The sequence below is a fragment of the Parasteatoda tepidariorum genome, chromosome 7, assembly GCF_982258835.1.
Source record: "Parasteatoda tepidariorum strain Cologne lab strain chromosome 7, Ptep-v5.0, whole genome shotgun sequence".
Taxonomy (NCBI): Eukaryota; Metazoa; Arthropoda; class Arachnida; order Araneae; family Theridiidae; genus Parasteatoda; species Parasteatoda tepidariorum.
Window position 1 is genome coordinate 113,061,315 of NC_141761.1, and position 116,628 is coordinate 113,177,942.

The window sequence follows — 116,628 nt, forward strand, 5'->3', positions numbered from 1 at the left end:
CTGCAATATTGAAAAACGTGTTTTTTTTTTATTGTCTCAACGCTGCGTTGTCATTTGTTGGGTTCAAAATTACAAGGCTGCGAAGTTGAGCATTGGTATAGTTTGTTCAACAGGAGTTGGCACTTGTCTCCGCCTTCATCACGTGGTTTTACGTCGATACTATTTCGCTATTTTTGGAAAAAGGATGTGAACAATTCTGAACAAGGTTGCGATTGGGAGATCGTATGACAAAAATATTTATTTCGCAATCTTTATGTGCATTTCGCTAATATTAAATATTTTATGAATTTGATGATATTTCTCTCTTTCGAGTGAATGTTTATTCTTTTTGAGACATTTTGCTGGGAAAATAGCAGTTTTTAAATTTAAAATATATTTAATTAGTTAGAGTAATGAAGAGTATAATAGCGGATGATAAAGCGAAATAACTGAAAAAGAATTCACTGCTTGCGGTTGGGGTGCATTAAGAGTTTCTCTCATTTTCAGATATTTCTCCTCTTACTCCTGCGCTGAAATGAGCTCTTCGTCCGAACTGGTGGAGCTAAGTACCAACTCCTGGTGAACGAACTATATAGTTGTAAATCCAAAAATTGGGTCGGCTGTTCAACGACGGTTACAAAATAAAATATTTAAAAAAAAAAAAGATATATTTGGTGATTATTAAAACTGCACGAATATATCAATCAGTGTTTATACCGATACTTTAGAAATATGCACTAAAGGGATATGTACCAGAGAAAATTACTTGATAGGGGTAAAGTTTGACAATTATGAATTGGCCACGAGCAATGGAATCATGCCAAGTTATGCTAAATACATATTATCTTTATTTTATTGAGATGAACTGCAAAAAATGAGTTTTTCTTATTTCAATAACGTAAAGCCACCGAAAAGGGCAACAAATAACATTAAATAAGAAAATTTAAATTATTTTTGCTGCGTTAATTGAAAAACTTAGGGGAAGAACCAGGTAAGCTACATTTTCGAACCGAAAAAAAAGTTGTATCGAAACTATTTTATTCACAATTTATAAGTAGGCGGGACTTGTAATTCTTTGCTTAATTTTATTTGCTACTGACCAATTTGAAACAAAAATTATGCAAGCATGCTAAAAACAAATGTGGATTAGTTCTGTTAAGATTAAAGTGAAGGCAATTCTGTTACATTACATACCCATATTGACGCAACCACTTTATGTTATTTTCTCTGATTCACTAATTCCCCTAAAAATGTCACTTGCTTGGTTTTTCCATCAAGCTCTTTAGTTGTGTCGGTATCTGCCCTTCAGTTTCAACCATGAATTTGCAGAGTATCTCAGTACTGATTTATTGATTCTTTAGTTTTTTTTATTCACCCCGTGAGAAGAACGGGTATTCAGCTGGTGCTAAATAAAAATAATTGGCAATCAAAATTTCATTTTAATTACCATTTAAACGTGTCACATAAAAGTAAACACTGATTTTACCTTTTAAACGGGCATACTCATTTATTTGGTTATGCTGACTTTCAGTTCTTAAACAGCACCATTAAGTAAAATAATTTTTTTCGAAATTTTTAGCTTTAAAATGTATTGCTTACTGTTTTAGATCTGCGTATTCTTTTGACCTAACGAAATTTATAACAATTGGATACCGACACACGTGACCTATGGCTTCAGCGCCAACTAATCTTTATCAGAAAAATGGTGTATTAAAGTTAAGCTAAGTTTCTCTACATAAGTTGAATTAAATACAGAGCCGTATAGCAAATCGAATTAGTTGAAATCTAATTCTTTCTCGCCTACTTCTTTTACTTAAATTTATTATTTGTGTATGTATTTTATTGTAACCGTGATATATTTTTGTTTTGTGTACCTGGTAACTTCGATGCACAATTAGTTTGTTGTTTATGTTCCACATGCCTTCATGCCTGTCTTCCCTATGTAAATATATAGTGAAAGAATTAAAATCTTAGAAAAAAAAATCTTTGTGAAAGAATTTAGAATGTGTCTCTTAAGAGAATTGGTATCTAACGGGCTTTCTTGAAATAGAATGGAAAGAATAGTGGCTAACGTAAACAAATGCCACGTTTCAACAACCCATCAGGATCGAGATACCCTCACTACGTCCCTTGCAAGTATCCTATTAAAGTTCATTTTGCTTTGAATAAAAAACACTTACAAATAGAGCTCATTGTCTCGCATAATTAATAATAGCAAATAAGGGAACAATTTGATTTTAACAAAGTTTCTTTTTTTTTATTCTTAAAGTGTCAATTTTACCGATCAGACAATTCAATAAAATGCAATTTGGAAGTAAATTTCGATCAATCACAGGATGGATTCAGTTCAAGTGACTTAGAGTTTCGTAAATCATGAGCTTGACGGAAGCGATTTTTGAGTAATCACATTTTTCTTCCTATGAGAAATTAGAAAGACTTTATGCAATGTTTTAAATTAAATTCTAGTTGAATTATTGTATTAAATTATTTTTAAATTTTAATATACAGTAACGCCACGGGCTGGTATACCCTACCTTATACATTGATTTTTTAAAAAAAAATTAAGTGCCGCTGTGCCTACACTGATATTTTTTTACGGTTTAGTGTCATTGCTCGGTATACAAATAATATTGCATGGGGTTAAAGTGTCACAGTTCGGTGTACATTTGCCCAGTATAATGATGTTTTTTTTTTTTCTTTTCTTTTTTTAAGGTTTACTACTGGTGTAGCTAACCCCAGAAATTCATTCAGTAATATTACTACTACTGAACTACTACTATTGAACCTATAGTAGTTCAGTAGTACTATCATTACTACTTGAACTACTGCTATTGGTCCAATATTATTACAGCTACTGAACCAAGCTATTGCTTATACTAGTTTCAGTAAAGTGGTGCTGTTATCAAAAGCCTGCAGAAAAGCGATGGATATATTTTAAGGAAGATCGAATACCGAAGATATATTATGATACCGTTATATATTATGATACCGAAGATCGAAGAAGATATGTACATATTTCTTTTAGTTGGTTGCATTTGGTATTGTATAGAAGGCATCATTGACAACATTGGTTGCATTTAAAGGAACTGTACAGCAGAATACGTTTGTTTGTTAAAGTCCGATGAAGAGAGTTCAAGCCTTAATTAGACTTTCTTGAAATATGTGTGTTTTTATTGCATATACCTGAGACATACAAAATTTATGAGCTCCAGATTCTTATCTAAAAAAATAAAATATTTTTTATGATTACAAAGTTTATATATATTGCTATTTTTCATGGTTTTTTTGCATTTAAAATTGGTTTCAAACTAAAATATGAGATTTCAATTTTCGAAACTTCTCAGTTTTCTTGTGCAAATACATTTTCTAAGATTGATTAAAGAGAAATCTATTAAGCTTAAATGATATTTTTGATTTGCAATAAATTTTCCATTCATTCTGGAATGAATAAAATAAGGGAATGGTGCTAAAATGAGGAGTTAGGAAGCTATTCCAGGTCATTAACCGCTTAAAAGACAAGTTTATATTTTCTAAAATGCATATTTGTGCATTTCTTGTCTTAATATAATCCAAAATTAGTCTATAACTTGAAATTCTATTGCTCAAGATGTCAAGATCTTAAAAAGGAAAGTTTTAATAAGAATGAACTATATTTATACATGTTTTTTTATGCTTGAATTATATCAACTTTTCTTCTATTTCCTTTATGTAGCAAAATAGGCTTTTATTTTTATTATTTTTCATTTAACTTGCTCTATTTTACCAAAAAATAAACTTTTAGGAAACAAATAGAATGAACAAAATAACGCTTTTATTTAAGATTTTAATTTATTTGATGTGGTTCCTTATATATTATTTATTACTTTTTTAACAAGCTTTTCTAAAAAAATGAATGCTGAATGGCACAGAAGGATTATATAATAAGTATTGCAAGACTCTTATCTCGCTTTTAAATGCTATTTTTTATGATACTTTAAATGACATTAATTACAAATTTATACACTTCACTTCTTAACAATTAGTTCTGATTTCTTAGCTCAAAGAAAAAATAATCAAGGCATCACATTGTTGAAAAAAAATTTGATAGTTACTAACAATTAAATATCTATTGTAAGTGTATGAACAGTAAGGCATTTTCATTGTTAAAAAGCAATCTAGGCTTGTGTAAAATCATTTTTGATCATTCTAACTTGTGCCTTCAAGATTGAATGTGTTTTTTAGAGTTCTTGCTTTACAGCAAATTGATTTTGGGAATTGAATCCTGCGTATTGATAAAAAGTTGAAAAGTCGAGAAACCTCGAGAAAGTTCGGAAATTTCGCTGATAACATGCAGTGTGGCCGGTATTTGTATGAACCTCCTGATTTTTCAGGTCAACATCGCCACCGCACACGAGATGCCATGAAGATTTTGGAAGCCAATAATTTTGTATGCGTGCACAAGCTTGGGTCTGGCTCCTTTGGCGATGTGTACAAAATGGTTGACTTATTTGGCCGAGAAGTTGCCGTGTAAATTGTTCCCCTAGAAGTCGCTAAAAAAAGCGAAATTGAAATTTGGCCAAAATTGTCTCATCCAAACATTATCCCCCTCCTCCTTAACTTCCATAGCCCGAATGTAGCAATTTTTGTGACGCTCATACAGCAGAACACTTTGCTACATACAGTCCTAGACAGGCACTTTATGAGTCAATCAGGTGCCCTAGGCTGCCTAAAATCATACTTCTTGGCACTCTTTATGGACTGGCATATTTGCACTCTAACGAGACCGGTCACTTGGATCTGAAAGCAGATAATGCGTTGACTTCGTATGATGGCAGAGCTGTTATCAGTGATTTCACTTTCCTTGCCTCAACATTAAATATTGTTTAGAGTTTGTTGCAATACATTGCTTAGAGTATTTTTATTTTAAAATTAAATTCACTATCCTATTTAGTTACTTTTTTATATTCGAATAGTTTTAAAGTATAATTAAGATTATTACTAGCTTATAATCTTTTTGGCATAATTACACAGAGAACAAACTAGTGCACAGTCTGTTCTACTTCGCTCGCAGATCACCGGGTCATCGAAGCGGGAGTGCCATCCCCTCTACAGAGGACCAAAATTGTGATGGCATGTCTCCGGATCATCCACAGAGATGTTTCCAAAACCGTAGCCAATAGTCCACTGTGTACCTCCAGAGAGACGTAAATGAATTACAACTGCAACCTTAATGCATTATCTTATTGAATGAAAACGATATTTTATGAATCGCTAATTCGATAACAATCCAGTTTTTTTTTCACTATGTAAACATTTATAAAATACAAAAATATTATAAAATACATTTATAATATTATTTTTATTAAAATTTTCTTTGACAATATACTTCAGCATACATGTTTTTTATCATTAAAAAAGCAAAATTTTTATCTGCAGAAGGAATGGCTTCCCCACCTTTAACCCGGACAACATGAGAGCGAAGTTACTTTACCGCAAAATAGTTTAACAGGGAACCGATACCATACACACTAGGTCACTTCGCAGGCTGATCAATGAGGTTACCCACCCGCTCACCGAAAGCAGCCAGAGAGGCTTGACTTCTAAACTCTACTGAAAACCGTGCCTTACCATCATAGTGCATGTTACCTTACAGTGGGACTCGTATATTTTTAAATCACTGCGATGCAAAGTATTGAAATGGACTTTAAAACGGAATGTTTTCTTTTATATAATTTTTAAAACAGAAAAATATGACTAAAATGAATATTAAAATACAAAATGCACACCTCAAACTTTACTTTTTAATTACTCTTGTTCATTAATATATTCATTTTACTCGTCAAAGTAATATTTTGAATTCCTATTCATTTCATTATTTACCTTACATTCATTCATTATTTACAATAATTTCATTATTGACTTTTGACTCGGTTTGAGGGTGCTTAAAGAATAATTTTGTTTTGCAGGTCAGAACTTGGATTGCCATATACATATATAGGCCTCCAGAAGACTTCGAGAGTGAATGAGTAGTTGAGGGCAAATCTTTTGATTTGTGGGAATGATGGTTCTGGAGCTTCTTACCAACCAAGCCTTTGGCAGAACATCATCCTACGTCGGAAGTTGGCAAAAGGATCCTAATCTTTTCAGCCTTCTTCAGGTAGATAGATACATATAAATTTTTATTTAAATTTAATTCAACCTAAATTAGCAACCTAAACTGATTCAGAGCATATTATATTTCGATCAAAATATAATTTTAAAAATTTCATATTTAAGGATTAAAAATTATGTTATGCAAAAAAATAAACATTTTAAGTCTTTTTTAAAAACTAACTGTTAAACTAAGTTTTATGATTAATGTATTTGTTAATAGATCAATATTTTCAAGGTATTTTTATCGAATTTTATGATTACCTTATTTCATGCACTTATTTAGTATTCCTGTAAATACATTTTATCCAATATACACTCCATTTAACAACTTAAATAGAGTGAAGTGTGTTTTTGAGAAATAGATGAATTAGAGAGATAGCTTATGATATTGTTTCAAACGAATGCTCTGTGCGTAAAAAAAACGGAAGAAATGATTTCTGATTTAATAATTTAGTTTCCACGCAATCCTAATATTGTTCGAAATACTAACCTTAAATATTTGCGGAAACAAGATTTTTTTAATGGGGTGCCATTGCATACGACACAATATCCATCCTAATATTGATCTACGGCTCAATGGTAAGTTCATGACATCCTTCAGCCATATGTGTTGCCACTTATAGCAAGGCTCCTAAGAGCTATTTTTTAATAAGACACTGCTGAGTCGTGGTAGCTCAGGGGATAGAGCATTCGCCTCCCAATTGAGTGAAGGATCCCCAGATTTGTTGTTGAACGAGCATATCTGGGACCAGTTGGACATCCTCCGAGTTTAGTCTATTGAGCGGTGTTTTGACAGTAACTGTGGAACGAGATGCAGCGGGATATTATAAGGAACTTGCATGTCTCAATGCCCGACTACATCACATCCTACATTCCATTCTTTTGTATATTTCTCTATTTAAAAATTGCACTTTTTTGATTTTTTTAATCACTCATATCAATGTTGTAGTAACATATGTAAAATTTTGTTTTATTCTGACGAATCTTTCTAGGTGCACCACTTTTTATGGCAATTTCTTAATTATTTGTAGCTTTTAAACTCAACTCATTGCCATCAAAAATTATATGTTGACGAGTACACATAAAGTTAAAAAGCTACAAATAATTTTACAAAAATTCAGACAATTTTTAAATTTTCTTTTAACACTTAACATTGTCTAATGAAAGAGCCTGAAATACTAGTTGAGATGTTCAAAGGAAATTTAAACAGTTCAGAGGTAATTTTACAGCTACTTATTGAGGTTTAATTTTGTGAATTGTAATTTTTGTTCTTATGATCAAGGATGTTGTAACTGTAGAACACAATAATTGTAACTTATAGTCACAGCAAAGAGAAAGCTTAGAAAAGGAACCTAGAACTCAGGTATCTGTTGGCGCTCTGTTTCGTCCTTGCTTGTTAAATGCACTGAAAACCTAAATATTATACGTAATTTTGTTTACAACCTAAACTTTTAATTTTGTTCTGTTTCCTTTAATTTGAAATTTTACTTTGCCCACTTACATCTGTAAGCCTCGTGTTATACTCTGAGGAACGTCAGGAGTTGTGTAATAAAGTTTAATTAAAGAATTTTAATTTTAAGGTTTTAAAACATCATTCATAATTGAAAATAATAATGTTTTTTTTTCTTTGTAGGAAAATAATTTTAAGCGTTGCGTGCGCTCTGTGTGGGGCATCTCAGACAGGCAAATTGAACTTGCTTTGAATTTTATTCATAGCTTTTTGATGTCCGATCGAAGACTGAGATGGAATTCTGGAAAAGCAGCTGACCATTGCTTCCTTGAGGATGGTAGTCAGATCGGAGAGGGGCCTTATCAAAAATGGGGCATTTTTTGTAGACATGACGGTGAAGAAAGTCATGAGAGTAATGTGAATAGGAATCGAGGTATAAAACGCCTTGCTGGTGTAAGTTTGAAGGTACTGCTTCCGAAAAAAGCCAACATCTTAGTTTTGGAAGAAGCAACTGGAAAACACGAACTAATAAAATGTAAGAATTGCAAGCGTACTAAGGTATGGGTAGAAAAATTCGAGCGAGAACTTAAATGAGAAAATTGAGATGTTAAAACGAAAAAAATGCGGCATTGGAACACGAGGTTCGGGAATTAGAAGTGTATGTAGAAATTGACTCGAAAGTTGAGAAAAAGAAAACGCCTGTCTTGAAAAAAACGACGAGAGCTAAAAGTACACAAACTTCAAATAGTTTGAAAGCAATAGAAATTCAGGATAATTTATCTGACAACACTACAACTAATAGTAACATGAGTCAAGGAGATTCATTTATGAACTGGATACGAACAAAGTTAATTGCTTGCAAAAATAAAATAATTCGATTTAATTTTAAATAGTTTTGATTTTAAAACGAAAACAGACCACATAACTGAATGTGAGCAGTTGACTGACTTAAACTAATCTTATCTAAGAAATCAGATAGAGAATTCACCAAAATAATTCCCGAAAGAAGGTTCTTGCAGCTAAATAAAAAAAAACATGTAAAAAGAACCAAACAATTACAATACGTAATCAAAGAACTAAAGAATCCTCAATGAATAACTGAACATTTTCTAACAGATGAAGCAAAACGCCTCGTTTACCTTAAGTCGAATAAGATATCAGAAAGAGATTTCACCAAAATAATCTCCAATGGAAAGTTCTTTTTGCTAAATAGAAAAATAAAGTGTCAAATTGAACAACAACAAAAAAGGAACAATATACCGTGAATCAAATCAAAGAGTACTCAAAGAATAACTGACCTTTTTCTAACAGATGATTCAAAACGCCTCGTGAACATCGTTCAATCACAAGTACAGCCGCAGATGGATTCATTTACCAACATTGCAGACCTTACAACTGCTAGATTGACTGCGTATACGCAAGGATTGCTCATGACGCCTAGTAAAGCCAAAGATGTACACAGAGAGCTCATCATTTGAATTTCATAATGGTTTAGCGTAATAAAACGCTTCTCCTCCATTTTTACAAAAATATATATATAAAGGTTCAAACAGTACAACATCTTAAAAAGTACAGTGAAATTGAAACTTCTATAAAGACGATTGACCATTTCAATGCTCTATAATCCTCCACATAAAGCGAAGTCAAGCTTCCTGGGGATGAAAGAATTTGTGAAAAATGGGCATTGGTCTTCCTACAATCATGCTCTATATATCCTTAAATATAAGTTGTGGTCACTAAATATGAGAAAAGTATGCAAGAACCTGAACTGAAGTCTTAACAGTCATTGCGGAAAACAATGTTGGAAATTCACATGAAAGACTTCCTCATATAAATAATACTACAAATTGCATGAAAATGACAGTTTACTTATTTTATAAAAATTTATTTATTATTCTTTTCTACAGTTAATTTTTTTTCTTCATATTTTTCAGATATTTTTGAATAAAGTCATGAGAATATAGGAGCGAATGCCCACTTCCTGATGTAGGAAAATCCTATTTGAAATTTTTGTGAAGAAGAAAATCCAGAGTTTAGTGTGAAGAGCTATGACATTGTTAATCATGTTTCTGAAACACGTTTATGGGACAAGGTTGAATATTCTGACTGGAAAAACGTTCTTATTTATTAGAGAAAAAAAATGAAGTGTCTAGAAATAAGGGCATAAAATAGGTTGCTACCTAAAGTTTGTGGAACAGAGTCGCATCCCTTATGGAATTTTTTTTCTGGTTCTGAAGAATAAGAATATGGAGAGTCTAGTGAGAATAGAAATCAGGGTATAAATGAGTTGGTTGCTGACACCAGTTTATGGAACAGAGCCTCACATCTAAAATAAAAAAACTTTTATTGGTTCTGATGAAGAAGAAAATCAAAGGATGCTTATGGCAATTTTTTTACAAATTATTTAAAGCGCCTTAAGATTTTAAATCACAAGCATGAATTCTGCTTCCCGATGAGCAAAGTTTTGGCGTCGAAAAATCTTTCAACTAACTTTTGAGAAAACCATGGCAAAATGTTTTTAAACAATAACTTAAAACGTAATGTGAAATCTTTAGATAGATTTTGCTGTTTGATGGTGGTTTGAATGTAGAATATTTGACTACTTTACTGTAATCACCTTAAAACAAAATTGAATAAATGTATTTTTATCGTTAAAGTTTGATGACTATGTACTAATATTTTAATTGATGCATATTTCCCTCAATTGAGTAATAAATACTATTTTCAAACTTGTTTTAAATGAGTCGTTGAAGATTCGTCGTGCTCCAATGTTGTGCTCAACCTTGGGGCTTGACATTTGACTTTTAAGGCAAACAATGTTTTAAAAAAAAGATTTTTTCGAAAAATACAAAATCTAGGTTTTTTTTTTTTTTTAAACCAGGCTCTTTTTGTTGGTATATTTAAAACAAAAGGTTAAATAGTATTTTAAGCGCAAAACTAAAAATAACTGAACCATTGAAAAAAATATCCCAGATATTTTTTTTTATTGTTGATTAATATTTTGCATAAAGAATTCAAAAATATTCTCTTTAGTCATATAAAGATTAGAATATGATAAAATAAATGCAATTAAAGACTTTAAATACACTTATTTATAACTTTACAACTTATTTATAACTTTACAACTTATTTATTACTTTAGCATGCAAATAAATATTTAATATCTAAATCTTATTTTAGTAGTGCTTGTAAAAAATAAGTTTCCATGTTGAAAGACAATATATATAAAAATTTTATATTTCAACACTATTTATATAAATGTCATTATTTATCAGCAAGCATTTTGTCGCATTTATATCAATTATTTGTTTGGATGAAAATTTCTTGTTTTTTTTTTATTGAATCAAAATAAATTTTAATATAAAGGAGCATGAGATATTAAAGACATTACATTTTAATTAAAATATATTTAAAATAAATAGAACGATGAAAAGCAAACATGGCTGCATACACATAAAATAACTAAGGTATGTTTTAATTCTAATTGTTAAAAAAAACAAGGAACAAATTACTTTGTCATGGAATGTTGCTAATGGATGATACTAATGGAACTTAACATTCAATAATATCCTTATTGACGTACTGCAATATAAAATAAACAAGAGAAAAATATTTTAAACAAAAAATTTAAATTTTTTTCTTAAACGTTTTTTTTTTTTTTTTTTTTTTTTTAATCATAAAAATTACAATTTCAAAACATTATAATAATGAATATAAACACTCTGCCTGTATGCAGAACAAATTCGTTTACAACAAAAATAATTCTGAAATTAAAATTAATTCCACAAGAATAAGTCTAAAATGAAACTAAAAAAATAAAATTTAGAAAGCACCTCATTCCCATTTATATTTTTGACTGTAGCTAGCATTATGCATCTTTAACAAGTAAAAAATAAAAATTGAAAAACTTTTACTCGTTCAATAATTACATGAAAGCTAATTTTATAAAACGGACACATTAAATTAGTTATAGTCTATTTTATTTTAAGTATTTTTAAGAAGCATCATGATTTTATCTTAAATTTTTATGTTACAATTAAATTTTTATGAAAAGCTCACAACAATTTGTCTTACATAGGTTTTTTTGTCGAAACTCAATAGTAGCAAGCAATGTTAAAAGGGGGTATTATTACAAATCTGCACTTTCGAGAAGAAGAAAAAAACTTTGTCAATTGCAAAAAGATTGCTTTAATCGATTCCAAACTGTTGGATTCTCTTCTTTAGGAATTATAAAAGATTACTCGGTATTTGATAATCGGTGATTGATATTCCAAAACCAACAAAAAACTTATTTTCATAAAAATTTTACATACCCCTTTTTAACATTGACCGCTTCAACTGTATGTCAACATATAAAAATTGCAGATTTATGTTTCTTTAAAGTAGTACAAATCCCAATTCGCAATACACTTAAAATTGTGAGAAATGTGAGAAAATTCTTTTTTTTTCCATTAATATTCAAATTGGAAAAGTTTATATAAATAAAAATTTTACTTATTAACAAGATTTTCATTGGTTTTTTTTTCCTTATATATATAAAAAACCGTTTGGTTTTAAGCGTGGTTTGAACCACATCGGTTTTAACCAGCCAACCCTAGAAGCACACACACAAATAAAGTCTCTCACAACAAATAATTTCACAAGTTCTCTTCACAATAACTACCATAACATTACAGTTTCAACAAGCCAATTACGCCGAGGATTAACGCCAATTTATTGGCTAGATTCCGAACTTTTCTGCTTTGCGGAAGGGATGAACCAATATGAAGACTCAACAGACTTTCAAACTCAGTCAGATATTATATTGCAAGATACTATACTATCATAACAAAGGAAATAATTATAGTAATGGGGTATTAAATGTTTATATACCCACAATGTGGCCCAATATGGTTACATTGAAAAACCACAAAAGTTACTTAAAATGCTAGTTATAAGGCTATGAGCCAGGTGGACCGATAGGATTTGGTAATGTGGAGCAACAGATTGCTAGTCTTGTGGCCGCAGGCGCGAAAACCAGCCATGGTCAATTATTAAAAACTATATAAAATATATTTTTTTATTTAGTTTAGAATATTGAAACATTAATAAAATATTCCTTTACGTAATATTTTTTTCTAAGTGCGTATATAATAAAAAAGTTAATATTAAAACTTTGCCGCTCTTATACAGTACATATATAATGCCCCACATTTCCCCTTAATATTAACCTATAATTTTTCAAGCCTGGTCAAATACTATATTGCAAGATACTGTACTACCATACATAAGGAAATAATTATAGACAAATTAGAGGGCCCGCAATGGGACTCAATATGGTTACATTAACAAACCCCAGATATTACTTAAAAAGCTTGCTATAAGATGGTTTGCAAGGTGGACCAGTAGAGTTCAGGGTGCCACTGTTTAAAAATTAAAATACAATGGAAAGGATTGAAATTCAACTGCACTGATTACTGTGGGGGACAAATTTTTCATTGCATTTATTCAAGTCTTGTCGGGGTGAGTGGATTTCAATTTTGAAATTAGTTACCTCCTAAAGGTAGCGATTTTTTATTAAATGACATTTTTGACAAAAGTTTAAAAAAGTGAGGTTGAGACAAACTTTTATGGAAGTTAGGGCACATAATCAGGATTAAAATTGTATTAAGATTCATGACCAGAAATGTAGTGGTGATACTATTATCCGTATTATCATCTCTTCAGAAGCACATAAAGAAACATTTCATAATAGGAAAACGCCCTAAGTGACATGACATTTAAAAAATGGGTTCCTATCATTGAAAATGTGTCCTAACTTTTTTTAAGAACTTTTTTAAAGTTTGTCACAACATTAATGCAAGCCTCTGTTATATATAATGCATTTAAACTGTTATAGTTTGACAAAAATTAGTTTTAAAAAAGGCACTTAAAAAAATAAATAAATAAATAAAAATAAACTATTGCTGGAGAGAACTGAGAGCACATTTGAAAATGTCTATATGAGAGTATCTAAGATCTGTTTAAAAAAATCTCATGACAAAAAATAGTTTTAAAAAAAGTCATTAAAAAAAACTATAGCTGGAGAGAAAAACTGATAGCACATTTGAAAACGGTGATATGAGAGTATCTAAGTTCTGTTGAAAAACCTCATACAGTAGAAAACAACAAAAAAAATGTTCCCCAGTGTTAATTTTAAACTAGTATTTTCTTTCAAAAATAATTTAATTACAAATTTTAATTCAAATTATTATTATCTATTTTGTAAAAGAATATTATAATTGAAACGCAAAATTATTTTTACTTGAAATTAATAGTGACAAAATGAATAATGATCAAATAAAATAAAATATTTATACAGATCATTTATTTTACCAACTTCTTTAATTTTATATTATTATGTAAAAATGTTATATCCCTATTGAAGTGTAAGAGACAGAATCAAATAATAAAAAATATTTATTTCGTAACAGTAAATTTTGAGACATTTGCTCAAATAGAGAGCCTGATTTTGGAATAAATGCTTTTAAAAAGCGTGGAATTAAAACTTAAAAGCATTTAATTTCACAAAAGACTAAACAGCAAATTTATTTAAATTAAAACAAAACAGTCACTTCACAAAAATAATAAAAGTTAACACAAAAAACACAATTATATGTACAAGGAAAGAAAATTTTAAGACAAATTAAATAAGTTGTTTCAAAATCCTTTAATGAGATTTTCTTTCACTTATTTCTCACATATAACTGGAATTCATTCATAAAAAAGTTACTGGTAACTACGTTTATTACCTTGCAAATTGCCAAGATACTGAAATTCATTTTTTTTATTTAATCAAAATAATGTGAAAGTGGTTGTACCTTACACATTAAACTGAGCAGTCACTAAATAAACTTAAAATTCATTTTAGTAATTACAAATTCTTTTAAAAGCATGTGATCAGATTATTATCACAGAGAAATAAAAAAAGGGAAATGTTTTCCATTTTAAAAAAATAGAATTAATTAAATAACTATGTTTTTCTTCCTCTGACAATATTTTCAGGTGTATAAGTTGAACATTTTTCTTATTTTACTTCATGAAACATGGATAAAATTTTAATCATCAGTCAAAGCTAGCCCCCCTGAAAAATTCTTCCTTCCTGACGCTTTTTCTTATATAATTTTCAGTAGTACTTTAAGTATTAATATTAAAATGCCAATTGAAGCTTTCATTAATTGCATTTTTTCAGCAAGAAAAATTTAGCCTCCAAAGAGCAAAAAAAGTTACTAAAAAATGGGGGTAAACCACAAATTGATTTTTTTTGAAGTAAATATGTTATTACATTTCAATAGTACACTAAATTAGAAAACTGAATTTTTCTGTAGTTTATAAAAGCTTCCCACAAATACATCGAAACTCATTAAACTAGTAATATTTGTGAAAGCTAACTAATTTGCTTCATCCAGATTTCTTTTTTCAGTTAAAAAAACATGGTTTAAAGAATTTAAAATTGCAGGACTTCAAAAATATTATTATATCAAGGTACTATAAGATGAGAAACAGGATCAATATAATCATTGGGTGATTTCCAGGCTATGTTACAAGCTGTAATTCGTTCTTGCAGCTTTTTATTTGCTTATCTGCTTACTGAGCTCTTAAAATTCATTTCCCTGCAATTGTGCACTTTGCAAGATTTTATTGCTTGATTGTTACTCAATGCTTGATTGTCAGCACAAGTGATGGGTGTGCTTAGAGGTCATTAACATTGACAGAAAAGCAGCCTTACCAATATTATAATACTCTTCTTTCTTTTTAGGTATAAATTATATGAAGTATACTGAAAATAACTATGTACACACAGAAAATAAATATTGTTAAAATTAGTCACACACTTTAATTATTGTTAGAATTAGGTCTATGATTTAAAAGTTTATGACAGATACGTGTCATTTGCAGGACACCTCACGTTCATTACATTTTGTTAACTTGAAAAGTTAACTTATACATCAGGAAATATAATATTTTAATAAAAGAATTCCGCGTGCATAAGACACAAATAAAAATACATTTTAAAGATTTCCTGTAAAAATTATAGGGACTTTAAAAAAATTTATAGAAATAAAATAGAAATGGTAAAAACAATTCCGCATGTTGATCCGCATATTTTTGAACTTTTTTTTCGACTGAAATTTAAAAGAATCCAACTTTTGCATTTCAGGAATATTTCAAAAATATTACGTAATTGCTTCCAGTTTTTTCTTTTCGTTTTTTTTTTTTTTTTGTATTTTTTGCCTGATTTTAGACATAAGAATTCCTTTATGACATAAATTATATTAACATCCAGTAAGATGATTTTGAAAAAAATAAGCTTACATTTGATTATTGTGCAAAAAAAGCAAACCATTAAAGCACTTTGAAAACTAAAGAAGCAAAAAATACATAAAAAAGTAAAAAGAATATTTCGCTTAGAAATTGCTAATTAAATAATTTTTATATATATCTTTAAAATATAGCTTTTTAATTAAGAGAAAAAATTAATTATCAAGTTTTGAATGTGAGTGGAAAAAAAATGAAAATTTTACTTTTTAAATGCCCATTTAATAGTTTGTATAAATATTTTTAAAAAATAGCATTTAATTCAGAGTGAAAATTAATCATCAAGTTTTAAATGTGAGTGAGGAAAAAAAATTAATATTTTACTTTTTAATTGCACATTTAATATTTTTTATAAACATTTTTAAAAGATAGCTTTTTAATTAAGAGTGAAAATTAATCATCAAGTTTTAAATGTGAGTGAGGAAAAAAAAATAACAAAAATTCAGTACTTATCTATTTATGGGGCATTAATTTCGAAGCATAGAATAACCTAGAATAAAGTTACAGTACATACATTTTTTTAATAACATCACAATCAACCACCATAGCACTTTTGATTGTATCTAGCATTGGTGCCAATTTAGCTACTGTCCCATTAACAGAAAAGTACTTGAAGTTGAAAAAAGCCAACGCTACTTCAAAGAATTTACAAATTTCTACACCACAAATTACACTAAATGTTAGCTAGTTTCAATAGATCTTCAAGCAGATCAACAACTAGAGACTTGCAAGGAAAGCCAACCAGCAACGTTTGTTTTCCATTGTTGCACAGAACTATTCTCTATTGTTTCATACAAAATATTATATAGTTATAAGCAACTATAAAAAAATAATAATTACCAAACAAATAAACAAATTTGCATTTAGCCAAATAAAAAATTAGGGTTTATCTCCACATTGTAAAAAATTTTGCTAAATATTAAAAATTTTAGATGGGTTGATCATAAATTTTTAAAAAAAATTGCAAGAAAATTTATGAAAGCATTAAAAAATGAGCAAATTGTTTTGTTCCACTTCTTACATAGGTATAGCATGGAGGGACATGTGGCCTACTCGGAATCCAAAAGAGTATTCAGTGTCATTTCTTATTTTTAACCCACTGGCGGTTCGGCATGTAAAAAGTCATATTTAAAACAGCAGTCTTCTCTGCATAGCAAAACCGGTTTTTCCATGTTAATAGATAGAGGAATAGTGTATAAGGGAGAAATATTCTCCCAATTTCGCCAATTTTCTAAACTGCCGGTGGGTTAAATTCCAAAAAAGCACTTTTTTTATTTATTATTATTAAAAAAAAATAATAAATAAAAACAGTTTATATGGTTTAGAAGTAAAACAAAATATTATATCGTGATTTTTATTTTTAAAATTCAGTTTAAAAAAAGTTTGAGAGAGATTATTGTGAACATAAACTGCTCTTTCTTAAATACATAAAATAACTGAATAAAGTAAAAAGAGCATAAATAAAGCACAAATAAAGGTGCAGTAATGGACATTACTATAATTTTGTTTCCATAGACAAGAACCTTCTTCTGCTCCTTCAACCCTTATTTATGCTTTATTCATGTCATTTTTGCTTACATTCAACATAGCACAAGGCTTATATTATCTTATAGCCTATCTTTTTATCTAATAGCTTATCTACTTCTTGGCATAAAACATAAAATACTTATTAAATTTAAAGAAACATTTAATAAATTTTTTATTCTTAAATAATGTTTTGACGGAGAGAAAAATATATAGTTAGGATAAAATGCATGGTACATTGCCTATGTATAGTATTAACACAGTTTTTTTAGGAAAAAAAGAAAACCTAACGCTCCAAAAAAATTTCTTTCACTCTGCCTATGATTTTTCAAAAAACTTTCTGTGCAAACTAAAATCTGTAGAAATTATAGAAAACTCGCACTGGAAGGCATCCTTAAACAATGCATGAATCTTAATTATCACTCAATTTATGGCTATTTATTATTTTAAGAGTTCAATATTAAGACTAAGAGATATATTTTTAAGGACTAATTCAATATTTCGAGGTAAGCAACTGGAACTTTTCCCTTCTCTGTGCCTCGTTCACCCATCATCCAATCTGTGTCCGGAACGGCAAGATTACTGACAACAATTACCTAAAAAAGAATAGAAGTTTCAAATAATACAGTAAAACCTCGCTACAACAATTTTCTTGGGACGAAATAAATATATTGTTGTAGAGGGATATATTGTTATATCAAGCGTCTACATACTTTGGGGACAGGAAAAGATTTTTCTTTAACTTTTATGTTATATATGTATTAACTATAAATGTATATATTTTATAAAAAATTAATTTGGAAGAGTGTTAATAATGGTTAAATATCAAAAACATTTGAAATAAAATAAGATCGCAAACACACTTGAAAATATTGAATTGTTTATTGAAAATAATCTGATATTTTTGTTTGTTTACTCATTTTACTGACTGAAGTCAACCAACAAAGTATATACATTGAGTTCAAAGTCTGAAAATGATTTTTGTTTGTCTCCACCCACCCTCGACAGAAAAAGTTCTCTTTCAGGTGTTAATGTGATTTGTGACTCATGATCAGCTTTTAACATAAAGGAAATGAAATCAGATAGAAATGTTACATCTGTGTCTTCTTAAGAGACAATTCGAAGAATGGAAGCTTTTGGGGTTGTCAGCAGTAAGTCTTCTCTTGTTAGAAAGAAAATGGAAAAATGGCAAAAGATGATAAGATAACATTTTTGCCATTTTTTAGAAAACCTATAATAAATGGAGAAACTAAGGTTGAAATTTGGGGAAAAAATTGTTTTAAAGGGGTTTATTATTTCAGAGAATATCGTAATATGGAGAGGAGGATAACATTCATTCATATGAAAGTTCGTCGGGACCACGAAACATTATCATAATAGAGGGGGTTATTGTTGTATTGGATATCGTAGTAGCGAGAGTTCACTGTATTCATCACAAACAGAATTTTTTATTTTATTAACATACTAAATTAAAACAATGTTAATAAAAAGGGAAAAAAATAAAAAATAAAATTTGCAAGAGAGTACTTTGCACTTCACTTGCATTATATTTTTATTAGCCTTTTTATAACTTCATATCTCATCAGAGAAATGCTGCAATCTTAGTTTACTTTGCCCTGTTGTCTTTTAACATAAATATTTTCAACTTGACAACTTTCAAATCAAATTTGCAAAAAACATTTACATGGAAACAGGTAAATCTTTTAACAAAATAAAGAATATTTTCAAATTTGTTGTTATTTAAACAGAATTAAGGGTTTTATTTTCAATTATTAAATAAATTTATGACTCGTTTTCTATGAACCTTGATCAACAACTTATAGAAGCCATTTAAAGTTTCAACAGACATAATATTTTTTTTTATTAAAATTGCAAAGCAAAGAATAGTTTATGGCAGCATTCCCAATATTTTCTTCTAAGTATGTCAAATAATAAATATAACCAAAGCAAAATAAAATTTAAATTAATGGCAAGTATCAATTAAAAAGACAAGTATTAGTATTCATTAAATTTATTCACAAATAATTATTGAATTAATGAGAAGTATTAAGAAATAAATCATACACTACTGATAAATTACGCTGGGTGTAAAATTGAACTCTCTATAAATCTGGACCTGAGATTGGTCTGCTTCTCCTCCCCGCAATTCCCAACCTCATTCCATCATCTAAGCGTTGGTGGCCACTCATTTTTACTGTTACAATTTGAATTTAACCTATTGCTGCAAAATAACACCAAGAAATTTGCCGAGGGTGCAAGCGAATGAAATGTGCCTTAAACTTACACGCACTTATATAGCCTGTTTCTCTAAAGGCTTCGTCTACACATGATTACATATTTTATGCATAAGATTTACATTTTTGTCTAAAAGCAGTAGTTCAGCTCTTTTCATGAAATTCAATAAAATATGCAAATTCTCTTAATTAATTTCAGCAGTATATATATATATATAAGTTAAAAATATAGAGAAAATGAGGAAAATAATAACGATTAAAGAAAAGAGAAAAAGAAAAATTATTAAAAAATAATTTTCAGAAAATGAAAAAGATATAATCTCTTCATCAGCTCACACGATTATATCCGCAAAAAGGAGTGCTTTCTAATATTGCATCAATATAGCCAAAGCAAAAAATATCAATACAATAATGTGAGGAGCACTAAAAAAAATTGAACCAAAATAGAACGCATTCAGTAATACATATGTAAAAAACAGAAAATAAAAATAAAAAGTAAAGAAAAAACAGAACAAAACACAAAACGAAATCAATAAAGCAAGTAGCAAATTCAAATGAACTTTCATGCACTGAAATCTTTCAAGAATGATTTCAAATATTTTCCTTATAAGATTGCCAGATAACGAAATATGAAAACAGAAGCGCAAATTGAGTTAAAAGCGTAAATAGAGGTATTTTGCTTTATGGCTCATTCTAACTATATATATATAGTAAATTACTATACATATGCATATAGATATATAGATAAAGTAATTTACTTCATATATATAGATATATATAAACCTCATAAAAATAAAAATAAAAAGAAGAAAGATACCTCATCTGCAGTTAAGGACAATTCAGTAGTGTCGTAAGCTTCATAATTGTAAAGCACCCTGGCTCTCTTCTTGTCATCAGGAAGGGAATTGAGGGGCATGTCTGAAGGACTGGGTGAAGACGGATAAAGACCTTGATAACCACCGCTCTTAGGTTTTGAAGCAGTGGATGTGCTGTAGATGATAAGAATTGGTTAATTCTAAAGCACAAACAATTTAAAATAACATATACACTTTGAAATGATGTTTTTTTTTTTTAACATTAATATCCTTAATGTAAAGAGCATGCAACTATTATTATTTACTGAGTGATTTTTTATAACATCAACATACAACAATAACAGGGGTGATTGTGAGCCCAACTCAAAAATCTTGAAAATTTCTGAGTAAAATCATTGAGGACGCATTTCAAAAAATTTATGTATTAATAAATTTAAATCATTTATATTTTCACAACATGAATTCCTAAATAAATTATATCCAGCATAATTTAAATGAATAATTATGTATAAGTATCTCAAATCACATTTATTATTCTACCAGAAAAAATATTTACAAATGAAGGAGATGACAAGAATAAATTCCAGTTCTAATATTTTTAAATAAAATATACACGAATTTTTATACATAAATGAGATATGTGATTTCTTGAAACTTCTGAATTCCTTGGATTCCCGAAATTTTCTGGAAAAAATCAGGAAATTTTGTTTTCCAGAGCTCAATCATCTCTGCAATAAAAACTATTTTTCAGCTCCTTTTTAAGGCAATTTTTTATTTATTTATTTCGCAATAAAAATGCAAAATGCATCGCAATAAAAAAAATTTTAACTTCAACTGCAGATTCATACACATGCATGGGAGATGCACTATTCGTAAGCATTCGTCTCTCAGACAGAACATAATATATTTGATTTGTGTTTTATTGAGTACAAAAAGCAATAAAACACACTTTAAATCTGAAAAGTTGCTTAGTAATTATTCATTTTCTAAAATGGAAATGAACATAGTTAACTTACTTTGTGTTGCCCGTAGAACGAATGTTTATAAATCTACAGTTAAAAATGGAAAGTTTGTTGACAAAATTGATTCCTGGATCATTACAAACTTTTCAAATATAGCAACAGAATTGTACAATTTATATTTTTAAAACATTATACAAGTAAGAAAATATCCATGTGTATTTCATAATTTTTTTGCTAAAAAGCACATTTTTTCAAAATTATAAGACTTTGAACTTTTATGCTAATATTCAACAAAAAAAAAACTTTAAGAGAGATTACAAAAAACATTTGCTTTCACAAGGCATAGGCTGAAAATTCAAGGAACAAAACTGAGTTTCTTTTTAAACTGTGAATTTCAGAAATCTATTTGTAATAAAAATTATAATAAAATGTGGTTTAAAAGGTTACGTTTTAAGATCAAGAATTATTAAAAATTTCTGTTGGAATTTATTTTGTGTATGTGTGTGAAGGAAAATCAATATTTAACTATAATTATCTTAAAATTCACTTTGTTTTTATTTGGTCTGAAAAACTTAAAAGCATTTTAATATTTTTAAAATTTCTTGACTAAAGTACTGGAATTTACAGCATAAAAAATACCTTTGAGATTTATTTATAAGTTTCAAAACTATGAAAATTAATAAAATAATTTAAACAAGCTTAAAATAAAAAAATTTTAAGTTTGTAAATCAATATTTTTTTCAAATTCGTTTTATTTTTACTTAAATAGATGATTTTTTAAAAAGTCAGTGAATTTTAATCACAAAATCCTGCAAAAAATTGGTTTTCTCCATGTTATTCAACGAGATGCAAGGTAGAAAAATTTACAAGTTTCTAGAGACTGCATTCTAACTATGGAAACCAGTTATGCACATGCACATTGCTTAAAAGTTATTTTGAAAATTCCCTGCCTATTTCCTACTCATCTATCATTACGGAACAACAGTAGGATGATCATTTCTGCCCACTTGCATCATTTGAAAGGAATATGTGAGCTGATTTTAAAATTCTCCATGTTATAGAAAAATGAAAGAAAAAAAATAATGAAAAACAAATAATTACTAGGGAAAAAATTTTAAGCAATTGATTAATGAAAATTAACTTTTTTTATTTTATAATAAAAAGTTGATTTGCCAGAAAAAGAAAACAGTACAATTTTTTCTTTTATTGCTTGTAATATCAATTATTTCTTTAATCATTTTCTTTTCTGATTAATTTCTTACTTCTTAATAACATGGATAACAATTGAAGTTTTAAGAAAGCAAATATGAGTTAAAGGATAAGTGAAACTTGAACATCGCTGTTTGCCACTTCAATACAAACAAATAGTACATTATAATTGCCTATACAAATAAAATAAAGTTTATACTGGTTTCCCTTCATATGTTGATAGAAAAAAAACTACTTATACTATTAACTGCTATGTAAAGACTTCACATAATTCATTTCGGCATAATTAGAGATAAAGCAATATCTTGGGACTCTTGGACGGTAGGATTTGAAATAGCATTATTAAGTTTAACTCTTTTATTTTTAGCTGAAAATAGCCGCCGTTGTGGAGCAATTTTTCCTTTTTTTTGTTGGAGGCAAAGGATTTAGAGGAGTGGTAGAATTATGATGAGCCAGCAACTTTACTTGAGCTGATTTATATGTGTCATTTAAAATTTTAACTTCTGAATACTTCTTCTTTGATACCATAAATCATATCACTAAATTTTTTTATCGAAGCCTCTTTTGCTTCAATTAATGATATGTTCACTGTCCCACTTTCCTTTAAAAGTTCTGTAACTATAACATTTTCTTCAAAATCTTTATCAGCTTTATCTGCATCAATACATAAATTAGTTGTTTTCCCACCTACTTTATCAATGCACTGTTTCGCCTGTAAGTACCTGGATGTCAAATGAATATGCTTGCACATATTATTTTTAATACTTGCATCTATACATGTGCAAGTATATGCATGTAAGCAGGAATCATATTCATCACAATGTAGTTGACATAAACAGTTTTTATTGTTCTTTTTTACCATATAGGTTGTTGCATGGTCATTTGAAGAAAGTACAACGAATGAATCTTTTATTTCATTAACAAAATCAAGAGATAATGCAAGGCTAGTTTGATGTCTCAGACCCAAGTCACTCAGCTTTGGTACTAGCTTGCCTTTATGTAAAATAACAAGTTTATCATACAGTTTATCTCCGATGAATTTCATAATCTGAATAACAGATTTGTCTAACCTTTTTACCTTTTTGCCCTTGAATTAAATATATTTCAGTGTCCGGTGCATACTTTCAAGATGCATGTTGGTATTGATTCCCAGGTTTGTTCTATAACAATAAGCCCAGCACGCGGAATTATTTCCATAATACTGAAAAAAGTAGTCTCCAAACTGCTTTAAATCATCACTTAAAGAAAACATATCTTTATTGTTTTTTAGCAGAACTTCAAATGTATTTATATCAATTTTGTAAATCGAAGTTTTTAAAATTTTGTACACAAAAACACGTAAATCTTGGTTTTTAATTTTGTGAAGATTGTTCCTCCAGGCATTATCAACATGCCAGGCACAATAGTCTGTTAGTAGGGATAGTGTCAAATGTTGATAACCAAGCATTATAATATGTTTCAGCCATATCAGGCATAAAAATTGCAGTTGAGATATCCCCTACAACTTCCTTAATCTCATTAAAAAATACAGAACATGAATCTTGATTTTAAATCGTGAAGGTGCATGGAAGTCCTTGCCTCATGTCAATGAGGACTAGCAATGTTGACAGTTGAAAATCGATGCATATGCATTCAGGAGCATATTTAGTTAGCATTTCTTTCTGTGCCTCAGTCATAATAATAAGCACAAAATCATCACTTTGAAAATTTTGATGCTTCGGACAATCGTTCTCTTGAAATTTATAAAATAAGACATCTTTATTATCTTTGTGATTCACCCAAAGATCAATGCTTGCGGCATCACTTTTAAGACCACAAGCTTCAACTTTAAATTCCATTTGAATTTTATGCAGGCCTTTATTTGTTAGCAAATGAACTCGCTTAATTCTAGATGGAGGGATATTGTCTCTAACATCATCTAAAATTTTATTAAATGAAGTCCCTGTTGCAATTTTAGCAGCAAAGAAACTTCTTTCTTCTTCGGTTAATGACAAATGTCCAATTCCATTTGTATGGCCAATATGTATTTTGATATATTTTACAAGGCACCCACCTGCGGAACTATTCACAGTGAAGCCAGCAGGGCAATAGCCATTTATTTTTCTACTGCCTTGCATTTTTAAGTGTCTCAGCCTTTTACCTTTACATTTATAGTAACCAGATCTGTTACAAATGAAGAACTGTTTTTCCACACCAGCAGTAGCATGGGCAACACCATGTTCTTTAACAAAGCTTCTCCAGTTTAGCTTTCCATGCTACAAAGTCACTTTCACTTTCGAATTGAAGAGTTTCTTCTTCAATATTAATGTCGTGATCTGCTTCAAAATGTATTTTCAAATCCTTCTTTGATCCCGTAAAATTACACATGGGGCAATCATCAGATTTTGTATCAATAATTCCATGAGCAGTTTTTTCTTGAAGACGTAGATTGCAAATATCATTATATTGTTTTGAACACATATATCAAGGGAATTGAAAAACTTTACCTTGTTTTAATGAAGGACACAGAGATTGAATTTCAGCCAAATGAAATTTAAGCACATTTTCGTAAAATTTTTCTATTTTTAAACATCTTTCTGCAAGAACTATATTCAAGACTGCTTGTGGCTCCTGATCAACACTTTGTTCAATAAGCACAAAATCATCAGCAACATTTTGCGAAACAATAGGACTGTCCATATCCAAAAAATCATCGTCCGTATTCCGTTCCATATTGCCAGCATCAGTATAAGAAACCATAGGTTTGTCCACATCCAAAAAATCATTAGCTGAATTTCGTTCCAAGTCGTCAACAGTATTAATGTAAGTTGGCCCTAAAAGGGGCCGTTTTTTTTTTTTTTTTAAATCATCGGACATAATAAGACAGCAATTTTAACGAGACAGCAGAGGCAATAAAAAATGGCAATCAAAACAACATTCAAAAAATCCCACTCACAGTGAAGAAAGTGCATTTTTCCCTTTTCTCAAATCCTCCCTCATATTACCCTATTTTTTCCTTAAGTACCAAAGTTAGAAAGCAGGCCCTAGACAATTCAGAAAAATTTCAGTACACTACTTACAAGGACAAAACTTCTAAAGTGTTAAAAAATCTGTGTAAAAAATAAAAATTGTGCTTGAATTAAATTATTAATTCATTTGATCATTTTATTATTTGAAACTGAGAAACTTACTTTCATTTTTTATAAAAATAATACATTTTCGTAAGAAATAAATAATAATTGATGTTTAACAATCTAGAGTTCAAAAAAAAAAATAATAATTTCCATTGCTTTAAAAAAATATTTGTTAAAAAGATAAATTATAATTTGAATACAATATTCAAAGAAAGGAAATTTATTTCTCGAAGATACATTATACAACACAGTCACTCTTAACTTGGACAAATATTTTCAGACCGATTTCAAATTTAAGCTGCATATCTAAAATAACATTATTTACAGAAAGAATGTAGCATTATTTCCTTTTATTGCATAGTTTTGTTCTGAACAAAATTCTGAGGATTTTGATTTTTTTCTTTAATTGTGCAATTTATGTAAAAATTTATGCACAATTAGTAAATAATTGATGTTTAACCATCTAGAATTCAAACAAAATTATTTCCATTTTTTTTTTTTAAATTTTAGTTAAAAAGATTAATTATAATTTCAATACAATATTTGAAGAAAGGGCTTAAAGCTACATTATTCAAGACATTAATTCTTAACTTGGAAAAATAATTTCGGACTGACTTCAAATTTAAACTGCATATTTAAAATAACATTATACAAATGGAATATAGAATTATTTTCTTTTACTGCATAGTTTTGTTATGAACAACATACTTATGAAGATTTTGATTTTTAAAAAACAATTGTGCAATTTATGCAAAAATTTATGTACAAAACATTCTATGAGCTTTTACACTAAAAACATACACAATGAAAAAAAATGCTATTTTGGTGTAAAAACTTTAGGAGCTACAAATTTGGCTGGCACTTTTTAAAAAGAAAAAAAAGTGTAAAAAGTGATGAAAAGCTATAAAACTGCGATTTTGTTTTATGCAGCTTTTAAAAAATTGATTTTTATACTTCACAATAACATTATATAAAAAAAAAATTCTAGAATTTTGAGTCCTTTCATTATCTTGCAAAAAAAAGTGTCATTAGAGTATATTAAGCTTAAGAAGTAAAATTATTTGTAAAAACAGATAATGTGGCATACCTTGTAAGTTCTTTTTGTAAGTCAACCATGAACTGTTGGCACTGATTGTAGAATGCTGCCTGTGCCTCGACAAAATCGCTCAAACAGCGTAAATGATTGGCCTGAAATCATGTTTAAGATTCAATTTATTAAAATATAAAAAGTTCAATATAATGTTGAATTGATTCATTTGAAACTGGCCAAAGCAGATCAGAGCTTTCTATTATATTTCATATATTTGAAAGATTAAGCAGATTAGGCTTGTAGAGAAAATTTTCTTGATGTTAATCGCAAGGGTCATTTGTGAATAGTGATTTTTGCTTCAGAGTTTCGTGCAAAATTTCTTCCATATATTTTCTCATTTTTGATATCACATTTTTTTTCTTTTACTTTTAGCTGCTTCAGCATTTAAGATTATAAATTGAACAGTTTTAAACATGAAGCACTGCATATTCTTTATGAGAATATTTAGTTCACTTCGAATGTTAATACAGCAAAATCTGTTTAAGTTACACCTTGCAGTGCATTGTTTTTATGGAAAACTCATAGAGGGATTAATCTTTTTTTTTTTTAATTACTTCTTACATTAAGATATCCTAAACATATAGTATCACATCATTTATGTTGTCTACATTATGTTATGTTTATTTTGTACACTTCAAAATAATAAAAAAAAAGATAAATGTTATTAAGATTTTAAACATAACTTCAAAATTCAATTCTTCAATGTTGACATTGAAGACCATAGTGAATGTTAAAACAAATGTAAACAAGCAAATAATGTCCACAGGCAAACAAAAATGAAAAAGCTTACAATCTCCATATCTATATTTATATTGCAATATCTATATTTTAGGTCTTTTACTTTTTGTAAACATTAAATTATTGTTTGTTAATGAAACTTTGAGTTCTATAAAAATATGGTTACGTGACGACTGAATCATGAAAAACAATAAGATTTAAATTTACCTCTATCAAGGGAAAGTGAGATTGCTTTTATAATTCTTACTTTACATCTGCTTTAAATCTTTAATTGAATTCAACAATATCAGAACAGGTGATTTTTTAAAATGAGGCCAAAATTCGTTCCTACTTAATATTTCTTTTATTACAGTAATATCTCGAAAATCCAGGTTGTTCGGGACTTTATACAGTCCGGATTTTCAAAATTTCTAGATTATAGGTATATTACTTTAAACCAATAAAATTATCAAAGTTTTGATGTCACCAGGTGGATGTAATTTTACATCCACCTGGATAACATTTTCTTTCCAACTGCTTTAAGAAGTGATAACTCAAATTCAAAATTTGCCTAGCGTAATAATATTGTATTAGCAAAATTTAAAAAATCATGTGAAAATGGTTAAAAAGAATGATAAATAATGAAAGGAAAACAATGTGGCTTATGATGGAATCGTTAAAAATCAAGTGGTTAAAAGTTTTACCTCAATATTTCAAAATCACATGTTGTCCCTGTGACAGAATTTTTTCTAGCTTTCTGTGGCAATTCTCTCTAGTACTAATACCTTTCTGGGAGACATTTTTAATAGTAGCAAATATATATATGTAAATAATTTAAAGCAACAGAAGCGCTTTCTGTTTACAAAGAAGAGCCTTGATGTATAGAATGGAACAGTATATAATTTTTTAAATTATAAATGTAAGAATTTTTTTTAATCTACATATAAAATAATACATATTCTAATATTATTGACGAATTCTCCTGTACTACAAAAATATTTGTAGTGTTAACTTTTTTAAATTTTTGCTATTTGGAATTACTTTTTATAATATCAATCTGAAATTCTAGCTGAAGCCAGTCATTGTGGATTTTTTTTTTTTATTCTCCGAAGAAAGTAGAAAAAAAATCACGAGTGTTTGTTCCACCTCTGGCATGCGAAAAAGGCATTTTTTCAATATAATTCTGCAGAAAGGGAACAAAAAGCTCTGCAAAATCATTTCGAAAACTTCTGCAGATAAAAAAAAAACAAACTTCTTTGCTTCCCAAATAAAAACGCTTTTTGCAAGAACTTTGTAATGTTTTGCAGCAATTTTGCCATGTCACCACAATTCTATCACAGGGCATGCCATAATAACATTGAATCAAAAACATTAACATTTGAAAAACTGTGGAAATGGCCGATAAAACGATAATAACTGCAAAAAAAATTATTGAAAAATGGCGTAAGGGTGAGATAGAATTTTTGCTAACTGAGCATGTCAAAACGTCCCAACTGAAACTAAATTCGTGTATTGTATTAACATCGTATTAAAAGTGTCAAAATTAGAAAAAAAACACATGGAAATAAATGAAAAGCGATGGATAACCAGCGAAGAAATGAGCAGTAAAAACGTGGATTTATGATAAAATCATCGCGAATCGAGCATGTCAAAAAAATAATGATTCAAGTTTGAAATTTGCATGTTGTAATAAAATTGGAATCAGAAAGAATCTGTGCAAATGACCAAAAAACAATCCAAAAGTGATGTGATCGTTTAAAACCATCGTTGAACAGCCGACCAACTTTATTGGGTTAACGACTACTAATGTTCAACTCTGTAGCCTTGTAATTTTGAAACCAATCCAGAAGACAAGAGAACTCCTGGATCAAGAATTGAGAGAAATTTGTCTTTGTGGAGGAATTTTTGACCCGCATTTGCGTTACATAGAGAGGAAAACCACAAAAACCTCTCACAGTTAGCCTGACGGCAAAGGAATTCTAACCCATGATCCGTCTACAACTGAGGATATTTTACATCAGCACATAAGTTGTTGATTGACATGTTTGTTGATTGACTTACATGAGCACTGCTAATCCCTTCAAGTAAGAGTCTAGTGATTTCAGCTTGTCTGTCAAATTCAGCCTGAGAAATTCTGAGTTCCGTTTCAGCCTACAAAATAATATTAAAAATAGGCATTTAAAAGAATAAAAGGGCGGATTACAATGAAATACATTTCAAAATCTGAGTTTTGAAATGTAATCAGAAAACAAATCTATAAAAAATAAAACAATATGAGAAATAGTATTTAAAAATGTATAACTAAATAGATTGATTATGATGAACTACTACTAAAAAGCGGAGCTTTAAAATATGATTTTTAAAAAAATGTAAAAGAAAAACACTTTGAACTAAGATAAAAAAAATTGCCCTAAAATAAATTAATACTTTAAAAAATGAAATAAAACAATATGAAAAACAGAACTTAAAAAAAGTAGAAGGGTTGATAAGTAATCACATCTCAAAAGCAGAGTTTTGATGATAAGTTATTAAAAAAACGTACAGGCTAAGGTGAAAAATTATAATAACTTTTTAAAATAGCTGCCAACTTGATAGGAAGACATTTCAGTAGATTTTGCAAAACATTAATTCAATAAACTATCGCACAATAACTAAAATATTCTGGATTAGAACATTTTATAAATTTTAAAAATCAAAAAAGGAAAATAAAAAATAAAGAGTATATTAAACAAATAACTACAAAGCTATATTTACTGGAATATTTTCCTTCGTATTTGACATTAATAGGATTAAGATGCATATTTTTAAAAAATAAATTTTTGAATAATAATAACAAATAGTTTAGTAGATTATGTAACATTTTTTATGTGACATTTTTTATGAAAACATATTTTTATGAATGTAAGAAACAACTATTTTCAATAAGTACAACTTTAGCTTTATAGCAAATATTATTCAGTGTGCATTTATTTATTGTTTACAACAAATTCAAAATATTATAATTTATTCAAAAAAGTATGGTTTGAATGGTCAACTAATTTTAAATTAATGGTTTTCTTACAAAATCTATAACCCAATATTTTGTCTAGTATAATAATTATTTATGAATACATGAATTAATAAATGTTATTATAACTAAGTTTGCAATTCATTAATAAATACAGAATCATGCTATATAAATTTATTGATTAATTTATTACCAATTAATTTATTACAATTAATCAGCAACCATTGAGATTTTTGGTTGGTTCAACTGAATAAGAATTTATATAAGTGCAATTAAATGATATTAATAAGTTATAAAGAATAGGAATTTATTCACATAGAAAGTGATTGAAAATGAAATATTTAAATTTATGAGATTAAACTGTGTAACAGAGATTAAAATTCAAAGCAAATGGATTCTACGGAAGCTGTTCTTTGCAGGGTCACAGAGCAGCTAAAAGCTCTTTCTTTTCATCCCGAATTAACTTTATGTAGGAGGCCTTTTAGTAAATATGATGTCATATGATAGTGGAATATGATGTCATTTCAACTGGAATTAACCTTTTTAGTTGGCTTTGGCAGTATTAGAGTAGGGAGAAAAGATTGCATCATTGCAATTTTATTTTTATTTTTTTTGGCTATACAATTTGGTTTATACTTATGTTATTCTATCATACCTGCCAACATTGGGGAGATAAAATATTGGAGACATTTTTTAGCTTATGAGTAAAGTTATGCATGATAATGTAAGTCAAAAAGTGAAATTGAAAACATCAAGCATGATAATGCAAGTCAAAAAGTGAAATTCAAAACATCAAGCATGACTATGTAAGTCAAAAAGAGAAATTCAAAACATCAAACATGATAATGTAAGTCAAAAAAAGAAATTCAAAACATCAAGCATAATAATGTAAGTGAAAAAGAGAAATTTAAAATTGGAAATAATATAAGCACTTACATTCAGCAAAAAATATGTATATAAATCTTAATCTGAAGAAGATTTTTGAAACCATTATTTATAATTACTTAAATTATTTTAAAACTGTTGTTTAACAGCTGACCCAATTTCGGGTTTACAGCTACTAATTTTTAACTCTGTAGTCTTGTAATTTTGAACTCAATCCACAAGACAAGGAAACTCCTGAATCAATCAAGTACTGGGAAAAATTTACCTTTGTGGAGGACTTTTTGATGGTACTAACCTGCATTTGCGTTACATGGAGACGAAAACCACGAAAATGTCCCACGGTTAGCCTGACTGCAAGGGGTTCTTAAACTTTTAACACTCAACAGACTGCAGTGCAGGCAATAGCACTATCTGTTGAGGAATAAGAGAAGTATTTTTGCCATCAATGGATATTTTATTTCCAAAAAAAAATTTCTTATTTAAATTTCTTCAACTAATACGAAAAAATTTAAGAACATACAGGTAAACAGGAGATAGTCATAAAATACAGGAGTCTCCGTTAGAACACAGGTATGTTCATGGCAGACTTGACAGATATGTTCTATGTGAAAAATGCATTATATGTCTTCTTGCTCATGGATTTAATAATTGAAAACAGCCGCAACAGCCCATTGTGGGCCGGGGGATCATTTAGGTTAAGACGCCACAATACAGACCACACAGTTGTGACAATGTGGTCTGTATTGCCCACTGGCTCTTATAAATTGCCAGACAAGCTGACTATAAATTGCCAGACAAGCTGACTTTTCTAATGAAATTCCTTTAACAAAAACTGTTATTGTATAACGTTTCGACAACTTGATTAACCTCAAATAAAAAGGTAGTACTGATGAGCTAAAAAAAACAATATACAGTTAAAACACATACAAAAAAAAAACATTACAAGATTATTGCTTAAAACAATAAGCTTTTATTAAATTGATTACCTGCTGAATCTCACGCTGAACCTGGTCAGGTTTAAGCTTCATAATAAAACAGATAATTAAAACAGAGAGAAAAATAATTAAATAAATAATTGTCAAGATGATTTAATCAAGTATGAGGTGCATGTCCAAAGAATACAATATGTGCAACATAAAAAATCTATATTATACAAAATACCAATGCATATCTATGGATACAAGTAGATTGTTACAAAATATCGTTAGAATTTCTGTTTTGCACTGGCAATATAGAAATGAAGTATCAAGCGAGTGAGCAGTTATAAGAGTGAAAGCTTAAACAAATATGCTTAATTAATTTCTCACATGGGCTATGAAAAATAGAAACAAATTGAGCTATAAGTTAAGCAAAAAATGAAAAGTCAAATACTTATGTTTTAATTATGTTATTAAATTATACAAGATCAATAATGATTTAAATCTATATGTAAGTTTTATTCATGCTGCATTATTGATGCAGAAAAAAGATGTATTTTATCAATAGATGTAATTATCAGATTGGTCTCATTTACTCTCTTTTAATAAATTTTTCCTTGGCTTTCACAGATTTTTTACAAGTTTATGTTGGAATGACTTCACTGAAATATTAAAATTGTGCACACATGAAAATTCTTTAAATTATTTGCTTCAGAAATAGTTTCAATTTAGCATCGCAAATCAAATCTAATGCATGTAAATTGAATAAAATGTTTTTAAATTAAAGGTTTCACTGTCTGTGAGTGTTGCCTATTTTCAGTACTTTTTTTGAAAGAGTACCAGGGTACATATAAAGCACATAACAATACAGTGAGGGAGCTCAGCTTGGTCAGATTGCGAAGGAATCTGAAAGGAACTGTAAAAACAGTTTCAGAGAATTGATGAGGAGTAACTCCTCAAAATGTAACTATTCTAAATAATTATCAATTTGATAAGGAAAAGAAAATGTCTAATAATGATATACTAAATTATTTTTTATTCCAAAATAAGAACATGCATTTCTTAGCTATTAAGCATCAAATGATTAAGCAATTTCTTAGTTTAAATAATCATATTCACCACAGATAAATTCTAGTGGTTAGTATTTTATGAACTAAAAGCTTGACTGAACACAAGAAGTAAATCAATTTGATCTTGAATCTTCACTATAAAATAAAAGCCTAATGTTATGACTTCGGTTTTTAAAATTGATATCCATTCAAAACTACAATATAAGATGATTTTTTTTAAAAATATGCATTATATTAAGTGATTTTTTTTTTTAAACTGAATTCAAATTGATTTTTTATTAAAATTTCTATAAATGTCAAAACATTATTTACATTTGTAGAGCAGTAATTTAGACTTGCAGATTTCATGTAACCAGTCATTACAAGCAAGTATTATGAAAGTATGAATCCGAGTTGGCAAGTTTTTGGTTTACTGTTATGTCATAACGGTTTTAACATAACGGTTTTTACTGTTGTGTCATCTTTGGGTGAATTGAAAATAATAAAATGATGAACCTTTAAATAGTACTTAGTTCATTTTATTTCAATTAATTAAAATTTAAATAAAAAGTATTTAAATCTTAAAACATTAATAAACTTAAAACATTAAGCTTGATAGAAAACAAGAAGTAAATCAATTTGATCTTGAATTCTAACTATAAAATATAAACCCAATGTTATGACTTCTGTTTTTAAAATTGATATGCATTTAAAACTTGTGGCGACTCAACTTTATTGTAACCACCATCAAGAACTTTAAATTTTCATTCGGTAGAACAATCTATGCTGTGTCTTTGGCATGATGCGCTGTGCTGATTTATATTCCTCTTCCTTATACTTTAATATTATCGTTGTAAATAAATAATAAAATAATGCAAACTCTAATGATTAGTCTCCTGAAGATTATCCAACCATTACAAATTACTATATAAGATGATTTTTATTAAAAATATGCATTATATTATGTGATTTTTTTTAAATTGAATTTTTATTGATTTTTCATTAAAATTTCTACAAAGGCTAAAATATTATTTTGTAGACCAGTAATTTAGACTTGCAGATTTCATGTAACCAGTCCATACAGGGAAGTATTATGAAAGTATGAATCAGAGTTGGCAAGTTTTTGACACTTAAACAGTTTTTACTGTTGTGTCATCCGTGGGTGAATTGAAAATAATAAATTGATGAACCTTTAAGTAGTATTTTTATTTTATTTCAATGAATTAAAATTTAAATTAAAAGTATTTGAATCTTAAAGCATTGAATTTTTAAAAAAAAAAGTTATAAAAGATATTTGACAAAAAATGGTTTAAGATTATTGATTAAAAAAAATATATGATATTATATTTCACAACTAATTAACAAAAAGTGTGCATACCTAGTCACTATCACATACTTAGACACAATGATCCTGATTACTAATAATGCCATTTTGTAAAAATTTCTGCTGAGTTTTCAATTAAATGAAAGTTTTAAAATTAGATAAAATTGCTATTGAATTCAATTAGTTCATCTTTAGTCAAAAAAGTTTGATAAATATTTGATAGATATAAGATGAGGAAAATAATTGACATTGCTTTAACATTGCCAATAACTGCATCTGTTTTCTAAAAAAAAGATTAAGCAACTTAAAATAGAATAAAATTTAAAAAGCCAGAATTAGTCATTTTTCAACTTTTTTTCATGCCATCAATGAAAGTATCATAGAATTTAAATTTTGAACAGCAGTACTATTAAAAAACAAGAAAAAGCACATAATTAAATTCCATATATTATATTAATATTTTTCAAGAACCTCAGCCTAATTAACCCTAGAATAATGAAAAATAATATACTAATAAAAAATACAGTAAAATAGTGAAAAAATATTCGAGGTAATGTAGAATTATGTTTTTTTTTTCTCTTTTGGTTAAATATTCAATCAATAATTCTTGTGTGTTTACATTATATAATTTATTTGTTATAATAATATAATCAGTGTTACAAAACAGCAGCAGTTTATAAACGTATTCTCTATTTTAAAATTAATAGAGGAGTGAAATTACCCTTTAAAATTATTTCTTTGGATAACACTGCTTATTACTTTCAATGAATGTTTTCAATTCATCACTTTTTTTTTTGCATCTTTTTAAATCTTCAACTTTTCCTCCGATGTTTACGATAAGTTGAAATGCAAATCGTTATTTAACGACGTTATTTTACCTCTCTTAAACTATTGTTGCAACAGTTTTCATACAAACTAGATAACCTAAAAGCCAATAATTCGATTTTGCAATCACTCAAAAAAAAACATTAAAATTGCAAAGAGGCAACATTGTCTTTAATAGTGAACATTTTTTTAAATGTTTTTTGAAGTTTGATAAGTCTTTTTTTTTTCCCTTTTTTTTAATATTTAGAAGAAAAAACTTTCTTCCAAATATCAAACCTATTCTACAATTACAATTTCTTATAATGATACTTTAAATGGAATATTAAATGATTTAATAGAATATTTAAATAGATGATAATTACTTGAAAAAATCAGGTGACACTAAATTATACCTTTCAAAACTTCTAGAATTAAAAAAATTAACAATAGAAATTTGTCTTAATTTTCTACATTTTGTTGTAACAACCCTTTTCATACCTAAAGTCAAAACTTTTTATCAGGATAAAAAAAAATACTTTATTTCATCAGAGAAAATGTGATTTGTAAAAATTCTTAAATATTTGAAAATGAAAAAGAAATTATCACTAAATTCTCCACAATCTCAGTGAGAAAAACCAGAAAAGTGACTTTTTAACAACTGTTGAGTTTAAAACTTATATTAAATATTTTTGAACAGTTTGTGGATTTATAAATTTATTTTTAAAAGAAAACTCTCCAACATGTGAATAGAAATTTACAATGAATAACTCATAAAATTGTTGGATAAATTACAGTTTGCTAAAAGTTGGTTTATTAATAGAAATGTAAAAAAATAATCTGCATTAAAAATATTCTAAATCTATGTTATCTTTATTTCAGAATTGTTTTTTAGACTAATCATACTTAACACTATTTTATTATGAAAATTAGTATAATATTTCTTTATATAATTTAAATTAGAACGCATGACTTGTAGCTGTGATTTTATACAAAGAGAAAATTTTAAATTGCCAAAAAGCAATGTTGTATTTAACATTGGACATTTTCTTCTTCTTTATTTTGAAAATTAATGTCTTTTTTTTTTCTTTTTTTTTTTTTTTTTTCTTTTTTTTTTTTTGATATTTAGAAGAAATACTTGTCCTCTGAATATCAAACCTATTCCACAATTAGAATTCTTTTAATGATACTTTAAACAGAATATTAGATTATTTAATAGAATATTTAAATAGATAAAATAAATGATTTATATTAAATTTAATATTAAAAACTCACATAATCATTGGATAAATTACAATTTGAAAAAAGTTAGTTTATTATTAGAAATGTAAAAAATAATCCACATTAAAAATATTCTAAATTTAAGCAATCTTTATTTAAGAATTGCTTTTACTATTCATACTCAACACTACTCTATTATGAAAACTAGTATAATATTTAGTTTCATAATTTAAATGAGAACACATAACTTGTAGCTGTGATTTTGATTTAAGCATAATTTGTTAATTTAATTCCATGTTAATTATACTCCACAAACTTATCAAATTAGATTTTACGAACCCTTTATATAAAGTAGTGAAAGGGAAGTAGTGATTTCTTACGAAATTCATTAAATTATTTTTTTTACAATTCTAGCTTTTCAGTTTAGTTTTCATTTATTAAGAAAAGATATATTCAATAGCTTTGAAATTACTACTATTATTATGCAAATTAGTATCGATTTCAAAGCTATTATATAGCTATTATACATTATAAAGCTATAGCTTTGAAATTAATACTATTATTTAAATTATATTGAAATATTAATGTTTGATATTTCTTTTTGAAAAACAGTTTCTTCCACTAAGGTTAGAAAAATCTAATCCTTCCTGGGTAGTTTTTTCCATGATTTTTTTTTTTTTTTTTTTTTTTTTGTAGTAGAAGAAACTTACTGTCCCTGATTAGAATATTACACTTTAATTCAAATTAGATCATATAAATGAAACTCTGAGATTTTGTATTAAAAAAGGGTGCTTGATTCATATATTAAAAATAAAAAGGTACACCATGTACAGTTTTTTGAGAAAAGCCTTCAAGTTTCTAGTAAATGTTCCTATCTGGCTTCTTAATGTATCTAGAACCTTAAACTCAGGGAATGTAGGCAAGGTTTTTTTTTTTTTGCTATCAAGGTCGCTAAGCAGATAATAATTATACTCTCAGTGAGAGCATTCTACTTTTACCTGTAAGTTGATGTTAATAATGTAAAATTTGTAAAGTCGCACAGCCACAATGTAAATATTTGGAAACATTTTGTGTGGCAAATAAAAAAATGGAGAAAAAAAAATTTTCAACAAAAAGTATGCACAAAAATAAATAAACATATATTTCTACCAAAAGATATTTTTCTCATTGTACAGGGTTGCCACTTATGTGTGTCTAAGAAAAAATTCCCTGTGTTTTCCGTGCACATATATTAAGAAGAAACACACATTTCCTGTGCTCTTGTGAATCATATTAGTCTGGAAAAACTTGGAGAAATGAGAAATAGCTCAGCATAAAACAAATAATGCTATAATAAATTAAATAATATAATATAGCTGATCTTTAAATATTCCATAGATTGCGCTGAGAGCTCAGCATTTTTTAAAAGACAAAAATTATAAATAAAATTCCCTCTTTTTTTCCCAGTTTGTAACAGAAAAATTCCTTGTATTCCTTTCCAGGTATTTCTCCCAGTGGATTGGCAACCCTGTTGTGGAGGGTTTTAAAGAGATAATTAAAAAATAATTATAAATGTCTTACATTAGCTTGGCTTTCCATGGATCTTGCTTTCCTCAGCCTGCTTTTACAAGCATCCAGATCAAGTCTCTTATTTTCAAGGATTTTTCTCTCCTTCTACACAAAATACAACATCCATTAGAATAAACACAGATAATGGGTGTAGTGCACTACAAAAATATGATTCCAATTCACTACTAGTATATAAGACATGTTAACTCGATTCTATGGTGGGGTACCTTTTCATAGATAACCACTCACTCCCCACATTGGTGACAGAGGTGATGTGAACATGCCTACATTGGCAGAAACGCCCACTACGATTTGAACAAACCTACTTCGATGGATAATCCACACATTGAACAATTGACTCGCTACTTGTGAAGGTGACATTGACCTCCTCACACTGTTGCTTCTCAGTCACCATCACACACGACGTTCGACGTATACACTCAACTACTAAAAGCAACACAAGAGTGACCACGACCGTGAACTTAATGCAGCTCTCACGATCAGCACTCAAAAGTACGGAGATCTTAATACAGCTCTCCCGGCTTCTATTTCCATTTCGACTTATTTATATTAAAGTATTTTTCTTTAAGTGTTTTGTTAAAATTTGCTTTAATTAATTAAATCAGGGTGTGTAGCCAAATCTATCAACAAAAAATGAGCACCTTTTAAGCACTCAAAAAATATTTGAAAGCACTATACATTAACAAAATGTAAAATAATTTTCAAAAACTTTACATGATCATAATAAAATAACTAATTTCTGATAAAAAAAACTCTTTTCTATATTATATTAGCCATTATAAAATATTAGCCATTACATTTTTCCATTATATTTTTCGCCATTATATTTTGCCATTCCAATTAGTCATTATATTTTTCGGTTCAATATCAGAGTGTGAAAAATGAAGCCTGAAACTGAGAACATCTTGCAAACAAAATGCAACAGAGTTACACATGAGAGTGCAATAATCTCACCGAACCCAGCTCAGTAGATGCTCATGCGAACTGGTAAATATTTCATCAAACATGTAAAATGATTAGCGTTTTTATACGCTATGAACTGACGGTATGCCGAAATAAATTGTTGAATGAATTGTGAAAACGTAAAATAGAACAATGTGAAAAGCACGCTTTTGCATAATACATGGCGAAAATCGACATGGTAAAGAAAAAATATCTCCTTTTTGAAAAAGAAAAATTAAGCACTTTTTAAAAACACCCAAGGAAAAAGCACCTTTAAGGGCTTTTAAAAAACGAATATCGAAAATAAGCACCTTTAAGCACTTTTTAAAAACACTATGCACCATGTTAATACTTTGATTCCATTTTTAAAATACTAACAGATGTAGCATAAAAGACATTTTGGTGTCAAAAACTATAAAAGAAAGTAGAAATTGAAAAATGGAAACATATTTATTGCAAAGTAATAACAATATTAACTTAAAATAAGGTTACCATAATTTTGAACCATAATTTTTTTACCATAAATGTGTGATTTTTGACCATAATTTACCATAATTTGTGATTTCAATATCATCAACATATCATTAAAAGACATTGAAATAAGAAACGTATTAGAAAATTAAAATATAAAAAATACCATCTGTCAATTGCAGTCTTAGAGTCAAATTCTATAATTCACCAACTATGGTACACTAGAGTCAAACTCTGTTATCTTAAAGCTAGCCCTAAATGTTTGTTCACCAATAGCAAGATGGTGAATGGAAATTTTGTACCTTGGCCTACATAAATATTGAACAATTGCTTATACATGTAATAATTGCATAATAATTTAAATTATTTATCTAAAAGCTTTTCAATTAATTTTTAAGTGCTATGAATTAACTTACATCTTTATAAATATTGAAAAATAAGAAGGATTATTTAGAAAATATCCCTTTTCAAGTAGGCAATAGTAGATAATTAGAAAATATTATGAGAGGGAGAGGAGGTAAACACACTCTTTACATTCCCTAGTAATTCACCAACGTGGATTTTCATTTTATTGCTTATAGAATGTATAAAATTGATTAAAAATAAATACAATTAATATCTATTTCTTCGTTTTTTTTTTTTCAAATCCCTGGTTACAATTAAATATTGATAATTTTTAAAAATTAATAAATTGTGCAAGCGTAGATGGGTGAAAAAAGAACTTAGAAGTATTATTTTAGAAGTATTGAGTCAGGATAACACAATGTTAATAATGAATGTAATAAGAAATATGACACAATGTTGATAATGTGTTTGATATAAAGATTTAAATGTTTGAAAGTTTTATATTTTTTTAAACTGTACATGAATATAAAAATGATTAAAAATAAATACAATTAATATCTATTTCTTTTTCTTATTTCAAATCCCTGGTTACAATTAAATATTGATAATTTTCAAAAATTAATAAAACTGTGCAACCGTATATGGGTGAAAAAAAGAACTTAGAAAGAAGTATTATTTTAGAAGCATTGAATCAGAATAACACAATGTTAATTATGAATAATGAATGTAATAAGAAATATTTTTTCAAATCCCTGATACAATTAAATATTGATGATCTTTAAAAATTAATAAATTCTGTAACTGTAGATGGGTGAAAAAAGAACTAGATAAATAATGTGCTTGGTATAAAGATTTAAATGTTTGAGAGTTTTGTAATTTTTGAAACTGTATATGAATAGGATCTGTAAAATCTAACTACCGTATTTTTCGGCGAAAGCGCCGCTTCGTCGCAAGTGCCGCACATCGATAAAAATGAAATTTTTTAACAAAAATTATAGTAAGCACCGCAAAGGTGCTACGCCTCGCATATCAGCATCCTTATAGAAGAGACCTTTAAATTACCTTATAAAATATCAATATAATGAAAAATAAACTTTTTAGCAACAAAAAAAAGCAACAAAACAAGATAAAAGTTTTCTTACCCGTTGGCACCGCGCCAAAAAAATAAGTACAACAAATAAGTCTGAAAATAATGCTAAGTACAACAAAATATTTTTAGATTCATCAAATAACATCTAATATATATAATTCTCTTATGTGGCTCCCAAATTATGGCTGTATTTCTTTTCCGCCGGTGGCAACGTCTGCTTTGTTTCGTTTACGTTACTATTTCTCTTACACAGCGACAAAAAAAAGCCTCATTACAACTCCCCGAATGGCAACGGTAAAAAATCGACCAATGATTCCCGCTAAAAATGTCACATGCCAAATCTAGCTGAGGTGGCTCAACATATAGCACTTTTAAAAACAGAAACTGAAATAACCAGAGAACATCAGCTGCGGCAATCTCACATACTATTAAGCTAGGCAGAAGTGAGTAGTCTTTGTCGATAGATCTCTATTTTAGTATTTTGTCTAAAGCGCTTTTTTTCACGAATTTATTTGACGATTTTTCATTTATATCACGAATTATACTATAGCACATTTCTAATAGGCTTAACGAATTACATGTCATTTATTTAAATTCAAATTTATTTTTATGACTTAGTATTAACTAAAAAGATGTAATTTTTTTTAAAAAAAAGTTTTTATATGGATTTGAATGATTGTTTTGAATTGAGCAGCCCACTATTAATTCTTAATTATTTGGGGGGGGAGAATAGCCTTAAATGCGTTAACAAAGAGTTCACATGAAAAAAGTTTTCTCTTTCAGCAAAAAAGAATGTAAAATAAAGTTGTTCTTACCATTTGGCACCGTGCCAAAAAATAAAGTTATGTACAATAAATAATTCTGAAAATAATGTTAAGTTACAACAAAATATTTTTAAATACATCAAATAATGTAATTTCTAAATTATTTGGGGGGGAGAGAATATCCTAAAATGCGTTAACAAAGAGTTCACATAATAAAAATTTTCTCCTTCAGCAAAAAAAAAAAAAAGCAACAAAACGGTATAAAATATAGTTGTTCTTATTAGTTGGCATCGTGCCAAAAAAACAGAAGAGCAAATAATTAACTGCAAAAAATATTTATATGCTCATCGGTGCTGATAAAAAAACAGAAGAAAAAGGTTGGAGAAGCTCAAATTTTAGAAAAGTAAATAATTCTTCTATTAACAAAAATAATTCAACCATATTTAGCGGAAGAATAAACGCTGAGACTGATCACATAAATCTGCAAAACAATGTAATAAGAAAAATAAAATGAAAAATTTTAAGCAAAGAATTTATTAAAAAAGAGATTTAGAAAAGATTAACAATTCATTTCAGTTAACAATTTCATGAAAAAAATATATAGCAATGTAGAAATTGAGTATTTAAAATCCTTCAAAGTCACTTTCATCACTATCGGAGTTAAAAAGGTTAAATATTTCATCATTTGCCGTGCATTCATCAACATTAGAGGAGTCCTCATCGGAGTCATTGCTATCGGAGTCATCCCCGAGCTTAATGATCCCGGCCTTCGCAAATGCCCGAGTGATTGTTTTTGCGAGTACCGCAGCCTAAGAATCTACTACCCACTTTGTTATCATTTCATAGCTAGCTCGCTTCATCTTTCCGCTAGCGCAGTGGTCGGCAAATTTATTAGCCAAAGAGCCAAATATGAACATTACAACAATTTTTTAAAAAATTGGGAGCCAAATCTGCTTGTTTAGTAAACTTTTATTGCGCTAAATAAGTAGTACACTAAATAAAACTAAATTTCATACTTAATAAATATTTATTAATGCAAACAATGTGCTTGCATCTCCTTGGAAAGTTTGAATATGTCAGGTTTGTATGTTGTTGTTTTTAATTTTAAGCGTGATTCCAAGTTCTCATCAATAAGACGACTTCTCAGTTTCCTCTTGATAATGTTCATGCTTGAAAAAGATTGTTCGCATACATATGTAGAACCGAAAAGGGAAAGAACAGCAAACGCGAGATTTTTCAGCTGATCATAAGAGTCAGGAATACTATTCCAGGGTTCCCACTCTATGATGAGATTGAAACTCAAGGACTTTCCAGGACTTTTCAAGGACCTCAACAAAATTTTCAAGGACCTTAATCTAAGACCAATTTTAAAAATTATTCTCTTCTATTTTACTAGAAGCAACAATGCTTGTTGTGGCAATAATTAATTTCAAATATAATATCTAAATGCTTTGCCTATATAGAGAGAAGAGAGTATATGTATTATGGACTAAAATTTATATTTTTTTAAAAACAACCCTACTGGTTTTACATATTAATTCACAAAATCATTTTCAGCACAATCTATAACTATTGGTAATGAGGTGTTAATGGTGAAATCCTTTAATCCTGTGTATTTCCATGTGAAGGCTGCATGAAAGACAGAGCTAAATCTTAGGTATTCCATATTCCATGACTATTCCATAACCCCCTCCTCTCCTCTATTAAACATCGTTTCTGAAATTATTCATCCATAATTTACACAATCTTCTCTAAATGTTATGCAGCAACAATTCTTTCTGAAAATAAAAATTAGAAGGAACATATCCCATTTTCACCATGTTTAAAAGTATTATTCGTTATGTGTAATCCACAATTGCCAATGAATATGACCTGGTGGGAATATTTCTCTTTTAATTCACACTGAAGCTTCTAATAGGATTTCCAATTGACATAGGGTCCATCCATGGATAATTGAAGTATTTTAGAGAGCTTTTAACCATCATCCATGCATTTGTAAAAAGAGGACAAAATCTTTTCTGCAGTTCCATGACCCATAAATTGGGAGGTAAGATACTTAGTGCAAACTTTATTATCAATTCCTTACCATAATGTCCATCTGCTTAGATTGTAGAGACTGATTTAACGTCTCATCAAAGAGTACAGTGTGGCAATCAACATTCTTCAGCTCATTTATAAGAATCCCTTTGAAGTATAGTGCCAATCCAAAGGAGCCCAAATAGGCTCACTTTGTGGCACTACAAAAAAAATTGTCTCGCTATACAGCTATCAGCAAACATTTTGGAGAACAATTTACTAATCCCTTCACAGGAGTTACATGAATAATTACTAGTGATGCACTTCAGGCTTCAGAGAATTTCAGCATCAAGCAGATTCCTTTTGACCAGATAAGAAGACAATGTTACCTCGGCCACTAAAGTTTCTGTTCCACATGGGGCACACGATGTTGAAGGAGTATTTATACCAGATGAATTAGATGTTGATGTCTTTGGAAAAAGAGAACTCAGGGCATGAGACTGCTTTTTTGTTTTACCTTTCTTTCATGTGTGATTTCAGAGCAGATTCTTCCATTTTCGCGATATCGATCTCCTTCATGTATAATCGGCACTTGGCTCTGAACTTCTTTTCGGGCATTGATAAAATCCATTCTTTATAAGCTTGATTATCCATCCATTGGGGATTAAAATAGCACTTCCCAGGCATAACTAGTCTAAACTGCATAACACAAATACGAAGTCGTGCCTTTGCGAATACGCTTTACAATAACATTTTGAAATGACGCAAACGTAAGGACAAGTGCGGATGGTAAAACGGCAAATTTATTGAAAACTACAAGGTACATATTGTTACGAAATTCGAGAGTATTCCAGTTTCGATAAGAAAAAAGAAGATCTAAGCATATGCGACAGAAGATGAAGTGGAGTCTCGCCCCAAACGCATTGATTGTCTGCTGTGCTCCGCGCGCTTGGCAGACACCAAGACGCTAGGCCCGGTTAGAAACGGTGGCGTTAAAAACCACGTGAGAGAGCTCGGGAATAAAACAGAAAGAACGAGAAAGATCCGCGGGTGTTTTATAAAAAGGGCCGTCGGCAGTATTGGACAAATTCAAGGACCTATCAAGTTTTTCAGGGATCTAAGACGTTTTTCAAGCACTTTCAAGGACCTAAATTTAGCAAAAAAGAATTCAAGGACTTTCAAGGACTCTCAAGGACCGTGGGAACCCTGTATTCCAAGCATTGAAAATGATCTTCCTTCTCCAGGTGATTTAAAGCAGACCACTTGTGCTGTGAACTAAGATCAAATTTTTTCTTCTCCAATATTTCCAATTCAACACAAAGACGTTCGAATTTAGAGTGCCATCTCCTTGTTTTTTAAATCCAGCAATTGTATTTCAAAGCTACAAATGTCAATTTCAAAAAGAGAAAATTTCAACTCTGTTTCCGTAGCATTAAAAGGATTTTTGACAAATGCTAAAGTTGCTCTGCTGTTTTCAAATTCCTGAAACCTGCTGAGAAATGCTTCCCTCATATTTAAAATTATTGTTTTAAAATGGTGTTTATTGATAGAGGAATTATTCTCTTTGCGATGCTTCAGCAGGCTCGGAAAGTGAAACAATGTCTCCCTTTCAAAATCCTGAGCAAAAATGGATAAATTGTTTTCAAATGTTATTACTTCTTCTAACATCGAAAAAATTAAGTTTCCTTTCCCTTGTAGTTTACGATTAAGCTGATTTAGATGAGACATAACGTCTACCATGAAATAAAAGTTTTGGATCCACTGATCGTCTGTTAGTTCTGGATAGGAGAAATGCTTTAATTTCCGGAAAAAGGGACGCAAAACGTTTTAAAACGTTCCCTCTTGATAACCAACGTACCTTGCTATGAAGGAAAAGATCAGCGTACTCACTCTCCATTTCAAATAAAAAACTCTTTGAATTGGCGATGATTAGGAGCTTTAGCTAAAATAGAATTGATAATGGTAATCACTAATTCCATAACTTTACAAATTTCATCCGAAAATGTTTGCGTAATAAGCCCTTCTTGGTGAATGATACAATGGTAAACAAGTATCTCCTGATTAATTTTTTCTTTCAAAATAGCAACAAACCCTTTTCTTACACCGGTCATACTTTGGCCCCATCTGTTGAAATCGACACAATTTTATCGAGGGGAATATGATGTTTATCCATACACTCAATTACAGCATTTGCTATATCTTCTCCAAGCGTCTGACCTTTGAGTTGCAATAATCGTAAAATTTCTTCTTTAGGGCCTGAACGAAACATAAACCTTACAAAAAGTGAAACTTGCACTGTATCATTTATGTCACAAGACTCGTCAACTGCTATTGATAAAGCCGAAACCAATTTCAGATCTTCGATATGTTGGGTGGTTATATTCGAACACATTTTAATTGCTCAATCTTTAGTGGTTTTGGCAGACAATGGTACCTCTTTAATTCTTTCCAGAATATCTGCTTTGTTCTTAAAATCCCGAAATAGCCCTTCGGATTAATTTATCAAATTAAGATGTAATTTTTTTCTTACCAAGTTTTTTTAATGAAAATATTATTGTGTTTTCCGTGGATATTTGTGCCAGAGCCGCCCTTAAGGAGCAAAAGAGCCACATGCGGCTCTGGAGCCGCACTTTGCAGACCACTGCGCTAGCGGTATATGTATGAAGCCCTTCTTCCTCACACATCCATTTCTCCCATATTTTACGAACTTCATTTTTAAACACCCAGTTTACTGTGATATCAAGGGGTTGCAATTTTTTTGCCAACCCCCCTCGGATGATGGCTATATCAGTCAACAGTTTATCAAATTTTTTTTCATTGTTTCCACCCTATAAGCAGTCAGTGAGTCCATGATGAGTAATGACTTTGGTGAAAAAAAGGAGCCCTTTCGGAGTCTATAAACAACATCTAACCACTGCAACATCATATTTTCATTCCTCCACCCCTTTTCGTTAGCATAAACAGCTATTTCCTTAGGGAAATTGCCCTTTGGAATAGTTTTTCGTTTAAAGATAACGAGGGGTTTCAGTTTCTCCCCGCTGGCTGAGCAGGCCAACACACAAGTGAAGCTCGATTTCTCGTGGTCTGTTGTTTCAATTGAAACAGTTTGCTTGCCTGTTTTGCTGACAGTGCGTGAAGGGGGACAATCAAATGTAAGAGGCACTTCATCCATGTATATTATTTGATTAGGAGTGAGGTTAGACCCCCTCACAATATTTTGTACAAAATCTACGAAGTTGTCTCTTTGTATTTCCTAGTCAACGGGCAAAGATTGCCCCACTGTTGTCCTTGCTCTTATGGACAAATTCCGGCGCTTCATGAAGCGAAAACACCATGAAGGGTAGGCAGTAAATGCGGAGATACCCATATTTTGAGCAATTAATTTTGCCCGCAGTCTCATCCTAACGGTTGAAACCACATGCCCTTTTTCTCTTTCACTTAGCACCCATTCCTTCAGTTTGTGTTCCAGTTCTGGATACTTGGTAATTCCGCTTCTCCTGGCTCTTTTATTTCTAGGCATTTTTTCTATAATTGGCTTTTCTTTTCTCCATCGACGGATGCAGCGTTCCTCTATCTCAAACTCTCGGCCCGCTGCTCGATTGCCAATTTCTTCAGCTCGTTTAATAACAGACAGCTTTAAGCTGGCAGTGCAACTCCTATTCTTTCTTGAAGCCATTACGTTGATGAAGAAAGTAAATGTTAACAGGGATAGTATGAGGAAAAATAATAACGAAACAACTAATAATAACTAATAACAGGAATAAGAAATAACTAAGCGTGTATCAAAAAAAAATTCTCAAGAAGGAATGAGCTGAGCGGAAACGATTTTTACTTTCACAATCTTCGGGGGTGGAATTTTAGTGAGTAGAATGCCCTCTCGTTCAATGGAAATTACACAATATGACTCAGCTTGAAAAGAGAGGAGTAAAAACTTTAAAAGAGGATGTACCCAACCTCTTCCGCTTATCATTTCTACTGAAGCTGCTTAGGAGGAATCAATCAGTTATTTTTAAAGGGGTTGGGGAAAGGAAAAGGGGATACTTCCTTATCTTTTCGCTCCAATTACAATTGCCAAGGCGCGAAGCGGATTTCTAGCTTATGATCTTTCTTAAAGTTGGGGGTGGATACAAGTTAGCAGGAATGAGAGTAGTAAAAAAGAGGAAATCCAAGAATGAATATACAGTGGGACTTCTATTTAACGCACTTCCATTTTACGATTTTTTTCGAGGAACTAAGAACATTTTGAACATTTCTTCATAAATAACTTTCAAATAGCAAAGTGAATTTTCGATTTAACGAACTTTTCTTTAAAATCCATCCCTATTTCCCAAAATATTTCAGAACATTTCAAAATTGTTAGCGCATTTTATGGGGAAAATGATCTTGAATTGATTTTCAAAGCCACTTAACTTTTGAAGAAAGCAGTAAATTCCCTTTCCCTTTTTGTTTTCATTTCGAACGAAAAACTTGGACAAAATTAACGAATTTTATCAGTAGCAGTTAAACTTAAGAACGAATGTGGTAATGTACCATGTTTAAAATTACTTTTATAATAAATGCAGCTATAATTTTATACATAAATTTAGATTCTTTTTCTTTTTTACTTGAAAATGTATGTAGCGTGATAGTGTAACACTGGATAATGTTTTGCTCTATTCTTGCTTTCCATGCAGATTTCTTTTATGGTAAATATTTATAAAATAAATAGTAGATACTAGTTTACAAGATAAAGGTGTATCAATTGCTATTTTAATTATGTCTAGGGCTTAAGAATTTAAAACTTGTTTTGTGTTGTTTAAGTATTTCAAAAGGTGATTTAGTGAATTTTCCATACAACGAACTTATTATCGGGATTTAAAAACTTCGGTAAATAGAGGTCCAACTGTGTTTTTATATATATATACAGAATATCCAAAAATTTGACCAAAAAAGTGCGACTTTTAAACTATGTGAATATAAATTCTGATGATTAATTTTAAACTTAACAAATATAAATCCTGATGCGTGGATTTTAAATCTTGTGAATATGAAACTCTATATTAGAGTTCAAAAGTACGAAAATACAATAAATCATGATGTCATTTTTAGATAGCGTAAATAAGAATCATGATGCATAATTTTTATCAGCTAAATATGAAAATCGATCTTTGGTAATAAAATCGCGATTTTTGAAAATGCACAAATACATATCGCGATATTGGATTTTTAAATCTCGTAAATAAGATTAGCAATGTACGATATTTAAATTGCGTGAATAAGAATCACAACTTTTAAATCAGGTAAATACGAAAATCGATGTTTGATATTAAAATCGCGTGAATAAGATCCAGATATTAGCAGATTCTGGGCTTGGGATTTCTAAAAGGCTTGTTTGTATTGTTTTCGTTTAACCTTAATAAAAATTTACAAAATTGGCAAATAAATATTTTCACCGCAAATCCACCGCTATTTTTTTATTTATTATTATTATTTCGTTTGCTTCTTGTCAATAAACAGGAAGCAGCGACGCCTGAATTACGAAAGTACAAGCTATCTGGCGGCCGGGGGCAATAATGCAGAAAATCTTATTTTCTGTGCTTAAAAGTGGAGAAAATAACTAAAATAAGAAAAATGGCGCAGGGTTTGCAGCTAAGTTGCTTGAATTTTTTGTTTATCTTCGAAAAAAATTATTTTATTTTAACCACTTAATTTTCAGAAAAAGCAGAATATTTATAAAATTAAAAAAAAACGAAAATTTTAGAGAATCAGAGTTTTTGATTTAAAAAAAAAACTTTAATTTGTTAGACAAAAGCGGAAATCCGCTAAAAAAGCAGAAAAATCTCATCCTTGAAGATACATACCTTTTATTTATTTAATTTTTTTTTTTTTGCGATGTTTTTTTTATAATATATAAAATCTATTAGATATACATAAAATCTATAGTATATATAAAAATCTATTGATGGTGTCGTAGTTTTCCATTGTTGTCAGCGTACTTTTTTATTGGTTGGAAAATTCACATGGTAGGATCCAGTTTTCCCACAATAATTTTCATATTAGTTTGGTTGCCATCAGCATAAAATTAATATAAGTCATAAAAGTATATATGTTCACTAATAGATCTTAATAGTATCATAAGGGAAATATTTGGTGGCTGGACAAGTGTTCTTTTTACTACATATATCTTTAGTTGAATTATTTCAACTGTTGCCAAGAAACAGCAATTAATGCGAACCAATCATTAGGGTTGGATTAGCTCTCCTAGTTGAGTAAAAATATACACAATTAATATCTTTTTCTTTTTATTTTATTTTTTAAATCCCTGGTTACAATTAAATATTAATAATTCTTTTAAAATAAATAAATTGTGCAACTGTTGATGGGTAATAAAAGAAATTAGGAAGTATTATTTTAGAAGCATTGAGTCAAGATGACGCAATGAAAATAATAAATAATAAATGTAATAAGAAATATTACACAATGTTAATGTATTTGATATAAAGATTTAAAAATTTGATATAAAGATTTAAAAAAATTTGAAATTGTATATTAATAGAATATGTAAAATTGATTAAAAATAAACACAATTAATATCTATTTCCTTCTTTTTTTAAATCCTTGGTTACAATTAAATATTAATAATCTTTTAAAATTAATAAATTGTGCAACCATAGATGGGTAAAAAAAGAACTTAGAAGTATTATTTTAGAAGTATTGAGTCAAGATGACACAATGTTAATAATAAATAATAAATGTAATAAGAAACATTACACAATGATAATGTGCTTGATATACATGTTTGAAAACTTGAAAGTTTTATAATTTTTAAAATTGTATAAGAATATAATCTGTAAAATTGATTAAGAATAAACAAAATTAATATATATTTCTTTCTTTTTTTTAAATCCTCGGTTACAATTAAATATTAATAATCTTTTAAAATTAATAAACTGTGCAACCATAGATGGGATAAAAATGAACTTAATAACCTGTTGGAGAATTTTTTCAGGCTTTCTGCAACAGAACTATCTAGCTCTAATATCTTTCTGAAAGAACCCTGCTGCACCCATGAACGCAACAAAAAGTGATTATTTTAATAGGCAATTCAAATTTTACGTGCATAATTACTGCATTAAAGAAAACCGAAATTTTTTTCTTTCTAAAAGGAAAAAAACTTTCTGCAAGAACTCTGTTTACATTAGGAATGAGTGATAAGGATTGAGTCAGGATTGAAATGAAACAGAGACACACTTACGACAATAGTCTTCATATCCCCTTCCAAAAACCTCTTGAGTGGACTCACAAATGTTGTCATGGATGCACGAACAAACTCCCTCTCTGCAGCCCCAAGTCTTTGCTGAGCTTGTCCAATCTTTATTAAAGCTGTACCTGTTCATACAGATGCAAATGATTATTTATTTCACAATAAAAATATTTCAAAGAATATTAAAAAGGAAAGAGACAATTTAAAGTCAGTTCCTACTTTGGTCAACAAAGAAAAATTTTATTTTAGTAACTTTTTATTAAATAATTGCAACTTTTTCTCCCATAAAAAACTAATATTAATTAATTAAATTTAATGAATGAATTAATATTTGAAAAAAAACTGTTATTAACATCAAGTGTCATCTACTACAAGTTTAAACAGAAATGTATTTGAACTTGAGTGGATGAATATAAAGTATTTTATTAACAATTGAAATTTTGAACAAGATATATAAATATATAGAGAGCGAGTGTGAACTAATAGCAGGAATTTTAAAAAAAAGATGTATAAAAAAGATATATAAAAAGATGATGGTTTTTTATATACAAGATATATAAAAAACCAACACAAAAATGTGGATTTATTGTTTCTTAAGAGACACAAAAATAAAATTTTAAGATAAAGTATTTTGTGAAACCGTTTTTCCTAAAGTTGAATTTGAGAAGGAACCGCTAAACGGTAGTAAATTCAGCCTGGACAAACCCCTGAGTAGGAATTAATAGAATGAAAAAACAAGACGTGTGGTACCAGAAAACTATAAAAGTATAAATTTGGTGAATGGTCTTTATTGAATTTATCTGAAACAGAGAATATAAAATTAAATATTTAAATGTGGGCAATAAACTATTGTTTTGTTCAAATAGAGCTAAAAGTTAAAAATTATCACTGGTGTTATCTTTAAAATATGTGAAAAACTGAATCGCTTATAGTAAAATTTAAAACAATGACTAACGCATAACCAATCGGAAAATTCCATTTCGTTTTTCACTCATCCCTATTTAATTAATGAATTAATATTTCAAAAAAAACTGTATTCACATCAAGTGTCATCCACTACAAGTTGAAAAAAATGTATTTGAACTTGAGAGGATGAAAAGAAATATTTTATTAACAATTGAAAATTTGAAAAAGAGTATTACAAAATCAGTGATTTTGACAGACTTCAGAAACTATAGGTTCTTAGGACACAATCTTCCAAATTTGGGGGCAGCTACTAAAATGGGCTCAAATTAAAAATAACACAAATAACTAGCAACATTTTACATTTTCAAAAATTAAAAAATTCTATGTGAAATAATGATACTCCAGACGCAAAAAAAAAAAACTAGAGAAAAGCAAGTTTTTAAAATTAAAAAAAAAATGAATAAAATAAAAAATGATTTGTGATGTAAAGCAGATGAATTCTCCACCTCTTTAATTAAAATGTTTTTTCGTTTTTTTAATATCCGTCATTGAACAGCCGACCCAATTTTGGATTGACAACTACTAATGTTCAACTCTGTAGCCTTGTAATTTTGAACCAGACCAGAAGACAAGGAAACTCCTGGATCAGTACCCTCAGAGATATTGATTTGTTATGGGAACATGGAGGACTTTGCGACTCGATAGATTTAACATGCATCAGTCACCATTTACTACACAGAGAGTCTTCGGCCGGCAGAGATTGAACCCACGACCTCTTGGACACGGGCCCAGTGCCCTACCAACCAGGGTATCCTGGCCCTAATTACAAATTTATAATGATCTTATTTATTGCAAGACAAAACAAAGAGTTTCCAAATAAAGGAAAAGTTACATTTGTATCCATAGCTTTTAATTAGAGCTGATCAAATGTCATTATGTAAAAACAACAATATATATATTTTATTTTTTTAAAAATTTGGTTTAATTTTGCAAACATAAATCTGCTCAAGCACTATTTTGCTATTTTTCTTGATGTAGAATACACATCCCTGAGTCATAATTTTTTTTTGTTACATCCCCTCTGCAACTTTTAGCATAGATAAGAAAATGCTGAAATTACATTTTTTTTTTTAAATAATTATAATAATACTATCAACTCTAAACACAACATAAAACAAGGACAACATATTGAGTAACATATGTCATTATAAGATTATAAGATGTCATTGTTAGAGTTTTAATGCTAGTTGTTAAAGTGTGGAAGAGTATAAAATCTTATTTACTATTTTCACACTACCTATGCATATTTGTTTAGAGCAAACTGTGGGGAGAGTAGATATCAACAATGTCAATCTTCGTCTATGAAAAGGTACCCCAAAATAGAATCTAGTTAACACGTCTTATATACTACTGAATTGGAATTACATTTTTGTACTGGTAGATACATTACAGTCCTACCCCACCAGAATTATACATGTGATAGAATTCGATGAACGGATACCACTAGATGATTCATTGCTGTTTTGTGAGAAGCTGGGAGAGCTGTATTAAGATCACCGTACTTTTGAGTGCTGATCGTGAGAGCTGTAAAGTTCACGGCCGTGGTCGTTCCTGTGTTGTCTTTAGCAGTCGAGTGTATACAGGCCGACATTGTCTGTGATCGAGACAGAGTAGCAACGGCGCAAGGAGGACTATGTCGCAGTGACAAGTAGCAACTCAAGTGTTCAATGTGGACCATCCATTGAAGTAGGAGAGTTCAAATCTAGTGAGCATTTCTGCCTAGGTAGGCGTGTTCACATCACGTCAGAAGGTCAACAATGTGGGGAGAAATATCGACAATGTCAACCTTCATCTATGAAAAGTACCCCCAAAAGTATCTATGAAAAGTAACATAAAATCGTGTTAACATGTCTTATATACTAGTGAATTGGAATTACATTTTTGTAGTGGTAGATACACTACACTAACTATTACCGAATAAGTAGAATAATAATTTAATATTTATAAATTAAATTATTTTCCTAAACAGAAAATATGATCAAACATTCGTAAATTAAATACTTACATAGAGAGCAATTGATTGTGCCAGATTTTGAAAACTATGGGCCTTATTGTCTAGGACTTCCATATTTTTGGGTCTCTATTTACTAAAAGCGGATCCCACTTTAAAGATGAATTCTCTACCTCTTCATCTGTCTACTATTATTCACATTTATAATTAATCTACCAACTGATAGACAAAACAAAGAATTGCAAAACAAAAAGGGTTACATTTGAATGATCAAGAATTTTAATTAGGTTTGCCAAGGGAAAATCAAGGAATCAAGGAAAAATAATGATATTGTTTGTACTTAGAATTATCTCATTCTTTCTACAGCTTTCTATAACTAACTATAACTGTCTTGTTCAGCTATAAATAAAAAAGAATTTTTAAAATTATATATTTAAAGTTTGGCTATAATTTTGCTTGCATAAATCAACAGTTGGGCTTTTTTTAATGCTTCAAAATTAGACATCCTAGGGAACATAGCTAATTATTCGTGTACCTTCTTGGAGTATTTGACTTGCTATTTTCCATAAGCAGAATCACTCACACATTTCAAGACATGAAAAGGAATAGTTTGAGCATTAAATTTTACACAGGGCTACAACTCAAATCTAGAAAAAAAAATCCCCTGTGTTTTCCTTGTACGTATTATACACAATATATTAAGAGGAAACAATTACAGTGCTCTTGTATGAACTATATTGGGGTAACTATACTAGTTTTAATTGTTGGAAAAACTTGAGTAAAAAAGGAACAGCTGATATTTGTGACATGATTAGTGGAAATTAAAAATTATGTTAAAAAACCATCACATAAATATGTAAAGTAAGAAAATATTTTTAAAAATTGTCACTACAAATAAAATTCATTTATGATCGGTAAGTTTCTATATATTTTTCCTCACATATTCAAAAATAATTTTGCTATTGTAAAACTTTGGCCTCAAAATTGTATCCAAATTTAAAATCACTGTCCGTAGCTAAATTTCAATTCGAATTTAATAAAAACATGCATTTAACAGTAAAAAGTCATTTTTATTATGAGAATATTTTCGACTAGGTCATACAGAAAAAAGTTTCACAGAGAAAAAAATTTTCATATAAATGTCTGTTCAAATAAATTTACAATAGTGTTTAAGATAATGTTCAAATGTTTAAAATAATGTTTGAATTTCGACTTCCTGTACAGTTTATAGAGGGAGAACCTCATCCTTTCATTTTAAAAAACTCAGCAAAAAAAGCTCACTTTGATATGGTGTAAGCGACCTGTTAGGCTTACCACATTGCACTATCTGACTAAATATGTGCTACCTTTTCATAAAAGACAGCTGGCAGAAAAACTCCTCTTTTCCATAGATTGCAACGAGAACAGGGTTTGTATGAAAACTTTCCTTTTTAAAAATATTTTGTGAAACTACCGTTTTTCCCAAAGTGGAATTTGTGAAGGTACTGCTAAATGCTAGTAAATTTACCCTGGACAGATCCCTGCATATAGTGTTTTCTTGAAACAAAATGTATTTTTCAGAAAAGTTTTTACCATAAGGGGTTCCGGATCCTAAATCAGCACCAGCATCAATCATATCTTGTCCCAGTAAATCTAAATTTGATGGATGCTCTCTTCGCTTATCAAGTTTCTCAAAAAAGTAATCTTCTACACGGGTATCTAGAAAAGACAAAATGCTTTCAATTTTTTTTTCCAAAAATAATATATAAAAAGAGAAACAACATTTTTAAAAATATATTTTCTTTCTATTAATAAAAAAATAAATAAATTTATTTTATTTTAAAAAAATATAAACACAAAAACCCAAACCAAATAAGAATTATTTGGAGCTTAGGGCACATTAATTTTGTAAGCTAGAGAAGAAAAGGTTAGAAAACTGATCATATATCACTTTCAAGTACAATAATTTAAGTACAATACTTAAAAAAAACTTTCAGAAATTGCAGGAGAAGGAAATTATAGGAATTCTTTTAGTACTTTTTTTTTTCTTTTTGTACATATTTCTCTTTGTACATTTTGTACAGATATTTAAAAGACTGTCATTTGTACTTACAAAAGTTACTTTTACAAAATTAAAAGAGAGAAAGAAAAAAATATTTCACCTAATAAATTTTTTTCTTAACAACACATAAAAAAATTATATATTATCAATATACATATTCTTCCTTTTTGCACTTAGCAAATCAACGCAAACTAAAAAAAAAGTATACACACATGCAGACCTGGAAGAATTTCATAGAGCATGAAAAATGATTAGTGCTTTCATACGTTACAGGCGGACGGTACGCGAAATGGATTTTGGTTGAATGAATTGTGAAAATTTTGGATGGAACAAAGTGAAAGCCCCACTTTTTGCAAGATTCGCGGTGAAAATCGATATGGTAAAAAAAATATATCTCATAGTGGAAAAGGAAAAATTAAGTACTTTTTAAAAACACTAAATGAAAAAAAGTGCCTTTAAGGACTTTCAAAAGCAAAAATTTAAAATAAGCCCTTCTTAAAAACGCTAAGCACCATGTTAAAAATATTGTTTTAAAAAACCATGTGAATATTAGCAGCAATAACTGTTTAAAAAAAGTCGATTGAAAAAACAGTGATATCGTTGAAACAAAAAATGATAAATAAATGCAGGAATAATTCATTATGTTGCGATATCAGCCGACTCCACTTTCCATCATCACTAACGAATTCATGACGACAGTCTTTAGTTGCAAAACAGCAGTGCTGATTCCCGATCCACAGAGAGTATATAAAGACTTAACTAATTGATATCCGTTTCTATTCTTCCGTTACCTATTCGCTCATGTTGTTTTGTGATACTTATGTGTTATTTTTGGATTATTAAAGATAGTTTTAAGTCGTCATGATTTTTCTTGAGGATACCTCGTCAATGATGCACACAATATAACAAATTATGTCGTAATAATTAAGTACAAAAAATTTTGGGATTTAAAAAACAGTAATAAAAAAACACCTCGTTTAAACACCAAAGGCCAAGTGGCAAGAAAGTAAAATTAGGCCTTTATCAGGTGCATATCTCAGGCTCAGAATGAAACTCTTCAATTTCCAAAAGCCAGTCTGAACTCATCTCTACCAAGCAGTGGCGTACGCAGAATTTTTTCAAGGGGGGTGTTCATAATTTTCTGAAACTACTAAAAGAAATTCGAGTCAGTAATAAAGCACTATTATTTCCCTAATTTAGACAGCTAGACAATTTTGACTTTTTATTTAGACAACATTGTTCAGTTAAATTTTGATTTCATTTTTTAAGTTTAAGAACATAATGTAATATCTTCTAAAAAAAGTCCAATGTCATATGGGTGGGAAGTAACACTTTGAGGGCCACTTTCACATTCATCAGATTTTGTTATGCTAGAAACGTTTTCTTCAACGGAAGTATCACATTTCTGTACAACAGAAAAACTTACATTGGTACTAGATGCTGCCACCTCACTAATTTCAGGTCGCGGTTTTTTCTCAAAATAATTAAAAATTGTTCAATTCTTGCGTTTTGACATCCTAAAGATCCAAGAACAGCAAATATATATATATATATATATATATATATGGATTGGTACAGAAATATCCGCTATGCTACGATCTCAAAGTTTCGAGCTGGAATGAATAACTTCAACGAGCACAGTATCTCCAATGGTACTGTTACTGATTTCTTCACTAGTTGAAATAGTGGCGACGACGGGTTAAGCGATTGAATAAACTTTTTGTTGAAATAAATCAAAACAGATTTAGCGACAAGCTCCGAAAGACAAGCGGCAGAGATAACTCTTAGTCTGACTAACTAACTCCACTGTACTCCGTTCCCCCTTTTATATAATTTTTCACCGCATCTCCAAAATTCTCAAATTGTCTCAAAGACCACAGAACGTCTAGGATTCCAGAATCATCGCGTAAAGATCTCGTGAATGACAGCCAGTCTCGAAAACTATACTGGTAGGACAGAAAGGAACCAGTCCGTAACAGTATCACGTGAATTTGGTTTCAAAAGTACAACCCTATTATGGTAAATGCTTTTTCAGTATTCTGAGAAATACCGTGAGAAAAAAAAATTAGGCATAAGGCAGATAAAAATATATAGCCTTAAAAAATAATAGCTCGCATAATTTCTACTAAAATTTTTATTTTTGTCTAATCTCAAGGGGGGTGTTTAAACCCCTAAACCCCTCCCTTGCGTATGCCACTGCTACCAAGTAACGTTCCATAGAAGCATAAAAATTTAAGAAAGTTCAAAGACATGTTATGATTAACTGCATGTCTTTTTCTGTAAGTTCTAAAAAAAGACAAATTTTAATGAGAAAATGTGTTTTGTAAGCATTTTTTTGTTATCCTGATGCTTTCTAAAGCTTAAGTTAAACTTAAACCTAAATCAAGTTCCTAAATTTAATAAAGCTTCACTAATATCCTTTCTCTCTAATTCTAGAATAGCGATTTAAACACAGACATTCTTATTAATTTTAAACAAATACTTGGATTGGGTTGAAGAACTGCATCAGTTCTTGATACAAGTCTTTCAGTCCAATGTTTTGTTCTATCAGCACGTAAAGCCAGTCCATCATAATGAGCATCAAGTTCAGTTTTTTCTGATGTACCAAGTTTCTCTTCAGTATACTTAAAAAAAAATGTACATTTTAAAGGAAAATCAACAACTGAACAATTTTTATGCAATAAGAACAAAATATGTTGCTACCAATTTATTAGAAAAGCTACAATTGAAATGTTATTAACAGATATTTCTTTTTAGCTAAATATCTAGAGTGTATATCAACATCAATTAAAAAAATTTCAGATAACATATACAACAACATATATTTTTGGATAATCACGCCTTATTTAATTAAAATGTAAGTCTAGAAAATTAAAATAGAAAGTGCTATTTTCAAGCAAACACTCTTTTAAATGATCACAATTTTGGAATTACTTTTATAATGTTTTGAATTTTGCACATTTGACTTGTTTTTATCTAGGTAATTGAATAATTCTTCGCAAGTCAGTCATTTCAGAATTTCAGTCTCGTGTTCTTGAAATTAATCTCAAACCGCATTTTGCTCTTACAAATCAGCATTATAAAAATAAAATAAAAAAATCACTTTAACTTTCAAGAAAAAAATTCACCTAAAAAGCTCTAATAAAAAAAAAAGAGAATACTGGTAAGGGAAGAATGAACGTTTGATGAAAGTTGATGAAATTTTGAATTGCTGAAACCTGCAAAAACTTTATCAAAATATAAAACTTTTTATATTGCATTTTAATAAATTTTTACAATTACTATTTAATCTGTTAAATCCTGGGATTCCAGCCAAAACCTGTAAGGGGTAGGTAAGAAACACCTGTCTCTTACCTCCTCAGGGGTCTGTCTAGGTTTTTCTGAGAGGTACCTATTTAAGAGGTACCTTATTTAGGCATAATTTGTGATATTAAAAAATCAACACAAAAATCTGGTAAAAATATGAATTTATCGCTTCTTACAGGATACAAAAATAAAATTTTAAGAAAAGGTATTTTGTGAAAGTTGAATTTGTGAAGGTACCGCTAAGCGGTAGTAAATTTGGCCTAGACAGACCCGTGATCCCCCTTACTTCATTGCCCCGTGACAGAATCGCAGCATGTTATAGAATCGCACATTGTCGCAGAATGTTATAGAGTTCTTGCAGAAAGATTTTTCTTTTGAAAAGTGAAAATAATTACTTTTCTTCAGAAGTTTACACGTAATAATTGAATCATGCATTTAGGTAATCACTTTTTGACGTGTTCAATTTACGGCGATAGTCCCTGTAGTTTAATATTAAGCTGATTTAAATGAGACGTTGCATCTACAATGAAATTAAAATTAATGGATCTTCTGATCGTACTTTAGTTCTGAGTGATAAACTCCATTTCCAGGAGAAATGCTTTAACTTTTAATAATGAGGATCCCCGAGGCAGAATCGCAGCGACACGGCGACATTGTCCCAGAACATTAGAGAGTTCTTGCAGAAAGACTTTTCTTTTGAAAAGTAAAAAAATTACTTTTTTTTTCTACAAAATTTTACATGTAATATTTTAATGATACATTTAGATAATCACTTTTTGACGAGCTCAATATACGCCAATAGTATCGTAAATCAAAGTAATGTTTCGATTGAATTTTTGGCAGTTATTGATATTGATTTTCACACGGTTTTTAAATATCCCGACACATTTCAAACAATATGTAAAATTCGAATTGTGCATTTGAGTATTTACTTTTAAAGGTAATGATTCTATTGAATTTTTAGCAGTTATTGCTATTGATTTCTCCATAGCTTTTAAGCCCAATGTTTTTTATACAATATTATTTATTAGAACAACCTAATCTTGAAACAAAACACGCATTTGAGGAGTCCGATTGGCGTGACTTCGTTGTCGATCTTTTTTTTCGGCAATTACTTATATGGATTTCATGATTTTTAATTCTATTTTTTACTGTGATGATTATTTACAAAATGCGAAGAAGGAAATAATTTGTGCGTATCCCCTCCCCCCAACAAAATCCGAGAATATCACCCATAATAGTAGAATAAAAAATTATTACATGTTCAATTGAAAAAAAAATTCTAGTAATATAGTTTTCTTTAAGTAAACACAGCACTTTTGTTATTTTAAATTAGTAACATATATGTTGGTTGTTGGTTATTATTCATATAACATATATGTTTGTTATTATTGAAAGTATCTTGCAGAAAGATATTAGTGCTAGAGAGTTTTGTCGCAGATAGCTAGAACAAATTCTGCCACAGGGCTTCATTGTTCAAACCCCTTACTTCGTTGTTCTTATTGATTAAACCCTTAGAGGTGTGATTTACACAGAGAGAACTTTGTCATGTGATTCACGGACAATTTTCAGTCAAGAAAACCCTATCCCTAGTCTTTTGCTATGGATATGGATTACTGAGCTGTATTTCAAACTATAAATTTCAATTAAAAATGGTCGCTTACTGCTGTACATACTGATATGAAGAAAAAAATTTTAAAAAGAACATTTTACATTTCACAAATAAGATTTTTATTCTTTTATACTCGTTATTAAACATTTATTTCTGATTTATATGTCAGCACGAAAGGTTATAAAATGAATTTAATTGTTTTTTAACCTGTAAAATAGCTACTATTTTTTATACATTTATTTAAATTGATAGATTATAATGTAGTTAACATATATAGGTATTCCATTACAGTTAAATTTCATATTGATATAAAATTTCGGATATTTATACTGCTTTTTTTTATGAAGCACGTGCATTGAATTTGGCGCATTATTTTTACGCCAATATTTTGTAAACAAATCTCTTCTTATTTTTACTCTGTAATTTATATTGATGCTTGGTGGAAATGAATTTTTTGAAGCAATTTCAAGTGAATTTAATTAGATATTCTAATTTGTATTTTAATACAATTAATAAATTTTTGGATCAAAAATAAAATCATCTTTTAATAAATTTCCTCATTAAATAAAATTTATAAGCTGAGGAATATTAATTTTTTATTACTTAGAAAATTATTTTATTATATAGGAACAATTGCTTGAATATTAATATTTATTCAGGAAATTTTTACAATTATTATTCAGAAAAATATTAACTAATTAAAACTTAATTGGCATGACTGTATTTTCTTAAAAATAAGTTGTCAAAGGTGTAGCTATTTATTATTATTATATACATTTTATTTTCACTTTTGAACATAAAAAGGAATATTTCTCTTTTTGATTATAAAAAAAAATTATATTAAATGTTAATTAAGTCACGAACTATCAATATGTCAAACAGCTAGGTACATATTATTCTTATGTGGAATTTTGTAATTCTAATTTAAATCAAGAGACAAATAACAAAACTAAAATTTGTTAATTTAGTTTAAATACTTTTATCATTTTAGGGTAACTCACTAAAATTTTAAACTTATGAATTGGTTAAAATAAATTATTATTGCATAACAAGCAAATTAGGATCCCAAATTGTAAAACATGTATCAATATTAATATTTGTTTTAAAAATGAAACGAAATATTTTGTTTTTGTCAGAAAAATAATCAGATAATACAATCAGATAAATAATAAATAAATATCAGAATAATAGTACCAATAAATATCAGAGAATAAAACTAAAACCATAAAGAAGTTAAGCAAAAGATGAATTGTATACCTGAGTAGGGATGGACATAGATATATATTATTTATGTATATATATATTTAGATAAAAAATTGCTAATTTAGTTGTTCTGCTATTTATTATTTTTTTATTGCTATACGTAATCTCAATAAAATTTTATGCATTGATTAAAATTAATTATAATCAGAGTTATTTATATGCAGGGTATCTACTACAGTTTAGATTTTCAAATTCATTACTTTTTATGACTTCCCATGACAAATTCCAAGAATTTTTCATGACTTAACAAAGTTACCATTTTCTCCACAAAAATGCAACAATAAATTTAAAAAAGCATTATAATAACATTAATTGAAATGATAGGTATAACCAAAACTGTTATACTCTGCATCTTCATATTTATAGATTTTAAATTTAAAAAACAGAGTAAAGAAAGAGTTGAAGCAATAAAATAGCTAAAAAAATACAAAAGCAAATAATTATATCTTATTTTATTTGTGCAGAACTATATTCTAAAGATACTTTTTTTGTTCATCAGAAAGAAAAGAAATACTCCTGATTTTCTTGTTCTCATTTCGAAATAAAATTAAATTAGCCAATGACTGGCTTGCTTCAGCTAGAATTTTCAATTGATAAAATAAAATTAAAAAAATAATAACAAAAATTCTGAAATCACAGAAGTTTAAAAGATAATTCGCTCTAAAAATGATGTTTTTTCCTTTCATTTTTTTAAAGAACACCATAATTTTTACAGAACATGATAAAAACATTTTATATTTTAATAAAATATGACCGTGAGTGGAGATTTTGTTACAAATTCAGATATTCGGGACACCATGAAATGGGGGGGGGGTAAATTCTAAGGCGTTAAAAATTAGATTTCCATGATTTTTTTAAAAAAACAGCTAAAATCATAACATTTCATGACAAATTTTGTTCAATACTGAAAATTATGACTTTCCATAATTTCTCATGACTTTCCAGGTGAGCAGATACCCTGTATATGACCAATTGATGTATATATGTAAGGAAAACATGTTTTAAAAATTTAACTCAATATTTTTTAGGGGGAAAAATGAAATAAATATGTAGTACTAACAATTCCTAAAGTAAAGCATTTCCACAATAGCCCGTTGAGGGATCATAAATGCTAAGCTGCTACAATTTTGAGACCAACAGCCATAATAGTGACAAAATATTCCTGTATGATGCAACCGCCAACTATGAATTTTTTGGTAAGGTAACCCCTTTACCAGTTCACTTTTGAACAACTTTTCAGAGCCCTGTTAGCTATCTCTACCCTAATATTTCCTCTAAGGTTAAACGACCTGACTTTTGTTTGTCTCTTTACTTCTCTACCTTCATTTGACGTTTCGACACTGAGGAAGATTCTTGTTTATAGAACTGAAACTATATTATGTCTATTTATTTACTTTTATTTGTGCTTTATTCTTGTTGCCTTTTTGCTTTAAACAAGAAAATGTCCTAATAGAAATGGTATTAAGACGCAAATTAGCATAAAAATAAAAGATAGCAACTTTCAAATTAATTTTTTCACACATGCAAAACTCATTAAATATGTTATAAATTAAATGATTTGATTAATTCGTAAATTTTGTCATTCCATATGCACAATAATTTTGTTTTCTCTAGGGAATTTTCTCATATCAGTACCAGTTCATGTCTACTAAAATCATCAAGATTTCACTGCCTGGTGTTGGTACTTACAAAAGAATTATCATGGATAGCCTTTGTCCCTTCTGTGATGTTCTTTTATTTATTTGTTATCACTTTTTTTAGTTTCTCACGTACCACTTCCTGATTATCACCAAAACTTCGCAATCTAATCTGAAATCTAAGCATGAAGGCAGTTTAAAAGAAGAAAAACCTCAAATTTACTAAGATGCATGAGTTATAATTAAATAAAATAGAAAATAAAGAAGAAATTTACGTGTAATAACAACAAGAGGGGATGAATTGACTATTGATCAGTACACATACAGAGAAAAGAGATTTGAAAAAAAAGTTTGTATACTTAGGAAACATTTATCATCATGAAAGAAATGTATTTCAGTCATCGTAATAGCCCAATGACGAAAAATATTTTCTTTAATAATTAAAGTATAAGATCTTTGAAATAAACGATCCTGTTTAATAGTCAAAAATTAAGAAATCTCATTAGAAATTTAAAAATATTTTTTATTGTATACATACTTGAACTGCTCGACTAAAAGCAGTAGCTGCATCGGCAGCAAATCCTTTAATAGATTTCATACTGAAATCCATAATAAACTTGGAACTAAGAAAGGATTTAAGATGTGGAGAGTTTGGGAAACTTCTATCTAATTATTTGACATAGAATATCAAACCATACTACTCTTTTTTGATCGAGAGATCAGTCTTTCATATTACTAAACTTTAATGATTAGACATATTAATTCTGATTCTAGCGATGCGCTTCTGACTACTTATTTCTTTAATAAATAAGACTCCGCAATTTAGTACAAACCTCTTTTTAAAAAAGAGGAAATTGCTCAGTTGGGAGCTTTGTCATTTTAAAGACATTTTTTTCTAGACTTCCAAATCCATAGAAACTGCATTTTTTCGGAGTGTTGACTTTTTATTTTTATATTATAACCGTCATTGAGCAGTCGACCAAGTTCTTTGGGTTTACAACTGCTAATGTTCAACACCGTAGCCTTGCAATTTTGAACCCAATCGAGAAGACAAGAGAATTCCTGGATCGAGCATTGGGGGAAATTTGCCTTCGCGGAGGACTTTTTGATGGAACTAACCCGCATTTGCGTTACATGGAGAAGAAAACAACGAAAACCATCCACGGTTAGCCTGACGGCTAGGGGACTCTAAGCAATGATCCGCCTACCACTGTAGGTAATTTACGGCAGCACTATGGTCGGTGTGAGCCCTGTGCGAAATTCGTATCATCCAGCTATCACTGCGATTTGAGCTCGGTTCACCTCATTGGAAGGCGAAAGCTCTATCCCCTGAGCCACCACGGCTCTGTCAGAGACCAAAGCCGTCATTACTCTATAGATGGGGTTTTCTACACTAGGGAACGCTGCAAGCTCGGGACTGCCTAAATTTCCGGGTTACTGTTTCAGTTGTATGTTAAAGGCATTTGGCATCATTGTGTTTTGAGATTCTTGCAAACAATGTATTTGATTACTTATTACTTGTGTTTACAATGCTAACAATACTTGTGTTTACAATACTAAAAGTGTTAACACCAACGTAAGATGGTGCACAGCTTGCAACACGAGCAAACAGTAATAAACAAATGGAAAGAGGCCAAATCAAGACTGCCAAAAAAGCGAGATATTCAAAATCTAGCAACCATGTCACCTTTTTTAATAATAAATAACAAAATAACTAAAACAAATTTTCACTCCAAACTCCCCAGAATTGCATAATAACATTAATATCTTATGAAATACGGCAGATTTGAGCTCAGAAATTATCCAATTTATTTCTTTTATTGAAAACAAAATTATCCGTTTGAAAACATCGCCTATCAGAATAACATGTAGTAAGCAGCTGCAAACTTTTTAACCTGAACTAGAGTAGGTGCCGAGCTCGAGATTGTTATTGTTTACATTCCTATTGAAAACACCATCCATAATGAACTGTTGCTTCTTTTGAGCATGTCATAATAAGGAAAGCGTCTCTAGTCTCGTACATTTCCAAGCATAGATTCCTATGCAATGAAATTTGAAACCTGTAACTTGATGTACTTTTAACTCACTTAGAAGTTTGCTGCAATAGTTACGCGACTCCTGTTATCTACAACGTTTTTAAAGTTGTATCTTTGGACTAAATAAGGACTGAAATACGTCCTTTTTTTTTTTTTTTTTTTTTTTTAAAAAAATCAGTAGTTGTAGAAGCAAAACTAATTTTAGATCCCGAATTAGGCAAGATCAAGTATAACAACGCAACAAAATTTGCTCCCCAGCGGAATCATACTTGAATGCGGAAATGATTATTTGATTGGTTCAACCGAAAGTTGATGACAGTTTTTAAAATGCTCTCAATTAATTCCTTACACTTGAAAATTACAACAAAATTATTAACTTGAAAATTACAACTTTTATTTGATACTAGCCAATTATCACCAGAGTATTTATAGTTACTTGTACTTAAGAATCACAACCCAAAATTAAAAATTCGGCAGCAAGAAAACAAAGTCAGCATTCTAAGAGATCAATCTTAAAAATTAAAGAAATTTTCGCAAAAACTCACTATTTAATATTTTTTAAATAAATTTTTTGAAGGAAAAAGAAGCTAAAAAGTAGAAAAATGAAGTGAATTAGGACGAAGGATAAAATTACGTTTAACATTAGATTTTATTTTTAAATATCTGAAAGATTTTATAAAAAAAAAAAAAAAAAAAAAAATTTAAAACTTCAACATTTTACAACGAAAATTATTCAGGTTGTACATTTCCAAAAACAGAGTCCCAAACCCCTATCTTGAACTAGATTCTTTTGAAACAGTAAGGAGTTCAACTTATTTAGGATCAATTTTATTACTGATATGTCTCCTGAAATAATTTAAAGAAACTGACTCTATCTGGCAAGCTCAAAATAAAATCTGACCATATGGCTGTCTATGGGCTGAGAAGTTTTATTAAATCTAGGTCTCTTTCTGGAAAAAAAAAGTTCTTAATTTGCAAAACTCTTGTCAGGCCGGTCTTGACATTTGCTTCTGAATCTTGGACAATGGCAAACTGCATGAAAATTGTATCACAATATTTGAGAGAAAGATATTTGGTGGTGTAAATTAAAACAATAACTGGAGAAGGAGATTTAACTTTGAACTGCACAAGATTTATAAACATAATATTATTAAATACATAAAAATAAGCAGAATGAATTGGATGGCCCTCTTAATTTGAACGAGTGATGACAATACAATAAAATGTATATTGCTTTTTAGACCCACTGGAACAAGAAAGCGGAGAAGCCGCAGTTAAGATAGGCTGATTCGGTGGAGTCTGATTTTCTTGCAATTAATGAAAAGAATTGGAGATTAAGGATAAATCGAAAGTCGCTATGGAGAAATTTTCAGAGGAAGGCACTGGCCCACGTTGGTCTGTCTGGCCAACTATGATGATGATGGCATTTCATCATTTCAACTACTACATATTGTGTGTTTTCAGCACTAGATTTACCAATCAATGCTACCTGAAGCTGATTGACCATTGTTGCTAACCTGTCTGCATTATCCAAATAAATTCCACCAATACTTACTACAAAAGAGCATACTTTATGAGAATTAATGAGTTTTTACTTAAAAAAGTCCTTAATCGTTTTTTGTTTTACATTACTTTGGCACTTTTCAGTTGCAATGCTTCGCCATTTTTTTTAGGGATAATAGGAAGGCTGGTGTCGTCTCTTCTTGTTGTTTTATATATATTCAACAGCACTTTCGATAGCCTTTAGTTCATCTATTTGAGAGATTTTTGTACGTTGACTTTCATCGTCAGTCTTCATCATCTTCGCTAGATTCATTTTTATTATTGACGATATTAACGATTATTTCATCGGTAATCTCGTGTTGTACGTCAGATTGTTTTCCTGAGTGTTCGGAAGATAAAATTCAGAATTTCCTGCAGCGGTAGTTTAAAAATGAACTAGAAAAAATATTTGATTGTTGCTCGATTAAAGCGGAAACTCGGATAATCAGGACTCTACTGTACTTATATTTAAAAAATAATCAACTAAACTTGAAAAATTTTTTTAAATACAGAATGTGTGATACAATAAAAAAATTAATTAAAAGTAATTTTACTCACTAAAAGTAAAATTGTAACAGTTCAAATTGGAAACTGTCAATCTCTCATTTGAAATAAGTTTGTTCTATTTTAAAAATTACAACATGAATGTTAAGATTTATATTTGACAAAATGTAATATTTTTCTTTTGTTACATTCGAAATCAACTCAAGCAAGAGCTTATAAAACAGGGATCTCAAGAAAAATGAATAAATTTTTGCTACAATAATGGATAAATTAGTCAGTGTTAAAACAAGTACAAACGGCAAAAAAAAAAGTACTTAAAATTCCAATAATTTTCGAATGGGAATTTCAAAATAAAAACTAGTTTCAATTTCATAAATAAGAACAGCTTTTCCGGCATTAAAAATTTTCAAACTAATTATCAAATGTTAATTTTTTTTATTCCATCATAATCCCTGTATAATTTTTTACACACAATCTTAATTTTTAAGTCGTATAGTTTTTTGTGCAACAAAGTAAAATGTAAAGCAATAACCATTGGTAAGAGTTTAACTAATTTGTGGCTTCCAGTATACAGTGAGCAAAATAAAAAACAAACCAACCTGAATAACTTTTGGTCTAAAGCTTGGATCTTAACGTCCAGGACTCTTTCTTAATGGTTGGAGAGGATGACCTCAAATGTATTAATTAATTAGTGCACACGATATTTTAAGTTACGAAATCAGACACAAAAACATGCTTTCTTTGAATAAACATATTTTTTGTCACAACGAATTCAGATTTCTGACTGCCAAAATAAAAAGGAGTAGCCACAATTTAGGAAATAAGGACCCAATAGTTTCAGATGAGCAATCTGAAGTTTGAACCCTTTAAAGTTAATTTTACTTTTTGCATATTTCGAGAACTTTTAAAGTGAATTGAAAAGTTTTTGCACACAATTATAAAATTCATTTATCCTAAGATAATTCTATGTAAAAAATAAATTTTAATAAATATTCATTATTACTAAATTATTGTGAAATCTGTCGAATAAATCTGTCTTGTAAAATCGAATTTTTAAAATGCGATTTTCTTTTCGCTTAAGAATTTCTGGAGATAGCAAAATACGCAAAAAGTAAAATTACTATTAAAAGGTCAAAATTTTGAACTGCTCTCTTGACCAAACTATAGAGACCATATTTCCCAGATTGCGGCTACCTACTATATTTCTGGATTAAGAAATCTGAATCCGTCGAGAAAAAGGTATGTTTATAAAGAGAAGCGTCTGATTTCGCAATTTAAAAAATCGTCCGAACTAATTAATTGGCATATTTGAGGTCATATTGAAAATGTGAAGATCTGATCAAAGAATGAAACTGATTTACATAAGTTCAGAAAAAGACAAAATAAGTAAATAAATTTTAAAATAATAAATCAAAATGGAAAAGCTCTAAAACAAAATTCGTCTTATTTTAATTTAGAAAGTTAGAAATACAATTGTAGCAGAAAACGAAGAGAATTTCAAGATATGTGAGTTAGCAAGACAGCACTTGGACACACTGCCTGACAACACACAAAACTGTCGAATATTAGAAAAGTTGAAATGTAAATGCAATTAAAAATTAATGACAATCGAACGCAATTTAAAAGTACATAGACTTAATAGTGAAACGCCTACATATAAGAAAAATAAAGTTTCAGTTAGAATAACCAAATCAAAATAAAATATAAATTGCCAAATCATTAAGAAAACTTAAATAAATCAAGTGCTGACCCCTTGTGAAAATCTTGGAAAAATAAAGCAAAAAACATTCACTGAGTAAAAATTCTAAAAAAGGGCTGCCATCTACATGCTTCAGGAACAAAAAATCCTGAATTTCACAGCATATGCCTACTTATGCGGGCTTCAATATCGGCCGAATTATTTGAACGTCTTTAAAATATTTTGAATCAAAATATCATAATTAAAAGGAAAATTACACAAGCCTGCGAAATTGAACTTTTTGAAAAATACAAGAGAAGTTATTGTTGATTTATAAGTTATTTGATGTGCTGATTTCGAGAATGACCTTCATTTTTCCCAATCACTTCAGGATTTTTTATAAAATCTATATTAATGTTTTTACTAAAATCCTATTTGGAAAGGAATTCTCTCAAACAATTTTGCATGTACTATCCGGTAACTGTTCTCTTCATTCATTTTGATCTATGTGAAATTTAATCTTGTGAAAGAAAATTGATTTTTGAGCTATCAGCTAATTTTTTATAGGTTAAAATGAATAAAAAATACTGTTACCAGACCTCAGAAGTCACCTCTGGTAGAGAGAAAAACAATAAGTTCTTTGTGTTCAAACTTTTTACATCAGTTTCTAGAAGAAAATCACCAACATACTATTTTAATTTGTTTTTATTGAGATAACTTAAGTAAAATTGACGATTAACCAAGAATAACAAATATTGTGTCTGTGTATATGAAAGTTTGAAACAAAAAACAAAAGAGAAAAGTTTCTATTTAAGTATATACTCGCTTTCCACTGAAACGTATTTTTGATGATCTTCTTTTATGCTTAATCTCAGGTTTATCCCGAGCTATCATCCAACATCAGTCAGAGAACATGTTCTTGTCCCATCTTCCTTGATATTTACGCTCCATATCTCTGATATCTTGATACCTTTCCCCTTGTTCTTTGCTGACTGCTCCTAAATTTTCAGGAAAAAAAGTCCACATGTGAGTGAAGGAAAAGCATTTTTACACTCATGGAGCAACCCAACGTTTTAAATTTGTCCAGCATTTTTATAACAATTTCCTTATAATCATGATCCTTGTAATTGCCCAGAAATTTACTGACGACATCTTTGAAAGCAACCCAAGCTTCTTTTTTCGTTTCTGTCAAGTTAGTCCCAAATTCTTTATTCTTCATGAGTTTGCGGATATCTGGACCAACAAATATTCCTTCTTTCAACTTAGCTTGGGATAAACCTGGAAGCTTTTTGCACAGGTATTTGAAACAATTTGCCATCTTTTGGAACAGCCTTGACAAACTGCTTTATTACACCTAATTTTATATGTAGCGGAGGTAACAATACTTTTTTCGGATCAACTAAGCTGTTTCGAATAACGTTCTTGGTGCCTGCAGGGCCGGCTTATGCATGTAGCGGCCCCTAGGCAATGCTCGTCTCGGGCCCCCTCCCCTACCGTCTTCTAACTTCCTAATTATTATATATCACAGTATATTATATATAGTATATTATTACATTATTCAATAAAAATATTGAATCAAACGAAAAGAATATAAGTAATTAATATATGCATTTAAAAAAAAATCATACAATAAGCTTAAATATTAACTCTTCTAACTTTTTTTGTTACAAAATCGTTCAAGACATCCTGAAAGTTAACCTTTTCCAATACATCATTTTCAATTGCCATTATGGCCAATGAATTTAAACGGTTTTAGTTGAACGAAGACAGTTTTTAATTAATTTCAATTCTCGGTGGCTAGTTCTTCCCCTTTGTGGTTCTGTATGAGAAGAAATTTAAGGAAACGTTCAGCCGAAGTGAAAATTCAATTGCACGAAGTGAAAATTCAACGATTACATTAAAAATGTTGTCTATGAACAATACAATACAACCAGAGCCGTTTTTAAGGATGGGCCAAGTGGGCCCTGGCCCAGGGCCCCGAGTTCTAATGGGGCCCCCAAAAGTCTAAAATCTCATTGCATTAATTGTTTTTTTTTTTTAAATTCTAACTCTATTATTTATAACTTAAGAGGGCCCCCAAACCCCACTTTTTTCTTCTTTTTTTTTAAAGTTTTATTCAGAGCTGAGGCCCTCTGAAGCCCATAATATACATATTTTTTTCTTTCTTACACTGTTGGATTCTTTTCAAAATCTAATCGCAGTGTTTACAAATATAAAATTGTTACTCTTCACTTTTCTAACTAAAAGAGCAATAAAAAGCTCTTTTCACTAATGAAAATATCCCCACTTTCGTAGCTACCACCCACAGAGTTGTCAAATAGCCTTCTCACCTTACACTGTGGGAAAATGTCTTTAGCTTCTTTATATTGCCTCGGGGCTCTTTTTTCCTAACTTCGAAAATATCAGATATCCACAGAAACACCCCTTTGTCTGATTTCTGCTCATAAATTTCTAGGAAGAAAAATTTCTTGGACTGTAAATAGGGGGAGAGTCTTCTTAGAATTCCATTGGGTCACTCTGTCTTGAGATTTCCATAGTGCCTTTAAATTGGGCCTCGTTCAATTCTAAATTTTCTTTCATAGAAAATGTATATATTTTTTTTTTAATTTTTTATAAAAGCATTTTTTTTAATCATCTTAAATATTTCAACTAGCCCAATAGTTTTATTTGCTTAACTTTTGTAGTTGATTTTATTTTGTTATTTTTCAAATTAATCGTAAGAGAATCCGTGAATTGGAATTTCTACATCAAATTTTCGTTGGATAATAAGAAGACATAAATCTTTCGCGTTGGAGGTAAGCAAGTGTTTTTATTATATCAATTTTGGTTGTGGTTAGGGAAAACATGAAAGGTTTGCGCAGTTTTTTATATATATGTTGTGATTTTTTTGTTTATTTATTTAAATGGCCGGCCAATATTCAATTCCCTCTTTGACTGGCCTGTCTGCCAAAACTCTTGATTTGTTCTGTTCTGGATGAAATTGAGATAACAAATGAAATTTTATTTTAATTTACTTACTGCTAATAGACAGAAACGACATAGGATTTTGTTTAATCGAGCATTGAAATCAAATGATCATCAACTAAACAAATGTTTAAACACGAGAAAAAAACTTTTTAAAACTCCAGTATGACCAAATTTTCCACGTTTCCCCTAAATATGAAATATGTTTAATTCGTAATATTATATTTCGTACACAAAATTAATTTATTTAGTTTGCTTATGATTTTATTGTTTATTGATCATATTCGTTTCTATTTTTAACTCCCTGATTTTTGTTGTTATTATGTGTCTAAAGTTAATAAGGCTTCTCAAATTTTTAATTAATAAGACTTTTAAATTTCCAAATCAAGGTCGAAACAATTTCTTAAAATTGTAAATCGAAACTATATATGAAATTTTGACAGCTTTGTTTTTATTTTAAACGTGTGCATTTAATTTAATAAAATAAAAATAAATGAAAAAAATATAAATAAATGCCTGAATAAAATAAAAAGCTTCGTTATCATATCATCTTTTCAACAATTTGAGTATTAATAAATTATTTAAAAATAAGCAAATTTTTAGTTTAAAAAGTAAAATTTTTTTTTATTTTTTTAAAAGGTAATTGTGCTCCATCATTCGATGATGAGACTATTTAATATCTGTTCCTAAGGATCAGAATTCTCTTTTATTTTACTTTATTGTGTAATATATTTAATACTTTCATGTGATATGCTGCAGTATTAAATACCTAAAAGATGACTGAAATTGTCAATTCAAAAAAATAATTAATACTTTTGAACATGAATTTAAATAACTCCGTACGTTTTGTTTGGCTATCTCATTTTACATTATCACAGTATTTAGAGCAGACAATTAATTGTCGGTGTGGATGATATATAAGTAAAAGAAGCATACAAAAAATAATAATAATAATATTTCAGTTAATACCCTCAATATTATATTTTTAAGCTTCTCGCAAAAATGTGTTTAAAAAATAATTGTCACAAACAAATTAATGTTAAGTAAGAACGAAACAAAAATGATATCAAAATATGCTGAATCACTAATGAGATAGGTGGGATGAAAGACATCGAAACCAATTTGATTGAATAGTAAAATTAGAAGGTGTTTCTAAAATCCGGAAATCAATCAGGTTTTTTAGTCACAAAATTTATCAGGGGCTATTCGTTAGATTTCAATATGGGTTATGTTTTTTCTTTGATTAAATATTAAACATTAACAAATATTTGTCTTTTAAAACCTTTCATTCTATAATAAAAATAATTATTCTATAATTGTAATTCTAAAACTAATTGCTAACTGATATAAAGCTTTAGTGTGTTTCATTGATACATTAAATGTCTTCTATTGGCGGAACCCCGACATTACGATTAAGGTAATTAACATTATAACCTAAAAGCAGACTATTTTTAAAATATTTAATTCGAGGAATGTAGATTTTTCATCTCTTTATCATTATCAGTCTTAAATAAGGTTTTATATCCGACAGTTAAGTTTGCAGTCCTTGTGTTATATCTAGTCTAGTTTTGAATTTATTTTTGGTGCATAAGCTGAAAATGAATAAGATAAGCCGAATTATGGTTCACTTCTAAATGAACTGATCAATTTGGAAAGCATTTTTCAAGAATGTTAAGTATCCAAATGACTTAATTTATTGAATTTAAAAAAAATTTTAAAAAATATCCGCAAGGCAGGTTTGTATATTTGGGGCTGATGATTATGAAATCTAACACAAAACTGTGAGATCGTGGGTTCTATTCCATCTGATGACAGTCTTTAATTACTATTTATTAATACTGAAAAATGTTTTTCTTATTTTTTTTAAGTATGCATGTTAAAAACTAATAATTTAACAATTATTTAAAAAACTAGAAGGCTCCGCTCCCTGTTCATTTTGCTCATTAACCCTTGTGGTTGCTTCCGCATTTATTGCAGAATAGGAAGTTAAGAACAGATGGATAAGAACAGTTTATTTCCATATTTTTTTCTACAAAAGTTACGATTGGATTACCATTTATATTTTGAAGATGACTAAATTTCGGCAAATCAATAAAATTCGTACCAATTAATAAAATTAGAAAATTGGCACCTGCCGCAGAGTTATTACTCAATGAAGATGGACTCAAGGAATAGAGCATTCTCCTCTGAATGAGGTGCACCGAGTTCGAATCCCAGTGATGGCTGGTCGATATGAATTTCACACCCAACTTTTACCGACCACAGTGCTGACGTGAAATATTCTCTGTTATAGACGGATCATGGGTTAGAGTCCCTTTACCGTCAGGCTAACCGTGGAAGGCACTCGTGTTCTTCCTCTCTATGTACCGTAAATGCGGGTTAGTTCCATCATAACGTCCTCCATGAAGGCAAAAATTTCTTCCAATACTTTATCCTGGAGTTCTCCTGTATGATGGATTGGGTTCAAAATTACAAGGCTACGGAGCTGAACATTAGTAGTCGTAAACTCGAAATTGATTGGGCTGTTATAAAATAAACTAATAACTTGGCCACGATAGCTTGGTTGGTAGGGCTATGGACTCCTGCTCGTAAGAATGGAAGTTCGAATTCAGCCGGCCGAATAATACCCATGTATAAAATGGTGACTGGTGCATGTTAAATCTGTTGGGGTCATAAACTCCTCCAAGTTCTTATGACAATTCAATACCTCTGCGAACTGATCCAGGAGTTTCCTTGTCTTCTGGATTGGTTTTAAAATTTCAAGGCTACGTAGTTAAACATTGGCTCAAAATTGAGTCAGTTTTTCAACGATTATAAAAAAAACCCTAATAATCAAACTGTATTTTCTTGTATTCTTTCTAACTCCTAGCATATTTTCTGCACACCTTCATAATTTGATGTTTCTAAGTCTTACAGATTTTGAGCTGCAAAGCAAACTGTATGTCTTACAGGAAATTGATTTTGATGATGTGATAGAAGATTCGCCTCTCAAAAAGCGCGAAAAGTATTGTTACCTTAAATTTTCGATAAAAATAATGTATATAAGTTTTTATAATTAATTTATGTTTTTTACTCCTAAAATAAAAAAAAATTAAAAAATTATTCAAAATAAAATTTTTTTCTCTAAATTTACTCATAAAGGGCCCCCAGATAATGACTGGCCCAGGGCCCCTATGAACATAAAAACGGCTCTGAATACAACGTATGTATTTAGCGGATTGGGGAATTCCCCAGTCATGCGACGAACGAACCAGTACTGCCAACCTTATTTTTACATACTTTGGTAGCTTGGCCATAGAATATACACACCTATGGTAGGTACCAGAACAGTAAGTGTGCATTCACAACGTAGAATTTTGCGCGTTTTTCAAGCGTGTTGTGTTAAAAAAGCTGCTCTTGCTGTATAGTCATCTGATTAGTCGGCGTTAAAATTACCGCGATAAAATTGCTTGCGATTATATTACTGCGTTATATATGAACTAACTACCATAATATTAATATCTAATTTGGAATGCGTTCAGAAATATACTAAAATAGCGTCGATGTAATGTACAGAGCAAGACAATCGTCATTGAAATTTCGAATTAAATTTTTACTGTTTAAGAAACATTGTCACTTTTTTTCTCTGTAGCACAGGGCCCCTGAACGTGGCGGGGCCCCTAGGCAGTTGCCTACAGTGCCTAATGGATAAAACGGCCCTGGGTGCCTGGGTCAAGATTTTGTCTCTTCGGCCATTCTTTTTTGACCCAATGTTGAGTCTTGTCACGGCTGTCCCACTCACAAATGAAACATGGGTACTATATAAATTACCCTTGTTGACCAAGAAGTATACAGATAATTTTCAAATCACCGCAAATGGTCCAACTGTGGTGGATATATTTTATTTTGTTCAAGACGAGAGCCAGGTTTTCGTAGCTTTCTTTTAAATATACTGAGTGTTCAACTGGTACTGATGCATACCGGCTCCTATGATGAAGAAGAACAGCTTTGAGGCTTCTTTTTGATGAATCTATAAACAGACTCCACTCATCTTTATTGTAGATGACATTAAATTTGCTCATCAATCCAGGAACATAAGAACAATAGACCAAGTTCTCCTCTTCATTAAAGTACTTAAGAAATTTCTTTTCACACTTCTTGTACCAATAAAAAGATATCCCTTTGGCCAATAAGTTTCTTCTTTCAGTCTGGAGCCTAACAATTCAGTTGCCTCTTTCGAAAGGCCAAGATCTCTAGTCAGATCATTAAGAGACCTGAGAGGAGGGCTGATGTAAACCGGCTAGAGATGGTTTATATTCGATATCGGAGCCTTGAACTTCTGGATGTTCCGAGTCTGAAGAGATGATTGGTAATTCAGTTGGTGGCAACAGCAGTGGCGCATTAGGTACATGAGGAACAGGGAGTATGGCCGATGGAATGCTATCAGGATAAGATATTAGTCTTTGATTTTTCCGGTTATACCCACGAACATGGCAGGAACAAAAATAACAATCATCAAAGTGGTTTTGGGGCCCCCTCCACATCATGGGAATTCCGACTCGTAAAGCAGTCTTCTTTCTTTGATGCCATAAGCGTAGATCATTGAGACACTGCACACAAACTTTATGAGGTGCCCAAGATTTGTCCTGATCTCCGAGTTTCATGTCGAAATATGCGAGGTAAAGTTGTCTTACATAGTCTGTAATGCTCCTCTTGCGATTTTTAACAACACTGTATTCACCGCATGTATAACAAAAGTCATCTGGGAAATTTTCACAATGTCTTGAACACAAAGCGATGTTTCACGAAACGCACAGAAAAAAGCAAACTTTAAAATGACTCCCTATTAAGCTTGCTAGTGTTTCTGAGAGGTCAGCGAACCTAGATAAGGATTCTCGCGACGCTGTTGGTAGAGAGAGATTGTTGCAGAGAGAGGGACGGTGACAAAAAGTAGTAATAGAGGGGTACTTTTGTAGATTCGACCAAAGTAGAGTGCTGGTCAGTCAAGAAGGGAAGAAATTCAAAAACAAAATTTTTTTATGGTAAATGTTCATAAAAATTCCAGTAAAATTGAATTTTTCTAAAAAACGCGACGTGATGGACATTTTTCATTATCCTTTTCCATTTCAGCACCAAACAATACATTAAGTTCAGCTGTCAGACCCCTTGTATTTTTTTCATCGCAGACCTGTGTTATTAATCTCTAATGTAATCTTGAAATTCCAGATAGCTGAAAGAAAATCTGCTTTATTATTACAAATAAATTTAAACCTAATAATTTAACCAATCAAAATATTCTTAAAGTATCAGTTGGAATTAAATTAAACTTAAAATCTCTTCTTTTATCCTATAATCCGATGAAAATTTTTTGGTTATGAAGTTTAATATCAAGATCTAAAAATTCATCTGAATTACTCTTTAATAAATTTAGTTCTTTAGGATATGAATCTTTAATTAAATCAAAATCATTATAATCAAAAATAATTAAATCATCAATAAATCTAAACCCATTTAATAAATTATGTTGAAAAAATTTTTGTTCAAAAATGTAAGAAAATATTAGCAAATGCACTTGAATAACAATTTCCCATTGAGATACCTTTAATTTGTCTGTAAAAACAAATACCATTAAAAAGATAGTTTTCAAAAATGTTTATATTACTTAAATTTATCCAATCTTCCTTATTAATGTCCTCATTACTCATTAAATAATTATCAAAAATTTCAAAACAAATATTCCTTAAATTATTGTATGGTATACTCGTAAATAGATTTTCACAATCACATATCAGAATATTAATATTATTGTAATTCAAATATTTAACAACGTCTTGGTTGTTATTAATAATAAAATGCTTATCATTTGAAATAATTTTATTTAAAATAATGTTTAAATAATTAAAAAATCTTTAACCAAAAACAGAATTATAACAGTCAGTACTGCAAGTAACAAATCTAAATCTGATCAAAAGTTATTAAGGGTGGTCCGTTTTTTATCTCGCGCATTGTACATTATTCCAAATAAATTAATAAAAGAATGTATATATATATCATCATGAATAACTTTTGCTCTAATGATCAGATTTTCCAGAAAGTGACACTTTTAACTGTTCCCCTCAAATACACTCTATAACAAAAAAATCGACGCACCAAGAAGGAGTTGTCCGATTGAAACGAAAATTGGTGGATAAGAAGACAATGTACAGAATAGTAAATGATTAAAATTTCAGAACAATTGAATAATTTATTGCAGAGTTACAGTAACAAGTTCAATAAGGTGTTGACCCGCCTCTAGCCTGGATACAAGCTGCCACACGGCGTGGCATAGACCGATAAAGCTCCCGGATGGTCTCTTGCGGTATTTCCTGCCAAATTCGATCCAATTGTCGAACGAGGTCATCAACATTCCGTGCCAGATGCAATCGCCTTCCCATCATATCCCAGACATGCTCGATGGGAGAGAGATCTGGCAGGCCAAGGAAGAGTTTGACAAGCTTGCAGACAGTTCATAGCAACACGTGCCGTATGTGGTCTGGCATTGTCCTGTTGAAAAACCAGCCCAGGGCGCTGCAAAAGGAACGGTAACAAAACAGGTCTTGGGATGTCGTCGACGTACCGCTGTGCAGTAAGTTTACCTCTAATGACGACCAAAGGGGTCCGGCTGTCAAAGGAAATGGTACCCCAGACCATAATGCCTTGTTGAGGGCCGGTGTGGCATGCAATAGTGAAGACAGGATCCCCCCTCTGCGTCTCCAAACACGTCTTCGATGATCGTCAGGACACAGTTGGAAGCGAGATTCGTCGCTAAAGACTATACGTCCCCAGTCAGTATCATTCCAGCCATGCACCACTGTAATCTGGCTCGGCAGTGTGAGTAGCAGGTGGCGTAATGGTCGCCGCGAGCGTAGATTTCGCTCTCTCAACCGTCTGTGAATGGTCATGATGGACACTGGTGTTTGGATTGAACGTCTGGTGGTTGATAGAGATAAAGGCGCTGTGACAGCTGCTCGGACAATCACTCTGTCCTTACGCTCTGGTGTAGCCCTAGGTCGACCGCTACCATCCTGACGCTGAACTCTGCCATTTTCCACCCATCCTTGCCAGCATCTTCGACTCAAATGACGAGCGATTCTCCGATTTGTCCAACCGGCCTCTTTCAAACTCTGAAAGTTGCTCGTAATGAGCGCGAATCCTGCAGCGAGGCATTTTTTAAGTTGTTGAAAGGTAATCTGAATCGCAATCAAACCGAAAGTTTCAACAACCGTTGAAGAACTGCTCCTTATTACGTCTCCTGGATGCGCAGTTCCGATGCGCCAGAGATCAAACTATTCGTTCATAGGACACCAAATTTTAATCATTCGCATATCTGTTCAAAACATTCATGCAAAATTTCAAAGCAATCGGACGATTGCTTCTTGATGAGTCGATTTTTTTGTTATAGAGTGTACATAAACTAACTAGAGCAGATAATTGTGGGGATAGTAGTTATCGATAATGTCAACCTTCATCTACGAAAAGATACCCCACCATAGAATTGAGTTAACATGCCTTATATACTAGTAAATTGGAATTATATTTTCGTGGTGGTAGATGCACTACATTACTCCCCCACCAGAATTATATCTGTGATAGAATTTGATGAACGGATACCACTAGTTGATTCATTGCTGTTTTGTCAAATACCTGTATTAAGATCATTGTACTTTTTGAGTGCCGATCGTGAGAGCTGCATAAGTTCATGGCTGTGGACGCTCCTGTGTTGCCTTTAGCAGTCGAGTGTCTACATTGCGTGTGATCGAGACTGAGAAGCAACAGAGTGAGGTCAACGTTACGTCCGGGTACAAGCAAGTCAACTGTTCAATGTGGACCATCCATTAAAGTAGGCATGTTCACAACTTGTCCAGGTCACCAATGTGGGGAGAGTAGTTATCGACCATGTCAACCTTCATCTATGGAAAGGTACCTCATCATAGAATAAGTTAACACGTTTTATATACTAGGGAATTGGAATTGTATTTTTGTAGTGGTAGATACATTACAATAATATTTTTAGTTATGAAATTAGACACAAAAATCTTCTTCCCTTCAAATAAACATATTTTTTTCCATGAGATGACCATCCAGTGGGTAGCTGTTATCAGGAAACATGCTCTTATTAGTTTAGTCAAAAGAAAAGTAGAATAGTTTACCTTTTTGCAAATTTCATCACATCTTTCGAAGGGAATCGAAAATTTTTTGCAACAATCATGCAGTATGGCTTGTGGGTGTGAGTTTGTGTATCATGGTAGATCGTTTTATTTCAATTTGAAAACAAATTTTAAAATCTCATTGTAACTAGATTTATTATTACAGGCATTGAACTCAGCATTATCTTTTTTCTATCCAATTTCAATGTTTGTAACAAATAAAAATTTTCCTTCTTATTTTAGGACTTTTAGATAATATTGTAAACTATGGTATTAAATAGAAACTGAAGCTAAGATACTGTAAGAAATTCTGCGCATTTCAGTAAACTGTGAAATTAAAAATAGTGCAATAATCAGCGTGTAAAATAAAAAAAATTTCTATTATTTAAAGTTACATTAAACAAAAAATCAATTATTATCAGTTATTCATAAACATAAAATCAATAAACTTCAAAAACCTTACATAATCATGATAAAATAGCTAGTTTCTGATAAATATTGCAGAGAAAATAGTGAAAATCATGCATTTTTTTGTAATTTAGAATGACAATCAACACGGCAAAGAAAAAAAATCTCTAGAAAATTAAGCACTTTTTACAAACTCTGAATAATAAAAGCACCTTTAGGAATTTTAAAAAACGTAAATCAAAAATAAGCACCTTTAAGCACTTTTTAAAAATGCTACGCATCTTGATTAGTTATGCACACATTTATTAGAATACAAGTATTTTCAAATTGTAAAAAAAAAACATGACAGTTTATTTTTTATAGCACAATTATAAAACTAAACTAGAAGTTCAGAAACCAGTGACTCAAAAAAAAGATGATGAAAATTTTTTTTTCAAAAAAAAAAATCATTAGTCTAAGATTTAGAATAAATTTATTAATAATAAATATAATACAATATATTAATTTTTAATGAAATAAACATACAATTAACTTTTTAATTCATTTATTTTCTGATTAAAAACTAAATGTTTTGTTAATATATACATTAAAATCGGTTGTGCAATAGAAATCCCTAATAACAAATAAGAGTTTTGTCGACTATTGGCAGAATAATGGTCAGATGTGGTTTTTGGCAGGACAAGGACTCTCAGGGATCGAATCTGGAATAAAAATTCATAATTATAGAAAAATTTAACGTAAATTTTTTTTAATACATACACAATTCAATAGTTAGAGAAAAACACACCAATATATTAGCATATGCAGAAATCTCGTGGCAGAATTTTTTCGAGCTATCTGCGACAAAACTCTTGAGCACTAATATCTTTCTGCAAGATGCTTACAATAAAAACAAACATATATGTTACTAATTTAAAATAATAGAAGCGCTGTGTTTAAAATTTTTTTTTTTTTTAATTGAACATGTAACAGTTTTTTACTCTAATATTATGGGTGATATTCTCGCATTTTGTTGGGGGGGGGGGGGACCCACAAATTCTTTCTTTCTTAGCACTTTGTAAATAATCATCACAGTAAAAAGAATAAATAAAAATCATGAAATCCATAGTAGTAATTGCCGAAAAAAAGATCGACGACGAAATCATGCTAATTGGACTCCTCAAATGGGACTAGGTATCCTCGCTTCGAGACTAGGTTGTTGTAATAAGTTATATTGTATAAAAAACACCAAGCTTAAAAACTATAGAGAAATCGATAGCAATAAATGCATAAAATTCAATAGGATCATTGCATTAGAAAAGTATATACTCAAATGCACGATTAGAATTTTCCGTATTGTTTGAAACATATAGGGATATTTAAAATCAACATGAAAATCAATATCAATAACTGCAGAAAATACAATCGGAACATTATATTGATTTATGATAATAACGGTGTAAAATGAGAGCACCAAAAAGTGCTTACCTAAAGGCATAATTCAAACATTACGTGTAAACTTCTGAAGAAAAGTAATTATTTTCACTTTTCAAAAGAAAAATCATTCTGCAAGAACTCTGTAACGTTCTGCAACAATGTCGCCGGGTCGCTGGCACAGGGCAATAAGTAATTAAAATTACAGTCTTTGAATTGTACCCACATGAATGTAATTAACAATCCCCGTTTCAGAATCATAGAACGTTACAAAGTTCTTGCAGGAAGATTTTTCTTTTGAGAAGTAAAAAATTTTGGTTTTCCTTTCTGCAGAAATTTACACGTAAAATCTTAAACACTTTTTGATGCCCTCAATTTACCCTGATAGTATTGCAAATCCATGTAATGTTTTGAATGTACTTTTGGCAGTAATTGATATCGATTTTCACATGGTTCTTAAATACCCTTAAATAATTCAGACAATATAAGAAATTGGAATCGTGCATCTGAGTATTTGCTTTTTAAGGCAATGATCCTATTGATTTTTTGGCAGTTATTGCTATTGATTTCCCCATAATTTTAAAAAAGCGACACTTTTTATATAACATTATTTATTACAACAATCTAATCTTGAAACAAAACAAACATTTGAGTAACCCCTTTTTGAAGAGTCTGGTTATTCATGTGATTTCGTACATGTTTTTTTTCTTCGGTAATAAATTACTATTTCATGTTTTTTAATGTGATAATGATTTACAAAGTGTGAAAAAGGAAATATTTAGTGTGTTTCTTCTCTTAACAAAATGCAAGAATATCTCACATAATATTATAATAAAAAAACACAGGGCTTCGTTGATTTAAATTAGCAACATATAAGTTAGTTACAAAAGTATCTTGCAGAAAGATATTAGTGCTAAACAGTTTTGTCGCAGAAAGCTTGAAAAAATTCCGCCACAAGGTTAAGAAAAAACCCCAAATAATTTTCTAGTTATCTGATTGACTGATAGTTATGATTGATTCGTTAATATTCTAAATAAAAATGTTAAAAATAGTAAAATAAGAATACAATGAATTTTTAAAATTACCTATCCAGTGCATAAATATTTGTAACTTAAACGGCAATAAATTTTTTATCTCACAAAAATGAAAAATTTTCATTAAAATTAAGTAATTTAACTACACTACTCTTAAAATTTTTAGCATAAGCCAGTTCCTTTGCCTGTTCATTCAGTAATTCATTTTTAAAGTTTGTTTGTTTTAAATACATATAAATAACATTTATCAATAAATATTGTGGTTTCTAACTTAATAAAATTTGTATTTGACTATTTGAATCATATATGTTCATTAGTAAAGGAATACAGTTCATATTTTAAGATACAAATTATGCCATTAATTCCGTTAATTTGATTTATTAATAAATTTAATATTTTAATTTAATTTATTATGTAATGTAATTAATAAAATTCAGTTTAATTTAGCGAATTTAACTTTATTTAGAATTTTAACTAAAAAAATTGCTTCAAGTATATTTTAAATACAGAAATTAATTTACTGGATCTAATTCTTCGTTTCCCAACTTTTTTTTGGTTCATTACCATTTTTGCAAGTCAAAAAATTTTGCTAAAAATGAAACAAAAAAAAAACATTTCTTTTATATACATTTCACTAACCATGTCTTTAAGTTATTGAAAATAAACCGTTATTGAAATCAATGTTGGAAACCTTTTATACTAACAAACTGATATGTAAAATTTTTAAAAGTTTGCATGAAAATAAAATTACTTAGCAGTTCAAATTAAATACTAAATAAAAGATCATTTTTCTTAAGCATTATAAAAAACGTGAAATAAATACTATCGTTGCTGAATGCAATCAGGTCGATCTGCAATTTAACACTATGTTTTTTTGAACAGCTAATACTGAGTGAAAAATCAAATAAATAAAAAACAAGAGTTATATTTTCGAATAACAAAAGGATATCTGAAGTTAATTTATATTTCTATATAAAATGAATAAAAATTTTAATTTTTCAGAGTTCTTCAATTGTAAATATTAGAAGTTTTTTTCAAATGCACGTTTAATTAATTTAGAGAATATATCAGACTTTTAATTGAAATTTAGGAAAGCCACTGGAGTAAAAAAGATCCTACGATCTGATTCATAAAAAAATCATGGCTCCCTTCTGCCTTAAAATCGTGAAGTTAGTATTACAGTCATTTATTGTCTTGTTTTTAAAAAAATGCCTTTATTTAATTTCAATGACATAATTGTTTTATAAGAAATATTTTAAAATGGGTTAGAAATGATTATAATTCTTTATGAATGACCCTCTAGATATTCCTAACACTTCTCAAATACTCATGTTTTTCTTTGCGGCCCCTTAAAACACTTCATCATCCACTGACAGTACCTACATTAGAAAGTGATAAATGCGATAACATACATCGATTGAAAAAAAATATGATTGCAAACTGCAGGAGGTAACATCATGGATAATTTGGTGAGAGCTTTAATTATGTTTGTGACACATACAGGGCATCTGCTACATTTTAGATTTTTAAATCTATGACTTTTCATGAATAATTCCCAGAATTTTTCATGACTTAACAAAGCTACTATTTTCTCCACAAAAATGCAACAATAAATTTAAAAAAGCATTATAATAACATTAATTAAAATGATAGGTATAACCAAAACTGTTATACTCTGCATCTTCATATTTATAGATTTTAAATTTAAAAAACAGAGTAAAGAAAGAGTTCAAGCAATAAAATAGCTGAAAAAAATACAAAAGCAAATAACTAAATACTGTTAGATATACATACCCTCCAACTGCTACGGAATTTCCGTAGTTTCAGAAATCTTCTTTTCAGACGGTAGCAAAATTAATGTCTTAATATTTAAAAAAAATTAATTTTAGCGTAACTTGTCCACTATTACTTATAAAAGTGCGGGCCATATGGCTAGATTCTTAAGTTCTGATAAAAGTTTTATGAGAGATCCATTTGCTTTAAAAATTTATACTTTGGTTCGCTACCACTAGAAAGAATTATTTTCAAAATCTTCATAAGTTGGAGGGTATGGATATATTATCAGATTATTTAAAGCTGTTTTATTTCTTCTTAAAAGTAAGTGTAATATAAAAAGCCTAAACTATAGTTTTAAATTGATAAAATAAAAAAAATATATAATAAATAAAATAAAAAATTCTAAAATCACAGAATTTAAAAGATAATTTGCTATAGAAATGATGTTCTTTCTTTCATTCTTTGAAAGAACACCATAATTTTTAAAGAACAGGATAAAAAAATTTTATATTTTAATAAAATATGACAACGAGCGGGGATTTTACTACAAATTTAGATATTCGGAACACCGTGAAATTGAAGAGGGGTAAAGTTAATTTAAAAATTAGATTTTTTGGTGACCTAAATCCACGACTTTCCACGATTTCTTTTAAAAAAATAGTTAAAATCATGACAGTTCATGACAAATTTTGTTCAATACCAAAATCCATGACTTTCCAGGTGCACAGATACCCAGCACATAATACTTTTGACACCAATTAAAAGAAGAAAAAGTATATACTTACCAAAAAGAATCCGAGAGATAAAGTCAAGTATCCGAATGCTGCATAAAAGCCCAAAGTCTGAAACATTATGCAAGAAACTAACACTGCAACCATGCTAGGAGAGACAAAAATTGGAAATTCAATTACAATAAAGATAAATTATTCAATGCTACTACAAATATTCAATACTACAAATCTCGTATAGCATATTTCTTACAATTAATAAATATTTTTATTTTTTATTTCATCTTCATAACTTGAAAAACATATGTATATTCCAGAAATGCCAACTGCTCAACAAATATTTTAGAAAATGGTAAAGAACTACAAACTAAAATGTGAAGATTCTTGGCCAATTTCGCCAACCTTTAAAAAGCTTCAACACGGCCTAACTGTTCCAAAGTGGCATATCACATAAGTCTTTGAATTATTTAGTAGTGGTGAGTAAAAACCCTATAAATCAAATTTTCTAAAACAAGAATCATACATTTAAGACTACCACTCGGAATTATTCATTCGCTGCCAGGAGTAAGTTGGCTTCGCTGATATACCCATGTTGGCACACCAACTGCAATTTCTAAGACACTAAACTACTACTGCTTAGTTTTTGTAATTGGGGTCAATTAAAATCACTTGCCATTAAAATGATTATGCATTCCAGTTTATCAGTTTTTCGAGATTTTTTTTTTTTCCTTTCAAAGTTTCTCAATTGCTGATATTTGTTTCTTGCAAAAATTTGGTGATTATTTTAGCATGAATATTGATATTAAAATTTTTCAGTCATATAAAATGAAAAAAAAAAAGAAATATTTTCCAGTTAAATAATTTTCAATAAAATTTACTTCTTATGTATAGTGACCAATCACTGATATGGGTAACCCAGGGTGGCCAGTTTGGAAAAATTTAAATAGGTAGTGGTAACTTTCCTATGAAGTTATTCTGAATTTCCTAAGCTCTAATGTCACATGAATTTTAGGAATCCAGTTTGTCAATTGCAACACAGGTATTTAACTTATAAAAATTTTTTTGTCAACAGTGTACATTTGTTTATACATTTTGCTTCTTCGATGTTTCCTTCTCTTACCAGTTTTTAAATTTTTCTAGAAAGTGGCTAATTTAAGAATCCTTCAGGTTGATCAAAATGGCAGAGAAAAAAATTTCACTTTCAAAAATTTTATAGCTTTTTTACCAAATAGCAGAGAATTTTAGATTTAATTATCTTGCAGAATTTTTTTTTATGCACATCAGTGAAGGTATAAAATTAGTGATTTAAATCATTATTTTAAAAAAAAGTGTTTTTAAAGAGAATTGGAGTAGAAAGTTTAAGTAGTAATAAAATATTTTTTTAAAATTTAAACCAGTTTATAATTTTTTTCTTCACATTTTAATACTAATAAAAAGGAAACTGTATTTTTAGTACATTTACTGTCCGGATTAATGGTGTGAATGAAAGTACAATTTTGATGTGATTTGAAAAATATTAGTTGAATTTTTGAAAAATTTATGAAAGTTGAAAAAACATACTTTTTATAAGATTTAGAGTAGCGAAAACTGCATCATTTGAAACAGATATGACGTAAAAGTAATAATTAATTTTGTCTTTATTGTAATAAGGGCGTCAATAGTAAACATTTATTACATTTATGCTTATTATGTATAAAATATTCTTCCTAAAATTATACAACTAAACATACTTTTGATCAAACTTTAAGAATACTTGATTCTCAATAATTAAATTAGAAAAAAAAAAATCATAAAAAATTATCCAAATCCTTTGTAATTTTTTTTTTTGTATTATGATTAATATACATATAGATCTTTATTTTAATAGTGATGTAAATTTTTTGTTTTTAAGAAACATAAACAATAATCACAAGTGCAGAACTAATAAAAATTGTTTTCAGAATGATACTAAAAGAATAATATATTTAATCATTATATCAAGAAACTGAGATAATTCAAAGATGAAAATTTTATTTAAAATCTTTAATATACGAAAGCTAGACATTGTTTTTTGATTTTGATTCAGACAAACTAAAATATAAATTTGAAAAAAGATAACGATGTGCAATTCTACATAAATAATCCTATAAGTACAGGATAAGAGAATAAAAACCAAGAATACAGAATAAAACCTAAAAGTAATAAATTAATAACTTAAGCCATGTTTCTGGCCAAAGTCACAGCAACAAATGTACCTACACACATGACAAAATTTTGCTACCTATTTATTTTTTACTGTGAAGAAATTAGTCAGAAAATTCTTTCACAGACTATATATTTATTTACAACAAATATTTAAGAGTAATAACAATCAAAATAAATGAATGAAAATTTTGTAGTCGATGTAATATTAGAGGAATAAAAAAAGCAATTTATCACAATTCAGAGCTCAATAATATAGTAAAAAATCAGGGTTGGCAAGGTTTAGGACAGAATGGATTAATCCACGGTTTAAACCGTCCTGTCCAAAACCCCTTTGTCCAAAACTGTCCAAAACCCTTTTACTCAAATTATGTCACAATTTTATCTGAATCTATTTTAAGAGGTAAAATAAACATAGAACTAATAACATATTGATAATTAAATATACCAGAGAATATTTGTTTTTGAAAGTATAATGTTTTATTAATATTGTTTGACTCTTCAATTTAAACAAAGGAAGATTAATCAGTAATCAAGTTCAATTGGTCCTATCATTCAATAGTATATAACTGAAGTTTGGCCTTGCCATACAGGTTAAAATATTAGGGACTAAGTGCTTGGTTCGTCATAAACAGGTTTATTTTTCTATAGTACTATTCAAGAATACTTTTATTTCATTCATGTTCAATTCTTTTAGCAAAGTGGTGATACATCACCAGTGTCAGTAACTGAAATTGATGTTATGCCCTTCAAAACTGTTAATACATTTTTCAGTTATTTTGTATTTACAATTTAAACTAATATATTTATATTTAAAAAAAACATTTTTTTTTTAAAAAAATAGATGTCTTTTTTATTATTCTGTGATGCAGAAATTATAACATTTTTTAAGAAAAATATTGTGAAAAATAAAAGGTTAATTTTTGAACAAATTTGGTATTTTTTTTAAGAAAAATTATTATTTTTTAATATTGCCATATTTATTCTTATGCAAAAATATTATTTATCAGTATTAAAAGCATATTTATATTTAAAGGATAAGTTATTCACTTTTGTTGTTCAATGAATTGTTGAGCTTCAAAAATTATAAACCTTTTCCTATTATATATAATATTATTTTCTTTTAATAAGTTATAGTAAATTGTATAAAAAATTTCAAATATTTAATGATACATGTAATTATTATGTGCACAATGGTTACACCTATAGAATTTTTACCTTTTACCAAAGTTCAAGGTTTTGGACACTTTAAGACAGTTTAACCCAGTTTAGGACAGTTTTACCCAGTTTAGGACAGTTTTACCCAGTTTAAGACAGTAAAACCCACGTGTCCTGTCCAAAACCAGTTTAGGACGTCCAAAACCCCAACCCTGTAAAAAATATTTAATTAATATTCAACAAGTTATAGTTTTTTAAACAAAGGAAAAAACTTCATTTTTAATAGTATAAACAATCAGAATTCCTTAAGCAGGGTTGCCACGCAAATCTGGGAAAAAATTCCCTGTGTTTTCCCTTTACATATTATACACAATATATTAAGAGGAAACACAATTACAGTGCTCCTGTATGCTATATTGGCCTAACTATAGTAGTTTTAATTGCTGGAAAAATTTAAAGAAAAAAAAGAACGACCAAACATACTTAAAAAATGTTATAGTAAACGAAATAGTTTGGCATAGCTGAAATATCATCCTTAAATATATCATGGATTACACTTTGAGTGGTCGCCATTTCTTAAAATATAGAAATAAGAAACAAAATTCCCTGTATCTTCTAAGTTTGTAAAGAAAAAATATCCAAATTCCCTGTATTTTTCCTGTTATGTTAGGTGATTCTTAAATTCCCTGTTTTTTCCAGGTTTTCTCTATTCTCCCCGTGGAGTGGGCATTTAGATGGGTTACTTCGAATTTAATTATCTAATACCTGTGAAACAGGGTTGGAGTTTTTGCCGGCAAAAAGGGGTTTTTGCCAGGACAGTGGCAAAAACCTGGTAAAAACCGGCAAAAACTGGTAAAAACCGGCAAAAACCAAATTATCTAAATTGCTGATTAAATATTATTACAAAATACTTGAAACAAATTTAAATCAATCATAAGGAATAATAATTTTGATACATTACATGAAAAAATTATTTTTAACATATTAATAATTAATATAATGGTAATAATTTTTAAAAGATTGAAAGTTTGTGATCTCTTTTCATTTTAGAATCCTAAAATAAATGTTTTTTTACAAATAAATAAATATTATTATTTGTATAATATTATTATTTATTATAAAAAATTATTATTTGTACAATAATTAACTACATATATTGATAGATATTTTATGCTTTAAATTATAGTTATATTAATTTAAAATAAGCTCATTTCACTGGAAAAAAAAGAATAATCACAAATTTTCCAATCAATAATGTTTTAAACTACTAAAATGATATATTATTACATTATCATTTAATTATGGAATAATAATTTTGTTAATTTTTTTGTAATTATTTATATTTATAGTATATATTTCAATTTTAGGAATAATGTTGAATCAAAAATGTGTTTTTGTCCTCTCATCTTGGAAAATATAGGTTTTTGCCACTTTTTGCCAATTTGCTTGGCAAAAACCTGTTTTTGCCAGGACGGTTTTTACCGGTATTTACCATGGTTTTTTCCACCGGCGGCAAAATCTTGCCAACCCTGCTGTGAAATAGGGATAAATATCTAAACTAACCAAAAAAAAGGTGCTAAAACTAAGGTTTTATTTCCAAATTGAAAACATAAAATGAACCAGACAATAAGATGAAACTAAGAAAAAAAAGAAAGAAAAAGGGATGGATGCGGTTAGCAGAAAATTACTTTATAACGTTTTTGAATTTTTGGGATGGAAAGAAAACCGTGTTCAGATAGACACTCAACAAATGTGATGACAGGAAATTTTGAGCAGGTCATACGTATGCCGTTGAAGATTGCCAACAGATATTCAATATATATAATATATATATATAATACATATATTGAATATCTGTTGGCTAATAGATTAGGAACAATTAATTATTTCAATCAATTATTTGCCAATAGATTGTGAATTAGCAAAGACAGATTATTCACAAAGATTTGGGTAAGTGCAAAATCAGTTTAAATTTTGTGCTATACTCATTGAAAATACATGGATTTGATTTGTTTCCAAAAGAGGCTAACAGAAGCTCATTCCAGCCGCTTTATCAACAATGTCAAAAGTGCACTTTGAGGGTGAAAAAAGGTATTATGTTATCATGGTTTATCTATGCTTCCCCGCAGCGAATTTTTAAGGCTTTATTCAGAGAAATTTTTTTTATAAATTACCATCTCATACCTGTAAACATTCGAGAATTAAAATAACGGAGATTTGACTAGCGACGTTTTTCGGGCAATGCATACAGATTGACTATATCACGCATAAACAGGTAAGTCAAAAAGAGAAACGCAAAATTGAAAATATCATAAGCACTTACAAATGCTATAAAAAATACGTACATTAATCTTAGTCTAATGAAGTTTTTTAAAACCATTAATCATAATTGCTCAAACTATATCATTTCCGGATTTAATTTTTGGGAACATTTTTCATTAAAGACCGCTCCCATGATCAGAGCAGTTCAAAGGCTAATTATGTTCCACGAAAAAATATGTAAAAAGGCATTCTAGGAGATTTACTGCATACTCTTTCGTCATTGAAGAAAAAGTTGTTATTGCATTATTTTTATTAGAAGCAGCAAACAAAACCAGATGCTTCTTCCCTGCCAAATGTTGTTGCATGTCTCTTTTTTTGTGAAGCTAAGATCACAATAACAAAGTGTGTAAAAAACATGATTTACCTCTCGTTGAGATTTTTTTTAAGCAGGCGAATTCAGTCAAATACTTTTGAAGATATCGTAACTTTATCGATCTTCGAAACTTAAGACTTGGTGTTGAAAACAAAATTATTTTCCTGTTTTGATGATCAGTAAAAATACAATGTAAACAAAGTTATAGCCAGATTCCTGTAAGTACATAACATGTTATTGGAGAAAAATGATTCACTGAACAAACACCAACTTTCTCCTTAAATTCGGTTTGGTTAGTGCAGCATTGCAAGAACTAGTCAACTGACCATAGTGATATCTGTTGAGGAATAAAAGAAGTATTTTGCCATTAACAGATATTTTATCTATAACTTTTTTCTCATTCCCTCAAAAAATATGGAGAAATTCAAGAATATACGGGTAAATGGAAGATAGTTGTAAAATACGGGAATCTTTGTTTAAAAAAAAACAAAACAGGAGACTTGACAGATATGACAATTAGTGAAAATGATCAACTAAAAAAATACATACCAAACATATTTGTAGGAGCAAAATGCTATCAAATCAAACATTCGAATAGAAGATGAAGCACTTGACAAATAAAGAGCAATAAATAAAACACCAATTTCTAAGACAGACCATCCTAATGCAGAACTAGCTTGCATTCCTAACTGCTCAGGGCTGAATCTAAAAAATTACATATTATATGTATATATATATATATATATATATATATACACACACACATGCATATCACATTTTTTTATCTTAGAGGATCACAAAATAAGATTTAACAAAATTTGTACAGACTTAAATAAACAAATCTATGAATTTAATAGTAATTTATATGCATAAAATTTTTTTTAAATTAAAATGAATCTTTTATTATTTTTATTACATAAAATTTTCATAATAATATTATTGTAAATGGAGCTCGATATATGCCTTAAAAAGCGTTAGATAAATTAATTTAATAATGAATCATACATAATTACTTCAAGATTAATCTGAATAAGGTTTAATTTTCCATTTCTTTTACCTACATACATTAATTCTTAATAAATAACATTTAATTTTGATGATAATTTTTTTAGTTTGGGAGAAATTTCAGACAAAAATATTTTGCCATGGTAAGGAAATATTTCTGTTCCTCCAAAAACTTGTAATTATGTTTCTTGATAATTTGTTGAGTTTGTATCATGAGCTTTTACTACAGGCTGAACATAAAGAATAGATTCTCTGATTTTTCTATTTCTTCTGATTTTTGTCACTGATAGCATAATTTTTATTGCTACTAATTTATACTGCTAATTTAGCTCTGGCTTCCCCATGAAAAGTGCACAGATTTTCATCTTATATGATATGCTTTAAAGATTTAGACAATATTAAGCTCTTTGGACAATGTTAAGCTCGTTAAATTTGTTTTAGAACTCACCGTTGCTAAGTATGCGCCATATATAATTTTCATTCATAGGGCCAAAAATTTTCCTCAAAATTTATCTTTCATAGATCAGCAGTTTAATCTTATTCTTAGTAAGCTTCCAATATTCATACAGAACTAGTAGTGATTTAAGGTTTTATATATATTGATCTTTGCTCATTTGAGAAATTTGGATGTTAGTATTTTCTTAAAACTATAAAAAATTCTGTTTGACATCATAAGACGATTACTGTTGCTATGTCATTATTTTTGTTAATTAATGCTATAAGGTCTTTAAATTAAGTAACTCTATTAAAGCTGTACTCTATTAACTGTAATAATCTACTTCAAGAAACTTAGGATTGATCTTTTTTTAATTACAAAATAAATAAATAAATACAAGAAGAATAAGTTAATAAAATTTAGTATGTGTAAGGCTTCAGATAGATAGCTTTTAGAGATAAAATGAACACACATTTCATTTTTGATTATTTATTTTTTTGCTGCTGTTATATCAGACATGTGAAAAGTAATTATAAGAGTAACAGGTACCATTTACATGAGACATTAACTGTCAGTTAATATAAATAGATGCCAAATGATTAAACATCATTTCAGATTGAAGATTAATATTTTGATTTAGCAATATTTTTCTAATAAATGTTTAATTACTATTTTTTTTAAAAATATTTTTTTTAAATTATTTAATAAAATTATTAACTTTAAATGCATTAATGAGACAAAAAAAACTTCTACCAGATATCTATTTATTGATATAAATAAACCCAAACAGAACAATAGTGTTCGATGGTCAGAATTCTTTTCAGGATTGGTACCAATTTTACTTTTAAAAAAATATTGAACTTAAAGATACTTTAAACCCAAATCAAGTACTTTTCTTATGGATCTTTGATTAAAATTCTTTGACAGTTTAATGATTTTTTTCATGTTGACAAAATTCGTTGAACTTTTCCCAATTCAGTGATCACCCTGTAGAAATATTCAACTAATATTTAAAATAATAGCTCCTAACTCTACATGTCACATGGAATGTAATATTATTTTCTAAATGTAAACCAATATAACCAATTCGTAAAACCACTGTATTAAAGTGCAAAATATGAACAATGAATATATAAAAATATAGAAATAGACATTTTCATCACTTCTTAATTCCATAAACTATATATATATAAAATGAGATTACCTATAATAGGTAAGTGGACACCATAAAATAAATTAAATTTTTTTAAAGAATTTTTTCAAAGTTTTAAAAATTGAAAATCCTTGAAATCAAGTTACATGTTTTTTGTAAAACACCCCATTGACTCAACTGCAATAACATAGCTAGCATGAAAGCTTTTAGTCTTCTAAAGGCAAGTTTTGCCTTGGTTTTTGTCTTGGGAGTTTTCTTTTTTAGTAGGATTCAAGATTACAAGGTTATAAAGAATAATATTATTGCATTGAATATATCCATGTATACAATCGATCAACCAATAGTGATAAAATTTAAAACTATAAAATAAAAAATGACGACATAAAGTGCTGAATATTTTATTTTATAACCGTCGCTGAACAGCTGACCCAATTTTTGGGTTTCTAACTACTAATGTTCAACTCCGTAGCGTTGTAATTTTGAACCCAGTCCAGAAGACAAGGGAATTTCTGGATCAAGTATCGGGAGAAATTTGCCTTCGTGGAGGACTTATTGATGGAACTAATCCACATCTGTGTTACATAGTGGAAAAACACAAAAACCTGACAAGGTCAGTCTGACGACAAGGGGGCTCTAACCCATGATCTGTCTACCACTCAGGCTATTTTATGTCAGCACTGCGGTCAATGCAAGCCGGAAACGGAATTTGTATCAACCAGCCCTCGTTAGGATTCGAACACAGTTCATCTCATTGGAAGGCGTACGCTTTACCCCCTAAGCCATCAGGGCTTTCAATCACCTCTTGCTTAGTCTTTTTTTAAGCTGCCTAATTTAGAACATTACAACGACAACAATAAGAACCTTTAAAACATTAAGAACTGAAGAAAGAAGTTGAGTTTAAATCTGTGGTTTTTTGAAAACAAGTAAAATGACATTTCCAAATTTACAAGAAAAATCTTCTTTGAAAATTTTGAATTCCTATCTTTTTGAAAGCATTATTTTTCTGGTAGCTCTTAGCCCCGAGTCTGTTGATTTGGCAGTAAAAAATACAAGTTAACTATAACTTTTCAAAAAACATTTTTTCTAAAGTATATAATGAGTATTTTTTTTTTCAAAAAATATATAAAAAAAAATTTTTTTTAACAAATAGATGATGAATCTACTTCGACAATTAAGAATTTTAAGTTTACAAGAAAAATCACATTTGAAAGTTTTAAATTCCTATTTTTTTGCAAGCATTATTTTTCTGGTAGCTATTAGCTCCTAGTCTGTTGATTTTTCAGTAAAAAATACAAGATATGATTAATTAATAATTAGCTATAACTCGAAAAAAATATTTTTTCAAAAATATATAAGTAATATTAATTTTTTTAAAAAAATATTTAAATAAAATTTTATTTTACAAATAGATGAATACCTATTTTGAGATCCAAGTATGTATCCAGCAGTTAAAATATAGGTTACAAAAGCCATTGCTAAAACACAAAATAAAAATATTAAATAAATAGAGAATAGATAGTACATAAATAAATAGTTAATAGACACAACTAACTTGGAATATACAAATCAGGAGCATTGACATCATATCTTGGAGCTACAGGTTCATTTTGGTTATTAAAGTGAACAGCCCATTCCTAAAACATAATATTGAATTCAACATTAAAATAAAACTTTAAATAATTCATTTTTAAATAACTATTGCTAAATTAAAAAAATCTTGTTCATCAAGGAAACATGAGTGCCACTAAAAAAAATTCAAGACTGAACTTGTTTTTTGACCAATTAATGCAGTCTAGCATTGTTTACCAGAATTTTCAGAAATTTATAGCTCACTGACACCAAAATTTACCTTTATTACCAAAACTTACCTTTCGTTATTAAATCATTCATTTGGTTATTTTTTCTAATTTTTTTTCTTTATTTTATTAATTTATTTTTGACACAAAACAAAGCAAAAATAACATCTGGAAACATTGAAAACTTAAGACAACCATACCTTGATTTAATTTTATTGCAATAAATATCTACATTTCAATTTTTAAGATTCTACATCTTTTTTTAAGTTTTTAGCCACCAACAAGTTTTTTATACTATATCAGTTAACATTTTAAAATTTGTTTTTATTTTTATTTATGTAAAATAGTGATGATCAAAAACGTGAATTCGGGTAGTATCTTTGGCTTACAAGCTCCAATTAGCTAAGCTATATTCCAACCATAAATGGCTAGCAAGAGATTTGATTTTAAACAATCTATTTTGAGCCTTTTATCTCGTTGTTGACGCTGAGAATTCTATTGTAATAAGAAAATATCAAATGAAAGCTTCAAATAAGGCTAATCAATCGGTATACAGCGCTTCATTTCCATTTCATACTTCTTGCTTTATCAAATCATATATTTCACATTTGTTCACTAGGTAGGTAAAAATGTGTTTCCCTTTAAGGTTTTTATTACCAATGGCTCAATTCTGAATTTGTCTTCTTCAGAGTTTGACATTATCATATAATTAGTTTTTTCGTCATTAATACTCAGGCTTATTTCATTTGCAATAAAGATTAACTCTTTGTTACTTATATTAACTATTGTCTTTCTTACTATGTCAAATTAACCTACATATGTTGAAATTTGTACTAGTTTTTGCACTAATTCTGCAAAGACTTAACCCATTTAATCAATAGATATAATTGCAAGGTAATATTCAACAGCGTAGCTGATAGTAAATCACCAGGGGTCGACTGATACATTAGTTCAGCATTAAAGTTAAAGGTTTTTTTCTCTCCTGAAACCTTAAATAACACTTAGTCTAAAAAATTACCTACAATTTTATAAATATATAAACAAGTAAGTACAGTAGGGAACCGATTATCCGGAACGATCGGGACCATCGCTATTCCGGATAACTGATTTTTCCGGTTTTCTGAATCGCTACAAAAAGCAGTTTTTTTATTGTTAAACCTAACTAAAAAAAAAATTTTTTGGAAATAATCTTAAAAAGAAGAAAAAACGATGAAGTAATACACTAATGATTATTTCCAAAATGATGGTAAGGTAAACATCTTTCAAAAAAGAAAGAAAAATCCTAAAATCTTATGAGGAAAAAAAAATAATTTTTTTTTCAAAAATGGAGGGAAAATTATCGAATTTCGTTCTGGTTTTTTGGTTTTCCGGTTTTCTGATTTCCGGATAACGGGTTCTGTACTGTATAACACAATAAAATATTTCATATTGGCTTAGCTTGCAGCATCATTGTAAATGGATAAAAAAGTTTTTGTAAATTCAAGGGTCAATTTATACTTTAAAACTTACTTTATGGGTAAATGGGAAAAACAGTAATCCAAGTTTCTTCATAACATATTTTGTATCCACAGCAAAGTAGTATTTCACTTTTGAAATAGACACATATTTTTCCAGCTACAATAACATTTAACACATTAATTATAAATATAAAAGAAATTTAGATTAAAATAATAAATCCACAAAAATTATCAAAATCTAAGTTAATAAAGGTATACAGGATAAATTATTAATATTTTGCACATCTTACAAACTATTGACAAAAAAAAAGATTCCTTTAAGTTGCTTCCAATTTTTTTTTTGAATAACTGACGCACAAACACAATTTTTTGGTTATAAATTGCTACACAGAAATGTTTTGAAGTTTTCAATTTCTGATAAATCAACGCTCATAAATTGGGTTTTGTGAAACGTAGTTTGGAGTTTATAATATAATCATGTTAGTATTATCATATTTTTATATTAATAATAATATAAAAATACAACTATGATATTTTCATAATATCATAGTTATGTTTATAATAATAGACACAGTAAGCTAGAATTTTCACTTTATTCAGAAAAATATATAAAATGTTAATATAAAGCTTGCTTTTACCATGTTATTCTACTTATCCTTTATAATTTATGTATCCACAAATCTTAAATAAAGCTGTGCAAAAAATGAAGGTTTCATTCCGTAAAACACATTTCTCCTAGGATGATCACAAACACACAGGAAAATTTTTTTCAATGATTTTTCCCTGATTTTTGTAACCGGTAGACTTAATTTTATGGTTATGCCTTATTCTTGTACAAAAAATGTATCAAAAAACACTTACACTTGCATTTAAAATTAAATATAAATTTAAAAAAAAATTAAGAATGATTTTTTGGAAAAATATTGACCTTTTGGGTATTTTCAACTTAAATTTCTCCATTTCCCTTCAGTTTTGGGGTATTTTAATTCAAATTTCCTGATTTTTCAAGACTGCTAAAATTCCCTGTTCTTTGATTAATCCATTTTCACAATAAAAAGGCTTGTTATTCTAGATAAACATTCCCTTAAAAAATATAGTTTTTTAGAACAAGTTTGAATAATACATGGATAGCTGATTTTTGCTGCGGGAAATGCTTCAAGTTCAGAAAAAGATGAAATTAATGTTCAAAAAGCTGAATATGTATTTTTTTCTTTTCTAACTGCAGGCACTGAATTTTTGTTCTTCATCTCGGAAAATGGCGGAAGTGTTGCTCATTGGGCATCTGTGAACGTAAGTCACGGATGTGAGCAACATTACCCATGCCACAGATAACCGCTTATATGGTGGGCCACATTCACACAATAGAGAACAACACCCAAAGAGAAACATCCATGCCCTGAGCGGGATTCAACCCCGCAACCATTGACTTCACAGTCAGGCATGCTGACAGCTGGGTCACTTGGCTCTGGCTAAAGCTGAATATGTGACTCGGCTTCTACACTAAGCGTGTAATACTCATGCTTGTTATAGAACATAATGCGACAGAAAATAAAATTACCTTTTCTTCCACAATCTGTTTACCTTGATCGGCTATAGTCTGACCATATTGCATTGCCATGGTAGCCATTGGATCTGATAGAAGTTGCTGACCAGGAAATGCTGGCTGAGGAGGATAACTTGAATCCCAACCACCAGATCCCATACCTAGATATAACAATGTCTGTTCACTATTTACACACATTTAAAACAATTTATAATTTTTTTTTCACTGACAGAATTTGCACACTAATGAAATATAATTATTTAAGTCTTTAAAGGGTGTGTAGCTTAATCTTTCATTAAAAAATAAGCACCTTTTAAGTACTTTTTAAGCACTATGTATATTAACAAAATGCAAAATAATTTTAAAAGACTTTACATGATCATGATAAAATAACTAGCTGCTGAGAGAGTCTAAAATGAAGTCTGTAATTGAGAATCTCATGCAAAATGCAGCAGAGTTGCACATGATAGTGCAAGAATAATTCCCACTGAATCGAGCTCAGTATACGCACACACAGACCAGCAAATATTTCATCAAACATGTAAAATGATTGGTGCTTTCATAAGCTACAGAATGTCGTTATGCCGAAATAGATTGTGGTTGAATGAATTGAGAAAACGTTGAATAGAACTACTCTTTTGCATAATACGTGGCAAAAATCGACAAGGTAAAGAAGAAAAATATATCATTTCCGAAAAGAGAAAATTAAGCACTTTTTAAAAACACCCAATAAAAAAACGCACTTTTAAGGGCTTTTAAAAAATAAAATTCGGAAATGAGAACTTTTTAAAAAAGCTAAGCACCCTGCTTTATATATGAATTTGAAACTATACTATTACAGTTATAGCACAAGTTAGCCTATTTTTTTCAATAATGCAATATTTATTTATCTTATTCTTAAATGTCAATGCAATTTTAGCTTTTAGAAGCAAGACATTTTTATGATTTTTATTTGGTAATTATTCTATGTTATTTGAATAACTTGAATTTTAGAACACTTTCCACGATAGTGAATAAATTTCCATGAGCGGTGTTCATGTACATTATGGATTTCTGCCCATCGGGCGTTAGGCAAATTCCATGCCAACCAACTTATATTGCAAGCCAATATCATCTGCAGATCTTCAAGTAATGCAATATATCTAAATTTTTGTTCAGTAAAATAATAGTTTTTGTCTTCTTATGCTCAGCAGAACTCAAAGCAATATCCACAATATATTAGTATTCATATGCTCCATATATAAATATGGAAAAAAGTATACACTTCTAATATTCATATAAGATATTTAATATAAAAACTTTTTCCAGAGAAAGGAAAGTTTATGATCGTTTGATCTGCTCTATGATGTCACAACTTGAAAATGAACACTTGTGAAACTTTAGTAACTTCAAGGTTATTATTGGGCTATAATTTTATTAGCTGTTATCTTGCTTTATTACACTAAAAGAAATTAAAATTTTTACAATATATGACTCCTTTTTTTAAAAAAGAAAAATACATGAATTTATAGAAACATCAAAACTAAATTCAAAATATTTAAAGATATAAAATATTCATAAATGATAAACATTCAGTGATTAGATATATATTTAATATATTTAAAGTAATTTATATAGAATTTTGAGATACAGTACCTGGATTCTGCGGATACGGTGGAACAAATCCCCCACTTGTATCATTAAACAACTGTGGTACTGGTGGATATTGGCCATACTGATAATCTGCAGGATTATTAGGTCTATACCCTTTTTGCCTCCTAGGACCACCTGAAATATTTTAAAGAAATTATAGTTTCAGAATGTGAATAAGATTTAATTTATAAACTAATTTATGATTAAGCCTTAGCTTAGGGTTGGTATAACTGATGGACTAGAATAGAAGGTGTTATCCTATTAAGTGGCATTAGCAAAAGATTAAACAATGTGTGTTTAAAAAGTACATCACCATGTAAAGGCTAGAATGTTACTTAATTTTTTCTAAAAGGTTGTTCACTCCTTTAAATGGTGAACCACATTTTAAATCATAATCCCTGCAAAAATAAATATTTTATTTCTAAAAACATATGAATTTAAAGAGTGAATATATAAGAAACAATCAAAGCTTTTAATAAGGACTGTAGCATAGCTACTAATACAACTATTCAATTCCCATTCACTACTATATGAGACATGCCAACTCTATTTTATCTCGAGGCACTTTTCAGTAGATGATGATTGACAATGTCGGTAGCCTCCACACACACATTGGTGACTCAAACATGATTTGAAAACGCCTAGTTCGATTTGAAAACGCCTAGTTCAATACATGGTAAACAGTGAACAATTGACTTGCTATTTGTGACTTGATTGCTCATAGGAACACAGGAGTGACCACACCCACAACCGTAATCTTAATACAGCTCCCCTACGATGGCAATGAAATAAGTAGAGGTATCTATTCATCGAATTCTATTATAGATAAAATTCTGGTGGGGCAGTAACGTAGCGTAGCAACCCCTACAACTAATAAATTTCCACTCACTAGTATATAAGACATGTTAACTCGATTCTATCTTGAGGCATCTTCTGATAGATGGCTGGTAACATTGTCGGCAGCCTAACACTTTCAAGGATTAACCCGTGCATCGATGAAAAGCAACAATGTAGTATGATACTCAGAATTACATAATTTTTCTCTTTTAGTTTCTAGTAAAGAAGAATTATTTTTCATCAATATTTGCACAGTGAAACTTCTGAGAAAGACCACCCCTATGTAGCAACCACTTTTGGGAAGCATGGAATTTTTTCCACAAACTTTATGTTGTAGGAAACTTTTAGAAAAGATTTTATCTCTCCAAATGCGGAAAAGGTCATATAAGGAAACAAAAAAATATCAAAACAAATAAGTAGATCAGGGTGTGTAGCCAAATAGTTCAACAAAAAATAGATACCTTTCAAGTACTTTTTAAGCACTCAAAAAATATTTTTAGTACTATATAAATAAACAAAATGCAAAATAATTTTCAAAGACTTTACATGATCATGATAAAATAACTAGTTTCTGACAAAGAACTTTTTTTCTTGATTATATTAGCCGTTATAAAATGATCATGAGATTTTTCCGTTCTACATCAGAGGGCGGAAAATGAAGCCTGAAATTGAGAATATCTTGCAAAATGCAGCAGAGTTGCACATGAAAGTGCAATAATCTCCCTGAACCCAGCTCAGTAGACGCACATGCAGATTCCCAAGTATTTCATCAAGCATGTAAAATGATTGGAGCTTTCATATGCTATGAACGAAATGGATCGTGGTCGAATGAATTGTGAAAATGTTGAATAGAACAATGTGAAAAGCACGCTTTTGCATAATATGTGGCGAAAATTCACATGGTAAAGAAATAATATCTCATTTTCAAAAAAGGGAAGTTAAGCACTTTTTAAAAACACCCAATGAAAAGAGCACCTTTAAAGCCTTTTTAAAAATGAAAATCAAAAATAAACTCCTTTAAGCACTTTTTAAAAATGCTACGCACCATGTAGATTAAAATGTATTCAAAATATTTGTGTGAGAGTCTTATTTAGAGAGTTCTTAATTAACGATATAACCTCATGTTGCAGTCAGAATGCATTAAAAATGATGCTATCAATGATTTACTTATTGTGTGGAAAATTAAGTTAGAAAAAAAAGTGTTTAGAAAAAACAAGCATGTGAAACAAAACCCTTAATATCTCTTAAAGCTAACAAATTTTTATGACATAAAATTAAATGCAAACTTAAACAAAAAACTTGATTGGTAAATTTATTACACATATCAGTTGGGATCATTTTTATAGACGTTAAATTTTATTCATAGATTCGTCTTTCCATGATGCCACTAGAAGTAGCATTTTCGCACCAAGAAAATGACATTGACTAAAAATAAAATTGTTTGCGAAAAATCATGTACCTTCGATCGCAATTTTGAAGTCAATGGAGGTAACCTCTAGAACGACCATTTTACTGTGGTACGAAGAGTGGTTGCTCCCGAGAAGTCTCACTGTTAGGACTGGGCGATACATTGATTCATAGGAAAACATCGACGCTGTGTAATCATTGGCAATCCGATGTTTAGATTGGGGTCTTTTACGAAGCATCGGAAATTCTGGTGTACGACTGGTGGGTACGATGTTTCCCGATGATGCAAAGAGCGATTCTTAAGGTTCAACATCGATGGTCGCAAGAGTGCACAAAGAGCATTCCCCCCGATCACGAGGTGACATCGATTGCCGTGACGATCTTTTCTTGTGTGTTTCTTCCTTCACGAATTATCAAATAGCAATGTGCTGATATGATGAATTCCGACGTACTAGGAGTGAAACTAACTCATCGCCAATGAAAGATGAAAAAGTGCTTTCTTCAATTCTTGCAAATTTAATTTCTCTAAGGATTATTTATGTTTTGCTATTTGACAATACTTTGAGATAATTTTTGTTTTGTTGAAGAAAAGATCGCTTTTCATCTGTTCCGATAAGACTTTTTCCTTATTTATTTTTTTACCTATTTATTTTTCTTTGTTAAATCTGAAGAATTGCATTCCTTCAATATGGATAAGATATTTTCCTTAATAATTTTGTATAAAGCTGCAATTCTGCATATTGACCACGTTTTCAATTATTAAAAAATTAATATTATTATTAGAAAATATAAAAAAATCTAATATTTTTGCAAAAAATTTTGGCAAACAAGTTTTTAAAACAAATTTCCGTTTTAAGACAGTCGTTTCGTTTTTATTTCTTTAGCATTTTCTTTTTCATCTTGATTGCTTTTCAATATTTCTCGACCTTCCTTATTTATAACGATTTTTAAAAGAGTGTGCAGTTAAATTTTATTTTCACAAAATATACTTTAGCAACATAATGCATTAGGTTAGCAATAATTCTGAAAATAAAATTTTGAATAATTGATTTTTACAATATTGAAGCCATATTAATTTCCATCGTATCCTTTTCCAGGAAATTTTATTTTTATACTAATTTTTCCTTATTTCCTCAAAAATATTGAAGGTTACCACCCTCAATAAATTCAATAAATTATTGAAGGATGTTCATCAAGAAATTCTGGAGAATGAAAGGCCAAGAGGTTATACGCATCGGTTGTTCTAAGTATTCTATCTTTCTCAATCCATCATTTTTTAAAAATATTTTTCTATTAAGTTTTTCATATTTCCGTTTATAAAGATTTTTAAATTGTTGGCTCAAAGCACATGTTAAATTTTATTTTATTTTCATAATTGTATCTATTTTATTTTTACAGTTGGTTGACACACTTTGCAGCAGGCTAATACTTTTCTTCTGATTTTTACGTATTAGGACTTAATCTTTAGTGGTTTGAGGGAGAGACCTCAAATATGCTAATTAGTTTAAGCAGACAATATTTTAAATTATGAAGTGAGGCATAAAAACGTACTTATCTGAATACATTTTTTGACGGATTATGATTCCTGACCCTCAAAATATTAGGCGTAGCTGTAATCTGAGAAATATAGATCTAATAGTTTGGTCAGGAGAGCGATCGAAAGTTAGGATCTCTTGATGTTAATGCTACTTTTTGGGTATTCCGTCACATCGCGAGAACTTTTTACTCGAATGGAAAAATTTTAGCACAAAATTATAAAATTCGTTCATTGAAAGATTATTTTATGCAAAAATGATTTTAATTCATTTTTTTTATTAGTAATAGCCAAAGAAGTATACAATTTTTGTAGAATATAATTTTTTATTTCAAAATAAAAAAGTTAAAAGAAATTAGTTGAATAGTTTCTGAAAAATAAATTTCAAAAAATCAGACTTTTTGAAATCCGATTACTAAGTCAAAAATAATTTTTTTTTCATGCACTACACTCTATCCTCAAATATTAATTGCTAAAATATTCATGTTAAGATAAATTTATTACAATATAAAAGCTGAAAAAAATGCACCAATTTCTCCTAATTTTATTTTACAGAAAAATTATTTCTTAATGTAATAATTTTTTAATGTGTTTTTGTCAAAGATACCTAACTATCGTTAAGAATGTTGAAAATTAACAATAATTTTTATTGGTCAAGGTTGAAATAATATTCTCTTTTTTTTTACCTTTCTTAATTCATCCTTAAAGATAATTTACTAATTTTTTTCAAAGCTGCATGTAAAATTTTAATTAATTATTCGTTTCACTAGTTAACTATATTTATTAAATACCCTCTTTCTTTCATTTAAAAACTTTTTTCCGATTTTTTTCAGCAAAATCTGAAGGTTGAAAAGATGTGTTTTGTTTAAATTGAAAAAGACAGAATTATTTTAATCCAAAAGAAGAAAATAATCAAAATAAAAATAATAAATAAAAAAATAGAAAAAAACCCATTACAATAAATACTTTTTACTAAACATTGATGTACCAGGCTATAAAGTCATACATTTAGTTTACTCCTATCTTTAATTTTCCCCATTGATTATATTTTTTATATAACTTTATTGAAATTAAATACAACATTCAATTATAAATCACTTAGTTGCTTACCTATAAAATGAATATAATTCGGATAATGTTAATTTGATGCATTTTGGCAGATTTTCACTTTTCATAAATTTTATCTGAATATCCCTCTCTTGAAATTTTACTCTCTGTTTTCCCCAAACACACAAAGTTTAAATTCTAAAAATCTAATATATATATTTAAAATTTAAATTTTACTTTTACTTCACAGTAGCATCAAATAAATAAAAAGCAAAGTTGTGCAAGAATGCAAAATTTGGCAAAACCAAATGTGAAACAGTAACGTGACATCATGATGTATCGAAACATCGCAATGTTTGAGTGGCGATGCATCATGATGGTGAAATCTTAACATCGTCCAGTCCTACTCACTGCATATTTAAAGTTTGGTTATATTTCTGCATACGCAATTTTTTTTGCACAGAAGGATCATGCGTCCGAGAGGATGCACAATAACTTAATTTTTTGAGACCTCTGTATGATTTTTGATGTATTTTACGTGTTATAGCACCTAAACAATATCATCATCATCATAGTTGGCCAGGCAGCCCAATATGAGCCAATGCCTTCCTCTGAAGATTTCTCCATAACGACTTCCTAAACAACATCACTGTAAATATATTTTGACAAGTTTATATATCTTTCAAGTAGAAGCAATTTATCTCTAATTTATTTATACTTTAGTAAAATTTATAAATTTAAAAAAAAAAACATACCTTTATCTTCTTCTGAAATTAAAATTAGGATTTATAAAAATATTTCATTTTTAATAATAAGACAAAATTAAAAGTGTTGCATTAATTAAAATTAAATGTTTAATCTACATAAAAAAAAATAACAAAAAATATTTGTTAATGTATATAATTCACACATTCAAGTAGGTTCATAGCTAGAATTTTATTTTGAAATATATTACAACTACAATTCAAATTAATATATTTTCCTCTGGAAACATTTTGAATTGGAATCCTGTTTGCAATTCTTAATACAATTTCACAATTCAAATTAGCAACTTAATTAAGTTATAATTTGTTAATTCTTTTAGCTTTATTAACCCCCAGAAACATTCATCGTAATGAAATATCAAGCTTTTATGCACGTAAAATATCTGGGTTCGGGAGTCACCTTTAACAATTTAGACTTCGTTAAAGTTTTCAAGTTACCAAAATGATTGAACTGAACTAGCTTAGTATTGGAAGAAGTCAAACACAATATTCATGACTACAATTATCAACACTTTCTATTTTATATGAACATATCCATTTACTTCAACCTTAAGATAAATATTAAGTTCGCTCTAGGAATAAAAAAGGGCAGGGTGCTTCCTCTCAGAAAAGGGCACTCACTTAACACCGTGAAATTTTTTATCAAAATGTGTAATATTATGTAATAACTGAATTTTATCCTCAACAATTTTTAAATTACCTTCTAATACTATTTTATGTGTATTTTTAAAAGTAATTTTCTCTCAGAATCAGAATAAGAGAAAAATTTGTAATTTATAAAAATAATGAAAAGAATGCTGAAAGACAATATCTGCGCATAAATTTTTTTCAAAAAAACTATAAAAAAAAAAGAATGCAAAAAAGATTGAACTGATAAACAGCTTGAAAGCTTCTTTCTATAATTTAAACTGAAAATTATGAGAAAATTGACATTTAAAAGTGTATTTTATTTTTTTAAAAAATAAAGGTTTTTACTTTAAAAAAATTATCAATATCTTTTTTTGAAAAAAAGAGATACTTGTAAACATTTAACCAGTTGACAATAATCATAATGATGTAAATATTTGTAATAGTAAACAGAATTAAACCTATAAACACAGTGAATTTTACCTAGGCGTAATTATTATTTAAACAGTGAACTTATATTTTTTTAAATGGATTATGATTAAAAAGGCAGTGTTTTTAAGGGATGATGTCTTATTTTTACAAAAAGAGCCAAGAGAGCAGATTTATTTGGATCAAAGGGCAAGCAGAGCGGGCTGCCCTTCTAAAAGCACTGGAGGAAAACACTGTAGTTACTATATTACTTTTTTATTACTGAACAAAAATTATTATGATTTATCATTGAAAACTACATTACTATTTATTATTGAAAAAAATTAAAGAAAATAAATTCAGATACTTACTAGCTCTTCTTGCAGCAGATGGATTCATGATCAAAAATTCTTTAACTGATCTGAAATTACAAGCATATTACATGAAAATAAGAAATCTCTTAAATAAAAATAAATAAATAGAGCATATATATTAACAGTAATTTTTTTTATCATTTGCAGAAAAATAACAATGCAAAAAATAAATAAATAAAAAAATCAAATTCAAATAAGATGTCGAATTATATAGGAGTTGAAACTTTATCATAAGGTATGGAGGCAAATGGCTTGGTAAACCTGATTTGACCTAAATTATACAGGTAAAAAAAAAAGCTATGACGCACAAAACTAAACAAGAAAATGCTAAAAAAATTACAATAATAATTTTTTAATTAAATTAAAGGGGGGAAATGAAAGAATTATGTTTGTGAATAAACTTTGCCTCACCTCATCAATTGAATGATACACAGCACATAAAATAAAAAAGTGAACACCCTGAATAACTTTTGATCCAATAATCAGGACAATTCCATGATTACTCTTTGTACACATCAATTTGCTTTTACTTAAAAGCTTTTGGTTTCAAATGAAATAATTTTTTGCAAAATAACAAGGAAAAATGTCTACTATTCATATTTATACAAGAAAAACGATAAATTTTATAAAATAGTAAATTTGAAATATGGTTACTCTTGTTAGCTGAAAAAAATGTGACAATGCAAATTCACATTAATGATTATATTATCTAAACCAGGGGTTTCCAACTTACATGAGGCCGGGGGCTGCACTTAAAAACACCAGTCAAAAGGCAGGCCTGAACTTTATCAAAATTTTATATAGGACTCTTATGTTTGAAGGAATATTAAATATTACTGTCAGGTTTTTATCATGTTGTACAAAACAAAAGTATTGGATTACAAATTAAAATAAGAAGTAGATTTTTACCTGGGAATTTTTTTTTTTTTTTTTTTGCACTGTTGGTATATTAAATTTCACAGAAACGAAGAAATTAGGTGTTTTTTAAAGAAAATTGTTGGCAAAAAAATGACAGCTAATATATTTTAGCTCGTGGGCCGAGGCGCCAGTTGGTAACCACTGATCTAAACTATATAATAAAATCTTATTATTTCAAATAATTTCAAGAAAAGAATATAGAAAATAAGAAAACCTGTCAAAATGTAATGTCAGTCCCCATGGAATTGCCCAGAAGTGTTTCCTTAATAAATGTTATACTAGAAGCTAAGAGTAGATAGAACATAGGATTTATGTGGTCATGAACAAACACAAAGAGAAACAGGTGGTAAATGCTAAACAACATCTTTTTTTAAAAGAAGCATTCTTCTCCAATCATTGTGGTGAGAATAAAGGAACCTTATTGGTAAGTTTTTCATTGGAAAACATCCATCACCAAAAAGAATTAGATATGGATGGTTGACTGAATATAAACAATAGACTAAGACCGGAAGAAATGTAGAAAACTTCAGGCGTATCCCTCCGCTTACAAGGCGATGCGTGAACAGGCCTAATATTCTAGGAATTCTTATTGAGAATTTTGTTCAAATTCACATGAAATTTTACCATTTATAACAGTTATCTGAAATTCATAAATTCTAAAAGGCCGTGAGCCTAACAAAAATGTAAGAAAATTAATATTACAATACAAATTAAGTATAAGGTTTGCCATATTTTGAGTGTCTTCCCTTATTTGACTAAAACTACGTAAAATATAGCCGTTCGATATTCTTTGGGTAGCATCATAGCATGTTTTCGAGGTCTTCCGTATTCATTTATTATGTTGAAAGTTAAATTGAAAGAGCACATGATATTGCAAACGCTACAAGAGTAATAATATTGAATCAGGGTTAGCAAGGTTTAGGACAGAAGGGATTAATGCACAGTTTAAGCCGTCCTGTCCAAAACCCTTTTGTCCAATTGTCTTAAACTGTCCAAAACCCTTTTACTCAAAATATGTTGCAATTTTATCAAAACAATATTTAAAAGGTAAAATAAACATAGAACTAATAACATATTGATAATTAAATCTACTACAGAGTATTTGTTTATAAAAGTATAATGTTTTATTAATATTGTCTGACTCTTCAATTTAAACATTAAACAAAGGAAGATTAATCAGTAATCCAGTTCAATTGGTCCTCTCATTCAATAGTACATAACTGAAGTTTGACCTTGCCATACAGGTTAAGTAAGTTATTAGGGACTGAGTGCTTGGTTAGTCATAAACAGGTTTATTTATCTATAGTATTATTCAAGAATACTTTTATTTCATTCATGTTCATTTCTTTTAGCATAGTGGCGATACATCACCCCTGTCACTAACTGAAACTGATGTTATGCCCCTCAAAACTGTTAATACATTTTTCAGTTATTTTGTATTTCCAATTTAAACTAATATATTTATATTTAAAAACATTTTTTTTTTAATAGATGTCTTTTTTATCATCCTGTAAAGCAGAAATTATAGCATTTATTTAAAAAAAATATTGTGAAAAATAAAAGGCTAATTTTTAAACAAATTTAGTATATTTTTTAAAAAAAATCATTATTTTTAATATTGCATTATTAATCCTTATGCAAAAACATTATTTATCAGTATTAAAAGCATATTTATATTTAAAGGATTTGGTATTCACTTTTGTTGTTCAATGAATTGTGGAGCTTCAAAAATTATAAACCTTTTCCTATTAAATTATATTATTTTCCTTTAATAAGTTAAAGTAAATTGTATAAAAAAATATCAAATATTCATTGATACGTGTAATTATTATGTGTACAATGGTTACCCCTATAGAATTTTTACCTTTTACCTAAGTTCAAGGTTTTGGACACTTTAAGACAGTTTTATTTAGTTTAGGACAGTTTTATCCAGTTTAAGACAGTAAGACCCACGTGTCCTGTCCAAAACCTCAACCCTGTATTGAATGGCTCGCTTTTCCAAGTTTAGGCGAAAAAATCAATCAAATGTAGTAACCTGGAAGTATTATGATGAATTTTAATCACAAAAGTCATCTGCTCTTAGCTTCACACGATCAACCATCCATTTCCTAGACGGTGAAGGAGCAGTAACCATATATTTAGAGAGACTGCTGCATTAGAAATTCTTATAACTACTTAAAAGTTTTTTGTACATTGCTGCTTGGCTCAACTGGCAGTCAGATGATGAGGGACTTTACATTGTTAACAGCAATTTTTTAAAAAGTGTTAAATTTTTATTAACATTCTGATACTTTTTTTTGACCGCTTCAAAAAAAAATTCACCAATTTTTATAAAAATTTGGTGATATTTCTGTATTGTGACCTGTAACAAATAAGGGGAGATTTAACTTCCAGGCAGAGGCCCACGAGAAACTGAAAGAACATCACAGAAAGGGACCAACTCAAAAGGTATAACTCGTAGTTGCCCCTGGGAAAACATCAACATATCTTTTTTAAAAAAAATTTCTTAGTTTAAAATCTATTTGGCACCTAGGGGATTGTAGTTTAGGCAACAGATCACGATTCAGTATGAAAATACCCATAATCAGTAATGAAAATATAACTCATTTGATACCTCTTTTTTTTATTTATTATTTTTTTTACAAAAAGTACCTAAAAGAGAGTATTTTATAAAACAAAACTTGTAGAGAAGTTTCTAACACAAAATTAAAATTAACTACGATTTTTTTTTCAGTAGAAAAAAAAGTACCTAACGACACTAATAACTTTTATAAATAATTGGAAAAGTATTCAAAATACATTTAGATACGCCAACATAAATAAAAATTAACTTAAGAAAAACGAAACTTAAATATCACTGTAATTTACAATATTAATACCTGTATGAAGAGTAAAAAGTAGACAGAAGAATCTCGAAAATAAAAACTACAAGTATAATTAATTTATTTTGAGAACTCAATGAAGCAATTTATTTTTATTTTTGAATTAGAGAATAACTAAATAGGATGACTAGTACAAATGCCAATATCATTTATCCCAGATAATCAGTATTAAATTTTAAACTCCTTAAATGAAAACATTTTTTGCGGAAAGAAAACAAAAATTAGCACGCATCAGGAAGCTAATATAAAGCAAGCACTTACGTATAAATTTACATGAGACATAAAAATTGTTCACAGATGTGTCAGTTTGTCAGAGGAAAAAAACAAACATGACCCAACAGTTACGGACAAGGATGAAATCTTTTTTTTGTATTTAACTTATGATTACGCTAAATAGTGCCGTAAGAGGAAATGAAGGTCATATCTTCTCAATGGCAACAAAAAACCGATTTGTTGTTAGTTGTGCTAGTTCTGATTTAGAAACGTCCCGTAGTGGACTGATCGTTAAGACACGGTTCCCAGCAGATCACCGAAGTCAAGCATCACTGGCTGCGGTCAGTCTGCGGGTGGGTGACCACTTGGATCAGTCTGCGTAGGGACCGAGGGTGTGCGGTATTGATCCTCGTTAAACTGTGCTACCGTAAAGTGCTCGACTTTGCGCGCAGGTCGTCGGGCTACCGAAGCGGGGGTGCTATCCCCTCCGCAGAGGATCAAAATTGTGATGGCATGCCTTCGGATCATCCTCAGGGATGTTTCCCAGACCGTCGCCAATAGCCCATTGTGCAGCTCTAGTGCGACGTAAATGAACAACAAGAACATGATTTAGAAACATAAAAAATTGATAATAAATTGTATTTTTACTTTAAAATTAATGAAACTTTTAACTCGATTTAGAAATATGTATTAACTTAGTTAATTACTTATTAATAATTAATTTGATAATTTAATTTTACAATTCTAAACTACAGACAGTTGTTGTTGTAGTTCATTTACGTCGCACTAGAGCTGCTGTTGTTGTTGTTGTAGTTGTTACTTTTACGTCGCACTAGAGCTGCACAATGGGCTATAGCCGACGGTCTGGGAAACATCCCAGAGGATGATCCGAAGACATGGCATCACAATTTTGATCCTCTGCGGAAGGGATGGCACCCCCGCTTCGGTAGCCCGACGACCTGCGCGCGAAGTCGAGCACTTTACGGTAACACAGTTTAACGAGGACCAATACCGCACACCCTCGGTCCCTGCGCAGACTGATCCAAGTGGGTCACCCACTCGCACACTGACCGCAGCCAGTGATGCTTGACTTCGGTGATCTGCTGGGAACCGTGTCTTAATGATCAGTTCACTGCAGGACCTACTGACAGAGAGGGGGTACCATCCCCTCCGCAGAGGATCAAAATTGTGATGGCACGTCTTCGGATCATCCTCCGGGATGTTTCCCAGACCGTCGCCAATAGCCCATTGTGCAGCTCTAGTGTGACGTAAATTAACAACAACAGCGACAGAGCCCTTAGTAGAGTGTGCTTTAATGCAGAGCTGCCATCTAGTGATGGAATTAGTAAATCCCTACAAAAATGAAATGAAAATAGAAAGGAGTATACAAAATTGAAAACTTAATTTTGGGAGGTTTGAATTTTTGTGTCCTTGAAAAGTGAGTCACTTAAGAATTTTTTAGAATTCAAAACAAGAATTTACTGACATTGTGAAAAAGTTTGGAAACAATTGCTGATAAATTCGGACGAGCAAATATTTCCGAAATAGAAAAGACTATTGAAGAAAATGAAGTTTTACAATTTAAATAATGTTTTTTCTTCCTTTCATAGAACTTAAAACAAAAATAAATTTGGTAAAATATTTTATTTTGTATAAAAAAAATTCCTTGATGTTACGTTGACATTTCGCTTTACACTTACCCTTAAGAGTATTTGATTACGAATTGAATTAAATTAAATTATCAGTTGATGCTGATTTAGTTGATTTTACTATGCTTGAACACTATTTCGAGAGCACAATAAGCTTGACATCAAAGATTTTCTTTTCCGCCCACACTGAAAGTGCCCTAAACCTTCTTTGAAGAAGCATTATTGACATGCATTTGCATTTCTGTGAAAATAAAGAAACATATTGGTCACGTGTACACGAGTTGGTTTCTGAATATAGATTTTTTAATTTAAGCAAAAGGGAGGGGGAAACACATTATTCTTAATCCATAGCTTAAAAATTATCTTGTGTGTGTTAATGTTAGCCTTTTCTGAAAAAGAATGGTTCTTCGAAAATTCGTTGCTTTGACGCTTCAGCTTTTTAACTTCTTCTAAAGAAGGAAAAAAAATTATAGTCAAAATTTTACTTAAAAGAAATTATAGACAGAGGCCGCAAATAAATTTCATGCAGATTAAAATTTAAGCGAGAGAAAAAACAACATCTGTGAAAACCAGCGAATCAAATAAAGAAGCATATTTGATTTTCGGGTGAAACAGAAAGAAATTGAAAGGAGATCGGTAGAAAGCCAATTTGATTGCTTAATGATTCTTATATCTAAGAATCATTAGGCAATCTATAATATTTAAGAATCATTAGACAATCAAGTTGGTTTTATCGTTTCTGAAAGAATATAAAATACCAGGACCGGAGGTTATTGATGGAATCAACAAATCGAGGTTGTTGTAAGCAGCCTGACTGATGCACTGACTTGTTTTGTTCGTTTGATTTTGGCAACTTTTTATTTTTAATTATATAGAAAATATATTAATAGAAGTGTTCTTTTTTTCGTCTAAGTTTGTCTTATGTTATAATCTTCATTAAAATATTTCTTTTTCTCAAAATGATCTGTTTATTTACAATTCTTTTTCTCAAAATGATCTGTTTATTTACAATTGTAATTTAATTTCAACAGTTTCTTCATCTTTTCTTAACTAAGGATTCGATAGTTTCCAACTATCTTTTTGTTACTTCCTCGCTTAAATATTAGCCTGTGACCTATAATTGCGTACTATTTAGATTAAATTCTTAATAAATATTTAAGCAATTTATATTAAGAACGAGGAAACGGAACACTCTGTTCATATATTTTAAAAATGCTTGTGGCACATGAAATCGCAATTTGATTAAAAACTTCATGTTTTGGTCTTTGGTGTCGCAAATAAATGTCTCAGTCAGAATTTTATCAAAATCTTAGGAATCACTGTTGAGGATAATGACAGCATAAATGGGTTTAAAATTAATTAGAAAATAGTAATAATCCAATTAATCAAACAAATAAATGTAGCAATCCAAATAATCAAACTAATAAATCTTGCAATCCAAATAATCAAACTAAAAAATCTAGCAATCCAAATAATCACCTTACATCCCTAATTAGTCTACGCGGCATACAACTGGTCTTTTATGATTTTGATTACATACATGCTATACGGTGACTGAAATTAAATTATCAGATTTTTATAATGTTCTTGTTTTCTATTGTTTTCACTTTTTTTTTCCCGTTAAAGCACAGGCGTAGTAAGCATATAATTTTTCAAAGTCATTTTTTATCACCTAAAAAATAATTTTTTATTAACAGTTTAAAACGTCACATTCATGCAAGTGTTATTTTAAGTATCATTTAAAGATTTTTTTTTAAAAAAATACATAATTTAAATAAAATTATTTAGCGAAACAAAACGAAATCAAAGTATTATTGGTAATTTTTAAATACATTTGAAAGCTCGTAGGAACCACGCAAAAACTATGCTACTTTGACAATTAACAGATTCGTTCGTGCAGGGTGAAATTGTGTTAATTATAATAATTTTTTTCCAACATAGAGTAATACTTTGCATAACAACTTTTTCTTTCTGTTAAATTTACAGTATAATTGTTACCGTGAATGGCTGAAATCAAGAGAATGTCGATTTTCACCGGTGAATGTCAACAATCACAGAGTCGCTTTGGTGAATGTCCGAAATATTTGTTATATCCCATTAGATATTACGTTATCCGTTAATATTATTTCATTTATTCGCTATTTTAATATCAAGGGATCGATTGGCTGAAACATCAGTGTTCGGAGAACAGATTAAATGCATATTGGGCAGTGGCAGTTGACCTTCAAAATACATTGATATAGGGCATACCGGGCAAATGTATATCGGGTAGAGGCACTTAACTAGAGCTAGTATATAATTCGGACATTAACCATAGAAGGTTTTATAGGAGAATACTTCATAATTTAAAATTAATTAAGAACATCTGTAAACATACTCTTAATATCAAAATGATAAAGTTTTATTTCAAACAAATAATAAACATAGTAAAGAAACATAATTTTTTAATTTTTATACTTTGAAATATCTAAAAATTCGTAAATATTTTCGTCTAATTTCTTTTTTTAAGCACAAATCCCCTCTTTTCTAGTGGTTGTTTAGAAAATGAATGTAAACACTATCCATCAATGAATCAATTGCGGCCACGCACCAAACACAAGATTATGCGCAAACACAGACGCGCATGATTATTTGAATTTCTATTTTAATTCACAATAAACGCGATAACTTTCCAAATTCTTGCAACCAAGAGTGATATTCAACAGCCAATCACAATGTCAAAAGCCAATTGCATTCTGTAGC

At 29.4% G+C, this 116,628-nt stretch overlaps 2 protein-coding genes and 1 pseudogene across 4 annotated transcripts; all 3 read right to left on the reverse strand.

Moving 5' to 3' along the window:
- Positions 1-17,189: 17,189 nt before the first annotated feature.
- Positions 17,190-64,787, reverse strand: EndoB (SH3 domain containing GRB2 like, endophilin-B). Of its 2 annotated transcripts, XM_016064337.4 has the most exons (10): positions 64,521-64,784; positions 58,647-58,788; positions 55,696-55,821; positions 51,198-51,331; positions 38,327-38,419; positions 32,441-32,476; positions 29,624-29,713; positions 26,843-26,943; positions 20,474-20,645; positions 17,190-18,018 (listed from the first exon to the last, which is right to left on the reverse strand). In XM_016064337.4, the coding sequence occupies exons 1-10, from the start codon at positions 64,590-64,592 to the stop codon at positions 17,911-17,913; spliced, it is 1,074 nt and encodes a 357-aa protein (XP_015919823.1). In that variant the 5' UTR covers positions 64,593-64,784; the 3' UTR covers positions 17,190-17,910. The 2 variants fall into 2 exon arrangements, with proteins under 2 accessions (XP_015919823.1, XP_015919824.1); XM_016064338.4 differs by lacking the exon at positions 32,441-32,476 and having other exon boundaries at positions 64,521-64,787.
- Positions 23,139-24,089, reverse strand: LOC147807402 (uncharacterized; annotated as a pseudogene).
- A 16,947-nt stretch (positions 64,788-81,734) lies between the features above and the next one.
- On the reverse strand, positions 81,735-112,425 carry Yif1 (Yip1d-interacting factor 1). Of its 2 annotated transcripts, none has more exons than XM_016058561.4 (10): positions 112,286-112,425; positions 108,222-108,271; positions 101,230-101,361; positions 99,610-99,755; positions 98,104-98,208; positions 96,351-96,432; positions 96,216-96,273; positions 92,754-92,909; positions 86,288-86,381; positions 81,735-81,980 (listed from the first exon to the last, which is right to left on the reverse strand). In XM_016058561.4, exons 2-10 carry the CDS (start codon positions 108,247-108,249, stop codon positions 81,807-81,809), a joined length of 975 nt encoding a protein of 324 aa, XP_015914047.1. In that variant the 5' UTR covers positions 108,250-108,271; positions 112,286-112,425; the 3' UTR covers positions 81,735-81,806. The 2 variants fall into 2 exon arrangements, with proteins under 2 accessions (XP_015914047.1, XP_015914048.1); XM_016058562.4 differs by having other exon boundaries at positions 112,022-112,349.
- Between the last annotated feature and the right edge of the window lie 4,203 nt (positions 112,426-116,628).

Bases quoted from the DNA above. Each gene is read 5' to 3' on its own strand.
- EndoB (XM_016064337.4), bottom strand. From the start codon at position 64,592: ATGGATTTCAGTATGAAATCTATTAAAGGATTTGCTGCCGATGCAGCT. The intron at 51,332-55,695 runs GTAAAAACTTTT...CTGTATGAACAG, and splicing joins AGGATCCGGAACCCCTTATG to GTACAGCTTTAATAAAGATT. The intron at 38,420-51,197 runs GTAAGTGTGTCT...TATTTTGTGTAG, and splicing joins GGGATATGAAGACTATTGTC to AAGGAGAGAAAAATCCTTGA.
- Yif1 (XM_016058561.4), bottom strand. From the start codon at position 108,249: ATGAATCCATCTGCTGCAAGAAGAGCTA. The intron at 99,756-101,229 runs GTACTGTATCTC...TGTTATATCTAG, and splicing joins ACCGTATCCGCAGAATCCAG to GTATGGGATCTGGTGGTTGG. The intron at 92,910-96,215 runs GTATTCATCTAT...GTAATTTTTTAG, and splicing joins ATACTTGGATCTCAAAATAG to ATTCAGCCCTGAGCAGTTAG.